This window comes from Corvus hawaiiensis, chromosome 14 (assembly GCF_020740725.1).
Source record: "Corvus hawaiiensis isolate bCorHaw1 chromosome 14, bCorHaw1.pri.cur, whole genome shotgun sequence".
Classification (NCBI taxonomy): domain Eukaryota; kingdom Metazoa; phylum Chordata; class Aves; order Passeriformes; family Corvidae; genus Corvus; species Corvus hawaiiensis.
The window spans coordinates 3,293,972-3,438,150 of record NC_063226.1 but is presented as its reverse complement, the minus strand read 5'-3'; the positions used below and the strand labels follow the sequence as shown (position 1 = coordinate 3,438,150).

The following is a 144,179-nucleotide window of genomic DNA, read 5'->3' as shown; positions in this document are numbered from 1 at the left end:
TTCCTGCTGATGCTTGAGCTATCCAAAAGTGTCTCTGAGGCACAAGTTACAGCTGCTGGAAATCCAGACTTTACTGGGGCCCTGACTTTCTTAGTCTGCTTAGGAAAGCACACAAAGCAAACTTGGTGGGAAGTGAATGGACAACACAGAGAACATCCTGAATTGGGAGGGACCCACTGGGATCCTCAAAGTCCAGCTCCTGGCCCTGCACAGGACAACCCAAGAATCCCACCACGTGTCTGAGAGCATTGTGCAAACACTTCTGGAGCTCTGGCAGGAGAGAGACATAGAGGAGATACTCAGAAGAAAACTTTGTCAGAAAGGTCATTATAACCTTCCTCTGGATTAGAAAGGAGAAAGAATAATTCTGAAGTTGAGTATTTATTAACCTCTAATAACAAGGCAGCTAATCTTTTCAGATTAGCAGAACCTGTTTATAAACCTCCTCAAAACTAGGGAGCTTTGAGCTCCAGGCTTTGTTTGGGATATTACTCTGTGTACGATGAATTAATAATTCAACTTCCTAAACAAAGCATCCACAGCATTCATCTCTGCTCAACAAACAAAGCACTGGCTCACCAAGCCAGGGCATCCTGCAGTGCAAATCACCAGGGAAAAATAAGCAAGCACGAGATGTCCCTCTGCTCCCGGGAGGGAGGTGGCTGGAGCTGTGCTGTCAAAGAGAGGAGACACAACTGGGTTTTTGATTTTGTTTTTATGTTAAAGCACCACAGCAAGGCTGGAAGGACTTGTCAAGATAATCCAGCTCAGTGAGGCAGCACCATCGCCACCCAAAGCCTCTGCCAAGTTCCTGACTTGCTCACAAAGACTGTGGCTGACAAAACCAGAAAACACACCAGTGAACAAAGCAGAGCTCTTCTGTCACTGTGCTCTCAGCTCTGCAGCCTCTGGACAGAGCTTTGGGACATCCCCCCACTGCTTTAAAACCTCACCACCCACCTGGGTGCTGTTTTACCCATCCAGGTTATGGCAGTTTTCAGCACAGTTTGGTTTCTCCAGTTCAGTTCTTGCATCAACCGGACACTCCAAAGGCCACCAGTGCTGAGCCCTCAGCTGTTGCTCCCACCATAACCTGCAGCCCAATGTCCCCATTGCTTTTATTTCCTATGAGCTCTGCTAAGTCACTGCAGTTTGAGACACTCTCCTGGTGTATTCCTAGCGGGCACAAACAGATACTCTGTAGGAATCCCAGCACTTTATTCCACGGGCTCACTTACACCAGATTTGTGTACAATTGCTCTCAGAGGATAACAAACCCACATTCCTTGACACCTTGTCTTTACGCACTGCCTGAGAACACCTATGGGTAACATATGGTTAACCAAATCTGCTTCTGCTTTATTTTTGGGGGATATTGATCAAGAGAAGCTGTCCTTTGCTCTCCATGGGTGGTGGCTGGACACAAAATGAAATGTCAGGAGTTTGTAGCTAGTAGCACACAGCACCTGAATATAATGAGATTGGAAAAGGAGATTGACACAGGAAGACAAATGTGTTGTGGTGGTCTAATTAATAAAGTACTTTTTCTGTATGTGTGTGAGAAAGAAGGGGAAGGAGCAAGCAGGAAGGAGTAGGCAGTGCTTCTACAAATAATGTGTGTTCAAGTATCGTTAAATTTTACAAAAGGTGTTTTCCCAGAAAAATAATGAGTAGGCTGATGGGAATCAGTTTTCTAGCCTCAAATATTAATGAAACAGCTTAGCCTCTACTTTATTAAGTGTTTTATCAAAATATAAACGTTTACAGAAATCACATCACTATATTTTTATATATTTGTAAATAAAATTTAACCAAATCTACGCCTCTATACTTCATAAACATAGGCAAAAAAAAATATATATATATATAAATCTTCTTAGAGAACTAATTTACAATTTTTTATCTTTAATTACATTTACGGAGCACTTGGGATATTTTAAAATACTCAGATTTTATTTTTTTTAAAGACATCCCTGGCTAGTGGCTGGGATTATTAAATGAACAACTGTGAGCATTACAATTCACGCAGAACAAAGTACAGCTCTCTACGGCTTCATTTATGCTCTTAACACACAAAGTAATGGAAGCTTTATAATCTAAATAGATCTTTGGGTTTTTATGGGTTCAGTTTTTAATGCGTTACTATTTAAGGGAAAATAACATTTTTTCCCTGAAATAAAACTGTATTTTGACTTCTGAGGCAATGTGGTGATCAGTAAGGAGTTAAGGAACAGCTCTTACCAAAATTAGGTTTTACCTATTGAAAGAAAGTTGTTTAAATTCTGGTAGATAACACTACCCATGTGAGAATCGCTGGTTTTGTGCCATTTGGGCACCAAATTCCAGCTATAATCTAACAATCTACAGTGCCAGAAACTGGATTTGAAAGTTGGCTTCCATCACCCTGCTGAAAATGTTTCATAATCTCCCATTCCTCTCCTCATTAGATCACACTGACAAAAAGGACACAAGAATGAAAGCCTTTAAGACAGAAAAATACATAGGAAAATTATCATTTTAATTATCCTCTTTTTCCTCAACTCTTTCCATTTTTCTGACTCTATTAACGAGTTTTTACCACTGTCAGCATAACATTAATGCACAAATATTAATCCCTTCCACAAGTTCACTTCCTAGTCATTCACAGAAATATATAACAGCATTCCTATATTGGATGCACACTGTGTGCAAACTGGGACTAAGCCTATTTAAGTTGAAAGCACAGACATAAAAAACCCAAACCCAACAATGGGGGTGCTCCAAATAACTTTTTTTTTCTCCCCCTCCTCAAAATGCATCAAAATTCAACTTTAACTTCTCTTATAACAAGCTCTGCCACATCCCCTGCGCCCCTGACACTCCTGGCCATGAAGGAATCTTCTCATTTTTGCAGCCAGGTGACAGAGGCTCTGCAGCATTATCTAACCCAGATAAACAAACACCTGCCACGAGTTAGCTCCTATCTGATAACAAACTCACAGTGATAAGGCTACAATCAATTCTCATCAAATCTTGGTCTGAGGTGGTTTTCAGAACCTGACACACCATCACAGAGCGCAGTCACGCTGACTTTGCAAAGCTGCTTTAAACTCCTGTCCATTCAATTCTGATGTTATTAAATACTCTTTTTTTTTTTGTTATCTTCTATTCAGATTTAATTTTTTTTTTTTTTCCCCTCAGGCAGGTACAGGTTTCTGTATACCCCAGAAATATTCTCTGCAATAACTTTTATAGAGAAAAAGAATAAACCCATGATTTTTTTCAGATCATAGAATACCCTGAGTTGGGTACTAGTGTGCATCCAATATAGCAATGCTACCATTTACTGTGTAGGACACGAAACACTAGACAGGCATCTCCAAGGAGAAATGCAAGTTTGAAAGATGATTTAACTGCAGTCAGATAATTTGGAATTATTTAGGGGAGTTAGAGGAGAGGAGACAGCTGTTCACAGTGGAACCTAGGATGAAATACTTGTTTCATTACAACACTCCCAATACTTAGGAAAAACACCCCAGCCATCAACAAAGGTCCAGCAATAGAAATAAGATTTGCATGTAATTTATACCTAAATTGAAAAGTGCAATATGTTTTGAAATTCCCAGATGTACATAATTTCTTATTCATTAAAGGATAACAAAACTTATACTATGCAATTTAGAACTAATTTATGCTTCAGCAGCCGAGGTTTGATTAAGACATACCACTGAAACTAAAGCAGTGGAACAGGACCAGCTTCTGGTTCAGATATAATGCAACTGCAATTTGCAGCACAATTTCATCTCAGAGAGGGAGAGGCCTTTCTTAGAAGAAGATGCTGCAATTATTAATTGGGGGGGCAACTCTGTATTCCTTGGAGGTAGGGCAATAAACTCGGGACTTAAAGAGAAACATTTCTGCCCTGGTTGCCTATTCAGAGTCTGCTATGAGGAGGTGAGTTCTGAAGAACAAGTGGTTTCATTTGGCAACACAAAATGTTTTCTGACAAGAGACCACCTCGGTACATCAGCATGAAAGCTGAACTATTTTACTCAGATGACAAACTGTTGAAAGCTTTAAAAACAAACAGAGCTTTTACAAAGAGAACACTAGTGGCACTTAATTTTAAATCTATGGTAGCATAGTGAGAAAGAACTCACTTTCTGAGTTTAAAACTGAGTCTAAATCCACAGTTATTAAGAAAGAATCATATGTGCAATCATACCTGTAACACTTTCAGAATATCATGCAGGTTCCTTTTATCACCCAGCAGTTCTTAGTGGTGTAAAACAGACACAAACATCCAGCTCAGGCTTCCTCTTCCTCTACCACCCTGAAACACGCAGACAGAAACTGCTTAAACAATTCTCACCTGCAACACCTAAACTGGCAAAAGAGCTTTTATTCTTAAAAGGAAACACATGTTCCATCACCTGACCTGAGGGAAATTGCCAACAGAATGGGAGCATACACGACTGATGATTTAAGGTTATGTTACAAAGGCTGATAAAAACACAGTGTGGAAGAGGAATTGTGCATATTATTTAGGACAAAAGTAAGAAAAAATTAGGACCCCTAGAGTAGGCAGGAATTAATCCTATTAATCCCATTAATCACAGGCACCCTGCTCCTATGGAGGTCAATGTTAGTGCTGTATCAACTTCTGTAGCAATACTTGGGACTGAATTATGTTTAAAATTTCACAGTTCAGGACCTTCCTGAAAAAAATTTCCCTACATTATTTGAATTAAATAATGGTTCTAAGTCATTCACTTGGTTATTCCTTATGTATTATACTGATGAATAAACAGGAATCTAATAGTTTACTTATTCAGAAGACAATGGTACCTAATAAAACCTAGATAGCTTTCACATTCTCACTCCAGCCCTAGTAGATAGAACCTCAAGAAATGCTAAAGAAGCACATATTGTTTTACAATTTTAGTGTAATACAATAATTTCTGAAATTAAACTGAATAACAAACTGGGATATCTCAGAATGAAAGAAATGGGATAATTAAAAGTTCCCATTTGTGTAATTGCTCCCTCCAGTTTGGGAGCAATTTTCTGTGTGTTCTCAGATACAGGGACCAGATTTGCAATAAATCTCAAATCAAGACAGAATTATAAATTTCATGATCCAGAATCTCTTCAGTCATGGAAAAATATTAATCCTGAGAAAGTAGAATGTTGTGTTTTGGTTGACTAGAGTAAATAAAAGATCTGGACCAGAATACTCACCTTGTTCCTTGACAGCAGGGAAAAATAATCTACCAAGAGTAATGAAGTCTATTCTCTATGGAAAACGTGTCCTTTTCCCATTTGAATTAATGGAACATATATGGTCACATAAAAGTAAAAACTGTAGTCCCAGGCAGTATATTGGAAAGAAAATATAATTTTAACTGTGGCTTCAAGAATAATCTGCATCCAAAATGAACAACAATACCTTAGGCCCTTATTAGGTTCTAAGAAATGAAAATCTCTGCATATGTGAATGTGAATTAAAATTAGAATTGCTTTGTGGAGAGGAATCTTGGCTTTCTGACTTTGCTGCTTTGCAGGTCTCCTCGTCTGAATGTTTCAGCAGTCTTTAGGAGAGGACAGAGTCAGCAGGTCTCCAGCCTCATCCAAAATACATTCTGGCAGGCTAAAATCAATAAGATTTGTCTGCCAGCTTCTTTACCCTCATTCCCATTTGCTGCTGACTCTCCCCGAAGCCTACTGCACCTGGTACTGTCTGAAAAATTTGTTCTCCTCCAGTTTACAAATCACTTAAACCACTCCAGTGAAAGGAAGGGAAGAAGTTCTCCTTCCTGGCCATCCTAGAACCAAGACCTTGTGTTCAAGGAGCACCTTGGCAGAGACACTTGGAGTGGTTTTGCAGCTACATCTGCTCCATCTGTTCTTGCTCTGCTGACAGGACCCTCAGCCAAGGCTGCAGCTCTCTGGCCAACTTGCCAGTGGAGCTCTGATGAGTCTGATCAGCTTTGGAAGAAGTAAACCCTGGAAGTTTTACATTGCAATGTTGCTATAATCATGTCTCAAATCTCCTCAAGAAAATGTACACTTATATACATATGTACAGCTAGACACAGGTGTGCCTTGGTACATTTTTAACCCCATAGATGATTTATGAGCCTAAAAGTGGCCTGACACTAAGTTTATTGATGCAAGACATCATTAGAGATCATAATACCTTATTTCCCCCAAAAGAACCCCAAAGAAATAATTCCAGGCAGCACAAATTTGCTTAGGACTTTGTACTAATTTGAATCATTTGCTACTAACAATATCTGAGTGGTGTTTTACAGGCACCAGCCAAATGAAGTTAGAGGATTGTTTCCCGACTCTTTTCCATGCATACATTAAATTCTTCATTGCTTTTAAGGGATTTATCTATTTATTCTCCACTGCTCCTTTAGGCTAAAGGGAAGAACTGAATGAGCAACCCTTGTTCTCCAAGGTTTTTGGGGTCTGTAATTATATCTAACCGTTAGAGTAAGTTTGCCATTATTTGAAACTGCTTACTGCGTCCCAAAACTAAGACTGGACTTAAATCTGATCTTAAATCACCCTTTTTAACATCATTTTCTCATTTTATACCAGTCAAATGGCTTTAGACTGAAAGAGGGTAGGTTTTAACCAAATATTAGGAAGAAATTCTTCCCTGAGAGGGTGGTAGGCCCAGGGTGCCCAGAGAAGCTGTGGCTGCCCCTGGATCCCTGGAAATGTCCACGGCCAGGTTGGATGGGGCTTGGAGCAGCCCAGGATAGTGGAAGGTGTCCCTGCCCATGGCAGGGGATGAAATGATCTTTAAGGTCCCTTCCAACTCAACCACTCTGTAATTCCATCCCTGTGATTTTATAATTCTGTGATTATTTCTCAAGGTGCTCCCCATAGTTTCCACCTTTTACAACCTTGTACTGGCCTCCATCTGAGTAAATTCTACTCATTTCCACTGGCAATGTTGATCTAGTCCGAAGCAATCGCAGTTATCTCATTGCATAAGACCCCCAGCTCCACAGAAATCAGGCATATGGAAATAAGGATTCTCTAAGACATTAAAAGTTGCAACTACGTTTTCCTCTGGAGAGGCTTGAAAACAGAAATGTTGCAAACTGTTGGCATTTCAGGACATTCATGGCTGTGCTCAATTTTAACAAGATTTAGCAAATTCTCCCTCCTCAGTTAGGAAACTTATCTGAAAACCCTGTATCAATCTCTCAGATAGCTGAATAATTCCCTAATTCCTCTGTGCAATTCAGGTAACAAACAAAAAGGTTGCAGCAGCATGAAAACTTTAAAGCTTGTAATCATGGCATATACAAATAGCAGTATTATATTAGAATTGTTTCTGTCACTAGGTTTTCTAGGGATAAATTGACAATAAATTATACTTTTATTATTATTTTGGGATGCTGTTGCAGTTTGTCTTTCCCAAAACCTAATTAGGCTTATGTATCATACACCACTCAAAATTGTTCTATCTAGCCTGGAGTTAGTCTGACTTGTTCCATTCCAGGGTGAATATTTTCCTTCTAATTCTTCTCCTGGGAATCTTTAAGCAAGAAAGACATAATTTCCATTAGGGTTGCTTCACTACACTACTCACACCAAATGTTGGGTGTTAGTATATTCTTGTATATCATTGCTATATGTTCTGAAAAAATGGAAAATAATAACAATAAAGTCTCATTACCACTGGAGAACATGGAAGGTTTTCTTTTCAACTAATGCATCAGTTCTGACACTTTTGTTATTTATGAACAAGTTCAAATCATTTATAGTAAAACTGAGATGAATCGAGGTCTGAAGGAACCCAGAGTATGCTCAGTTACTAAAAACAAAACCCCAAACTTAAAGTATTTGTGTCAGGTATGCCTTAATGAATTATAACTCTTTCAAAGTCTGTTTGGAACATTTTAGAGAACACATCTGACAACCAAGAGTATTTTGCTTTGGATTAACAATTCATTGGCTCGGGTTTGTTTCTCTGTGTTTTGTTTTTTAAGCAGAAACCCTCCATCTCTGTGTTGCTTACTTGGGTAAGAGGATGTGTTTGTGCACTTTACATTTTATTCCATGCGTTTGTTAAGGCTGCAGCTTTACTGCTGTGACAGAGAAAGTAGACACCAAAAATCCAAAGAGGTTATTTGCTTGAAGGGAAAGGTGGGAGCAAAATAAAGTCATTTTAGAGTTTTCACTGTGTTTTAGAACAGTTTCTTTTTCATGAAGAAGCTTCTCTAGGAGGCACCATGGAGAGCAAAGTCCTGAGCTCTCCTTCCCGTCTGAACTCCACAAACTCCATCCCCTGGAATGAATAAAAATACAAATGATGCCAGACACTGGAGCAGACAGATCACCTGGGGTTGTTCCCCTGGGCAGGGTGCTTTGGCAGGCAGCTGGGCACTGCTTTCCCCCAGAGCCTGCTGCATCTGCAGGTCTTGTACCCTCTGTCCCTGCCGCCTGCCAGGCCAGCACTGCTCCCTCTCCGAGGGCAGCTCCCCGTGCCAAGCGTGCTCAGGCTGTCACAGAGCTGGCACATCATCCCTGCCCTCATGCTGCAAGTCCATGCCCCATTTCCTCTCCTCTCTGCTCTTTGTCCTCCTTTCTCTCTGCCTGTTTGCAGCCCCCAGTGTTTCAGTCACACACAAGTCAGGGACTCATTTCCCTTCCTTCATGTCCCAGCTCTGCGGGGGATGCACCCACGGATACAAGGAGGGGTACCAAGGAATCAAAGTGTGCATCTTCCAGTCCAGGATGCAGCAAATTTGACTTTACAGATTCCAAGGAACCCATTCAGCACTCTCAACTTTACCGTCTGTATTAACTCTGCCACCCACTGCTGGATTAAGTTGTATCCTAAGAGTCCCACATTGTCTTGGTTTTGAAAGACAGGTGTCTGCTAAGGAAGGCAGAAGTCTCCCTTGAAGTGGCAGATATAACCCCTTTTCCCCTTTTCCTCCGAGTTATTATAATTTTGAAATCAAGGGCCTTTAGGCAAAGATGTGGGAAATAGGAATAACAGTTCTTTACTATATATATATATGTATATAACCAGTCAAACAAAACAACAACAACTCTGGCAGTAACAGCAAACACAAACCCAGTCCCAGCCTTCTCGGCTGTCAGACCCTTTCCCCTCGGGTGCAGTTCCGCTCGCAGCCGGCAGGGGCGCTGGCGGCTCCCGGTGAGCAGGGCAGGTGCGATGGTTCCCCCGCGGCTGCAGGGGGCGCTCCGGACCGAGCTCGGGGAGCACGCGGCACCGGTGCCCTGGGATCCCGGGAAGGGATGGAACAAAGGCTTCACAAACCCCTGGGCAGCTGATCCCGGTGTCCGGCCGGACCCTCGGGAACAGCAGGCTGGAACGGCAGGCTGGAGCGGCAAGCTGAAGCGGCAGGGATGAGCACAGATCCCGGGTGGCAGAAGTGATGTATCCAAGCGGGGAACCCCCCGGAGGTCCAGGCAGGGCGAGCAGGGCTACAACGCAGCGAAGGCTCCAATCAGCAGCGGGGCAGGGCGGCCACAGCCCGGCCTCCAGCGGGGCAGGGAAGGTGGGCCGGGGGTCCTGGGATCTTTCTCCGCAGAAAGAAAAAACGGCCGAAAAGAACCAGGCTCCTCTCCCCGAGAACGCCGAGAGCAAACTGCCCCCACACCCAGGTGAAAACAAAAAAGTAGCCAGGTCTTTTGTCTACTTGTAAGTACGGCCATTTGTCCCCTAGCAACACGCATATGGGAAAAAATTCCTTTAACAGGAAAAAAACTAGGACTAAACTAAAACCCCAACACACATCATCAGCAAAGACCCTGCACAGCCTACCAATCCTTCAGCTGGATGGAGATGGGGATTTATGATGAGTGGAATGGGGTTTCTAAGCAGAAACTTGCAGTCAAGAATGCAGACACGGTGATTAAAACAGTTGGCTAAAATGTTCCTGTAAGGAAAACAGACAAAATGACTCCAAAAAGGTTAAAATATTTCATCTTTTCACAAAGAAGTGCTTTGATTTTTAAAATTCTTTAAAATTTTTAAAATTATAATTTTTATTATTTCCAAACACAATATTGTTTTACTCACTCACCTTTCTAATTCTGTAGAATGCAAATGAGATTTCACCTGGTTTGGTATTTATGTGAACTACTATTTTATACAGGAACTGACAGCAATTGCTGGTTTTGTTTGGTTTTTTTAATGCTCTGAATTGATTTCAATAGCTGTCCAAGCCCCTCAATTTTTCATAGAACAATGAAAACACCCTGCCAGAGACAGGCAGGCCAAACTCTTTCTAGAGCACTTTAAACTCTGATCTCAGATCTCTGCTGGACCCCAGTTAAAGCAGAGCAAAGAGGCCGAGAGATTTGAGTTTCATGGATTCACGTTTGCTTTCCTTGGATACAATGGCAGCTGATGCCTCAAAAGGTGTGTGACTGCAGCATTTTATATTTTGCTGTCTCATGTTATTGGGAGCACATTGGATCATTGAAATAAAATGTATGCATGGGGTGACCATGGGCCAAATAATTCCACAGACCAGGAATGATTTTTGGTAACCCTCACTGTGACCAGATATTATTATTAATCCTTCTGCTGCCCACTGCAATGATGCAATGATGAAGAATTGATGTGTTGTTAATGGGAGGTAATGCTCTATAGACTTCACAGAAATTCCCCTATAATTGACCAATCAATGTACCACTGTTTAAATTGTTAATTTGTTTTTAAGAGTAAATGTAACATAAGTTAACAGATGTTGTTTTAAGTAAGGCTGAGGCCAGCTATTTTCCAATGACCTTCTTGGCTCTTTTGGAAAGCTTTGCCAACTCATTCAATTACAAAGTGAGAAGACAGAGTGGTTTCAAAACAATTATAAAAAATGCCAATAAATTTCACGCAACTCTTCTTACTTAAACAGAAGGTCAGCAATGAGAAAAAAAGTCATTTTGAAGTCCACTTTTCATTTAAGAGGTTCTAAACCATAAAAACAAGTTTGAATGAATGTGGACAACTTGAGATCTCCCCAAAAGGTTTGGTTTTTGAAGGAATTGTACTTTCTACTGAAATGCAGATCTTCTAAAGGAGTCTAAAATTGGACACCCAAATTCAGTGGTATTTCAATATCATTATTATCATTATTATTCTTATCATTATTAATATTATTATTAATATTATTATTATTACTACTGTGGAATTGCCTGTTCATTTTAACTGATCACTTCTGCTTTTCTATGCCCTTTATCTTATCTGTGGCCAGGACATGTAGTTACAGCTCCTCTGCTGAACCCACTTCCTCTCCTCGTGCCTTGGGGACAGATTGATTCAGAGCACTCAGCTGACCTCAGATGTTAAACAGCAATCCTACCATTTCAGTGGACTTTGGTTGGTTTGGGCAAAATCTTCAAGAATTTACAGTTCAGTGAATCCAGAAATGCCATCGTACAGGTTGAGACAATTCTGCTTCCATGAAAACAGAAGATTCTGTGTCAATTCCAAGCAGAAAACAAAAATACTTCTCAAAAGTGGGTGAACAGAGAAAAAATCTGAGGAAAATATTTTCCTCCGTTTCATTCTTCTTTTGAATTACACATGTAGCATAACAAAAATGTTACTCTGATCTTAGGTTTAATTCTCCAGGGCTCCGCCACGGGAAATACCACTGAGCCAAGCTGGTCTGTCCCCATAACAGCTTCACTGGGTGTTGTATTGTCATTGATAAAATAACCTTGGATAACATTTATACAGACATTTCGAGCTTTAAAACACCAAGGCGCCAATTAAACTTTTTCTAAATTTTTGGAAGCTGGGCTTTGGTCACCTTTCAAGGGAAAAAAGAAAAATGAGTCAGTGGTTATTTTAATTTCTCAAACTTTTAATGTCTGAATGCAGATATTTTAGCTTAGTTTTATCTCCACTTAAGTAATGAATTTGAAAAGGAGTAGGTTTAAAGTGCTTGAGCACTTTAGAGGGAGTTCTTTCTACTAACTTTAACTAGTTATAAGATCTGGTTTTTGTAAAGTGTCTCTCAAAAGAAAATGACAGTCTTTTAAGTTTGATCTTCTAACAAATCTTACAAGCATTCTACATGATAATATTCTGCTTAAGAAACCCACGTTTGTCTCTCTCATAAAGCAGATGTAGGATTTTACTACGACACTAAAATTCTTCCTTATAACTCTACACTAAAACTGCCCAAAAAAACCCTTTGGAATTTGGTGCTCAAAACACACAGGCAGATCTTTCACTGGATGTAATGAGGGCTGTAAATTTAAGTTCTGAACCTTATAAAAAATTTGATGCGCACATTCCTGTTAACCAATTTGGTGTGTAAAGTTAGCCCAGACAGAAAAAAACCCAAACCCATAGACTTTTTACACTCACATCTTCAGTGTAAAATGAGCCAATTCCTGTTTCCTATATGCCAGAGAAATATTTGCATATTATATAGGTAGAAAAATATCTCTCATGAAACCACTAAACATGGCAAAATTTCCTCTAGTCATGATTTATTGTTCTGATAGTTCTCTTCAGGAGGGGAAAAGCAATGCATGTAAACCATGAAATACTCAGTGCCTTTAAAATGACTTCACTTAAAAGATGTGCAAGTGAAAAATAATTTTGTTTGAGCACATGCAAGCATTGATTTCAGTCTCCAGGCAATGCAGTTCTCTGTGTATTTGTCACAATTCAATTTACATCCACAAGCAGCAGAGGATCAGCTCAGCATCTCCAGTCAGCTGGCAGGACCCAGCAAACAACCACCAGGGGAACCCTCACCCTGCCTTACACCACCCCCACAGGGCATCGTTTGCAGGGGGATTCGGTCCCCAGCCAGTGGCTAAAGGATGATGCTTATAGAAAAGGGGCATTAAAATTGTCCCTCACCCCTCTGCCAATCAGAGCTGTAGAAAGGTTTGTTCTGGCTTTCCCCATGAAATTAGGATTCTAATCTTCGTGGGATAAATATATTCATTTTTTGGTTGCATTAATGTCTTGCCTACACCAAAACCTCCAAGAAATAAAAGTCAAACATGCAGAGAAGGATCTCACACTGTTCTCATCAAATCCCACTGTGCAGGGTATCATATCTCATGTCATGCACATCCTCAACCTACAGCATCCACTGCACACCCCTCTAAGCACATTTTGTCCAAAGATGCTGTTTCCACAATCCAAAGTATCTTCACTTTCATGAACCAAAAAATAATGTTATTTTAAAGGCTCTGCAGGTTTTAATTTCCTTGTGCTTAATGGTCACACAACCTCCTAAGGGCTCAGTGCCAATCCCATCTCCCGAGGTGCAGGAGCAGCCCCAGTGCCATTACAGAGCTGTGGGACACCAACAATCACTGAGATATTTTGGTTTTCCCACTAAGCAAGAATCCATTGAAACCAATGACACAGACATCCCATAAATTCTGAATGGGCTTGGCTTCACAAAAATAACACATAATGCCCTCTCTGCCCAGCAGTCCACAGAGCAGGGCTCTGATCACATAAAGCAGGGAAGCAGCCAGCTCTTCTGCAGAGGGTTTGGACACAATTCCACCTCATCCTATTCTCTTCAGCCACTTGGTCCCAGCCAGTTCTAGTCTGCTGCAGGGCTTCTGATGGAAGATGGGAACACAGAAATGGATTTTCTGGTCCTTTCCTTGCACAAGTGCTGGGATCAGGGAGAGCTGAGGAGGAAAGAGATGAAGAACCCATCCACCCTGCCCATGTTCCGTGTCCCAGCCCCCAGAAGCTTCCTCATTGTTTCAAGGACATTTATACAAGTGAAAGCAAGAGCAAAGGAACCACAAACACTGAAAACAAAATATGCAGTTAATTTGCAAAATGTGGCCAAATGAGTATTGAGAGTGATGGTTTTCAACCTATTTCTGGAAGCATAATTGAGCACTTCTGGACTAGAACCACAGTTAAATTTTCTCAAAATATGAAGGTAGCCAGACTCCCTAAAAAAACTTCTCCCATCAGAATTGCAACAGGAATAATAGAAAATGATCAGCATTCTCAACATCAGATAATTTAAAATCCCAGGGACTTAGTATAATTTCCTACTCCTGTTAGGTAAAGCTGTATTAAATCCCTGTTCAACAGCCTGTGCCCACCTAGAAAACAATTCCAGCATTTGACAGGAAACAGGGCCTAAACCTGCTACTTTGTTCTGGTACCTGTGGTCATTTTTTATACTTATTTTGCATTCAGGCTGCTACAAGAAGAAATACAGAATGGAAATCAGGCCCGTTGCATACATTTTAAACACTAAATCTGACTTTTAGAAAATCAAGGTTATGCTTTTCTTCCCATGTAAAAATCCAGCCACGTTAAAAAGTTTCCAAGGTTTCAGCAACAACAAAATTACGACTAATTTATGAAAACTGTGTTAGTGCCTGCAAACCTTCGTTGTAAATTATGCATGCGAGCATGGAAATGCTAATGAAAAGAGGATTTCATTTACAAATGATTAGTACAAATTCAGCAGTCACTATAGTTATGCCACTCTCATTTATTTTCTTGTAGAACATGCTGTTTGCCAGGTTTGGGCCATTTATTTCTACACTGTCGAGCATCAACTTTTCAGACTTTAATGTCACATTATCTTTTTTATCCAAAGAAATGTTCATTTTCTTTCCAGGGCTCAGTAAAATGAAGTCCTTGGGTTCGAAGGTAACTCTTTTGATTAAAACATTTGTAGGAGGGCTGCAACAAAAGTGATGCCCTTTTACAGACAAGGAATTGCTGAAATTACTGTGGTTTCTACTAATGTGTTGAAGAAAATGCATATGAATATAATCACTTCCACCAGAGCTTAGAAAAGATTTTTCCACTCAGCACACAATTTTTAATTTTTTTTAAGAAATTCCCTTCACAGTAGGGTTTTGGTAGGGATTAGACCTCCCTAGAAATAAATAAAAAAGCAAAAAACCTCAGTGAGTCAGCATTCCAAAAACATTCTACAGGCCTTTAAATGAGAAGAATCCATAGTGAAAGGCTAAATCATTATTTTTTTTTCCCAAAGATCCATGTTGGCTGGAAAATCAATAGTGCCTTATATGAAACATATCCAAATGGAAATGAAAACACGGGTTCTAGGGAGTCATAAAAACTTATTGTAGAAATCCCTTCAAGGTTTATTATTAAATAAATAGAGAATGTGGATCTTTGCAGTGGTGGTGAAGTTCTGTGGATTGTGTTAGAAGAGTTTGAGGCAGAAACAATATTTTTTTCCACAAGGGAATTTGCTACTTTCTTCTAAATCCATTAAAATATGTCAGGCTGGGAAGTTTCAGAAGTTTCAGCACTGAGGTCCTGTGTTTAGATGCAAAAGGAGACTTTTGTGCTTGTTTCTGGGGGTTTTTAGAAGGCTCAGAGCTGAAGTTTGGTCAAGTCAATAAAAGTATTTGCAAGTCTGGAAAGGCTGAAGAATTATACAACTGGTCCTGTAATTCTTGCCTGGAAAACAAGCCACACAACCCCACAAAATCAGCCTGTGAGCAGACTATTAAAAAATACTAAAATTGTGGGAAAACAGACTTTAGGCCTACATCAGACAATGATTCTGATTGCATGATCTACCCAAAGCAAATATATCCATAACGTGCAGTGCACATTTGCCTTTGACAGCTTTATTTGTTCATTAAACATTTATGTTTGATGGCTTTTAGCATCCCAGTCCATGATATTCATCTAAACTTGGCTAGAAAATTAACAGCTTAAGTAGTCCCATATTTTATCATATTAACCTCTCTTTGTGTTTCTACTGAGCAATTGGGATAAAAACTGGCCTAAATCACACATTTCAGGATGGAATTTTAAGAATGCTTTTGCTAATTTTAATTGTTTGGGATTTTTCTTCATGTTATGTGGTGCAGCTCCTCTCTCTGATAACTGGGTAACAGCAAATTGATTGCAATCACTCAGCCTAAAATGGGATTTCTTTTATAAGCAAATCAAGAACATGACTACAGGGAAAGGTTTAGCTATCAAATTAACATTGTAACCTGCTTGGAAACTATTTCCTACCAAACAGTATGTGGAAAGATTTCCAGGAAACTCATGCTATATATAGGACTTTAAATAGCATTTAAAAACAATTATTCATACACTTTTAATTTCGTGTTCTATTAGCTAAATGCATCTCCTGCAAATCTAGCTAAGTGAAGGAGCTGGGATGAGGGCAGAGAGTGAAATACTTCCTATAATTTAATGATCAGAATAATCAGAAGTTATCCTACAATAGGCCATGAGCTTAAGAAAATATAACAATTAAAACTTTTAGGATTTAAAATTATTTATTGTATGAAATAGTATCAAGGAATTATTCAAGGAGAGAGTTTGAGGGTTTACAGGCAACGTGTGGCTGAAAACAAGAAAAACCCAAAATGGACCTGCACACTGTACAGAAAAGATAAGGAACTGTGGAATCTCTGTGATCTTCTACCAGGTTTATTCCAAGGGCATCCTTCTTTTCTTCAATGACATTGTGAAGACTTGGCAAACATTTCAAATTAAATGGGATTTTCTGGTCATTTTAAATGTCTTTAAGCTTAATTTAGTGATATATTTGCATTCAAACAATGCACGTCTGAAAAAAAATTGGTGCCAGACATGGCAGTTTCAAAGACACAATGTGCACGAGATGTTTTCTGAGGCAGCAAAAATGATTTTTAAAGTGTGCTCTTATTAATTTCTTTATTTTTCAGTACTGTTTACCAACATATCTGCTTGTGAATTTGCTGTCTGTAAGGCAGCAATCACCAGTATCTCACTGTATCACAAGGCAGAAAATCCCTGTTTTTCTGGGAAATGCTTCTTTTCCCAAGCAGCCATCAAGGGAAGATGAGAGTGAGTGGATGCACAGGAAACCGTACCCAGCAAAGCCTGAACACCCTCCTGGCTGGTCAGACACAAAACTTCATCTTGCTCACAATCTCCAAACTGATGGCTCAGAAACCTCTCGGAGAAATAGTAAGCAACAAAACCAGGTATGCAACAAATTATGAGAAGGTTAATAGAGAAAATCTGAACACTTGAAAGCAGGAATAATTACTCCTCTAGGAGAGCACAGCATCAGTCAGCTGTCACTCTTTCTTACGAGTTCTTTCTCTGTAAATCTGCATTTTAATTTCAATCTTATATGCCCATTCAATCTTTTGCTGTTGCTTGCTAAGAAAACAGAAGTAATCAGGTCTCACCCACATGAAACAATGATTTGTCTTCCAGGACAATCCATCTGCTTTGGTTCCCTGCAAATCGAATCCACTGAAGTTGTGAGGCTTCCATAATGGCACACACGAGTTGAAAATTTGGTTGTGATGTCAATAATTTCACACAAAGTTGACAGTAACTTGATAAGGTGCTGCCTTTATTAGATCTGTCCCATTGTTAACAGAAACCACCTTTGAGACAAGTCCACATTTCACAATATCCCCATTTCTGTGCTCTCACCTGTTCAGCAGCTCGTCAGTCACACACTTCATTTTATCCTTTTGGCAACTAGCTTAAACATTTTGATGCACAATTTTCTTATCAGGACAATAACAATATTATCTAAAGGCAAAATCCACTCTGATGTGCACGTGCTGTAAAGCAGCTGCGATGATGACAGCTGTCAGGACGAGCTGGGAAAGAGGAGCAGTGCAGGAATCACTGATGTGATGTGTAAGGAACTGGGTGTGCTGATGGTCAGCCCCATCATCATCCCAGTCCTGAGTTCTCAGTTTAAATACCCCTTTTGGAAAGCAGAAATGAAGACATGAGGGAATAACAGCATCAGAAATGATCGATGTACGACCCACATCTCCTGTGTTTGTGCACTTTCAGGTTTTCCACAGTTACTTTGTCATCTGCCAAATCTTATGCTGTAATGAAACCTTAATCTAAGTCAGCAGACACAAAGGTTTCACCCCTTGTTATAACCGATTTGTCACCAAATTTTGGATGAACCCAGTGTCTCTAGACTATTCACATGCATCTAACACAGAACAGAATCACCTTATACTGATGAAGGACTTGGTAAATGCTCTTTTGAAGGGAAGGATCCAGAAGAGTTATTCCAGAAAATGAGGCATGAAAAGCCTTCAGGAATTCCAGCCTAGATTAGTGAGCATGACTAGATTGAGCTGTGCAAGACTGAACAAGCTGTCATAGTGACAGCGACAAGATTGACAGGAAAGACATTTTCCTCCTTTTCTTCTCCCCCAGCCACCACACACCTTCCATGGGAAGTGGCCTCCGTGACAGAATGAAGATGGATGATTGGCAGTGCACAGTGCAAATACCAGGTTGGCATTTCAAAAAACTGAGGGGATTCTGAGGAAGCTTGTAAATCCTCACAAAGATACTGATAGGTTTGTTCTTCACCTTATTGATATAAAAAAGGAATTCAGAATGACAGAACAGGGTGATGAATGAAAAGTAAACACTCTAGTCAGGTATTTTGGCCCAACATTTCCTGAATTTCTCATATTCAGCTCTGGCATGTTTGATATTGAACTTCTCCAGTGGAGCTTAACATCTTCAGCACCAAGGCAGACAGAACAGCATTTCTGATGGTATCTGATTTGTTCTCATAAAACTTGTTATTCCACATACACAGCTAATTTCAGTTTCTGCTGCTGATGTGTGACTGCCAGAGAAAGCACCTTCCCCAGTTCTGCAGGAGTTCCTGAGGGGCTGCTGCCTTCACTCCTGTCAGAGAAAACTTCTCTGAAGTACAAGTTCAGTGATTTAACTGGGGCAACAGTGCAGCTGCTCCTCCTCAGTTCTTCATCTGTGTACGCATTTCACCCACAGCTGCAAATTGCACAGGGAATTTCAGGGAAAAAAAGAACCTTTTAGTAAAAGCCAGTCTCGTTTCTGTAATTTTTCTAAGTAGGGTTGTGATCAAATCTCCACTGCCTATTGCAAGAACCAGAGGAAGCCTCTTTAGCTTCTATAACGTAATGTGACTGGATCAGTGTTACATTGGGCATATAGAAAAAGACTTGGACGAGAGTGCAGTGCAATGTCTGATACAAATTTCAATTTCTTCAATACCCACCTGTCAGTAAACACCCAGGAAAAAATACACAGCCCTGTTTTGTTAATCTGATTATCACAAAGCCCTCTGTAATTTTCCCATCTGGTTTTTCTAGTGCTAGGTGCTCCTCTAGGAAGGCTTTTGAAATTAAGACCTCTTGGAAGGAAAGAAAACCAAACCAGGGTAGAGGTAGTGTCAGTTTTCTTTGCTGATCACTTAGGGCAGGGGTGATGAGGGCTGGCAGTGGGGCTGCAGTGTGTCAAAGGATACTCAGAAAGTGCAAACATCTTTTATTGAGAGCTCTACAAAGGGGTTCAGCAAGATGCTAATCTTGCTGTTATTACCCCATAGATAACCCCAGCAGAATATATATTTGTCTCAAAACTGTGTTTTATGACATTTTAGGGAGGGGGGAAAAAATTACTTTAAGATTTTTTCTCCTTAAAAGGTTTGGGTTTTTTTTAACACCTGAGTCTAATGGAACAGACATAAGAAATTGACTACTAAAAGAAGTCTCACAGCCTCTCTGCTCCATAAGAAAACCTAATGAACTTGAATTTTAATCTTACTTTTTCATTAAAAAAAATGTTTTTAATGTTTAATTTTTGCTTTTTCATGCTAAATGACTGAAAGAGCCTAAAAAATTAGCCTAGCCAAAATTGGGAGCAATCACCATGTTTTATTAACTGTGAGGATCATCTTCTGGAAAGCAATCACAAAACTATTGAATATTTTACTTTTCTCATCTGTGATCTTTTCTTCTGTCTCATTAGAAAACAACCCAGTGAATAAATCTTTCTGTGCCCAATTCTGTATATTCAGCTCCCATTAAACACATTGTAAGAGATCTCAGCATCTCAAAAGAACTCACTTCTCATCTGCCTCATCTCTCCTGCAGTCTTCAGCACCAAGTTCCTCCAAACCTACCTAGTAAATGTCCAGATTGTTCAGTTTGATGTGTCTCTGTGTTCTTTTCCCGTGCTCTTTATATCACCCAGCCATGTGTGACTGATACCCATAACTGAACTAAGGTAGCTGGTTAGCTGATACACAGGTTGACAGATATTTTCTGGAACTCCAAATTAAACGTGAGGAGTAAACAACCAGAAAGCAGATTTTCCCCAGGAAAAGAGAGGCTGTTGAGATTTTCCACTGAAAATGGATTCTTCCTTTAATGGGGATGCTGCAGTTGCTCTTAGCAGGAAAAATTCACAGTGAAAGCTGTTCTACTCTCTGTTTTATTAGGGGAGAATTTAGGTATTATTGTACTAATGCTTATCACTCAGACAGCAGCACAAATCTTTTTGTTATTTTATCTTTCCTCTCTCCTTGGTTTTCACAGGAGTTTGATAACTGATCAGCCCCTGGGCTCTTTTATAATTTGAGGTAGTGCAGGAAAGCATCGCTCCAGGAGCCGTGTAATCCCATTGTCTGTGCCACACGAGCTAGGATTACATGGAATCCTATTTTCTCTGATCACAGCAGGTGCCAGGAGAGGTACACAAGGTTTCAAACAGGAAATTTGGGCTACAGAAGATGTTCTCTGATAATACCTGACGGAGGCCTGTGTTTGATGTTCCCAGTGCCCCCTGGTTTGGAGTAGAGCCTTCTGAGAGCCACAGGTCACTTCAGAAACAAGTGGTTTTGATCAAGCTACAAACACTTTTAGTGAAGTTTTCTCATATCTTCAATAATTCACCATGGTTCTGTCACCCTTTGCTGCCAGTGACTCCTTCTGCCCTATACCAGGGCCCTCACAAAGGGCAAGGAATTGATCATTTCTGACCATAACCCCCAAATTTCCACCCAGAAAAAATTCCACCTGGCCTGAGAGAACACTGCTGGTTATCACATTTCTGTGCAACAGGAGCTGAGCTCAGAGACTCCCTCAGATCTGCAAGTGTTCCTCAGATTTAGGTACAAATATGGTTTTACAGGCCAGGCTGGAAATACTGGTTAGAAGAACAGGAAAACCAGCCTCTTAGGTGGAGTGATTTGTTGTCATTTGCAGGTCTGCTCCTTTCTCTTTTGAAGCAGCCTGTGGAGCAATTCTGGTGGTATTCTACAACAAAACACAAATATACCTTAATATTAAATAGAAAAAAAATACCAGTTTTCTATCTTAGTAGAAAAGTTGGAAAATGTATTTCAGGCTAAAAAAGAAAAAAAATGAAGAAACATTAAGTTCTGGAAAGCCTATTTCTTAGGATTATTTCATGACCTTGCCTAATTTTGTCTTTAATTTTCATCATGGGACCAGGACCAAGTCCTACGGGAACATGATAGGAATTGCTGTTCTGACATTTAATGATAATTGACTTTGTTTTTGGTATGAATGAGTTGCCTGTAGTTTATCTAAATAGAAAACCATGCAGAAAACACCGCAGGCATAATGAACGTTTGAAATACCTTACAGCCATTTTAGTAGCTTAGTTGTCTTTTAAGAGAGCTTTTCAAAAAGAAAGTAGATTCCATGTATTTTAGTTAAGTTTAAAGCAGATTTAGAGGTGCAATTTGCAGATTGCCAAAGTCCATTAGCCTGATGCCTGGTTAACATATGGCCCTGTACCTCTGAGGGAGGATGAGCCAAAGAAGAGGCTGGAAGAATTAAGCCAAAAGATCTGAAGCTGATTGATTGTGTACAAATAAACCACCCAAAAACCTATAACCTGGCTATTGAGAAAGTTACAGATTCTGGTAATAGTACAAAAATCTGAAAGAGGTGAAATATCTCTGTTCCTTTTGAAAATAAATCTTGGTCTAACGTGTTCAGTGTGGTAGTGCCGAGCTGAAATTCGCTCTTATTCTCCCATTTCCAGAACCATAATTACCAACATACCTCCTAGTAAAGCATGTTCCAGCCTTCTACTGCAGCACAACTTCCCTGAAATCACTTTCTCATTTCATTACTGCCCCTACCATTCATTTCTAATGGTTTGCGGCCTCTTTCTCCACATATATCCTTAGCCCTGCCTTTATTTTCTGCCTTAAAAATATCACTTTCGTTTCTACTGAAGGGCTGAGATTATATTTAGCTGTTGTAAACAATCAGTTTAGAAGAGAGTAAAGCTTGTTTGCTCAAATATTTTCCCATATTTCACTGTATCCCATGGATTTTAGGATGAACAGATTGTATAACAACCCACATCTGCTCAACAGGTCTGCCAACCTAAAGCTGAACAGCTCCTAACCCCTCAAACCATCCTGTCCCGGTCTCCCTTCCTATTTTTAGACTGAGCTAAGAAGGCTTTGTTTATCTCTTGTCACTTCGACTGGATCATCTGAAGGTGATTCTGCTTAGTCTAATTAGGCCTTTTCTCCTTCTCCCCATAAAGGGGGGAGTGAGAGCAAAGGGGGGTGACTCAAAAGGGCAGAACCCTTCAGCCATCACAGAGATATCCAGGTGACACAAGGCAGGGACTTCCACTGAGAGTCACGTGTGAAGAGGTTTGTCAGCTGAAGGCACTCGGGATCTGTCACCCCATCCGTGCCCTGTCCTTGGGAAAACACACTGTGGGGACAAGCTGGACTGAATTTCTTATTGATCATTAATAGGTAGCAAGAATTATTGCAGGTTAAAGAGAGTAGGGAGATATGAGATAAAATGGAAAGCGAAGCAAAACCAGAAAAACTTAACATCTGTTCAAAGGTGTGGGGATATTTATAGATCTTAATGTAAATATGCACTCTAAAGCCAGCTTTCATTGTCATAAATTGTTGTATTTTCCCCAGAGATGCTGCACTACTGAAGAAGGAAGCAGCAGATCTTTATGAAGCTGGATGACATAGCAACAGCTAGCTCCCAATTAAGAGTGGAAGGGAATCTCTCCATCAGGCACTCCAGCCATTAAGATGCAGTTCACACCATGCACGTCTCTGAGAAGTTTGCAGTCTGTGAAAGCGAAGGTGAAGGTCAAGGAGTAAACCACAGAAACCTTGGCTACCTGCAGAGTCTGCAATCAAGATGTGTGCAGTTGATACATTCTCATATTATTCCCTGAAATGATGTCTTTTCTTCCCATAAATGTGGTCACTGCATTGCTGATCACCAAGGCTTTGTAGTACAGCGTTGTGAGGTGATTTATAAAACTCATGTTTTCAAGGCAGCTCATCAGGGAATTGAAGCAGCTAAGATGTTGATAATCACTAGACCTGAAGCAGATCTGACAGCCAAAATTCCAGTCTTTCTCAAAAACCCTTTTGCTCAGAGGTATTTGCTGTAAACAACTTTGGTTCATCTGTAGTCAAAAGCAGTGCTGGTATTTCTTGTCTGGATATCACCTTCCCTTGCAAAGCCCGCTGCCCATCATGCCCTTCTGTCTTTCAGGCAGGGCTAGAAATAATTCTTTCCTGCCCAATAAATTACCAACAATATTTCCCATTAAAAAATGAGTCAGTCACAACATGATTTTCATGAACATTGAGCAGAAAATTCTTTTTTCTGCTAGAAGTTTTTTCCTTATACAACGCCTTGTTTTGGCACATAGACATCCTCACTCCCATTAAATATCAAACATTTCAAATAATCATCTGAGCACTATTCTTTATTTGAACGGAGCTTTGATCTTGAAGAACTAAATAACTCAGATGACTCGTATGAGACTGCTAATTCCAGCCACACAATAACAAGGAAACCTTTTCTGGTGAGGGCAGCTCACACAAAGTTTTGAGAGAGCAGCTTCCCCCACTGGAGGTCACAGACACACAGAGTGGATCATTGACAGAAGAGGGGCAAACAAAACTGCCTCCCAGGAAAGACCAAGCAATAGCCAAAACTAAAGGAATGCATGCAGGAATAAATAAAACAAACTGTCTTCATGCCTGGGGTCAGACTGGGACTGGCAGGAGAAGTGCAGCAGCTCCAGGTGTGCTCAGGAGGTGAGCACAGGCTTGAAGTCCACAACCAACCACATTCAATCAAACCCTAAGCATTTCTTTTCTCTCAAACCATCTTATTTTTCAGAAGGACTCAGCTTTTCATTCACTGGAGCTGCTGGGTGGTATTCCCTTCCAGGACCTGGACATCTGGTTTCTACTCAGAAGCTTTTTGCTAAATAATTCCACTGATTTCAGCAAGCCCGAGGCAAAGCAGGAGTAAACAAACCAGAAAATCACCATGTAGAGAGTCTGGTTCTACAGCACTTCAGTCACAGCAAAAACATTCCTGTCCTGGACCTCTGCACAGAGGGAAATCAACTCCCATTATCACTGCCTTTGTTTGTCAGCTTATGCCACTGGTTTGCAATTCTGCAAGTCAGACTGGTTTTGATACTGGTCCAGCTCCTTTCACAATCTTCATTTTCAACCTGTCTCTTCACAGAAGGGCTGGGAGGGAGGGCAGGAGGTTCTTTTTATTCTACGTGCTGCCTTGCTTCTGCCTGTCTTGTTACCACTAATGATCTTAAACACTTTTCCCAGCATTTCATCAGTATAGCATTTAATTGGGTAGTCACCTGCTGCAGTAAAAATAATGTTTCTAGGCAGTCCATCTGCCTTTGCAACACAGGGAAAAACAGGTTTGAGCAGGTAGGTGCAAATGCAGGCCTTGTATTTTGATGATCAACTGGTTTGAATGGGACTTGAGGGAAGAGATTCGCTTCAAAATAAACCTTCCCTCTCTGCTACCTGTTCTGTTATAGATCAGAGAGGAATTTGGGGGCTACATCCTGAGTAACAGATTAAAAACCTTTCTTTATGTTTCCATTCTTTTGTTCCAGCAAGCACCAATGTCCAATGCAGACTGGGAACATTTGGTGACTCTGTACAGCCCTTTCTCATCTTCAGCTGAACATGGCAACTTGGAATCACTTGGTATCACAGCAAAGGCAGCCTAAACAAAACAAGCAAAAAATCATTCTGGATTTTTGCAGCCAGACAGAGGGCCTTTAAAACCTAAAAGAATTTTTCAAAAACCTTAAATAAGGTTTGTGCACATGACAACATCTGAATTCCCAAAATAACTACTTTATACTAGACTATAAATACAGGTTTAGCACAAGGTAAAAGAGAAGTTTCCCTTGTGTGCCACTAAACTGGTAAAAAGAAAGGACAAACCAATTAGGGGGATTAAAAATTGACGGAGAAACTCTGTAACATTCCACAGGAGCCCCTGGTATTTGATAAATTCATAAGCTCCTTGAAAAGAATGAAGAATAAGGTGACAAAATTTGCTTAAAGCAGAAAACAGCAGAGACTTCTTCAGCATGGGTAAGAACAGAGTTGAGGGGACATAGGATGACTGACTATAGACTGATAATTCACCATGCCTTGCAGCATAAGATCCATAGGGATGAGAGCATGTGGCAGCAGCTTGAACATAAAGAGCAAAGATGTAAATCAAACTTGTCCTTCAAAATTCAGAATTAAAATGATGGAATACCTTCCAAAAGGACAGGTTGGATGTTAATATGCAGAGAGATTAAAAACCTCTTAGACAAATGGAAGAGAACTCCCTCAAGTGCTATTAAGCAAAATGGTGTGAATATAATATTCTGGTGAAGAACACCACAGACAGAAATATGAAGAGCCATACTTAGAGAAATATCTCTATGTTTGCTCTGCTCTAACACTTTTTTCTGCAAGCATTTGCTACTGCCTGTTGTGTCTGTTGATTTCTCCAGGGTCATCTGGACTCTTGGACTGAGCTGTTGCAGACAGCCCTTTGGTCTCAGAGCCCTCTGCCCTGTGCATGCAGTTAAAAGAGTTTCACCTTGGAGCACACAGACGTCGAACGGAGCAGTTTTCCATCTTCCCTTGCAGCCACTCTACTCAAAGAGGGACCCTAAAGCTACTGATCTTCTGTTGTGCATGGAATGAAAATCAGACAAGAGAGAAGAAAGGAGAAATCTAATGATAGTCAAGGGATACTGTGTAAGCCTTTCCAAAGGTAGAGAAAAAGCAACAAGCATCACATAAATAAAGAAAATAAAGACCTGAAGCCATAAAATGAACAAAAGAACAAACCCGCCATCCAACCAACCAAAAAACAAGCTAGCCTTTCCCCAAAACACTTATCTGTTGGGTATAAAGAAACCTATTTCTTAAAGAAGGATTTTAAAAGCAGCCTAAGTCTGGGCTGTATTTCCACCATTCCTTGATTAAGAGCAGCACTTAAGGATAACAAGCAGGCTTGTGTTGTACATGGCCTTGTAAATAAAGTATGAGGGAGATAAACGAACTTTTACAACTTTTCTGGGAAAACTGGGAAATTAATGGAAACCACCTTAGCCCTAAGATAGTTTCTCCCAAATAACAGAGAAAATCAATTTACATAAAAGCCCCGACTGCTATTGTTAGCCTACTTCCAGAGCTCCTGCTTCCTTGTTTAAAGTTAGCCTGCACCTCCAAACCACACTGCAATTTCTATAGATGGATTCTTTCCTCACTTTCCAGCACCATTAAGACCCTCCAGGATGTGTTTTACCATCCTGCTCATCCAAACCTCCCACAGCAGCCTCATACATCACCCCACACCTCGAGGCGTGTGTTAATTGACCAATAAAACACACCTGTAGCATATCAATGTTCTAATAAAACACTCCACATATTCTGTAAATTTTGTGCTATCAGTTCTCCATCAATTATTTATTAAGAGCCAGCATAATAATTATCTGCTGGGCAAGGTGCAATAACATGAGGACAAAACAGTGCAAAATACATTTTATCACCTCCTCACTACAGTTCCAGTCTTTGTGGCACACTGCATATTTATAAGTGCTTGAAGTGAGGTAAGATTGAACTCTTCAGCTCTAAATCTTCATACTTGATTCACCAAGAGATTGCTTTGTTGAAATTAACAAAATACTGGGCTTCTTATAGTATTTACTTGCATCAGGTTCTCTTAGTCCTAACATTAGTGATCCCCTTCTGCATAGAATCCATAGCTTCATCCTTTGTGAGTCCTCCTTAGCTGACTCTGTATTAGTGTTAGTGAACAGAAATATTTCCACGAAAAAGATGCTGTAAGGTCCTTTCAGGACTAAATTTTTTTTAAACTTTCAGTAGAGAATATTTAGAGTATCTCCAGATACAATTAGCACATATCTAAAATGAGGGTGCAGAATTAAGAGCCAGCGTGGACTTCAGTGACCTTGTCAGTTTTCAAGAGGTGCCCTATTTAGGTTGAAAATACTTTGGATTTTTTAATAAATATTACGGTTAAATCCAGATACGGCAACAGCCAAATAGAAAACAGATAAAGGCTTGAAATAATCACTAAAACATAACTCTTAAACAATTCCTGGTTCTTTTCTCCAAGGGGAAGTTAAAATTCATACTGCTACAGTTTGCAGACTTAGATGATTAAAACACAGCAGATCCCTTTCTTTCCTCCGTGTTCTTATTTATTGCTGCCTTTACAAGATAAATGTTTCATGAAGTTGAAAAGAATTAAAATCAAGACTTACAGAAGTGACTGAAATGAAAGGAGAATCAGCAAATGCATGAGTATAAGTTTAAAGATTATTCTGTTGCCTCTTGCTCAAGAGACAGTTCTTATATTGATGACAAATGAAGGATACAGGAAAAAAGAAAGAGCTTAAGGTAAGTAGAAGTTAAATGGGAGAAAATGATCATCACTGTTATTCTCAATTCTTTGTGGACATGCACCTGAAAGCTCTCACTAGCTCTAAGAACAGGTGAAAATCCTGGTATACATAGCTCTTCATGGAAAAGAGAACGCTCATCTCCATCACCTTCAATCTGCCACACATTGTTTGTGCCACTAAAGTGTGTCTTAAAACAAAATACAGGAATGGCAGCAGTGCAAATATAAGACAAATAAAAGCTTTTATTTTCTATTGACTATTCAGATGTACCTTTAGGGTCACGTTTCTGCCTGTAATTTACTCAATGCTTCGGTTCTGTGTAATGGTGTCCTGGGGTGGCTGTAGGATACTGTATCCCCATCGTCTGCCCTATTGCAGACATGAATCCTGTGCCTTTCTGTGTCGTTAGGCTGGGTCTGAGAGAAAGGGAGAAAAAAAAAGCTGAGTGGTTTGTGCTCAAGGGCACACACACTGCCCTGTGTTCCTGGCTGCGGCAGAGCAGAGGAAAGCACCTTCCTGCTTCTCCCAGCTCTCGATTCCTTTCCTCAGGAGAGAGACGGAGAGTTCAACTCCTTTGCTTTTCAGCTAGTCCATGAGCTGAGGTAAGAAAGTTTTTTTTCCTGTGACTTTGGCTTGTTTTTCTTTTCTTCTGGACTGTTCAGCACCACCAGAACATCACTGGGAGGCCCTACACCTTTCCCTGGAGGGGCCCACACCAAACCCCAGCTCTGGAGAGGAGAGAGCCACGTCCACAAGGGCTTTGAATTTTACCAGGTTCCCTCCACAGCGAGAAGTTTTATTATTTAACATTATTCTTTTTTTTCCCCGTGCCTGCATGCACTCTGCTTGTTAAATAAATAACTTTTCTTTTTCACTTTCTTCCAAGGAAAAATTCTTTCCGAACCTGGTGGGGGAGGGGGGGCTGAAATCTGCCTTCTATCAGAGGAAGTTCATTTCGGACGTTCCTCTGAATTTGTCTCAAACTGGGACAGATGGAAATTACCTTTGTTGAAATTTTGCATCTGCAAACATTTACCCTGCTCACGTGGATCACTCAGAGCCGAGAAACTTCAAGTGAAGAGAGAAAGTTACACTCAGCACCGCACACAAGGTTCAGCCTTGGCCTCTTCAGATATATCTGTAAGAGACTGAGAGAATTTATCCCACAGCAGAAATTGTATTATGTCATGAAGTACTAAACAAACTGTTTCTTCTTGTACAAGAGAGGTTATAAACCATACTCTCTGCCTAAATATTAATCAGTTTGGGGTTGCACATGTAAATTATCCCCCCAGATGTCTCCAGGAAGCAGAGATGCTCGAGAAGGCAAAGCTTCCTCACGTACAAATAAGAAGGAGCAGGACGATCTGCAAAACCTCATAGATATTTTAATTTGGTGTTGGTGCAGAATGCTCAAATAGGCAGGAAAAACCTTCCAGGATGACAATATTCAGAGTGTTTTCTGAAATGTCAGAAACAAACATTGAATATATCAACAATATTTCAATGTAACTATGCAAAACTGGCAGAGCATTCAAAGAATGCCTCGAGAGGAAGGAAACCAAATGTTCTACTTTCATCAAAACAAGACAATAACTCATTTCAAAAGTGTAATTTCGAGGAGATGCAACAAATGCTCAGAAAACAGTATTATGGGTTTAGTAAAATATGTGAGATATTTTCTGCAAAATCTAAAAATTATAATTTCCTCAGTAAGGGATCAAATTACCATTCTCATTCAGAGTAATAACAAAGAGCTTCAATATTACATGTCAAAACAAACTTACTTTGCACATTCAACCTAATTTTATTTCCCTGTTTGTTTGGATTTTTCCCTTGAATATTGAAAATGCACCTTGGAAACTTGTCACTTTTTATACTGAGTACAAAATAAAGAATTCAAAACAAACCCAGTCCCACTGTGAGTTTTGGCATTACACACTGGGTCTAAAATTATTAAAGAGGTAACAATAGTGTAATTATTAGTTATATTTTGGAATAATATTTTAATAATATCATTCAGCAGGTTATAGGTTAGAGCTTTATTGTGAGAAATAATCCTGAAGAGCAGATTGTGGCTGCTAATTTGAGTGTCACCTGAAATGGAAAAAAAATATTTCCTCATATCTTCCTGATTTGCTATTTTTCTATGTCTTTAGGTCAAACTGGAAAAAGCCCTAACTTTTCATTAATTTTGTAGCTTGTAAGTAATGAAGGTTTATATGGAAATGGAAACTGAGCAGACCAGAACTGCCTCTTTTGTGGCATTTCAATCTGGCCTGAAAATAAAGATTTTAGGTGTGAAGCTCTTCAGAGAACTTGCCCATTACAGCATTTATTTTCATATTAATATTTTTAACTTCATACTTTCAATGTGCCAAGAATAGCCATTTTAACTGAAAATAAATATTGACCTAAATCATAAGATATGGGTTTCCAGATCCACAGTCCTATTTACCCTATCAAACAGAGAGCAATCACTCTGCAAATTAATTTATAGGTAAAATAATTATGCTGCCCTATATCTTTCATAAAGGTCCTAATTCAAAGAATTTTGCGTTTTCCTTCTATTTAAGAAGTTATTTGTGAACAACAGTTAATTATTAACAAGGAACCGTTATATTTACTTAAAAAGCCTCTCAGCAAGCATCTAAACCAGGATCAAAGTGAGGTGAGGAAATAGAACTCTTAAATCAACAACTGCAAAATAATTTGTTCATTTTCATGTGAAAGAAGAAGCGTGGAAGTGCAAGATTTGAGTCAGTTTTCTGGTGTCCAAAGTTCAGCAAGTATGGCCTATTTACAGACATTTTTGTCTCTCTCAAATGTAGGTTTTTCTCTTTTTTCCTCTTTTTTTTAATATTATATCTGTGCAAGGTCCTCATATTGTTTGAATCAAATACTTGTTTCCCCCCTCACACCTTAGTTTTGTTTGTTTGTTTTTTTTTTCTTTTGCCTTATAATGAAGTGTTTTGATCCATCAGAAACAAAAATCCCAGGACAGATTATAATGGAACAAGATATTTATTTGCTCTGACTTGGCATAAAGTGAAGCATGTGAAATTAAATCCTGCATTAACATGAGAGCAATACACGCCTCAGCATGGATTTAAACACAGTGGATCTTGTATTTCTTTTGTTGCCAAATCCTTTTAAAATGGTATTTTAGGACAGCAAATATTTAATAGGATAAAATGCTACAAAAGAAACAACATTTAAAATAAGAACAATGAAACTCTAGGGAAAAATCTCTGCACCACACAAAGCTATTTGACTTCTGGCTAATATTTATCTATTATTTCCATGGGCTGTAGAAAGAACTAAGTTATGAATTAGTAACAAGATGATTATTTCCACATAAAACACGTCTAGGAAGCTGGAAAAGCACAAAACCTTTTCTGCGTTCTGCCTGAGTCAATATTCCTTTTTTTCACACATTTCAAGAGCATTTCAATGGTAATGGACACAAGTACAACACTGGACTGAGCACCAAAACCAACAACGAGCAAACTCCTAGGAAAAAATGCACAGCAATATCCATTCAAATTCATCAGCACTTCTGTTCCTATCGAAAACTTCTGAAATATTGATTAATTCTTTCTGTTTGCTCTTTCATATCCCAAAAACAGAGCTCTTTCCCCTTGACAACTGACCATGCTTTAGTGCTGAGTTGCCACGCTCTGGAGGGGAAGAGCTTTGCCTCTGGCAAGAACCCTTCAAAGAGTGTTTGACCCCCACCTGAGTAACCCCTGTGGGCAGGATGACAAGGAGCTCCCATTTCACACAGCTCTCTTGACATACATACATACATACATGTATAAGCACAAAATGCGTCTATAAATCTGAATGCTGACATCTGACTGGAGCTATCTGGATGTTAAGAATCTGCTCTGAGTTAGTCGTGATCAGAGGAGAGAAAAAAGCACCTGGAAATAATGTCTGAGGTAAAATGAACCCCCCCAGGAGGCAGGTGGAGCTCATGTGGTGCCATGGGGAAGTCCAGATGATTAACTCAGACAGACACCTCACCTTGAGATGGGCTAAGAACCCAGCTGAAATGAAAGCCAAAGCTGCTACCCCCAATATCATTCTAAAATTAACATGTATCTTCTGATTAAACTCAAGATTAACTTGTATTTTTCATTTAAAATTCAATTTAAAACTCAACAGCTTTATTATTCTAGAATGATAAATCAGTTATTTTAGTTATTCAGTTTGATGCCAATTCTACTTCCTATCCAGCAAGAAATTGTGGAATATATGTTATTAGTACTTGTATTGCTCTGCTGCAATCCTGCTGGCTGTAACCTTAAAAGGATAGTTCTGTGCAGGACATGGCCTCAGTAGGAGCTGGGAATGACAAATTAAATATCATGCTTTAGGAAGCCAGAGGTAGGATTCACATTTGTAGAAAGACTAAAATAGATTAAAACATAGTGCAGTTAAAAGTGAGAAGTGCACTAATAATCAGCTACTCATTTTTCAGAGGAAAAACAAATAGGAAAGAAACACCTCAGCTGTTAAACAACAAATAAGACTGTGTGGAGAAAAAGCAAAAATTGAGTGCAGGGGCAGTGGTTATGGTACAGTCACAGTTCTGACTCCATCACCCGGTCCCTGGGTTCAGCCAGGCAGAGCTGTACGAGGTCCAGCCCCCAGTGCTGGAAGGAGCAGAGAGGGGACAGGCAGCACTTGGCCTTACCAAGGCAGCACAGCCTCAGAACGCAGCAAACTCTTCATGCATGTCAGTGGAACAGACAAAATGATGAGTTTTGTCTCTGAATCAATTCATATGTGCAACAAACCACACACAATCTCAGAGAAAATAATCTGGTTTCAGATGCCTCCACAAAAGCTGAATCTGCCAGAAGAGTGCTGTGCTGGAGGTCTGTTGGTGGCTTCACTAAGCTGTGTTTATATTGACAGGTCACAGTCTATTGCTTGATATTTTTTCCTGATTAAAAATGTTTTGTCATGAAAACATCTCTATGAATTATATTCTCTCAGTCACAAAGTTAAAAACCCCCTCTTAAATAGCATTCCCATTGGCTTTCCTGGACGGGATGCAATGCCACCCTATCAAACATAGGCACAGGTGTAAGGAGGGACTTTAGTCCATGGCTCTTCTGTCTGGTCTTGCCAGGAAGCTTTGGAATCAAATTCCAACTTTCCTCTATTAAAGCTCAAAGGAGAAAATACAACTAAAAACACTAAACCAGTATGATGGAGTGAATAAGGCACATTTTCCTGAGCTGGCACAGTGGCACACTCCTTCAGAGCAGGCTGTGGAATTCTGGAATCCCCTCACTGCCTCCCGAGAAAGAACCCAGAGTTGTAAGAATCAGCTGTGCCTTAATCTTTCCTTTTCTTATATTTCCTTCCTGTGAGCAAACGGAGAGTGGGATTTTCTTTCTGCATTCATGTACTGGTAAAACCTATATTTAAAACGGATTTTGAGGATTTCTGCTCAGTGCAATTGGCTATAATTCAGCACACCCTTAAATCTGAGACAACTTCTCCAGAGTTCAGTCAATAAAACAGCTCCTGGCGAGCAGCAGAAACCTGCATTCCCAGCTCAGTGAGCTGTCAGTAAGAAATGGAGGTTATTAGATGCCTGTGTTATTAGAGATTACACAAGTGGCAGAGAAAATGACATCCAATTCATGTTGCTCCTCAACTCTGATATTCCCCTCTCTGCAGTCCTTGTGAACACGTACAGATAAAAATTCAGTTGGCTTGGAAGACAAAATAAGGATTGTATGTGACCAATATTAATGAAACCTAAGAAAATGATGAGACCAGAAACCTATTTCCCAAGACTTCAATATGATTCTTTAATATCACATTTCATTTTTAATATAGCACTTACATTATTCTGAATGAGATTACTGCATCATATCTGCTTTTAAGGCTTCCAAAAGCAAAAAGACAGAAAAGCCATTTTTCCCGTGTGCTCTGCTTTTGGGATGTAGAAACACTTACTGAGAAAAAAAAAAAAAAAAAAAGAGATTTCTTTGTCTTCCCGTGTGGTGAGACCTCCATAGTCACCTAGATTCCTTTTTGAAGACAGTAGGTAGATTGACTATTCACAAAATTTAATGAAAACACATGGTTAAAAAGGAAAATCAGGAATTCCTGAGCCGCCTTCTGGCCAGTGCCCTTCTCCCATCTTATTTTTCTGAAGTATCATTCCTTGGAAACCTCATCAAAACTTTATATACTATATATACCTCTTGCAGAAAGAGGCAAAAACCAATCCAAACCCCACCTAAAACACACACAACCTTTTTGTGTGTGCATTTCATTCATTAATTTGTGGGATCCACTGCTGCAGTGTTCTAGGCCACATGGTAAGTGGATTTTTAAAAGCAAACATTTACACTGAGGGCAGGCGTGATGCTGAAAGTTAGAAAGAACAATTCCAGGAATGTTTTCTTTGGGAACTTCTAAATTCAAAACCTGAAGCTCTAACTGAGCTTCCTGATGCAAGAACTTGCACCCAGGTGTAAACCTGAATGTTGTTTTCCAAGTTATGAGCTAAATTCAAGTGTGGGGAGGAGAGGAAAGGGAATTTTCTCTTCAAATGTAGTACCTGCTACATAACTCCAGCATTTCCTTCATCTGAAACAGATGAGTTTGATAATGATAAAGTAAACTGAACTGAATGTGCTATGGAATTAATAACACCTGATCTCTAAAAAAAGGGGGTTTATGGGATTATGATTCCTAGATGTAAATATCTGTTAAAAAAAACCAAACATAAAAAAAACCCCCTAAAACAAACAAACAAACAAAAACCCAGCAGATGCTGCTATCAAAAAAGAATAATTTGGCTGTTTCACGTGACATCAATCAAAGCACTTTTTAAAACATGCCCAAAGTAACCAGTGCTCATACATTTCAAGCTGATACCAGGGGAGTGCACGGTGAATGTGTAAAAGATGACAAACTGTGAAGGAAAGGTTCAGTTCTGGCCTTTCCTGCATGCCTTTGGAAAGGAACAAAACACCAGAAATAATTGATATACTCCCTTCTATGAGTGTAGTGGGGGCTGGGGCACTACTCTTGTTTTTGCCTCGCTCCCCCAGCCTGTGGCTTTGACAAAACTGTGAACACTTTGATATTAGAAAACTAGGTAGACATAAAACATCATAGAGGAAAAATAAAAATCTGATGAAAAGGAAATAAAATAAGTAACTCAATCTGCCTAGGGAAAATTATTGAATTAACATACATATATAAAGAATTCAAATCATGAGTAACTGTGTTTTTGCTTATTTTTGGACCCTTTCATCCTATTATAAATATGGCTATGCTTAATTAAGTTTGAAAGCACACTTATAAGGAGAAGATGAAAAAACTGCAGTTATCACTCATAATAAATTATTTTAGATGCCTAAAAAGCCTGTAGGACCAATACAAAATTATGGTATCAGAAATTTTTGAGCAATGACTTACAAACAGAAAGTGAAGAGTTATACAGTAATAATCAAAAAACATTGTAAAGGGCATAATGCATACAATAAAAAATAAATGAGAAACATATATTTGTGGGAGAAAAATACTCTGGAAAGAGAATAAACTGAAGGAAAGTTTTATCTTTTCCAAGCTAAATATAATTTTTGTTCTCTGAAAGAATAGCATAACAATAGTTAGAGACCACCACGTTCCTGAGGCCAGATTGTACCTGATATTAACATAAGTGTACCCTCTACAATCCAAATCCAGCAAAGACCTAAATCTGTTCCTCAGCCTCAGTGACAAGTGAGTTTCTACTTCATTCGAGCTTATATATCAGCATTAGGAGTAGACACAAAATTAACTTATATGTTTGGTCACTTAGAAAACAGGTCAAACCTTCTTTATGTAACCTGCACAGATGAAAAAAAAAAAAAGAGACTAAACCAGTAAACCCCAATAAAAGTGGTTTCAAATCAACTGGGTACTTATTAATTAAATTATTGAAATTATTATTAATTACTTGTTATTATTAACAGACGCAGTGAACTGGCAACAGATGGTGTGATAGAGTGAAAAAGAGATTAATTTCATACATTCACTTTTGGCAGTCCTGCTGCCCAACCAGACCATCTGTGGCACATTAGGAATGTTCAAAGCTGCACCATACATATTGCAAAGATGATACAAATTACTGGACTCTTTGCTTCTCCAGTCCAAAACCCATTCATCCCTCGTGATGGCAGAATTTTAAACAAAGAAGTTTTTATCATATACATTCTGCCCTCTGCTCTGCCATTGTTTCCACGGCACTGCAGAGATTCTCCAGGATCTCTGTGGGATTTCAGCTGAGCTGCACTTTGCAGTGTGTGAGTGACCTCAAGTTCTTGCTCACAGCACATTCTCCACTGCCAACAGGAGTTTAAATTTCCAAGTTGGGAATCATCTTTACTTTCCTTTTTCCAAGTGAGAATTCCTAATCTGTTTGCAGAAAACTGATAAGGGGATGAATGTCATTGTCCCTGATGGTTCTTACAATTTTGGTTCATGACAGCATTTAACAACTGGACATTTGGTTCTTTTTCCTTCTGCTTTGGGTTTTTTCTATCATATTTTTAAATGATTTCATAAAAACTGACATTTAATCCAGCCAATCCATCTCCATAACCCTCTTCACCTTTGCTACAAATATATGTATATCACACAGAGATGAAATCCTTTACTTAACACATTTTCAATGTTAAAAATTTAATTTTAATGGACATATACACACCAGTAAAACAGGGTTTGGAACACAGAAATATGCTCAGAAATCTAGATTTCCATAGAATGGGTTCATCGATGTAATGTGATCATTTTAGGGGAAATTTTAATTGACTGGGTAAAAGACTAATGACATCTGTTTCCAGTGAAATAGTCAAGGTTTTTTAGTGCAAGTCTGTTTTCTAAACTGTCCTAGATAGTTTGTCCTAGATAACAGACACAAATCCATCTGCCATGGCCATCAGAGGACCTAAAATTGTGACTTGTAAAAACAAGGAATGAGGAGCTGGATTTCAGTGACCCAAAATGTGCGAGTCACAAACACATATTCTGCTGCTCCTCCTCAGCGTTCCATCCAGGAAGGGAGGAAGGAATGGGCTAACAGAACATGTGATCGTTTTGTGAGTCTGGAATTTATTGCTGCATTTCTCACGTGATTTTTAGAAATGCTTTCACAGAAGTAAAGAGATGTCCAAGCGGCAGTGCAGACTACTCAGTCTTTCTAAACAACAGATGAAAAATGCCTTGTGTCACTTTTTTCACTGTCTCCCTCCAGTCTCTTCCCTTTACACCACATTTTTCTTCCATCATTTTTTACTCCTCCCTCTTCTCAGTTCAGTTCTAGAGGATCTAGAGGCAAAGCAGCTCTCACAAGACCTCTGTGAACTCCTTACTAGAACGGCCTTATAGACAATTACCTGAGACGAGGTTGTTGTGTGAGCCTGAAAGGACCATGTGTTCCATCTTTCCCACCTCAGCAGCGGGTGTAGGAAGTGGATTTAACACAGAAACTACTCTCATCTGCTTTGTTCTTTTCCCTCTGCTTCATGCGCATTTAGCTTGGCAGCAAAAGGCTTCAAATCAAAGAAACCCCAGTCTTTCTCTTATTTCTCCATTGGAAGAGTCAATTCTACAACCATCCCTACTGTCAAAGTGGGACAAAGGAAGAGAATTAAGGAAAGCTTTGTACTTAGTCCATATAAAAGCTTGCATTAGTTGAAGGAAGAGAGATGCTATTAAAGTGTAAATTCTGTTACAAAAGTCCTAAGATTTTAGCAGCTTTGGTTTTATTTATCTTTAATAAAATAATATATTTTACACAAACATATTTGCCATGAAAATATAGTGGTTAAATGGTTTATCAGAATCTCTAATTTTGCCTATTATGTTAGAATTAACAGATTTTTAAGAAAGTGTTTTTATTTGTTCTCAGTTTATAAGGCAGCACATAGAATTCCAGTGGTACATCTCTCTGTTCTCTTTTACTACTGTTAAGGAAAACCTGAAAATATAAGAGCCAAGAAAACAATTGAAAGAAAAAAAGGTTTTCATTTTCTCCACGCTATTTCTTGGTATTAAATAGGAATCAAACTGAAAAATACAAGAATTTAGCAAGGTATTAATTTCAAATATACTGGACAGTGAATTTTATTTAAAACAGTGAAATGTCTAAGCTGAATATAGGAGATTGATTGAGCTCTTTCCAGGAGACATTTGAGTTCTCAGGTAAATTCTCTCTGTTTCTTTAGGAAAGGAGCCCCCCAAAAGCTCTGGTTATGAGAAGGTGACTGCTCTTGCAGTCTGATCCCCCCTTTATTTTCTGAGTATTTCCAAGAAAAGGGCATTTTTCCTGAATTTCCTACTGTGACAGGTACATATGGTACATATAAGCAAATACATGTTGAAGTTTATTGAGAGCTGTGCCCTAGAAAAACAATTCTGCCATGAAAGCAAAATATTTTTCATCCACGTTGTTTAGGAGAATCAAAACAAAATCTCATGCAATGGAATTTTAGGGCCAAACCTAATTTCTCTTTGGATCTAAACCAAAAATATGGTCTAAGCTTTTGCTCTTTTCATTAAACTTTAGAACAAGACTGTTTTGCAGGTTAAAGTTAATTGCAAAATTCTTTGAAATGAAACAGCAATACCCAACTAAAAGCTCAATTCTTTCACTGTGTGCTTTCAATTTCCTTCCTCCTTCATTTCTGACTGAACCCATGTCTTGAATTTAGTTTGAACTCACAGATTCTTTTGATTCTCTTGAAACTTCGTTTTGTTTGCAAATGAGTTGCTCAAGCAAATTGTATGCCCCAAGTATAAAATGTATTCACTTACAGACTGCACTTCCTACCAAGCAATTAACTCTTTGTTCAGGGGAGCATGATGGCTTTCAGCTCTCTCGGTAGCACCTTCTTTTTAGCTGCTCATCTCAGGAGCCCAGCAACCTCTGAAAGGCACAGTGACACCATCTATCAGCCATTCCCACCTCCTCCTCCTTCCAATCTTCCTCCACGTGTTCTTTTCATGCTTTGGAGCATCTCTGATTCACACAGTAATGTCTGCTTGACCTTGACTCTGTACATTAGATTTTCATCCCTTGTCTTGTTTCCTCAACATCCTTTCTCACGTCATTTCAGCTGTGCTTTCTGTTCTGTGCAGTGCCAGGACATGCAAATGCTTGATTGGTTTGGCACCATAATTGTGTAAGGTGGTTGCTCTTCAGTGACTGACAAAGAGGGAACAAATATCTCAGGGATAGGGTGGAAGCATTCAGAACTCCAGAGTTCCTGGAAACAGCCACAGTAAGGCCAAACAGTAAAATTTAATTCCCACACATGTAGCTATTTCACAGATAACCACAAGGACAATTTGCCTTCCCAAAGTCAGGAAGTCACATGACTTACAGCCTTTTTGACTGCTAGTTCCAGCCCTAATACCACAGTATTAGTAAACCAGGAGTATTTCATTGGTATAAAAGTAGTTCACAAACAGCTAGAGATTAGCTCATTTTCTCAACAATCTTTTTTAAATTCCTGCTTCTAACTGGCTGGGAGACTGCCACACAAGCAACAAGCACCTGCATTAATTCTTAGAATCAAAGAAGTGAAGCAATAAATATGCAGCAACAAAAACTGCTTGGTCAAAATCTGAGATCACAAACTTTGGGAGACCTTTTTGTACTTTCCCTGCATAGTTGGCTCCCTCCACAGCACAAAAAGGTGACACCATATCACTGTCCCTTTCCTACCCAGTCACTGGCCTTTAATGTGGCACTTCACAGTGCTTTCCCCCGATAACATCACTGTTTCTTAGTTTATAACCCCAAATATCTGTAATTTGTCAGTAATTCTACACTACCTGTTTGCAAGATTTGTTTTCTATTTTCCATATATGTTTAGTGACCAAAAAGATACCAGGTTGGCCACCAAGATACTCAGAGCCCACTGTGCCAGCCAGTCACAAAATAATGTTTTGGTGGTTTATTAGTTTATTCTCTAAATCAAAACTTATTTTCATTATCATACAAAGTTTCTGTTCCATATTGGTTCTGCAGCCATCAAGGAAACCAAATCTAAGCTAAATGAGTAATTGGATTTGACACAGCTGTCCTAATCCATTATATTGACATCAGTATTTTAGGGAAGAGATGCTTGTTAGGACAGTGAGTGACCTGAGCAGAATGTCTCCCTTAGATAATTAAATTTTGCCCATATAGATGATGTGAACCTGGGCAGGGTGTTTTCATGTTCCATCCTAAGGCAGCTGAGTACCTTGGTTGTATATTGTAACTATTCTTGCACAGATGAATAAGGAATTCATAATTTGATTTATAATGGAGGAAATCAGTCTGGTGTTAGAGACACTCACTGGTACTGCAGGATGTTATTGCTAAGGCAAGCCTGATAATTTTGCAGCACTACCAGTTGGGAAAGTATTTTCAATAAATATTTTAAAGTATTAAGTGTTATTCTAATGGACATAGAAGGGCCAAAGAGATCTCACCATCTCCTGTAAACCTTTCCAAATCTGCCCTCCCTTTTCCTCCCTCTAAGGTTGGTTTTACTGCTTAGGGGGACACAAGGTGATGCGTGAGCTGGACTAAGAGCAGGGTCTAGGAGATCAGACAAAGTTTGGGACAGGGAGTTTGCAGGGCCTTTAGTCAGTGCCCAGACTATCTGGCTGATTAAGTTTTGGTTTTTTTGAGAGAGATTGGATGGGTTTTTCACAGAGGAAATTTATTCAGTAAACTCTAACAGCCCCCTTGGAGAACCTGTCAAGTTCTCCTCTTATTCTTAGCAGAAAGTTCACTGCCATACATTCCACTTATAATTCTTCCCACATGCTCATATACATTCTTTATCTCCCTTAAAATTGCTCACTTTCTTTCAGTTATTTCTTTATCATTCTAATTTCTACCTTAAATTTTAGAGCACAGACCTGGTTAGGCACATGGATATTCACTTAGCCTAAAACTAAGGAAATAAAAGTTCCAAAGACACAAATGGATTTTATACCTATGGTTCTTCCAACTTTGAAATAGCTTCTAAAAAAAACCCTTAGAGCCATGATTAGAGAAGCGACTATGGAAAAAGTTTGTTAATTCAAGGGAAATCAAAATAATTTCAAAAGAAAGGTGTACACCAATTGATTTCTCCTATTTTGAGCATAGAGCTCATTATTGGCCCTGCTGTACAACCCTGTTCTACAGTGATTTGTGGGATATAAAATCAGGAATTCTGTTTCTGTCTCTAGCATCCGCTGCCTGCATGGTCCCATACAAACAGCACAATCCCTTTGGAACATGAAAGCAAAACTGTACATTATGTGCACCTGAAAAGAAACAGCGGCTTAGTGGGATCTTTGCTGTTTATATAAGCATCTAAAAGAGAGAGGCAACACTCAGATTTTATTCCTTTTCTCATATATGCTGTTCTCCCTCATCAAACACTTCAAAAAACTGAAACTTTCTGTCTTCTAATATAAATGGCTCCTACTGGGAAGCTACTTTTTCTAAATGTGTTCAAAACAGATCATTAGCAAGTTTGCAAAGGAAAACCTATGTAAAGCTTCAAGATTTTATTTCCCAAGAAAATATATTTTACTCTCTCATTCTCAATTGGTATTTAAAAAAGAGCCTTTTTTTTTTTTTTCATTCCACTTCCCTCCCCACAAAATAAATGTAATAAAAAAAAGAGAGAACAGTCAAGATCACAGAACAAACATATTCGTATCCTCAACTCAGACTAGAGACATCCTCCCTTGACTTCTAGTGTGGGACAGAGTTTTCCTGGAGTTAAATCCTAGACAGGCTACACCACAACCCTCCTGAGCTGGACCCTGACAACTGCAGGGCTTGAACATTCTAAATTTGTTACTTCAGAACACCAGCAAAATGGCAAAAGATGAATATTGACAACTGTAAACTGCAGGGCATGTGCCATTAACATTGCTTGGCTGTTTGATAGAAATGGCCAGGGGCACATTTTGTAGAAAAATAAACCTTTGCATCCTTTGGCACTTTTCCTGTTCTTTCCTATTTAGTACAAATTGACTTATTCCCTTGGTACACAAAAGGAATATTTTTTTGCATAATAAAAAAAACCCACTTGCATATTTCCTGTTGCTGGTTTGTGTGGGGTTTTTGTGTGTTTGTTTTTTAATGGTTTGGGGTTTTGTTTCATTCTCCCCCCCCCACTAACAAAAAAGAATAACCTTAAATCAATCATAAATAAACCAATGAAATGCAGGAAAATGTCCTATTCCCTTTCACTCCTGATTTTGGTAACATGAAGTTTAAGGCTAGGGCTGTTTTGGTGAAGTTAGAGTGAAAGTTATCCTGGTCTTCTTTAAAGCACAAAATAAATGAAGTTGCTATCAGTTTTAGAGTTGTACACAGACATTTATTTGATTCACACATCTAAGGTAGTCTTTTCTTGTGACAGATGGATTCAAACTCTAAACTTTCTATTATTCTGAGATGGCCCTTGCTATTGTGCAGCAGGCTGCACTTACAGCATCTATTACCACAAGATGCCTTTAACAAAATACATCCATCAAGAAAAAAGTGGCAGATCTGCACCAAAGGATTTCCAGGATGAGAATACAAGAGGCACCAGTATTCCAACAAGATTTGTTAGGTTCCTTGAAATATTTTTCTCTTCTTAAATATCTGGTTTTTATAAACCGGCTTTGCATTTTCATAGGTACTTCCACATCCCTTTGTAAAAACATGTCCTCTGATCTTACAATTATCTACCAAGTAGCTGATAATTTAAATGATAACTTTACAGATATTCTAATTCTTTAACCCCTTCTGACAGTCACAGAATCACAGAATGGTTCGTGAAGGGATCTGAAAGCCCATTCAGTGCCACCCCCCTGCCATGGGCAGGGACACCTTCCACTGTCCCAGGCTGCTCCAAGCCCTGTCCAGCCTGGCCCTGGGCACTTGTAGGGATCCAGGGGCAGCCACAGCTGCTCTGGGCACCCTGTGCCAGGGCCCCCCCACCCTCACAGGGAAGATTTTTTTTTCCAAATCAAATCTAAACCTCCTCTTTCTCAGTTTGACATCCAACGAGACAGCAGTGCAGAGACTGAAGGCTATGGATTAAGTTTTCTGTTGTACCTTTGCCACTCATGGTCTGCAAAGATACTGACTGGTGCAGTATTTACCTCCTCAGTTAATCCTGCTTCTCTTGGGAGTTTGTGTAGGAGTTACATGATCTGGCAGTTATATAATCTGGCAGCTACATTAACAAGTAAATAAGATGCTATACCCAGTTTAGTGCAAGAAAAAGTTTTTCACTTCCAAGTATCAAGATGGTCAGAACTGATTTAGAGGAGGAATCAGGGTGGTTTGAAAGCCACAAAGTAAAACAAGGGAAGATAAAAAGTAGCCCATCCTCACTGGATTCCCTTATTTCACAGTGAGTCACCTGTGTCTCTCTGTTTCTGACCAATTTGATTCCTTCCTCATTTTTATACCTGTAACAACATTCTTTATCTTGCATCTTTGTCTGTCAAAGGCCAACCCCCAAACTAGATATTGTTTCCTTATCTCAGAAGCTCACCTCCCTGATATGCAACAGAGGAGGGGAAACAACATATTGTGTCACAGCCTGGCACTGAGCACTGCTCTCTTCAAAAGGAGCTGTCCAAGCTTGCTGTTTTTGCAAGTGACTGCTCCAACCAGATATAAAAATGCAGACTGAAGTATGATATGAATATTAAAGTGACATAACCTTTACCTGGTTAATGCCATTATTTATTAAACTTTGGCAGACAAATTGATGCCAGGTTCAGGGATTGCTCGGACCAATCTGAGTGATACTCAGAGGCCAACAGAATCCAGTGAGGCTCAAGCTGTGTTGAGAAAATGGATGTCCAAGCATTCAGACGCACTGTGTGTGTCCAGGAAGACATAATGAAGAACTTCAGATAAGGCTCATCGGCACGGTAGCTCCCAAGAATGTTTTTCCTTTGTTTCCATAAGTCACCCTCACAGACAGAGGAAATGGGATACATTAGACAAGTCAGAAAAAGAGGTAGTAACTGAAATTTTGGTTAAGATCTGAGTCTACCATAGAAAAGCAACGTGGAAGTCTATGCTACACCCAGGAAAGAAACAAAAACAAGTTTCTGGCTTTTCAGATCCCAGTTCTCAAAGTTACAGTCAAGCCTTTCCCATGTTTTGCCCATCTGTCTAATGGGCTCTAAGCCTAGCCAGCACTGGAATGGAGTCAGTGTCATTATCCCCTTGCTGTAATTGGCATGGCAGGATGGAGCAGCATGTACAGCCTTCTCCTGGTGGGAGAGAAAGAGGGAAGCGAAGCCGAAGCAAGTGAGCCAGATGTCACAGAGACCCTAAGAAGTGTGCTGGCATCCAGAGGAGGAGTGAGCAAGCTGTCTGCTTTTGCTACACAGAAGCTGTTTCTCCCTGTCCTCCACTGGCTTTGTTTTTCCCAATGCCCGTGACTTTGTTCTTCTTGTTGGTTTTGTACTTCTGACCAAAGCCAGTGTATTTTAGTAAGTGTGAGCATGAAACATTCCACTGGTGATGTCCCTTTCCCTTTTCATGTGCTAGACACTGATGTTAGCAGGAGATTGTGAGGGAACAAGATGGTTTAAATAGCAATACAGGAGCATGAAAGAAAGAACAGGGTTTAATAAAAAATGAACGACCACTTTTGTTTTGACAGCTTCTTCATCTCTGTCAGGCTTTCTTTGCTTTATGTCTCTAAGAAAGCCAGATCCCACTATAGCTGTAAGAGAAAACAATTCATACTTGGTCTTTAGACCAAAGAAACTGGTCCAAGAAGCACGAGGAAGAGATTATTTCAGTTTTGTGGGATGTAGTACAATAGGCCCTGATCTACAGTAGAACTTTGAAGGTTGAGTGTCCATGCTTGAATCAAACCATTTCCTAAGTTGGATGAATCTTGGGGCTGCAGTGTGCCTTGATCTGCGGCAACCACCTGGCTAAACCCACAGCTCTCCCAGACCTACTGCTGGCTTTTACCCTCCTCCCACTCCTTGATGCTGTCTAGGTAGGTCAGACTGCTTCCAGGAGCCCAGCCAGCATGGAGATGTAGGACACCACTAGAGCAGATCTGAGCTGACCTTAAAACAAACCCAACAAAACCCCCAAACAAAACAAAAGAAGAAATTTTATTGCAATTTCCTTGATAGTTCTGTATGAAACAGTGCTTTTGGTTTCTTCCTCTTTCAGATTTCAGTTCTAGTGTGTAACACCGAGAGTCTGTTTCAGATCTCAGCAGAAGTGTGACATCCACAAGCATTTAAACAATCCCAGAGTCCTCAGTCCAGAATTTACAGTGTTTCCATCAGCGTTTCTCCAGAATCAAAGGTGAAAGAGAATTAAATATGTTCCAGATGGAGTGGACTTTAGCTAAAGAGGAAAAGTCAGAAGCTTAAACCATATGATAGACCTAGAGGCAATTCCAAAGCTGCCAGGAGCTGCCTTTGGAGTCTGCCAAGGAGACAGATGCTCATGCCAACAGTGCAGAGATTGGCATCATTTATATCACATCGGCTCTCCTGCTATCACAGTGCCACAGAGCAAAGCACCAAGTCAGACAGTTAATATTTAGAAAAGAGCAGTCACACTGCATACATTTAGATCATATATCCAGGAACAGTTTTCATATTCTATTTACCCTTTTGGATCTTAAGAATGAAAGCATGATCTTATCTTGTGCTCCTATAAAGCTCTTAATGAAAGCTTCATGTGCACAGCAAAGCAGAAAGTAAAACTAAACCTTCAGATTTTATACATGTGCAAAACTTTGGGATGAGTAGTGATTATGTAAATGATATTAATGTGAAAATTAGATCTTCCACTTATAAATGAATTATTCACAGGAATGTGTTGGGGTTTTTTCCTCCTTGTTTTCACTTTACAAAATCTGAATAAAAAGTGCAAAACTGAAGAGTTATAAACACACAATACTTACCTAAAAGCTGCTGTTCTTTTAGTGGATTCACACATTGTTCCTAACTTCATGCTCTGCCACTTGGAACATCTTTCTGTCTGAGAATGAGTTCTGCTCTGTGTGGAGCATCCAGTCTAACCTTAGGCATCCAGCAGCATACAAGTGTACAGATGTATTACAGCAAATATTCACATTACACGCTGTGGCATGGCATTCGAACAAGTGCAAACTCTTGCATGGAATTTTGGGCACAAACTGGTTCAAGCTTGCCTTGTCAGAGATCACTGTGCTGAGACTTCAGGTTTGATCACGCCGTCTGTTGAGAGCTCCCAGTTTCATGGGTTTCTCTGAATATACCTAATCATCATCTAAATCCAGCTTTAGAGCAAAAGTTCTAAACAAAGTGGGGTGCAAATGCATGAAAATCATTGTCCTGGCACACAGTAAAACAGTGACTTCAAAAAAAGAGCACTGCAGCTCTGAGATACTTCCCTATCAGAAGGATTAACTTTGTTCTCTACAGAGACCACACCATAAAATGTGTTAAAATCTACCTCTCCCTGATTGAGAGCCCGAATAAACATTGACAATTATTTAACAGCTGTTTAGGCAGCATGTTTACATATCCTGGGGACTGTGCCATCCAAATATTGTGATTTCATTAAGGAGCTTTGCCCTCAAGAAGCTCAGGGATTGAGACTTCTGAGGGCCCCAGAGCAATGTGATAATATTCCTGCCGTGTTACCTGGGTTTCACAAGGGGTTGATCTCAGGCAACCTTGCAGATGGTTTACAACTGCACAAGTCCTCAGCAACATGGCGAAGGAGTATGGTCCTGAGGAAAAAACATAAAAACAAATGTATCAGCTCTCTGTCAGACACTGCACAAACAGCAACAGCACAGGGTTGTTTATATGAGGACTTTCTGATGCATTTCCTTGGCTTTTTTTTCCCTAACCACCAAATACTCATTAGAAATCCTGTGTTCTCCATGCATCAGAAAAATCAGCATCTTCACACCAATGTGTTCTTGCTGAATGCTGGCATTCCCTTCACATGCCATGGAAAAATACAGGTTTGCTGCCAAGTTCTCCATCTCTTCCTGAGGAACTAACTGAACCTAACCTGCTAACTTCCTAAAAAGCTCTAGCAAAGCATCTGCATCCCGCTTCCCTCATGGCCACACATTTTGCTCTTAAATCCCTGTACACTCTTGAGAGTCCTTTGATAGCATTTAAAATATGCATTTCAGTTCCTCAGGCAGATCAGCACAAGCTCTCAGAGTGAACTGTGACTGCAGAGCTGCGTGGCTGTGCCAGCTGGAGCCCAGATAAGGCCTTCCCAGGGTTTATCAACACTTGGGAGAGGCAAAGGAGTGGTTTCAAGAACTGCACTCAAGAATTGGGGAGGTCAGATAATCTTGAGCAAGGTATGTTTGGGATTAATATTTTTGGGATGAATAGCTCTCCTCATCTGCCAGCACAGATCTCACTTCAGACACAATATACGTCTCACTTTATATTAAAATATATATTCACTCAGTCTCAGCACTCAGATTTTTTCCCCTCGAGATATTCTTTACAGCATATGCACCATTCTGAATGCAAAAAGTATTTAAATCAAATATATATTTTGCAAACACTGTAAATGTATAAAATCTGGTTTTAATTACATATACATAACATACTTGAAAAGAATGTAACATTATATTTGCTTAATCCAATCAATTTATATTCAGCTCCTTTAATGCGGCAGAAGTTATAAATGAGTGGATTTAATCTCTCCAGAATGCGCATTATCATTCTTTACAAATGGTACTGTCCTTAAAAACCACAATATTTTCTCCAGTACTAAATATGAAACTAGTAGTTCTCTTTGCTAAAATTAACATCTGTTTTCTTCATGAAAGCAAACTAAAAAGCTTATTTGTGTTTCAGGAATTGTGTCTTTCTGCTCTCAATCACACCAGTGAAAGGAGACATTTGGCTGTCGCTTCAACTTTCTTATGTCTCACATCTAATTCTACATTTTTCACCATTTGAAAAGTACAAGTACTACCAAAAAAAAAACAAAAACCACCAAGCAAGTGAAAAGCAGAGAGGATGCTATCCGTAATACCTATGGTGTGGAACAGATCAGTGTCATGGAAATAAAGAAAAAAAAAAGATACTAAAAAGGCAATTCAGGTACTTCTGGGGTTTTTTCTGATTGCAAGGCTAAGAAAACATTAATAAGACTGATTTAAATATAAAACAATATTTTTTTTTTCATTTTTCCTGTGGAACTAATTGCCATGTGGGCTAGAAATAAAAGTACGTGTGTGTTGAAACTGGATAGAAAACAATCAGAATGGAATGAATTACAAAGGTGTAAATTGATAGAAACTTCTGCAAAAAGATGTGACCCATCAGTCACTGATCACAAAAGATTCCCATAAGTGCTATAGAGTATATTTATTCTGAAATACATAGAACTGGTAACTGCCAGACAAAGCACTGAAAGAGAAGCACTGCTGGTGGATGATTATGTTAATTTAAACTGATTTTGGGGTGGTAAGTGGAAGAAGAGTCAGTGAAAGTCACAACACCCTTTTTTCCATAAAGTCACAAATAATTTTCCTTTTGTCAATAGGTGACCCAGAGTATTTACAGTCCTTAAACAGCCCCACATTTCAGTCTGATCTGTAATTGACAATATCAAAAGAGGGAGTTTAAGGGAGGGGTTTGCCCTGTTTCATTATTGAACCCTTTATCAGAGCAGCTTTATTCCCAAGTCTGCACTCCATGCACAAATTTTAGCTTTGCAATCACGACCTGGGTCATTGCTGGGGCAGGAAAAACATCTCCAGTGCTGTGACACGGCCTCTCCTCTCCTCTCAGTCAGCACCACAGGAGCACCCGGGCAAGGCTGCTTGGCTCCAGGGACTGGGACCTCCTTGCTCCTCTGCTCATCTCTCTGAGCAGGTATTGAGCACTCTGGGCAGACAGGCACTTGTGGAGAGTTCTTAATGAATGTCCACAGATAAGGCCCCGAGGTCACTCCAATCCAAGAGGTAAACAAGTCCAGAAAGTGAATTAAACATTATGGCCATTCCTACCTTCCTTCTTCTTCCCATTATCACACAGATAAACAAAAGCAAAAACCTCTGACTGAGGCAGAGCCAAAGTTCCCTGAGATCATTCTCCTTTCTCCATGAGCAGCCACAAAGGGATGTCCTGTGATGAGGGGGAGCCAGGCCAAGCACACACAGCCCTTCCCTTCCAGGCACTCTTGGCCCCCAACCATTTCCAGCTCAGGAACCGGCTTGGCTCCACATTGTCTCTGATAACTGTCCCAGGACTTCCCGGGCATGACCTTGCCTGGCTGCTTCTGAGGCACTACAAACGTAGCCAGGAACTAGAAATGACAGCTTTTGTAGCTTCTGAGATTACAGCTATAAAGCATTTGAGTGTGAGTAAATCCTTGCCAAACTCTGACCCCTACCTAAGCAACAAGTGTAAATAAGGTAGGTCCTGCTAGTCGGAAAAGTCTAAGTCTGGTGTTTCCTTATTTCATGTTCTCATTGCTCCTTGCACTGCACCTGAAGAACTGTGTCCTCAGGCAGACCAAGAGCCCTCATTCTGTTATATATAAATCAGAACAAACCAGATTTCCCAGATCTGCTTTTGTGCAATTATGATGCAGGACCTCCAAATTACAGGCAATTTTCTCAAGTCTTAGGTTGGTGCTGCTCAATAAGAGGTTTAAACAGCATAACAGTGCACATGTAATATAAATAAGTTACCATATTTAGAAGACGAAAGCCTTTGAGGAGATATTAGTTTAAAATACATATTTGAGGAAGATATTTACTACAACAACAAAGAACTTGTAGCTTGTTATTACTGGTGTGGGAGGTAATTAGAATTGAAGGGTATTTCTGCTGTTTTACTGAGGATAGTAAATTCTACACAAAGCTACAAAGTTTCAGTTGCCAAACTATTTGTACAACAAGATAATTTTTTAGGAATTCCTAGGAGGCAAAAAAAGAAAAAAACAAAAAAAAAAAAGAAAGGAGCTCAGACTGTCTAATCAAAATATGAGACTCCCAGCAGGAGAAGAAAACTTCAACCTTCCAGATATAAAACATATTACAAAGCATTCACACTTGAGCAATTGATAGGATGGTTTAGAGAGACAGCCATGCAGTCAGCACAATGGATAACCCTGGGGAAAAGAAGTATATGAAATTTCTGTCCCTTGAGGTATTCATTTGCTGAGGCTGGAGGAGCAAAGATCCAGAGCTTCTGACCATTAAGACTTTCAAAAAAAAAATATTAGTTCATACTAAGAAAAGGTTTTAGTCAGTATTTCCTTATGAATTTTCAAAAGGAAAAATCTCATTTTTAATAATAGAACATACCAAGTTATTTTAATCGAGGTGTTACTGCACTCTGTTAGGAATCGTGACTGATCTTTTCATTTGTAAAGTACAACATGGTTTTTCAGCAGATATTGGCAATTCTTTCGGGCCCAATGCAAAGACAAAAGCTTTTCTGTTGCCTCCACAGGTTTTGTATTAGGCCTTTAGTAAACTGAAATGAAACAAAATCCCAGAACACTCACACACGTTGCCATTTATCAAACAGCCAACAAAAACTGCAGCAGCAATCTGAGTCCCAGGCTTTCTGTCATTTCCAGACAAATAACTTCCAAGTGGAATGCAGGATCAAATTCAAACACTCATTGTACAATAGAGGGAAGAAATATGACATAGCACTGGGCATGCTATGAGCAATAGGAATATTAACTGTGGTCAGACAGGGAAAGTGTGTAGCTCTCTTTCTATATAAAACCCTCAAGTGAACCAAAATACTTTCTGATGTCAGATGCTGGCAGCTGTATGACTGAAGTAGCTTTTTTTTTTTTTAATCTCAAGGTCAGCCAATACATTTTAAAATTTAAATAAAAATTCCCTTTTGCCAAAAAAGTTAAACCTCCTTATTCTAATTATTGGAGATATTCTCCTTCCATGCTGATGCACACATCATTCCCACTTCACTCCTGTAGGATTCTTGTCACCCACCTTTGATGGAAGAAAGGGAAGGAATGTAAGAATTTAAGAACAGATGCAAACCACAAGCAGGTCCCTGTGGGAAAGTCTGAACACTTGAAGAAAGAAATATTCAGAGACATGCAAATTTTCTCCGTTTGAAGAAGAATTTAGGATTTAGGAATGAAGACCAGATGCTACTCAGTCAGGATTCCTAAACTTGCATTAGGAGTTAAAACGTTGAAAAGAACCCTGTTTCAACTTTTAATTAGGGATGGTTCCACTGATCCACTGTATTTGAAACTCATTAGATAAATTATTTAATAGTGCCCAAAGACAGAAAATGAAAGACTATTGTTATTACAGCAACTGGCACAGAAAAAGGGATACACATACCCACATCAGCCAGTCTGGATCGGGGTCAAATCACTGAAGTTGTACTCAATATTATTTACTACTCTATTAATATAATAGAGTAGTAAATACCTGCCCTAAAACAAAGATTTTCCTTATTTAGGTTTTCAACCCTTTTAAAATTATATTGCTTAAAAGCATGAGGCTATTTGGATTCTCACAAGAGCAAAAATCTCTTCATCTAGGATAGTTTAAAGAAGATGATAAAAAGTTCTTAATAGTTTTTGTCTGCTCATATCTTCATTTTTACTCTAATAAAATATTTAACCAAAGAAATTCAATAACTCCACATAGTACACGCCCTAGAGAAATCACTGGAAACAAATATCACTGCATTTCTGTTGTACAGTATTTGTAAGATTAATTAAGATTAAAATTTAGGATGAAATGCTTCCAGCTAATTTATTTTTCTCCCCACATACTATGATTTCTACATTATGATTAAAGTCCTTTTGCCATCCTTTAAAGCTGAAGCCTGGGAGAAGCTATTCTCTGACTCTGAGTTTATGAATCCAAAATAATGAAATCATGTCTTTTCTTGTTTTAAAGCCTGCTTGATCTCTGAGGATGGGAAAGGAAAATCAGTGGGCCTTTACTGTACAGCTTTCAAAAGAAGACACAGAAAGTGAGAGATCAGATGCTTGATAACTGGAGGATTGCCAGGGAAGCATCCATATGGCTCTCCAGATAATGTGTGAGTGCCATGGAAGTTTTTCTTTGATTGGAAAGCCGACAGTTTCAGATGCTGCCCTCGCTCCCTGGAACTTGCATTAATAAGACTGAAATCAGAACGAGTTTCCTGTGCAAAACACATCCTCATTTGGCCGCGAGATCACAACGTTCATCAGAGTTTTCCAGGCTCTTCACAAGTCAAGAAATTCATCTTGCTGTAGGAATAAGCTGTCCCTGGAAAGGCCACAGCACGGAAGCAAGGAAGGTTTGACTCTGCTAAATGTGATGGAAATATGTTCAGGTTTAAGCACTGGTTCTACAGCGAGGTGTTTGTTTCCTGCAGCTGTTTGCAGCACGGGCCAATATCAATTTATTTTAGGAGTCCCTTGGGTCTTAAATGACAGATCAAATGCATTGTTCAATTTTGCAAGTGAAAACGGGCCCAGTCTGACCCTATTTTGACACTTCAGTGTCACAAGAGCATGAGGGATGTCAGTGGGATTTGGGAGTGTTTATATCCCTGGAAATCCCCGTGCAGGAACTTCAGGTGAAAGGAGGAATATGTTTGAGGAAGGTGAGGGGATCTTGGCATTACTGTTCATCCTGATGGTGGGATCAAATCTGTTTGTGGATATCTTTTAAGAGCTCTAATGTCCAAGCTGCCAGCTTGCTTCGACATTGGGCTTCGGTGAGATTGTTTTACAGCTGCTCAGGAGGGCAAAGAGCTGATTTCCCACATCTTAAAAACTCCTAATTTCCGGAATGAACATACTATTTACTAGATAACACTTTCATGCCTGCATTTTTAAGCTGAATACCATTTTTTACTACCCAGACCTCTATCCATACATACAGATGTCCCAGAAGTAGAGACAGTAGCAAAGATTATTTGCATTTCAGGCATTTTTTTGAGATTATAGGAGTAAGAATGCAATACCTTATTCCAAACAAAGAGTTTAAATGTGATTAAGTGGAAAATTAATGAATATAGCAGCATCCAGGTGACATATTGACTTAAAATTCAGCCCTTTTAGAGATCATGTTTAAAAAATTAAACCTCTGCTACCTCTAGCTGACTAAGTTTATGATTTTTCTTTGGTCTATGCTTTAGATTCAGATGGTGTATCAAATACAATTCATCTTTTTTAAAAATCCAATCATTTTTGTTAGAAACAAATCCAATTTTTTTATTAATCTCTCAAATATGTCAAATGGATTTTTAATTGAGAAGTAATTGCATTTTGCCTTATACAGTCATTGCTGATTTCATAAGCTTATCATCAATCCTGTGGTGATTTCTCACCTGATAAAGAAATAACGTTATCTAATTAATCACATTTTGTAATAACAAATCTCCTATTTAGAGGTACAACGATTAGATTTGGGAAATGCCAGGAAAACAAGAAAATTATTCCCCAAGGTAGAGGGATTGTAGGTTCTACTTGAAAGGAAGACACACAGTTTGCAAAGTTGATTAATTAGTTTTAAGAGGATCTCAAAAAGCTCAGTACTTTGAAGTCTGCAATCAGTTTGGAAAGAAAAATATATCTGTGCTACAAAGATACCTTGTACCAACTTTCAAAATATTATCTGTGGCAAAACACAGCATTTGCTTTGCTATATGAAAAACCTGTTTTCACTTTTGGAGACACAGTATGATAAATTTTGGCAAGCTGAGTGATTTCCTGTCTCTGATGCATTTGGCAAGGCAGAAATGCTAAATAAGAAGCTTGCCTTGAATTTACATCCTCCCTCCACACAGTTTCAGCTGCAGCAGCTGAGAGTAAAGGAGATGCTGGTTCAAGTGAGAAGTCTTTTTGGACAAGAGTCTGCAATGAATCACACTTAAAATACGTGGTCACTCTCCACCATGTGCATATTTTTATCATTCCTATTAGACAGCCAAAAAAATTTTAAAAATCTCTATAGAGCTCATTTTGAGACCTGTGGCAGAGATGAATAGAGAGTTGAAATGAATGATTTGAAGCTGACAACCTCAGCAAACTGTGCTTCAGAGCAACTGTGAGCAACACAGCTGTGGCATCATGCTGAAAATATCCCCCCATCTGAACATATGTACAAACCTCGAGGAGGAACGATGTCCTGGGGGGAAAAGACAGGAAAAGAACACTGAATTCTGACAGGGTATCTGAAAAGTCTTTTCAGTATAGAAGATCAAGAATCCTCCTCTAAAGAAGCAAAAATAGAGTCACAGACAGAGTAGAGGCTGATTTCACGAAGCTGTTTTGAACTTCTATTTCCCCTTTCTAAGGGCACAATTTGAATAAAAACAACTTTTCTGCCTAAATCAATCAAATAAAATACTAAATGTACACGAAGAAGATTTCAAATGAGTATCTGGAAGAGCAATAAAACTTTATGGATCAATAGTTTTCTATCATTTGCCTGTTGGAAAAGGTCTTTGATAAAAGGACTCCTTATTTTGCCCAGCAGCTGCCCTGTGAGTTGAGTTGTTCAGCAGTAACCACATGAAAAGAAAATGAGATTGCAACTTATTTTTACTTGTTTAGTACCTTTTCAAAGATCTACCCTTCTCCCTAATATGACATCTAGTTAATTGAAGAATAATAAGCAGCAGCCTGAATTCCTTAGACTATTATTAATTATTTTTTCTCTGCTGCTATTTGGAAATCTGCCTTTTCTCACTTCCAGAATTCTCCAAATTTTTTTTACTTCTTCAACTCTTTCAATGCAAGGCACATCAGCCCATCTTGACAAGCTGACCTTCCCTCAGAATGCAGGACCCTGCTCTTAGGGGATACAGCAAGGCTGTACCATTTATGTGCTGTACCTCTGGAATTTCATAGCCTACAAAACTTTCCTTGCCTGCTCTCAGGATTAAACCCTCCTTAGCAGGAATTGCACAGATCTTCCTCATACACCACCATCAAAACGTCCACTACTGAAAACAATTTTCATCATCAGCCAAATGTCAATCAATAGGAAATGGACATAATAGATAATTCCAGTTATACAAGTTCTAGAGTCAGCACGGCCCTCGATTCCAAAACTGCCTTTGGGTACTTTGTTTCTACACTAATGAAGCTCTCAAACCAATAATTTCATCCAAGAACTCATCATGTTTTTCCAAAATCCATTTCTGACTGTTTAATCCTAAACATATTTTTCTTTCAACCTCTTCCATTTCGAGGGCAAACTCCTTAGCGAGATCATAGAATTGTTTATAGTTCTAATGTTAATTAATTCAATAGATTGTCAAATACACATGCAAAGTAAAATTCTTCCCTTAAATGAAGTCTGGGACTTTGTAGCTCACCACTGAGTGGAGGCCAAGACTGTCAGTCACAAAACTCCTTCCGGCCTCTCTTCCATGCCTAGAAGAATTCTCCCAAGGCAGAATAAATGTTGCCATTAACACTCCCAGGCAGGTGCCCATGGATTTGAGAGGCTCCATAACTATCTTATATTACAAAGCCTCACAAGGTTTCTTCTTTGTCCTCTGAAATTTACTCTTTCTTTAAACTAAAGATAGACTTGTCATTATAAAACATCTTCCTCTTACCCCTCCAAGTCATTCCTTAGTCTACAAGACACTATTAAAAATCTGTGCAATTCAAAATATGACAGCAGCTTTCATATTTTGGAGGAAAAACGGAAGTGTCACAGATGTAATTTTTTCTGCTGTCTGCACTCCTATCTGATTATTTCAGCTGATTGTGAAAACAAGAAAAATAATTTTTATAGAAATTCTTCAAAATACTAAATTTGCTTTTTATACATTATAACTTGACTGGATTTAAAGTCCTAATACATCAATTCTCTAAACAAAGCTGGCCTTAAATAAAACTTTTCCTCTGCTTTGCAACACAGTTTTAAAGAAAATCATCTTTTCACTACTTGTCACAGGGAGGGTTTATCTGTGAAATATTTATTCCTTTTCTTCCTGATTATTTCACTATCCCTAAAAAGAAGTATTCATGCAACATTATTTCAGTTAATGTAATCTGCAAATTCCTGCTATATTTCATTCCACCAAGTAAACATTCCTTGACTTTCCCTCTCGTGTCACACACTCCAGCAGCTGTGTCCTTGATGAATCTGGATATAAATTACTTATGATATGTTAGCATTCATCATATCTGCTAATTTTAAACTTTCTCTTCTCAATTCAAACAACTCTGCATTCAGCTATTCCTGATACCCATTTATTGGCAAATACAGTAGTCCCTGGCAGCTGGCAGTAGGAATTATACCTATTTATCCTGGGAATGGAAGAGTGGTTGAAAAGCAGACAGAGATGACAGAGGTGACTGTGAGAACTGTAATAAGGGCTCGAATTTCTGGACAATTAATCAATTTATGTTGCTGTTAGGCAGCAGAGTCTTAATAAATGTATTTTTCTAAACTTAGAAAAATAAAAGGCAGCTCTCAGGTTCTCCATACACACAGCTAATCCTGGTGCTCCTGCTGTTTAACAGCCAGGCCTGTGCTTTAAATGCTCTTCTCAATAACCTCCCACCCTCTCTGCTACTACAGTCACAGGCACTGCACTCACCCCTCAGCTGAAACGATTGAACATCAGGTGTGAGGTCCTGGCTGAAAACAGAAGGGAATCATCTCCATCCAGGATTGCCAGTCTGCTCCAAGTTCTCCTGGGTGCCAACACCTGTTTTAATAATAAATAGAGAACGTTTCTTGTTTACTAAATGTTTAATATGGACTGACTGCTCAAAGGTGCTACCTCGTAAAACCATCTGCTTTCACAAATTTCAGGGTTTAAAAAAATACTTATTTTAATATTTGGGTAAGGATATAATGAAAGCTCCTGAGCTTGGCCACAGATGCACCTGCAAAAGTTCATGAAAGTATTGAAGGTTCCAAATTCATTTCTTTTACTGGCATGGCAGAGAGTTATGATGGCACAGGGTAGGAAGGCTTGCTTATGTGGATTTGGAGCTTTCCCCATATTCAGTGAAGGGGCAGAGAAGTTCTGGAGATGCAAGTTATTATTTTCTAGATCTGCAGCAATTAAACTAAGATCAACTGGACCAAAATGGAGGTTTTATGGCTCCATTTTGCTTCAGAAATGAAAGTTTTCTGCAAGGAATTGGCCAGAATGATTGTTGGGAGTTTTTTAAAATAAAAAACCAAAATGTTTCTAAAGACTATCAGCCCTCTTCAATACACTTCTCTACACCTTATTCTACTATTCTTACTACTTATGAGTTTGTACATGCAAAACATTTCACTGTTCAAAATGGAAATTAACTATATCTATGAGGGAAAAAAAATATTACTGATTAGTGTGCTGGAAATACTGAAATTTTAGAATCAACAATCTACTACTCAAGCTGAGGTATAGTGCAGAAACATAAAAAGGGTTTTTATTTTTTTTCTTTTTATTCTATCCTACCAGAAGCAGTGAAAATGAGCTGCATCATATACTAGGGCCTGCAATCGCCCTGCAGCTGCCACAGATATATAAATATAAAAATATATTTATATACAGATATATAGATATATAAATATATAGATATATAAATATATAAATATAAATATATGTATATATATAGGTCCAAAGAAAAAGTTCCAGCTGTAAAAATAGTTTGTTATTACACCTCATCCACAAAAAACCCAACAAAAACCCACTTAATTTCTGAATGCTGGCTCCTTCTTGATGAGTGCTAAATCTGAATATAACAAACAGGCCTCGTAACTGCCACAATTTTGTTCCAATAAATCCAGCTCAGGGCAAAGGCTCCTGGCATATGTTAATGCAGAGTATTGCAGGCAGATGTAAGCATGCTCTGAGCCTGAAAAGAAGCCTCTGTGACTGCAGTGGCATGATGTGGTGCCTACATTAATAAACCCTGCTGAGAGGCAGCTTTATTTGTGCAGACTTGCTGCTGTGCTAACACACTTGCAGTTTTCTCTCAGCTCAGAGCTCACACAGAATAATCCCAGCTGTATGGCATAAACACACCACTGGTTTAAATTCACAAAGAAAAAAAACCCAAAAAGCTCCACGTTTTTATATCCATGATGTACTAGAACCTGTAATCAGCTTGGAGAAGTTGTATAATTCCACCGAGCAAGTGCTAGAAATGGCATCATTTTGGTACTTTAGAAAACGTATCGACCTGAGATACCCAACCATAGCAAAGCAGATCTGTCTCCAGCCTTTATCTTGCTGCATTTTATCTGAGTATTATTATCTTCCTAATTATTAAAAAACAACCCAGTTTTCATTTTAGCATAATATTGAGAATAAGGCATAGTTAAATATTCTGATAGACCACATCAAATGTATTTCATAATTAGCGCTGATCACTTTTTCAAAATTGCAGTAGATGTTGTTCTTAGGAAGTTGGCTCATTGCAGTCAGAAATTGTTATGCATATCCACAGAGAAGCACATCCTCATTTAGATAATGATTTAAGAAAGATCTACTTTATTTTGACCAGAAAACAACCCCACTAAGCAAATCCCAAACCTCACCAGATTGCACTTCCTTCTCTCCATAGCCCAGCTTCAAATTTTCACCCATTATGTGATTTACATTCTAGAAGAGGGATAAGCCAGCTCACTCTTGCCTCCAAACTGCCCAATAGGATGGTTTGGGGCTGGTTTCCTTTGTACAATAACTTTGTTTCATGCAGTCAGGACTCTCTTAACACTCTCTTGCAAGCAGAGGCCTTGCAATATGGCAAAATTATGGATTGCATGGAAGTAAAACAAACCCGAACCCACACAATGTCCAAAACCCACAGAAGGGAGGCTCTTAGCTCTCTCTGTAATATTTTCACTCTGCATTAATAGCCTCCCTAGAGAAAGAAATGCTAATCCAGCCATAAGATAGAATTTAACGTGTGGAAAACATGTTATGGATTGATTTACTCAATCATTCATTGTGTGCTAATTAAAACCAGGTTTTCCTGTTTAATTATTGGTCTCCAATGACAATAGATGAAGACAAGGCTGTTTCTCCAGGAGCTGACGTTCTTTTGGCAGCACTGAAAGCTGCCATAGACCCCGTGCTTTCGATTTTCCTTCAAAATTATGCTGGAAGAAGCACTTCTGCAATGCCTTGGGAAAAAATAAAATAAAAGTAGTGAACATCTGCTGATATTGATTGTGAGAATCTGAAACTTTATGAAACCATAGATGGGATGCATTTGACAAGCATTTTTCTGGAACATTTTCAGACTTAAGCAAACAACATCTGTTAATATTGATTTTTGGGTTACACTGAAACTTTCAGAAGAATTACAATCAGTGGGTGATTGAAAATTGTTGTGATATATGTTAGAAGATCAAACAGGAAACAAAGGTTTAAAGGGTCTGCTTCTCTTTGGCTTCATTAATAATCTATGATCCCTCCCCTTTAGAAGAAAATAAAAAGAATAAAGGCGAGGAAAAAACATTTGCTTTATTTCACACACTGAAAGATCAGAGAAGAAAATTAACATTTATGAAAGTTGGTGAGAATGTCTGAGGCAAAGTGTTTCAGTTCTACAGTTGGCACAAACCTTTCCAAAGCTACATTGTAATAAAAATAACTGAATAAGTCCATGGAAGAGAAATCACCGTGACAGATTAAGAAGTCTGTTTAAAAAAAAGAAAACAACTTTAAAAAAAATAAACAAATATTTCCCTGGTAGTCTACAGTTAAGCTTTTGAAACACTAATAAACCAAAGTTTTACATGCACAAATTGTAACAAGAAGGTTTTGAATTCCCTTTGCTGGTGAACATTCCAGGTGTGGTTTATTGACGCCAAAGGTGTTTTTGTGCTTGAACTTTATCATTTTCCTGTTCAAAGGACATTTTCCTTAAAAAGTGGACTTTTAGAAACATAATCAATTTATTCACCATTCTTTGATTTAGTAAATGATCCATTGCAATTAAAGTGCTCACTGAAATATCAATTTTTTTTTTTCTTATCTTACTTTTATCGTTCTTAACAAACTCCAGTTCTGCAGCAACTGGGCAGTCAAGTATGTTGCATTTTATGTGATATTACACTGTGATATTACATTTATTACATTTATGTGGTATTACACTGTGGCACAGAAAATATTATGGGAAATAGATCAATTGAGTACAAATTAATAAAAAAGAACATGGGTTTGAAGAAACTCTTTTCTGATGCATCTGGGCTTGCCAGTAATTAAATAGAATTAAATCTCCTTCCAATGACTAAGGAAAGAATCACGTGGAACAATGGATTCTGCTGCCTTCCTCCTACATCTGTCCCAGTCCCAGATTAGACCTGGATATGAGCAGATAAAGATATTAATGAATCAGCTTCAGCCAGAGGTCATACAACTCACGTCTGCTTTCAGGCTCTGGCAAAAGGCATCTCAACACCTGCCTGAAAAAATAAGTCATTTATTCACAGAAAACATTTCAGGGGACAGAGTATTCTATTTTTTAAATGTGCTCTTTCAGATTTATGCTGCTTCTCTGTCCTACAGAAATTCTGTTTGTACTTGAGGGATTTCTTGAAGTCAAATCCCAAGCATATGGAGGGAGCAGTCGGTTCTATTTATCTTTCACACCGTATGAAGCACCACCAGCCAGTCCAGTGTCTTGCTGGTGAATCTAAGCAAGACATGGGGAATGTTGGTAGTCAGGAAGAATCACTTGACAGCCCCATGTGCTTCCTTCAGTGGAGAACATCTGTTTGTAAACCACCAAACTACCAGGAAAAAATTCAGGATTTCTTGTTGTTGATATTTTCCATGATTCTTGGACTATTCTGTGTGTGCATACATATATATATATATAGATACACACATATATGAACAGACACTCTCTGTGTGTGTATTCAAATATGTCCATCTTGTCCCAATCAGACTTTTCCAAGTCCTGAACATTTTATTACATGTAATTTATAACGCCTTCATTGTTTAGAACTTAATTTTCCCCAGACAGGACATAATGTAAAACAAGGTTCATCAACCCTTCGTGTGTTACCAAAGAGGCTCATACCAGGAGTGACAGAGAATTACAGGAGGACGGAAAATTGAAATTTGTATTTTATGGGGAAACCTTCATTGCCTCCCCTAAAGACATTTGACAGGGCTAATTTGTGTAAAAAAATTCAGAACTAAGGTCTGGCATTGAATGCTGGAAGATTCTGAGGAAACGGAGGCGAGGAACATCTAAGAGACATAAAAAAGAAGTGGAAGTTCCTAAATATTTGTGGAAATGCTTCCGTGGTTCACAGTTCAGAGCAGCTCTGGCCATAGCCCAGGGTGTTTCTGAGGATCTGAACCAGAGTCAACACAGTGCCCACCATCCTTCTGCTCTTCCAACAAGACATCAATCTGGAACCAAAGAGAATTCCTATTTTATAAGCCTAACTTAACAATGCAGCTCTTACACAAGTTAAGTGCTTTCATGTGGAGTGTGTTGTAATAAAACACTAGACACACAAAAAGAAAAAGCACATTCCCTCACGACTGCATTTTGCCCCCTGCTCACTGTTCAGTGAGAACACAACAAGGCCAGGAATATTCCAAAGACAGAAAAAACAGGCAGAAGATTCCCACCCACTGGCTAAAGCACAATGCACAGCAATGCCCTCTAAATATTTTATATATTTTACATATGTAGATATATATATGTATATGCTCACATTTCTATACACCCCATATGAACCTACATATATATATATAGCCCTATAAATATATGCATACACATTTTCAGACAGGAAGAACATACCATGCTGTGGAACGAAAATAAAATGAGAGAATCAAGTAAACACTCTGTGAGGTGACACTTTGTGCCTCCCTCTCATCCTTGGTTCCAAGCACAGTGACCTATTGGTCCAGACACCATAAAAATTGAAGGATACAGCCATGGAAAACAAAAGCATTCCCTGTTTGATCTTCTGCTTCTAATGCATGGGATTCATGCATTTTAAAAAGCAGAATTAATACTAATCACTGTGGCAGAACTGGGGCTGCCTTTTTGAGCTAAAGTTCACACGATTCAAAGCTGACCTTCAGAATTTCACATTCTGCCTTTCCACTGTGGATCTGATCTCAAGGAAAGGACATTTTTCCTTAGTAGAAAACTTAATCAAACCGAAGCCAAGAAGAATGCTTGTTTACTTAAACTGCTGCAAGATTTTTAATTACATTTGTTTAGCCTTTTATGGAAATGAATGGAACAATGTAGTCTAAAAAAATAGGACTTCAAACTGTTTTGTGCACTTTGTATTAAAGGGCTTCCTCTTTGGCTCAAGAACTGTTGGAAGCCTTACTTCATAAGGCTTCTCAGAGAGTAATTAAAATACTTCTTGTCACTACTTTTATCTTTCCTAACTGCTCAAAGTGATTAAATAAAGACACTGAGTAGTTGGTACAAACATTTTTAACGTCAGCACAAGGAATGTTCAGCCATGTGCCTTTTCCAAAAGCCATGCACAAACGCCTTTTTTCCTCAGACAGGCTAAAAAGCTGTTCAGAGCAAAGTGTTTTGCATTTTTTCCTCCTTAAATTATTATTTTAAAACACTAAGTTACATAACCATTCTGAGCTGTCCACACAGAGATGTATTTTAAGAGCTTTACCAATCATTAGTTATAACTAATGTCTTATACCAAAATTCATACATTGCTTGACCTGCTCTCAAATTTGTACAATTTCAGGCCAGCCCCTGAAAAGTTATGGTTTTTTGACACCAACCAGTGTTTAGCTGGGTAGGGAGGAGTGTGTAATTGGATTTGTCCCATAATAACTTAATGTTTTGCCTTATATTCTTTTAATGAAGAAACAAGTAACATCAGATTGCCATTTATTTACTGAGTGCCCAAGCACCCAGAGTAAAATCAATGGGGTAAGAAGGAAAGATTGATCTTCTTTAAGGAGGGAAGTTAGTTGTAATTCCTATTGCCCATTAAGGATTAATTCTGGGATTCCCATTTTCCTTAAAAAGCCCCAAAAACTTACAGAGCTCTGAACCTTATGGCCTTGACAAAATGTGAATCTTCATTCCAAACACTTTTCTAGAAGAGCTTAATAACTGCTGAGGTTTGTTGGTAACCCCATTTAATGATGGGGTTATCAATATTGGTTAGGGGATAAACTAAAGGGAAAATTACCGGTGGTAGAAAAGGTCAAGAAACTCCTTCAGGTGTTGTGGAATGAAGAACTTTATTTTATTATAAGCTTGTTTTAGTTGAATTTATTAGATTATATAGTACAATCAAAGAGAAGGTAAAAGCATTATCTAAATTACTACTGCTGCCATCTTTTAATCAAAGATTTTCGCTTACTCACCTGAAACTTCAGGCTTTCAGTCAGAGAATATTTGAATTAGTGAGTTTGTCCTACCTGGCATGAAGACAAATGCTGGTAACTCAGTCCTTCCCCTGGTCCTTCGCATGGCTCTACCCAAAAGTTAAGCAGGAGAAATGCAAGTGGCATTTAGATTCCTGCTGAGGGCACTGTGTTATCTGTCACCGAGATTAATGCAGCCTGCACGAGGCATTGTGGTGGCTGGCACCTGAGATTTATAGAATGTGTTTAATGAAGATATACACTGGGTTTAAATGTTCCTGGACACTGCTTCCCCTGCTCCTCTCTCTGTTTTCCCAGAAAGTACAGTTTGACAATTATTTGGAACAGATACATCTATCAGAAAAAAAAAAATTAAAAATTAAAAAATGAGCCACATGCCTTTCTGCCTATTCCAAATATTTTCCATGAATGCTGACATCTGCATGCAAGTATAGGTACCCACAGTATTGTTTTGAATTCCACAGAATCTCCCTCCATATTCTCTTCAAGGAATATTGCAAAAATCCTCACTGATTAAGCTCAGCAAGACCCTGCTTTCAATTGGGAGATGTCTGGCAGTTTGCAGCAAGGGGACTCTGTAACCTCACAGTTATTTGATCATTTCCCTGCAGCTTCTTGGTGTCACCGGGCAGAGTTCTACTGAGCTGTGTCAAAAATAGCCTGGAGATGTCCCATCAAACAGTCTGAAGTAACAAATTCCCACTGGCAAGTATCTGGGTGTTTCATGGACTCAAAAAAACCATGGAATAGCTTGTACCTTGAGTTCAGCATACGTGGAAAAGGTAAAGGTATAAAGAGTCTGTGTGTGAGATGTGCTCTGCCTAAGAAAGCCTCAAGATCTCAAGGTGCTAAATAATAAAACACTGCTCATTAATATCCCTTGATAAATGTGCGAAATAATTCCCATCAAATGGAAAAAAATTCCCCTCAGAAGCGCTGCAAGCCATTGCTTCAAGTTCGCTGCAGTTTCAGGCATGTGCCACCTGACACATTCATTTCTTCTTCCACTTTGCATAAGAACAAGAAATAAAATCTTCTTAAAAACCTCTAAAAATCAACAGAGAAGTGGGTTAATCCACTGATGTGTCTCTATTGCAGCTCTGGAAGGCAGTGTCTTTATATTCAAACTTTGGCAAAGTACAGCAAGAATGAACTCCATATACTAGAAATTAAATAAAAGAATAATACTTTGCTATTCTTTAACTGCTACTGAATAAAATTCTCAGAAGGCCTTATGAATACTATTTGTGTCTTACAATATCCTTGATTTCTCTCATTTTTCTGCTGAATGTGAAATAAAGAGGCCAAACGTTATTGTCCAGAGTTTTACGTTTAGGTACTTCCTAAGTGACTTGGGTTTTAAAAATGTTGAACTGCAAAGGGATGCTGAGCACAGGTCTGGGCAGTTTAACTTAATTTTACGTTATTCAAACAGTTTTCAAGTCATTAAATCATATTTTTTAGCAAGCTCATTGTGGTTTCCCAGTTCTTCTCAATACATCCATTCTTCTCTCTAAATACAGGTTTCCTTTCTCCACTCAAGATGTCTTTGTTCAACATTTCACCAAAGTGTGATTTTGCCAAAACCAAAGAAACTGATTTCATCAAATATTTTTCTAGTCAGGTCTGGTTTGTGCTACTACATGTTTCTTTCATAACTGTTCGTCCAGTGTTATAGTCATGTCCAACAATGCTCAGGTAAGGCTATTTCTCCTAAAGCATTTTCTCACTAAAACACCCCTATCTAAGAAGACTTGGTGTTGGAAACTCCTTTTGAGTATATTTGTCATTTAATTGTTTAATGTGGTAATTTTACCATCCCCGTTCCAAACCCTCTCAGTGCCCATCACCAAGTGATTTTTATTTTCAAAACTGAGGCATCAGATCAACTTTCAATGGATTCTTTTATCCTTTTTCTCTTCCTGATTATCCTTGACTGCTGAACTTGGATATTTTTGTTGGTAACTAAGCATTTGCAAAGGACAAATCACTTCGGAAATGTAAAGAGATGATAAACAAGGGGCAGTGTCAATTTTAACAGAAAAAAAGAAGCAAATGCAATTGACCAAATACAGAGCAGTTCCAACAAAAGCTTTTTGTTATACCTGGGTGACACGTGAAGAACATTTGATCAGCTGTCAGAAATGAGCTTTAAGATTTAAATCCTGTATCTTTTTTGACCGCTATAAAATCTTCCAGGCTGCTTTTTCTTTTCTTTTCTAAGTGATGAGCACAGAATAAATATCTTTCAAAGACCTTTGAAAAAAACCACCCTTGCAGAAAACAGCAAATTGTGTCCTCTCCAACCTAGAATCTTCTTAAAGCCTTTCCTGTTGCTTTTGTGCTTGAAGGGAGTTATGGTCATTTCTATAAAGGAGAATGAAAATGAATGTTCTTATTAAACTATATTGAACTTGCCTAATAAACAATTTATTTTATTCACCGCTATGAAAATGACATTTTTTTCAGTGTAGCATAACTGAAAAACTGTTCCACCAGGTTTTTTAATTTTTGTTTTTTGGATAATTAACATGGAATCCTATTTACCTTTAACTTGTCAATGCTCCTCTCTTTAGTGAAGCTACTACTTTCAAATATCAGGAACATTTTTATCAAAACATATAGACATTGTGAAAAAAATAAAGCCTGGTGTATTTTGAGGATGATATCAATCAGCAAAAATTCCTTATTCCTTCTCTGAAATTTAGAATTAAATTTACCTGCCTATCACCTGGTTAATTTTTGTTTTATTTACTAACAGCAATGTTATTTTCTAGAATCTGACGTATTTTATTTTTAATGTAGGTGGTAAAATGGGTGTGTTACTTTGCATTAGGTATGCATGATGCATTTGGCTCACTTGTCTAAGCTGTGCTTTGGTTCAGTTTATTTTTTTAATGTAAAATGGCATTTTGAAGACTAATAAATGTGATCAAATTTGAGGTGCTTAATCACATTTAAAAATCCCTCAGTGCCATATTAACATCTTAGTAATTCATAAAATACTTTTTAGGTTTTAGGAAAGCAATTGCATTTTAATCAAGGGTTGAATAAAGCTAAAAGAGATGGAGGGGAAGAGATTCCCTTCTTCACAGATCTCTCAAGATGCACTTTTTCTCTTCCAGTTTGAACTTCCCACCTCTTAGGTTTTTTCTACTCAAGACTTGTTTCTCACGCCATAGTACCAGGATTAGTTAAACCTGGAAGATTCTCACTCATTAAAACTGTCTGAATGTGTGTGTGTGTCAGATGAGGGCAGATGAGAAGGAAACTAAGATCAGAGAAAAATTTTATGGGATTTGTGGTTTGAAGTCTTTGTTATAATACTTTATATTACATCATTATTTTATATTTTCCTTTATATTGCTTTAACTCCTGCCATTGCCAAAAGTCCACAATTGGTGGGGAAAGCCTACTGGCCAAATCATTCATTATCTACCAAACCTAGCAATTAACAGGAATAATTAATTCCCTGCTGAATGCTTTAAGTAGGAGGGGAACATATGGAGCTGGTATTTCCTATTTCAAATATTGATCCACTCACTGAGCTTATAACTATAAGCAAATAGTTATGCAGAAACCATAAGCATTATCTATATTTCAGCTGTAATTCCCCCAGAAAATGCAGTGCATGTTCCCTTGCAGAAAGGCAAGAACATAATCAGACATAGAAGTCAAGCTCGTGTGTCATTGATGCAAAGCAATGAGACTTTAGAGAAAACAAACCTGAGGAATTATCAAGACTGCTCTTTATGTTTTCCTGCAGGGTATTTCATGTCAGCCATGAGTTCTTATTAAAAATCACTTTTAAAATTATGATATTTGAGTACTCACTTATAATTTATCATCTTGTTCACGGAGATGCATGATTAATGAAAGGAAATTGAAAGGTAATTGAAAAGTACTAATAAAATTTTATATATTGGATCTGTTATTTTTAATTTTCCAAAGGATCATCAGAAAGCCCCTTATCACTTAAACGGAGTCTCTTTAAATGACCACAAGATGAATGTTATGGGCTCCAACCTCTATTAGAGGTTTCAAAAGGAGAAGGGCCTTACATACGTACAAGTCCTATCAAGTATCTTTCTGCTGCTGTCTTTTGCCCAAGAGAGCCTTTTTTTTATCTCAGTCTTTCCCTTAATGCAAGATTAAAACCCAAAGAGCCTTTTTATGTGAACTGCAATACCTGGCTCATTTAGCATGAAAAACCAAAAGGATTTGGAAGTAGCTCTGTTTATCTAAACTGGAAAGAAATTAACTTTTTAGTTAGTGTGCATTTGTACCAGTTAATTTTATTCAGACAAATCAATCCTGTCTCACATTCCTGTGGAATTCTTTGTGCAGACCATGCAGAGGTGGAGGTGATGCATGAAAACAGAAGAGGTGCTAAGCTATGTTTGCTCCCCTGTATCAAACACTGCCCAGCAAGAGGAACTGCTTTATTTCCAACCAGAGCATCCTGAAGGGCTGGAACAAGCCTTTGAAGATGCTACAAAAATAACAGTCCTGTGTTTTTAATTTCTCAACAGTTGCTCCCTTTAGAAATACCTGAACTTCCATAAATGACAAATAATGGCTGAGGAGAACAAGCAGAGATGAGCAGCTGGTTTGTTGATGTTCAAAGCTGGCTCCAAAGCAGCTCTGTAACAAAGGGAAAGGAATCCAGAACAAAGTGTGACACATGGGTTCAACTGGCAAAACACACATCAAAGCATGCCCTGGCTCCAAAAATGAGCTGTTTCATTGGCAGCTTCAAGGGCAGCAACCATTTGCACACTGAGCCATCAGCTGAGTTATCCATGGTTGATCAAAGGCGTTGGAATGGTCAGGATTATGTGTTATGTATCAGTTAATTACATGTTAATGCTCGAGTCTGAGTCAGAAACGCTCCTTGTTTGCTCACAGGAACAACTTTCCTTGATCTGTGTTTTCAGAGATCTTTGCCTGTAATTGCCACGCCAATGACTTTGGGGGACAGACACAGTTCTGATGCAAGAGCAAATCTGTTCTAATTAGGGCTACAGGAGGGAGCAGCAGTATGTAGTCGCTGTCTTTTTCTCCCCTTTCTTTATATACACGTTCTATAATTATACAGATGCTGGGCAAGAATAGTTCAACGAGCATTGATAAATCCTTCCGTTTATTCCAGCTGAATTATTTCCATTTTAATTTTAGTATCACCATGTGTGAAGTCTCAATAGCTGAAAAAACTTTTCTGAAACCTTATTTGTCCCGTGGTTCTTCTAAAATCTGAGGTCGATATTTAGAATTAGCTTCATATTTACAGGGTTTGAAATGTGCTTTTGTGACTTGTGCAATCAAGATGCAATTTCACACAAGCTACTGCAAACTAATAATGAGGTTCTCAGTGATGTGAAGATTCAACTGTCAGTTCAAAGCTTTCATTTCTGAGCTGTTCCATTCATTAGAAAAAAGAACATTTGGAACAATGTTTGTAAGCAGAATGATGAAGTATCCTGAGGGAGCTGAGCAGAAGCAGTTAACAAGGAAGCCATCTACAGAAGGACCTGCGCCGTTCGCGATGAAGGCACAGCAACGCCGATCTCTAATACATTTTTACTTCCTCAATTAACATCATGCAGCTCCACACAGCTTATTATCATTAGGTTTCAAAGCACTTTACAATGTCTACTATCATCAGCCATCAAAAACACAAACCTAATTGTTCATTAGTGGTGGCTGTTATGTTTATGCAGTGCCTTGGCAGTGGAATTTTTTCCACATCGTACTTGTGGCTACATTCATCCCACTTAATGACACCATTTCCAGGCAATAAAATATGGTCCTGTGTATTGTTATAATAATCCAGGGAATGCTTCTGGCATAGACCAATTTGCATTGTCCCAAATAATTCTTGAACCCAGGAGCTGGAGTTTTCCAGTGACGACTCCTCAAAGGCCATTCAGGTGAAGCCACCCTGTTTGGGCAGGTAGGGGACTTGATCACAGACTCACAAGATAAATTAGATTGGAAAAGGTCTCTGTGATCATCAAATCCAACCTGTGCGCAGGATTGATCTGTGACAACTGGCCTCAGCATCTGGGAATGAAAACTTCACACTGTCTTTTTCACTAGCCTGATAACACCTATTTAAAAATTGAAAAAAAAAAATTTAGTCCTTTTTTATAGATATTGTTCTTTCTATAAAAGTTCTGGTTAAAGGATAATTTGCTCACTACTATTAATCAGGTCTCCTTTATTTTCCTCTTCCAAATGAAATGTTAGATGAAAATGAGGTTTCAAGAAAATGAGGTTTCAAGAGCATGTCCTGAAGAAATTTGTGTAGAACATTGTTTTGCTGTGCTGTAGTTTTTCCAAGCACACCCCGTTTGTCAGAATTTTTCATGATTTAGGAAGTTACAAAGAGCTGAGTGAGTATTTACAGAGTTTAACAAACACTGAGTTCTTCTAGGTGGGCAGAGGGAGCTCAGTCCATCACCCTTTTCACATCCCAGGTTCCAGGTTGCATAACCCAAGACATTCTTACAGAAATTGGGTTACAGAACCTTCCCACATGAATCTCAACCCCCCCTCAGTTCTCATTGCCTCATTCTTTATTTTATACAAAGCAAAACACCAGCTGTCTCTCACTGAATTAATCTTACTGATTTAAAAAAATCTGTGGAAAGAGGGAGAACAAGTGGCTGATTTTATTATATTTAAGGTACCAAGATAAATTCTCTTGTTTGCTGAGTACCCTAACTACTGAACAGTTTGATGAGAAGAATATCACTTTCTGCCCCTTTTACATCCTTTGATTTTCTTACAAATGCTCAGAAGTAAAACAATCCACTACATGGCTAATGAAACATTTGCTAATTAAAAAAAAAAAAAAAAAAAGGCATTAAAAGAAAATTTAGGAAGCAAAATCAAACTGAAAATGTAATGTCAGTTGACGTAATTTTTCTCCCAAAGGCCCTTTTCTTCTTCTTACTCTTCAACACTCTGAAGTGACAGAATTAGGCTCCCTTTCGAAATAGTATTAAAGACAGAAGTTTTAAGACAAACGGATCTCTAACAATAATTTAAACTTCTAGAACAACACAATGAGAAATCCTGAATAAGAATAAAATCATAAAAAGCACCTGTGGATTTATTTTCTTTTTTCGGTTTCAAGCACCATTTTTACTTTGCAGCATTGATTCTCAAAATAACTCCTGCTAACATGTGGTTCTGAGTTGAATGAACTCAGATCATCTGCTTTGATTTAAATATTGATTCTTTGTAATGTATGAGAACAGCTGCCTTTTTGAATTCCTTTCCATCCTCCTTATTACTAAAAACATCATCATTTTATCTCTGGGATTTTGGTGCTTAAATAGCATTTCAACTATACCATCTAATGAACTCAGCCAGAAAAGCTTCATCCGCTGACATCTGAGGAAAATACAATCCACATTTCCAAACACTGACTTAACAAAACATGTCATCAGGAAGTTACTTCATATTATTTTAGAGGAAATTGCCTATCTCTTAACCTGGAGCCAGAGAGTACAGTTACATTGATAAAGGACTTGAATAGGTGATAAAAAGTTCACCTAAATAGAAAAATGCTTTAAAATAAACTGGAAAGCACAATTATTTCCCATTACACTCCAAGAAAGAGCTGATACCTTCAATGGATTAAGAGACAGAATCAGCCTCCCTAGCTGCACTTTGGCTCCCCAGAAAACAGTGAATTATGTGGATAATACTGGAACATCCACTTTTCAGTTCAGATTTAAATCTTTTGTAAAGGAATCATTTAAGCTCCCCTGGTGTCCAAGAGTTCCAGAGCTCAGAGAATCACAAACATCTTCCTTCATATGAAAACTGGAGCTCCAGTTCTTTCTCCTCTCTTACAGAGAAAGGCTTGATGGCTCTTCAACAGGTCTGCTGAGATATGTCCCATGTATGATGATATATAAAATAAAATAATATTTAAAAAATAATAATTTTTAAAAATCCTATATATTCTATTTTCTCTGAGAAAAAGAGCAGTGGGTCAGAGATGTCTTTGTCTTCTCTTCATCTACCTCAAAATAAAACTCTAAATATTGTGTAATGTGTATGACTTCCATATAAATCAGCAAGATGACAGAAAGACAAGGGTCCTTGACACTGCTGTCTTCCCAAGAGTGCCACCTCAAGCCACTGAATTCACTTGGCTCGTTCTGATACAAACCTGAGAGGTTTTCTTTCAAAGTAAAGAAAAGGTCTGAGTGACTTTCCCTTGTCCTCTCTCCAGCCACACCTTTGGCTGTACCTGTGGAACTTTACCTCAGTAAAATACTCCAGAGGCAGGATACAAGTGGAAAATGCTGTTGTTACATCAATATAGAACTCGGGGGAAGTGTTGCTCTCTGATGTGTATTCCTTCTTCTAACATGCACCACTCTAGAAGAAACTGAGTTACATTGAAAATTCTAGTTATTTCAGAGTAAAAATATTCAAATAGGCAATTTCCACTGAAGTTACTATAGAAACGGTGAGAGTGGGGAAATTAATTCTAGCTCTCTAACAAGAGTCAAGAATAACCACTTTCCATTACATATGCATAACCATAAAGCTATGTTAGCTCATATAAAATAATAATTATGAAAATTATTTTTTCATGAACTGGATTTTTATTTTTAAAAGAACCATGAGCAAGCAAGATGAACCAAACTTTGAAAAATACTCCGAGCAGTGAGCCAGTTATCTCACTGAAAAACTTTGAAAAATGTAGAGGTCTGGAAAAATCTCAGCCTGACAGCACTTTTTTGGCAGTACCTCTGATTTTTTCGTTTCTCTTGTGCCTACAGATCCCAGCAAACTTCAAGGGTAGATAATCTATACATTCCTACATGTGCCACACACATCTCAATGCACACACGAATGCCATTTCCAGAGACCTGAGTAAGCAAGGAATGCATCATCAAACTCTCAGCTGGCAAATATTTTGTCAGGTGAGACCAAGGAGCACTGGAGTGCCCCGAGCAGATTTATGAAGCTTCAGCTGGGTACAGCCCCAGTGGCTACACCACAGCCAGGGGGCTTCGTAGGATGTGGGATGTTTAGAGCAAACCTTGTGGTTTTATTTTCCTTTCATTTTTACTTTGCTGCCTGAGTGCTTTCTCTCTGAAACAAGGAAAAGGCATCCACAGGAACTGTCTGCAAATCCTTGCAGCTTAATTGCTTTCATCTGGGGACTTGTTATTGTTAAATTTAATAGACATTGGGGTGTTCTCTACTGAGACCTTTAATGTGTTCAGGGCTTTAAAGATCTCTGAAAAAAAATTGAACTTATAGAGAGAAAGTCAACGGTCCACTGACTAAGGAAAATCATGCACCTGCTAAAGAACATCTTTCTTTCAATATTACACCATGGTATTTGGGTCCTAAAGGACCAGGCATGACAGGGCTAATTTAAACCTTTTAGTCTTGCTGTGGTTATAAGATGATGTCCAGCATGAATGTACCTATTATTCCTTGGGAAGTGACAGAGAGGAACACTTTCTTTTCAGAGTTATGTATTTCTAAAGAACAGACACAGAGTTCATTATTAAAAGTGTGGGGGTTTCATAAAAAGGAAATACTTCATGCAGGCAGGCACACAGCTGAGATTCCTGTTTGCCTTTATGGTATCAATGATTTTTTTATGCATCTGAAGTTATGTCAGGATGTGTTGTCAGATTTCATCCTTTATAATCTGGAGTTCAACACACTTCTTTGTTTTCTGGTATCTTAATCTGCCCCAAATCAACCAATAAATATTAAAAAACTAAACCCTGGTGTTTCAAGATTAACAGATTGATTTCCAACCTAATGAAATGAGGTCAACAAGTTCAGTTATGGAGTTTTAAAAGTTTTGCCATAGCAAAGGTTTTGAGTTTTAGACAATACTGTAATATTCTGCAATAAACTTCTCTGCCTGACAGGAATTACTAAATGGATCATGCTGGGCTCTGTAGTAAACAAAAAAAACAAAACACAAAAATATTCCTTTTTTTTGTCCTTTTAGCCAAATAATTGCCTTGTTTACATAGTTGAATGCATCTAGGATTTAAAAGGTTAAACCAAAAAGCAACCACTAGCACAAGGAGAAAACCTGGGTGTGGAATGAAGAGATGGTTTTCAGATGAGAGGAAGAAGCAGATGGAAAGCTGATGAGGGAAGGAAATGGCAACCTGGGACTTTATTAAGCCATCCAGGTGGCAAAGCAAAATGGGCTTAATTCAGCAAGATACTGAGAAATTCTTGAGATTGAGCTCCCTGACAGTCCCTCCAGATGAAATATTACAGCAGACAATTAATTTGTACACCGATTTTTGACAATAGCTTGCCAGGGGAAATATCATACAAGAACTTTTTGAGAAGCTGGATTTCTTTAGAGTGCACTGGTGACAGCTTTTGAAAACTCCATGAGAAGGAGGCTTGGGTTTGACACTTCAGAGAGTTAATTTGAATTATATTTTAATAGCCCTGGTGTGTAAATATCATAATATCTCCTTCCAGAAGGGAAAATAATTTATAAGACTAAAGTTCTGATAAAGCTCCCAGACTGTCTTAGATGATACAGAGAAAATAAAGATGTTGAGGACCTTTTCACCCAGAAAGAAAAGGCATTAGTGTGAAATACTCTGGATTCCAAGGACTGTCATCTTTAGAGAAAACAAGATTTTATCAGACTGGTGCTGTCTCAAAAATCTCTGAACTCCCACATACAACAGCTGTCAATGCTCAACCATTTTCCGTGACCTATCCCAACTTTCCTCATCTGCTTTTGCCCTCCCGCACCTTTAAAAGCGAGATTGTGACCTTTCTGTACTTACAGACCACGGGAAGAGTGGTTTGGACTTTTTTTAACTTTTATCCTCATGGCTACTGGTAAGGTCACACAAGTTCAGAGAGTCCTAAGTGTGCCATAAAACTGACTATGCAGAGAGTGTCAATCTCTGCATGCAGGATGATCTTATCTGTACAGCAACAGGGGACACATGAGTGAAAGGCCTCATTTGGAAGGCTATAAAGAAATGTGAATGCTGTGGAAAAACCAAGCACAAGGAAATGCTTTGGAATGTTAATGAGAATGAAAATAGTTTAGATATGATTAAAATAATAATAATAATAATAATAAAAAGTATGATATAGGAAATAAAGAAGAAGATTTGGACAAATGACTTGTATTTTTGTGATCAGGTTCCTAACTTGCCACCTATGGGAAAACCATGTAAAACCCAAAAGAACACTAATTTTTAGATATTTTGTGAAAATTTCAAGTTCTACTGAAGCCAATGAGTGCTGAAGGTACCGAGAGACACTTTCTAAAACTGAGAGGGTTAAAGGAAAGTGGAGGAAGACTGGAGTCCATTCTGTCAGCTCTTTGGCCCCTGGTAACAGCCTTCCCACTGAGACACCACGATTTTTGCTTAGTTGTATTTCTAAAGTAACAGGAACCTGAACTTTTTTTTTTTGTTTTTGTGGCAGCATGAATTTTTCTTTTCTAATTTTCCCTTTCTTCTTAACACATAGTGAACAAGGAATCTGGCTCTGGGATAAACATCTCTTGGGGAATACGTATTCATTAGTAGCTTAACTGCAATGCTAGCACAGTAGAAACAGCTGCATTTCAGCTCTCCCTCAAGAATTGTGTTGTCTTTTGTCCTAGGAGGCAAGAAAATACAGAGAAAAACAAGTGAGAAGTGTTAGAGAAAGGTTCTACCAAAATTGCTTGCAAATGGAGAAGATTTTTATCAAAAATGACCACTGTGAAATACATATTTAAAATATGACTCAGTCCTTAAAAAGAATAAACATCAATTTGCCAGTTGTCATGTGTTTTAGAACCATTTGTGCCATTTATTCTGAAGCAGCATCACATTTATTTTCCTGACCTGCTGTGAGAAAGGGTTTGAGATGTTACTGCCACAGTTGAAATATGTTGCTGTATTCAGGGAAGATATTCAGCACTGTGCTGCACATAATAAGCTTCACCACTCATCTGACAATTAGTCATGTTGACACATTTTTATAAATTAGACCGAGCAATCATTTTCAGATGAGACATTTTCCCTGCAGAAGGAATCCTTCAGCTTTGCAGGGCGCACTCAAAGTCAGGCATTTACCACAATGGAAAGCAATCTCTGTTATGGAAAAGAGAAAGGTGCCTTTCGAACATGCCAAGAGGAAAATGAAATGTGAACTAAATTTATGGTGGCAACAAAAAACCATTTTCTTCAAGCGAAGAGACGTTTCACATAGCCTAACACTTCTTCTGGGCTAATTGTTCAAGTTCTATATATCAGAGTATAACCAGAGGTAAAACAAAACAAAACAAATTCCACTAATGAGTATGGTCCAGATTCTCAGAGGGCACAAACCAGCTTAGTTACACCAAATGCCAGAGCCGAGCAGCTATTTCAGAGATGCAGCTGGTACTGCAGAGCCTGAGAAAGAGCTAGAAAGTGACAGAATAATATTTCTCCTTCTGCACGTCTGTTTTGACTGATGGATTTCTGATGGATTCCCATTAAATATGAAATACTGTGCTAGGTACATATTTTTAACTGCCTGGTAGTTAATTTTACAGGTTTGAGCTGAAGATCCGGAGCTCTTCAGTGAAGGATATAAGTACTGCTAAGTAATCTGTCTGGTTAATTATTCCTTTCCTAAACACTGATAAATACAAGTTTGAGAAAGCACCACAGGCATCTTTTTAAGCAAATACTTTCCATATTTATGTATTTATATACCCAATGTGACAGAAACTACAAATTATTGAAGAACACCATGTTAGGTACAGCACTATATTTTCTGTGTGGACAGAATACAATCCCTACACCCTGAAAACATTTAAAAATGACGCATTCTCACATCTGGAGACTTTGTATTTGTGAAGGTCAAGGCACAGATGTTTCACTCATATGTTCCGCAGCACAAAGCTGTCACACCTGTCAGCAGTGCAGAGAGCTGTGTTCCTATTCCAGAGTGGATCCCAGCAGGTCCCTTTTGCCGAGGGCTGTCTGTCTTCAAGTCTCCCCCACCACACAGAAATGTTCCAAAAAAGCTCTGGCTGTACTCTAGCAAGTGGTGATGGTGATGGATTCAGTCTCACCAGCCCGCTTCATTCTGCCCTGACCTTGCGGTTTGCTGGGAGAGCGCCACAGAAATCACTGCAGAAACCTTTTCATCAGCACCCAGGCTTCCCTGTGCATTATGCCAGGCAGAGTGGAGCACTGACAGCAGGAAGCTCCGCCTCACTTCAGGTTACACACTTAATTTGCATCGCGATTTGTTTAATGACATTAACGACAGCTGAGCGCTCAGGCTTGACTGCAGTGTCACCTGAGTTTAAATTTTCTTGTAAAACTTGCAAATACTTGTTATTAACTTCTAATCTTTTGTTCTAACTCTTACAGCCCATCCCAGAATAATGAATTCTGCTCCCCAGGCAGCCCTCCTAGCCAGTTTTATAAGTCTATCAACATGCCCAAGTATATTCAAACAGCCTGGAGTGTGACAAACTATGCAAAATGATCAAAGAACTTCAAAGTGTCATAGCACCTCACAAGGCAGATCTGTGCAAAGGTATCAATTCTTACTTTGCAAATATTTGCAAGTAAAAAAAGAGATTTCCATGAATTTGTCAAAAGGCAAAAAATGTCACTTCTCCCAGTAAATACAATTTTTCATTATGACAGCAGTAAAAATATAGAGTAGTGTATATGTACTCTGGGCTCTGCATACCTTGTAAAAATGAATGAGATCATTAAAGCAAAATCACAGGAAAATAATTACGGAAATAACACTATTTTACTGAGGTTTTTGGTTTTTTTTACTTTTATCACACACTTTTTGATATCCTTGGATATCAACTGATAGACGTTGATCACTACTGCTACAATTTAGGAAAGAGTTCTCTATAATGTTCCATACATTTTAGCAACATGGCTTCTAAGCTGGGGAGGTTATACTATTTGTAATATTCTGTGGTAATTCTCTTAGTCTTTATTGTTGTTGTTCTTGAACTGAAGGCTCTTTTTTTTTTTTTTTTTAATTTAAGCTTATTTTTATCTCTCTAGTTCACTATCTGTGAAGAAATTAAAGGAAATAATTTTGAAAGCTTCATAAGATGCACTTTGTAAAAAAAAAGCATTTAGTGCTTAAGCAGAAATACAACTTTTATCAAAATTTTAGTGCAGAAAAACTAGAACTGTTACACAGAATTACTCCCTTAAAATTTTCTTACATGCTCATACTTCTCTAAGTATCAGAGCCACTGTAACACAGAAAACCAAACACTTGCTCAGGTCCTCAGCCTTCTGAAAAAATCAGTATGCACAGTATTTGATGTTCAAAGGTTTGCTCACGTTTGTTGCCAATAATTCTTTGAATACTACTCTGTCTTTATATGTTTGTGTACATCCTGGACCCTGAATTAAATATTTTCAGACTATTTTCCATGCAGACACACTGTTCCTCTGAGAGACCAGGAGCAGAATGACTGGGGGCTTATTCACTGAGGGAATCTTACCTGCATGAAAGAGCAGCATTTTTTTCCCTTCTATTTTCCATTTAAAACAAAGCTCAACATGCATAATGAAGATGTCAAGTTTCTGACAGATTGGAAAGAACACAGGGAGCAGTCCTGTGAGCCCCAGAGGTAAGCAGAACAATTTCATAGGAGATTTCAATTTGGATGTGCATTGTGAGTCATTTCAACACTGAGAAAGATTTAATGTCAATATCAGTGGATTCAGTACTGACATCATCTCAGAATTTCACCTGTTCTCCCTTGGGAAGAGCAACTCAGCCTCTAAGTTTACTCCAGACTGATTTTTATTACATGAAGGCAGTCATTGAATAATTGTCAATATAATTAGAAAAAGCCCCCACGTTATTCTACACGGTGGATTTCAGGCCAATTCACTGAAGAGAAGAAAGGCGACGTTAGCTAAAAATTCCTCTGGCTACACATCTCTGCCAGGAATTCTCACTCTAATAAAGAAATCAGTTCTAAAGATTTTTTTTGTTCTCTCATCTTTCCAGCCTTTGCCTTTTCTCTTGTGACTCCCTTAGATTTACTGGTCATCATTCTCACCACTCCTCCTTTATATCAATCTGTCTTCAGCTTCTGATTTTCTACCCCGTATTCCTCCAGTTTTAAACAAAATCACCTCCCCCAAATTACCTTGCATTCAAGAAGCTGCTCCATTCCAGGAGAAGTGATGATGTGCTATTGATGCCTTTTCCTGGTCTTAAAATCAAGAGTCAAACACGGTTAGAAGGGAAAAGGGATTTTACCTTGGTATTTATTTTGAGGATCCTTAGGTGCACATGCCCAGGTCAAATGCACCTCAATGCACACCGCAATGCACACCCTCAAAAGATCTGGTATATCATTAGAGGTGTTACTAATTAGCAGATCTATCAAAGATTCCCCAATGAGAGCCTCAAGTGAGCCCCTCTCCCCAAGGAGCCTTCCCCTGGATGGTTCTATCTTGGTTTACAGAATGTGTTCTGGAGAGGACCTTGGGGTCTGGGGCACACTGATCCCTGGCTACGAAGCTTCTAAAATATTGAGTCTCTCAGCTTGACAACCAAGTCCAAGAATGTAGGCAAAAAGCACTAAGAATACAGAAATTGTAAAAAGCTATAAAAGGGGTATAAAGAAAAGGCAAAAAATCATCATGGCATCACTATGAGTGTAAAAGTGCTACTTTTTCCTCTGGGCCCAGCAGTCCTGGGGCAGTTGCCAGAATTATAGTGGCTTTCAAGTGGAGTTTACAAAATCGGGCTGGTTCCAAGGCGGTGTTTACTGCTCCATAATTTCATCTAATCCCCACAGCTACTGACATAAACTAATTGCATGTACACATATGATCCCATTACGAATGGTGCAACCCAGATGGTGCCAATCTGGGGCTGCAAACAGAGTTCCAGTGCTGTCAAATGCATGCCAGGCCTCCCTGCTGCATTTACATCTCTATTCCTCCTTTGTCAAAGACATTTCCTGCTCAACTGCTTGGGCAGCACAGTAAAGCTGCAGAGTCAGAAGTCCCCATGGAGAATATTGTCCAAAAGATGTCCCCAGAGCCTTTGAAAACACACCAATGTCTGAAAAGCTTTAGATTTTCCTTTAAATCATTCTATCCTTATTATCATCACCACTACCATCACCACTATTTATGATTAATTCAGCAAGCCTTCAGAATTGCTTTGATTAGCAATGATCTGCTTGCCATGGAACCTGAAATCTCAGCTACAAAAAGACAATTCATACCTGAAAAAACATCTGGTGTGTCCTTATTTAAGTCCAAATAGGATATGCAAACTAACTATCCACATAGCTTGTGGATTTTTCCTATATCACCTCACCAGCTAAATAACTAGGGACCTAAAATATACCAAGAATGTTGGGGTCCCTCCCCCGCCGTGTAGCCCTGGGAGAGGGGCCCTGAGGGCACAGACACGGGGTTTCCCTGCCCCTGCTCAGCCTCGTTCCCATTGGTTGGTTTGTGTTCCCTGCGCGGGCAGAAGGACCCTTGGTCCCGTGACTGGAACAGTTCCTGAGCAGAGCTCCGGCCATGCGGCTGGAGAAATAAACATCTCTGAAACAGCTAGCAAGAATCTGTCTGTCCATATATATTTCCTTTCCACGGGACTCCTGGTTTGATATATGTGTGTTGCAGGATCCCCACTGCAACAAATGGTGGAGATTTGAGAGCAGAACGATCCCCGATCCCTAAGCGACTGATTTGTGTGAGTAAACCCTGGAACCTTTGGATTCCTCTTCTTGGTTTTGCTTTGCTATTCCATATCTAAACTATGGAGGAACCGTGGGAAGACTCTTGGCTCTCAGAGCCGCATATGGACATTTATCTTAAACTTAAAATGATTCTTGAACAACGATTTGTAAATTTTAGCTTGATTCAAGCTCAAAAAGAACTGAAACACTTCCTGGCATGGTTGTTTAAGAACTTTTTCTATGTTTCTTGGGATTTAATTATTACCAAGGGCTTTTGGAAAACCGTTTGGACACAGTTAATACTGGAGTCAAAATATATGCCAATGGAAGAATATTTTCGTGAATATTATTTAGTTACCGAGACTGTTGAGCAATGTCAGCTGTCTCCTGGCGAAGGGAAGCCTGGCGCAGGGACCGTGCGGCCCAGGCCACGTGCACCGAGCGCTCTGCGAGCAGCAGCGAGGCAGTTCCCGCGCGCGGGCGGAGCCACGCGAGCCGCAGTGTCGGTGGCGGAGCGGGGAGCGGCGGGACCCGGCGGTGCTCCCACGGCCCAGCACAGCGCGTGGTGGAGCGAGCCCCGTGAACGCCCGGCCGAGAGGGGCGGTGCGCGGGCGGCGGCTGGCGGCGATGGTGGTAGAACGGAGCCGCGCCCAGCCGAGACGCACGCTGGAGCGGGGCGCGGGGGGGTCGTCGCTCGGGGGCCCGGCCGAGACGTGGGTGCAGCGCCCGGCAGCGGCAGCGAAGCTGCGACCAGAGGAGGCGACGCACGGAGAACTGAGCGGCACGGCCCGGCCCGGCCCGCGCAGCCCCGAACGCGACCCCGGGAAGAGCCCGCAGGCACCAGCAGCCCCGACAATTCCAACACGGGAGCGACCGAAAGAGAGAGCAAAGACGCAGCGAGACAGAAAACAGCAGCCACTCGGATAAAGGAAAAGATCATAGTAACTAAGATATTAGGGATAGTAAAATGGTATAATGTTAAGCAAAATTATGGTTTTATAACAAGACGTGACAACCAGCAAGACATATTCGTGCATAGAACTGCTATTAAAAAGAATAACCCTGAAAAATGCATCCCAAGCTTGGGAGATGGAGAGGTGGTGGAATTTAATATTGTACTAGGGAGAAAAGGGTTACAAGCATCGCAGGTCACTGGGCCTGATGGTGTTCCTGTAAAAGGCAGTATATATGCAAAAAATCGTAGTCATGTTAGACAATATCTCCATTGTAAGCCCCCCCTACAGTCTCCCTTTCCTAATCCCACCTTTCCCTTTTACCCTATGTCCTATTACCCCCAGTGTATTCCCAATCCGTTTTTTCATCCATGGTTTCCCTCACAAAACCATGCTTTTGCCAATTGTTTCCCCAAAAATCCCTTTCCAATGCCGAGTGGGGGATGAAAAGGGGGAGGGAAGAAGTTAAACCCTCTCTTGCCTCAGTTTCCCCACAAAGCATGCTCAGAGAGTTCTGTCTCCCTTCTGTCAGCCCTAAGATGTTCCACAGAATCTGTTTGGACATTTAAAGACTCAGGAGGGTGGCTTGTTTTGTTTTGAAACTGTTCTTGTTATGTTTATCCAGTTGTTTTCATTCTCCTTTTATTAAAATAAAACGGGTGAGGTGTTGGGGTCCCTCCCCCGCCGTGTAGCCCTGGGAGAGGGGCCCTGAGGGCACAGACACGGGGCTTCCCTGCCCCTGCTCAGCCTCGTTCCCATTGGTTGGTTTGTGTTCCCTGCGCGGGCAGAAAGACCCTTGGTCCCGTGACTGGAACAGTTCCTGGGCAGAGCTCCGGCCATGCGGCTGGAGAAATAAACATCTCTCTGAAACAGCTAGCAAGAATCTGTCTGTCCATATATATTTCCTTTCCACGGGACTCCTGGTTTGGTATATGCATGTTGCAGTATCCCCACTGCAACACAAGAACACCCAAAAAACCCAACCAAATAAAACAAAACAAAAAAAGTTATGATCTGCTCTTTGTTTAGAGGCAAATAGATATGGAAATTGCCAAGTAATATTTGTCTTTCAAAAAAAGGAGTTGGTTCTAAACTTATTTTTCCATAACTTAATAGAATACTGGTGGTTGCTAATAGGAGGATCTTCTGTATTTGCACGCTCATACTGCATGGATGTGCTTAGACCCTGGACACACAGTGAAGATTGCTTTATTAAGCCTGGGAAATTTGGTTTCAAGAGTGCCAGTGAGTACATCATCTCCGAGAATATGCTATACATTTGTGATATGTTTAAATCCATTTGGTTTGATTCCCTTCTCACTTCTTAATTCCCTTCTCACTTCTTAATTCCAATGGTTCTTGAGCTGCTACCCTGATGTACATTAGCTCCACTTTAAGTGAAGCCAAGTCTAGTTCTAGCAAGTACTCATGGCACTTTAGCTTTCACTTTCTGTCTGCATTCATGCAGGTAAAATTTACTTTTCAGAGCAAATTTGAAGTCAACTGAAAGGCCACTAGCTTGGCTCATGTGAATTCAATTTAGAATTCAACTGAATATTCACCAGCTCTATGTTTTTGTTGTTGGTATTTATTCAGCCCTGGAAAACAGTAAACACAAAATGAACAGCTGATATGAATAGCCTGAATCTGTGGAGATCTGAAGAGTCCAGTCATTTGGGGGTGTAAATCAGCCTGGTGGCTCTGCTGGAGCCAGTGGTCACACACCAGGGGCTGAAGGCACCGAGCAATTCCTACATCAGGTCTGATTCCTTGCATGTTAATGTATAAGTGCAGATGATTTTATGATTGTTATTATTGCTCTTCATATTATTAACCAAACAGTTCAAAATTACTGTATTCAGTTTGAATTGCTTCTCACAAAATCACTAACAGAAATCCTTTCTGAGCATGCAAGAGGCACTTCAGTATTTCATGAAGTGTTAAATTGGCAAAACAACAACACGAGTTCATTACTGCAGATTCTTTCCAGATGGAACGATAAATGTTCTGTACTTCACTGAGCACCCGTGGTACAAAGCAAGAGTTGAGTATTCTGACCACTTTTTGAGGAATAATATTTCTCCAAGTGATCATTTATCTTTGCAAGAAAGACACTAATTGAAAACAGAGCAGGAAAAGGAAGATTCCAGAACACCTCTGATTTATTTGCACCTGGTTTTCAGCTCCCAAGCTGAAGCTTTTCTCCACTTCTCCACCTCTGAACACAACACAGGGAGGCTGGGCCCAAGCCCTTCTCAACACCCCTGAGCACAGGTGCTGACAGCCCATGAAGGGAATGGCAGCACCCAAAAACTTTAGAACCAATTGTCCTTTATAAATGCAATGGAATTTCCAAATGATAAAACCAAGGGAATACTATTCTTGGAAATTGTAACCAATGGTTGCATATGCAATGACAAAATGAAGTGATTCTAAGTTTTACAGCTGTGTTCAAGAGAAACTACTAAATGCTCTTAATTATTTTTCCCCCAACTATGGCAGTTCTCATTTTTTTATTTAATCTTTTTATTTACATATTTTTAGAATATAAAAATATGTTTATTTGGTTATTGCAAGACATGAGTTTAGTTCAGTCTCACCCCAATGTAAATCAAGAATAATTCCAGTGGTGTAAACCAAACAGGAACAGCACACACATATAAATATTTAAGATTTAATCAGTTGTATAATGTTTAAAATATAATCTGTTCTACCCGTCCATTTTTTGCCTAAAGGAAAAGTCGCACCAAAAGTTTCAAATGCATTTAAAGATGATATTGATATATTTTTGTCTTCACTTTGAATAGGCTTTGCTCCAAAGCAGAATCATTTCTTTAATCTGTATCATTTCATCTGTGGATTTGCTTTGTTTCCACTGTTGTACTGGGAATTCCAATCAAAATCTTCATCCAGTCCACCTGAGCTGTTCTTTAAACAAATAAATTAGATTTACTTTTCCCTTTGAACACATCAGAAGGTTGATAACACTTTTTTCTAGTTAGAAATTATTATTTTTAATAATATTTTCAAATGTCTAAAAGAGGTTGCTCCTTTTTCTTGGAAGTTTAGGTCTAAAAATAAATAAGGAAATAATGATAGAGCAAACTAACAACAACACATTCTTCTGCTTCAGAAAGGCTGTGATATCTTCAAAGGAGCATCCAATAGGAAATTATGTTCACTGGTCACCAGAGTTTTTTTGAACAATCAAACTCCCTTGGAAAATGTTAATCCCACATTCTTCCTCATATCCATAATCCCACAGTTCACTTCCATGTCAGGAAGCTCATCTCACTCCTTCATGCAATGAACTACCCATATTTCACAAACACATCAATTTCTCTTTTGTTGAGTCTCTGCTTGTGCATTTCACAGCTCAAAATGGAAATTTCCTTAAATTCCAATCAAGAAACTCATGGCAGTTAAATGATATTTGCCCCAATTAAAAAATAAGCACTACTTACAATGAATGAGATTAACTTTGTGGGAAAAGTGCCTTTTATACATTTACTTTAACTTTAGCTTTTGTATTGAAATTAAAAAATAAGAGAAGCTCTTAAAATTCTTTATTGAGTAACTTTTAGCAATTAAAATGAGGTCTGTAGTAGAATCTTGTGCTGGTACAGGAGGTACAGCTTTCCTCTCCCACTAGCTCTACTCATACAGTTTTGAAATGGCTGTAATGGCACTATAAAACTTGGCTATGTTGATAAGGCACTTTAGTAATAGTCTTTCATCCCAAAGAAATGCTGAAAACTTTATTGCTCTTGACAGAGCTGATAGGGAGTAAAATCCCATTTTTGTGATATCTTCAGGATGAATTCTGAAACCATAGTGTTGTCGAGGATCCTACATAACCCAATACTCTGGCATTAAATAGGGCAAGAGCAGAAACAAACTCCAGAGTGGTAATAAACTCCCATAAATATCCACACCTCTACTCCTTGGGCATCCCACCACAATTCTTCTCAAACTCAGAACCAATGAATCCGTCATCAGGTTAGCATAAAGAGTTGATTTATATGAACACATAAATTTCCATAAGTCACAGTCTAGAGGTTACAGTTAAACTCTCCAAAAGCAGAAATGCTCCGAGTCCTCAGACTCCTTTGAAAATACCACCTGTAGTAGCTGAGACCTATCTGTGTATCTGAAAGCACAGATACTGATCTGAATGAACATCCCTCATATAAACATACTAGCATGTTAGGAAGGAAATTAAATATATCCCTTTAAAGGCATACTCTTCAGAAAATTCATATATTTAACACCGTTCCTTCAGAATATGAGGACCAAAAAAAGAACATACTATAGGTTTGTTCAATTTTATTTGTATGGATGTTTGTACTTATCTCTGTGTTCATTAAGTATCACACAGATAAAGCAATATACCTACATATTAAGGTAGAATGGCCCAGCAGCCTGAACATGTGCTTTAAAACTGTTACCTCCAGTAGATCAACTGCTTTATTTATGGATTTTGTGTCAGGATTTACACCAGCCTCGCTGGAGAAGTTCCTTAACCCATTTGCCTACATCTCTCTAACAGCAATAATGTCAAACTACCTCTTTCTTCTGGAGTCTGATAAAGAGGAATGAGTTACTGTTTTGAAAAGGCTCCAAGGAGAAAACTATTCCACAGTCATTAAACTGTGCTCTCAGAGATAATCAAACTCCAGAGGGAATGATGGCAAAACTATCTTTTTTCTGCCCTGTATCTGTGTGTTAAGTCAGGTTTCTGGCTTTTTTATACCAACTAAGAACTATCTTTTTTAGCAGAGCCTGACACAACTGGGCAGATTACCCAATAAACACACACCAGAACACCAACAGAGAGGAACAATTCCTCCATGATGCTGCATTTTTGCAAGTGGTAGGAAAGAACAGGGTATTTTTCAGATCTATACACCAGGGCAATTCCCACCATGGGGTAAGTTCATGCCTATAAAACCTGGGAGCACAAAGTCCACTGATGCTGTTTGGAAATTAGTATTCCCCTGCAGTATTAATGACTGTATATTAGATTCTCTTATGAAATCACCTCCACTCTGTCACCTTACAGCATAAATGCAGCACAGGGTTCCCTTCGAGGATCTTTGTCACTGAAGAACACAAAAACCTCACCCAGAGAACAATCTCAGACAAAGCTTGGTTTGCAGCTGAAACAATGAGCCAAAACAAAGACAAAAGGGGGTAATCACAGAAGAGGCTCTATGCTGTGACCCCTCAAGGGTGTGGTCCCCACAGGACCCAGCGATGGCCCCGCACTGCCCACCCTCCCACACAGGGCAGGGCTGTCCCTCAGGGGCACACAGGGATCAGCTCCTCCAGCCAAAGGGCCACTCCAAAAGGAAAAGTCATTCACCAGGCAGCCTCCATGGAACCCTCCCAGTCCCCAGGAGCACCTCCGACCAGCGACCCTCGACTCTGCAGGAAGCCACACCTGGGGTTTGGGTGGGGCCTCGTTTAAGCCAGGTTGGGTCACAGCCCATGGCCACACCTGGGGGTGGTCCAGAAACTTCTCTGGGAGGAGGTCTCTCCTTGGTGGGGAGCCTTGTCCAGGGGCCAAGGGGTTTAGCCCTTCTCACTCCTGGGGATCAGTGGGATGGGGAAGGGCTGTGTGTTCCCCATAGTCCTCACCCTTTTATTTTGTGGACCAAGGACAAAATCATCCTCCTGCATTGTGTCTGTTCATATGCAAGGGAAGAGAATAAAGGTAAGGAAAAGCTTGGAGATCCACCATATGTGATGACAGGTTAGGGAAGAAAGTTCCAGAAGGCAGAAGTGCTTCTGTTTGGGAACACTTGGAAAGACTCTCTGCATGTGATGTACAGTGGATTTGAAGAGAAATGAAACACCAATATATTCCTCACTACTGTTACAGCTCGCAAGAGAGGCAGAAGGGGTGCAATGATTTCTGTGGTGTTTCTTCCTTTCCTTCCACTGGTGGAACACCAGCAGGCCTAGGACTGAAGGCAGCATCTTAAAAATGACAACCTGCATTCTCTCACACCTATCAAATAAGCAATACACCTAAAAATGGGCTTTATAGGTGAAAGCTTTTATTTTCAAATGCTAATTTATTGCTTTATAGTTACCATCATTCAAATTGAATATTTTGAATAATTTCAATAAACTACTTTCAATAAGCGTTTCTAATAAATAGTCACATTTCATACATTTTCTTCAGTCTTTTAAAATGTTTTCTTTAAAGTAGGCTATAAAGATATCTGGTCTTTAAAATCAAATAAATGATTTCCCAGGATTTGGCCTACTTGAAACCCATTCCCCAGTCTCACAAACACAGCAGGAACTGTCTTTATACACCTGCACTGCCTGCAGACACCCAGAGTGCATTCAGAATCTTTGTGAGACACCTTGAAATGGTTATAGAGATGCAGGTTATTGCCTGACCTTATTTTGCATACCAGTAAATATGAATTTATCTCAGGTTTCCTAGTAGACATATCTTACCATTGTATAGTTCTTGAAATGTTTGAAATCCCTTTATGCTCTTTCAGATTGCTCTCAACAAGTTGACAAGCCTGAATGCTTTCTAAGCCACTGTAAAGAGACTGACAACCAACACAATCTGAAGGCAGATAAAAGGGGATTTTTGATGGGCCTGAAACTTATGAGCAAGGCAGAGAATAAATCAGTTTCTTGTAAGTTACTTTCTTAAAGGAAAAAAATATCTGGAGTGTATTTCATCTAGGAGCTGTCAAAATAATAGCTCGGTGATGTGAATTCAGAACATGAAAGTGCTCGATTAGCAATCAACAAGAGACAAGAGATACACCAATCTTTTCTAGTAGAGCTTTCTTATCAGACACATTTGTTTTACTTCATGAGATTGTTCCAAATGCATAAAATTTACATACATATGGCTGCATTGTTAATTCCTACTATGATACTGTTTTGAAGCGTTTTCATTTTCTGCTTAGGAAAGGAGCTTCCCAGCTGAGAAATGTAAGTGAGGGATGTTAGGTGGTTCTCTGATCACATCAGTACAGTTATACAAAATATGGCTTCCTTTCTGTCCTCATAATAATGAGAAATTATAGGAATTGCAGACATTACATACTGTAACTACAGATTAGGAAGAGTAAATAACAGATACTGATAGCACAAGTAAACTTTTACAGTAGTCACCTAATTATTTTCTTAAATTCCATCGTCAGATATCTGATTGTGGACTTTCTTTGTGAAACACAAAGTTTTTTTTCCTCTTTTCTCCTTTCTTACAATTTAGCATACAAAATAATGCTAGAAAAAGCAACTGTGAAATACCTACTCAGATGTGAGTTTCCTAAGCAAATATTTCTTGTCATAGCTTCCAGATATCTGTCTTGAAGGAACAAAATTACAGCTAATAGTTATGTTTATCTAAAGTAAGGGTTCTGGGCAAGAATAAAAGTATTTTCACTCAACAAGACTAGGGAGAAAACATTCTTCATTCCTTATCGAGGTGAAATTACACTGCCCCAAATTAAATTCAGGATCAGAAGAATCCTAGAATTATCAAAACCATGAGCTGTCTTTTATTTTCACAGTGAAATTAATCAGAACTTATTTTCACAGTGACACCAATCAGAGCAATTATTTTCCCGCACTGGAGCAGAATTTGGCTTCTTAGAAAATGCCAAAGTGATGCCTCCTTCTCTTATGATCAAAAGCTGTAATTATTATCAGGTAAATCTGAGATTCAGACCTGCTCAAATACTGAAATTCTCTCTGGAAGTCTGCTGAGAAAATGAAGAGACATCATTTAAGGTCCCTGCATATGAAAAAACTGTGAGTAGATACTTATGGGCAGCACCAGCTTTTCTGGGTAACCTGTGCCAGGGCCTCACCACCCTCACAGAAAATTTCTTCCTTATATCCAACCTAAATTTACCTTCTTTCACTTTAAAACTGTTGCTCCTTGAGCTGTCACTACAGGCCTTGGCAAAAAGTCTTTGTCCATCTTTTTTTTATAAGCTCCATTTTAAATTGAATGATAAGATTAAGACAAATCAGTGGAACATTCATTTTCCAAGACATAAAAATGAATGAATGGGGCAACAGGAAAAGGTAGGCATGAAGGGAAACTTCTAAGATATTCTAATGGTTCTAATTTTAAAAGCTGCCATCAGATCTTGATGGATTGTGAAAGCGTGTCTCATTAGATAAATTATAGGCATGACACTTTGGAGATCAAGAACGTACCTTACTTTATTAAATAGTGACTGAGTGCAAGTGCTATGGGCTCAACATTGAAGTGTGCTAATAATAAGTTCAGCTAACTGCCTTCAGAGGGGGTGAGGGTGTGCTGAGCACTGGGAGCTCTACTTTGCAGGTTATCCACAAAGATTTAGTATTTCTTTTAAGGACATTATCTGTATGCCTAATGTTATGTGCCCGTGGTAGCAAAACATACAGCAGAGACACAAAGAGATCAGCAACAGGAGGTTCAGGATGGATATTTATTTAGATATATAAAGATGCTGAATGATTCTGTAAGGAAATTTGTATTGCATACAGCACTTAATGTTCAGCCCTCACGCTGACAATATTAAATGTTACTTATTTTGTCAGAATCATGAAAAAAATAGATCTGTTGTATCCTTAATCTATTCATTGCTTGATGCTGGAGTTTAAAAAGAATTGTTTTGCTCTTCTGTGCAAAAATAAATTATGATTTTCATTACTTTTAGAAATATTACTCAGGTTTTATATCTTACTATAAACCTCAAAATGACAATATGTGTCACAAGGCAAAGAAATCTGCCAATCTGTGAATCTTTTCACCACAACCAGAACTGACCAAGGTGCTGGATTCTGTTTTCCCCTCTGCTGAGAATGGGATTACTTAACTTGCACTGTCCACCTTGCACAAAGCTGATACAGAAACTCTGACAAAACTTTCCAAGTTCTCCCCAAAGTGGATTCTTGTCCTGTGTCCTTTATTGACGTATTTACTGTTCTTGCCACTCTTGCAGCAAGAGCTGTTTCCAAATACTCTCCACAAAACTCATTTCCCAGCAAATCTAAAATTGCTGCCCTACCACTGCCAGAAATATCCACTCTATACTCAGCCTGCTCTTGTCATTACCAGCAGTTCCAGAGAATGTGTAAGGAAAAGGAGGGGAAGCACAAGCAATAATTCCTCCATGCAACTCTGTGTAGTGGTTACAGGTTTCATTTACTGTTACATGAAATTTACCTGCGTTACCTGGCAGGGATCTCCTTCCCCACACCTGCTCTGCTATTCAAGGAAACAGAAAGATGTAATTATGAATGTGGATTCAGAGCAAATTATGGCAGGAACTCAACAGTATAACCTAGAGAAAGAAATGGAATCTACAGACAGAAAACCAGGATTGAGATTTTCAGTAAAAATTTTTAAGGTTACATATGTGAGTTTAATTTCACAACAAGCAAGGAAAATACACTAAGCCAGGCACTGCCCTAAACACCAACTTGAATCAATTGGTTCCTCTCTAGCTGGAGGGCTGACTTTACTTGTGATTGCCCTTAATTTTTATAAAATAACACATTTTAGTTTTGTCTGGTTGAAGTTCAGAATCAGTATTGTAGTAAAACTGAAAAAAGGATGTTCAGTTCTATTTGCAGGGCACCACTGGGTAAGACAGGGGGTTAAGTCCCTTTCAAAAATAAATGCACAGCAAAGCCTCTTCTATTTTTCTTTCCTACAGCATTCAGAAAGGCCATATTCTGAGCTGGATTGTATAAGGCAGGCAGTACTTTACCCTTTTGTGTGTGAGATAGAAAAATTTCTATCCACTCTTTCCCTGAAAATGGGTGAAGATAGAGCAGAGAACGGCTGATAGATTTGATATGCCTCAGTCACTTAGGCTGGACCAACTCCCAAAGGTGACAACTGCATCTCTCAACAAAGGTCTAGCAGAGAGAAAAGATGAGACAGAAACTCTGACAGCTCACACTTCAATGAGAGCTCCCAACAAACTTTAACCCAGACAAAAGGAAGTATCCACAAGAATGTGAGTTTAGACACGGCAGCTGCAGGTTTTACAAGTTAGAGCCTCTCTGCAATTATCCAACACGTGAAAGAGTGAGACACCAGTTCTGGTTCATTTCTGGTTTGTCTGAGGTATCCCAGACTGCCCTGATATGAGTGACAGCCAGAAATAACTGGACATATTTTCCTCTTTTTGAAGGAGTCACTGTGAATTCAGGATGTAAATGTGGAATGCCTTGGCTCTCCTGCAGCTGATCTGAGGGAAATACAGCCAAAAGGCTTTCCTAACTTTTCAGTAAAGAATGAAAATAGACATTCTCTTTGGAGATGTTCCTCAGTAAGCATCAATTCTGGATTTGGGTGATAATTTTATCAATCCCATAAGATTTGGAAATGTCTCTGAGGTTCTGAATGTAGCCAGTTCAGCCACTGGACAATTACCTGCAGCTAGAAACATTCCCCAAACTCATCTACAGCACGTGTCTTATGAAAATCAAATTCATTTTCATCACAAGTCCGTAAAAGCAGATGAAGACTTTCACTATCAGTGGTTTTCAGATGATTATTTCACTTTCTTACATACTTTTTTTCTAATTGATCAATTATCAGTGGCAATTTGGTGAGCTTTTATATTTTTTTAAGTATTTGAATTACATTTCTTCCTAATAATACCTCCTTCCAAACAGCCCTTCTACAAAGACAGGAAAGTAAATTACCTAAATACTGCCCATCTATCAACTGGAAATATTAAATAAAAGTGTTGTTTAAATTAATGTGTATCTCATGCACTGTCTCTAAAAATTCTCCATTAAAATATTTTGTGGGAGGGGAGTCAATAAAGGAAGATTTAGATAAATGGTACCAAAGTCACATCTTTTAATTTAAAAATATAAAAAAAAAAAGCATTTTATTTTTAAGAACCGTTGCAGGATATGTGAATTGGCATTCACACAGAAAGGTTTTAGGCTGTTATAAGATGAGCATTCTCTTGACTGACCAAAATTTTATGCATTTCATATATCCTAACACACATCAGAATGCTAATTACTGGGGATTTTCTAACCTCAAATAAGCAAGAGAGCCAAATCATGTGATCTTTGTTTGTACCGAAGGAGCAGATTTGGGTCAACATCTATGACTTTCTAAAAATCCAGATTAAGTGCATAGGAGAGATAGATCTAAAAAAATCCCGCAGAGAGGAGGGAGAAAGAAACCTCTGCTTCCATGAGACAGTTAAGTTCCTCTGACAAAAAGAGGCAACAGAAGTAACACAACTGCAGCACTAATGGGGGATCACAGAGGGAATTCCATACACAAATACATAAACTCTATATATTCCATATACATAAACTCTCTGCAAAGCTTGAATCACTAACAAAATGTATGTAGATTGTCACTGGAAATGTAGAGATTTCCTCACTGAACAATGTGTGGGTGACATAAAACTCAATTCCTGCATTACCATTAGCCAACAAAATATTTTTCAGGGCTGGAAGAGAAACTGGAAAGCTGTCACATTTCAGGTTTGCTGGGAACAATGTTGATTCAATATTTCTCCAGCACAGTCCTTTGTCTCTCACAAGGGACAGCAGAGCACTGTGTAACACTTTTATTCCTGACAGTTTTTCTTGCAGGTGCATATAGTCAATCTACTGCCATTTCCTCTATTGCTCTCCCCAAAGAATCCACCTTTATTGGCTCTAAAAGCAAGTGACAGATTTCCCCCTAACTGAACAGTCTCAGGCACTTTCTTTATAAACAAGTTATTTTGGGAATGTTTCTGTATGTGAAAAACTGGAAAAGGCCATCTAATCTGTGGCAAGGCAGGAACTGCAGTCTCCAGGAGTTTTCCTTGAGGAAGCATTTGGGCCCTGTATATTTTCCTGTCAAGTGGAAAGCTGTGTGTGTGTTGGTACAAGCAGGAGCAAGATGCATGAAGGCTGATAAAAGTTACAGCAGGGGTGAGACATTTCCAGAAATAATCCAAAAGGCTAAACACCAAAGAAAACAAAAATGCCTTCCTGCCCACTGTTGAAAACATTGATTTTCTAACCAATTCCATATACGATCTAATTTTATGTAACTTAATACAAGAAGATACTGTATTCCTTGAGTCCAGTTTCTGGAATATACTGAATACAGCAGACACCGATTCTAAATCTCAAAATAATGCAAATTTTCTACAAATCAAGACATATTTCAAAGCTGGGTAGAACCTGACACAGGGAGAGCTGTTCAGGTGCATCCTGAGCTTTGTGAGTGTAGAGCCAGAACTGCAGCACCGAAACCTCAGCTGGGATAAATGAAGCACTGGAACTGCACAGTCATAACATGGTAAAATACAGTCAGCAAACAAAATAAAGACATCCCCAGCTGGAAGCTAAAGTAGTATTGTAGCTGTTATAACTACTGCAACTAGGTTAAAAAATACAGATTATCAGTCCATACTGGTAAAAAATCAAGTCAACATTCCTCACTAGTGCTCCTCCCCAGAATAAGCTCCGAGGCTCCTTGTAAATGTATTAGCAAAACAAGATTTCCTATAAATGTTTTACTACTAATTCTTCATTCAACAGAAAATCAGACTCTGAAACAAAGCTATCCACCTCAAAATATTTCTAGAGAATAAATATTGGGCTAAAAAATAACAATTAAACTTCTCACTTCATTTGCCAAACATCTGTATATGCAAAATATACTTTAAAATACTGTTACTGTTGGTAAGATGAAATCAAACAAGCAAAAAGATAACCTAGAATTCTTTGATCTGAAACATGAAGAACCATAAAATGTTTGGACATGATAAAAATTTGACATTGTGGATAAGCTTCACATCTTTTATTCTTTTTCATAAAGAAGTGTCAGACAACCATATAAAAATAATAGATCAAATAAACATAGACACTGTTGTACACAGAGCATAAAACCTTAAAAAACACTGAATAATTCAAGGGAACTCCAGCAACACTTGTAATTTACAACCCTTGCAATTTTTCATAAAGCAATACTTTTTCTAATTCTCATCTCTTTTCTCGCCGGTGCCTCGGGAAAGAGAAAGGCAAAAATGGAAACCATAACTACAAATATTAAAGTGTTTGCTTTTAGTATCAGTGTAGTAAATATGCCATTACTCTTAGATGGTAATGCAATATGCAAACACTATTTGTCCCAGATCGCTACAGTAAACAAAATTTTCAGAGACTATAATATTTTTCTCTCCTGCTATTTGCAAGATTACTTTGCAAAAAAAAAAAAAAAAAAATTGTAATTTTTGAGTACCTTCCCAGTACAAGGTACTGAAAAAACAGCATCACACACAGAATAAGAATATTTTTCTTCTTCTTGGGAAAGTGCTCAGGTTTTCAGCAATGTCTTCAGCCTGGGTGCAGCTGCCCCTATTAATTCTGGATTAACTTGAGGATCTCTCCATGACATGACACTTGTCCTAAGGAAGCCAAAGATCTGGTGCCAGTGTTACCTCTGCTCTGATCCTGGCATCTGCTGTGGCACTTTAAAACACACAATTTTTCTCTGTCTTGCCCTCTGATTAACAACCCTCTGCCCAAGAGTTTGTGCACAGGGGAAAGAACAACTCACCAGGAAAATCAGAGACACTTAGAGAGTGACTAAAGTGGGAGTTGTATATTATAACTTGATTTGGAGAAGTAACCACCACACCCTCATCTCCCTTTTGCCTCCTGCACACATATTTTGTGTGATCATACTTGCACTACTCTTTGCTTGTTTTTAAGATTATTTTGTTTTCCAATTTCTCAGTTTGAGTAATGGCATCCTAAAATGCTTTCCTACCAGTCACCCTTGGAAACAATTTCCTTCTCTCTATCCCCTCTGGACACACTGCCACCATAAGCAGACATCCCAACTAACCACAGGGAATTTTCTTGGGTTTACTCATGTACAATAGAGCTACACCTGGTGACTGGGTACACTCAATTTCCTATTATTATACTGTTATTTTCTGACCTAAGAATACAGGTTCAACTTAAAGCACTTATTGCCTGCCCTGGTTTTGTCAGCCTCACAATTAGAATATCATTAATTCCTTTAGTAATGAACCTGTAACAAACTGAAAAGAGTAAATTAAGTGAATATATATTTATATATATATATATTTTTTTTTTTTTTTTAATGCATTACTGGTATATGAGTCACCTTGATCTCCTTTGGGATGGAACTCTAATTAACATTGGAACATATTTTGTCTCTAAAATTTCTGTTGATTGCCCAAGAGGCGACAGAACTCATTTTGCCAGATGATGTTAACTTTGATGGTTAAGGTGGTGAGTTACCAGGAGCTGCAGCTTTGTGTTTTGTGCTCAAGGTACTTTCTAACAACCTCAATATTTTAGGAACCATGACATTTACATCTGATGTAAGAGGAATAAACAAAAGGGAAGAGAAATCTTAAATCATTATGTATTAAAATATTAAAAATGAGAAAAGAACTGTGTTAATACTCTGACAATCACTTGTATTATATATAATAACTTCAGGTAATTAGAAATGCTGCAAAGAAATGAAGTTATTGACATGAGCTGACTGTAAAGTGTCAAAGTGATGCCATGGATGTCTTGGACAATAACTTAGTAGCATTTTTATATCTGTTTTCAGAAGTTTTAATACGTAACAACCATAAAAAGATTTCTTCAAGCTGAAATTTAGCTTGAAACAGGAGTCTACACATAGTAATAAATGTGTATTTATGTAACAAATCTCATAATTTAAGATGTTTTAGACCAATGTAGAAAAAAAAATTTAAAAAATAAATTTTAAAAAAAAACCAATAAAAAACAAAACAAAGGAAACTTGATTTTGGACTCAATACCAAAAAATACCCTGCTTTTCAAAATGATAAAAAATATGCCATGAGTTAACAAAGCAATTCTACCATTCCAAACCTGCTTAGCCACTCAACCTGAAGTACAGAATACACACAATATTCATATTTTTGGTTAACTACCCGAACAGCAGACAAGTAGTGGAGCTGCAGATCTTCAAAAACCCCACACCATTAGGTCAAAAACCACCGAAAACAGTGGAAGATTCAACTGACGTTGCTCTTTCTCTTTCTTTCCAATTTACCTCCTCTTTCAAAGGAAACACCAAATTATTTGACAGAATTTTAAGACCTTTGAAGCATTTCCAGCTGTTTTCACTCCTTTCTACTATTTGTGTGGGCAAAATTAAATGCCACGGAAAGATAGATTAATCTTTGCATGTCCAATAAATCATTTCCCTCAATAAATTCATTTCTCTCAATAAAGAAAAGTGTAATTAATGATTCCAGTTTCTCCAATGCAGTTTTTCTGAAAGGCATGTGTTTTATTTAACATGAAACCTTAATGATGATGAGAAATTCTTTAGAGAAATTAAAGCTGGGGGAATATTTCAAAAGCTTCCAGTTGTAGTTGTTCCTAGAACTGAGCAGGGCAGTCCAGTAAAGCCTATTCCCCTGTCCCCTGTGCCACACCTGTATCAGTTTCTTTTTATGGACTTATCTCCATAAAATCCTAAATTTGGTATCAGTTGATACACACTGAGCTACACAAAGTCTGCAGAACAGCAAAGACATCTCAAAGCTCTGGACCACTTATTAAAAAGCCTAATAAAAAACGCTCCATGCCCTCTCAGCCAAACCAGTTCTCCCATTAATAAACCAGTTCCCACATTCACTTCCCTGCCTGCAGCCTGGAACATCCCTCCCAGCACGCAGTTACTGCCTTTGTTGGGTTTGCAGGGATTTTTCCAAAGGCTGCCGGAGGACTGTCGGTGTTCCCCATGTCAGCGACACCTGGCATCCACTGAGACTCTGCAGCCAGGGAATTGTTATTGTCTCCTGCTTCAGTGGGCCATGAACTGAGGAGTTCCTGAGCAAGCCTTGGCACAGTGCAGCAAAGCAGCTGTTGGGCCCTATTGTTGTGGAGAATATGCATTTTGACAACCACTAATCATGTATTTACTCTGAACAGTGAATAATCTTATACATTTATTATTCTCAGAATATATTTACCCAACAAGTAATGGCAGCTCTAAATGAGTTTCTTACGTCCTGGAAAGAAAACACAAACAGCAATTAATTAGTTTATTGTTATTTAGCAGCAATTTATTTATTTATTTAGTCAAGCCATTCATCAGATGCATCAAATACAGAATGGTAGGTAGCTTTTTGTGGCATTATTGTTATCAAGTTTCTGGCAAAATTCCTTCTGAACTGTTCTAGGGGACCTTAATTGTGTTTGAGAAGAGATATCTAATTTTGTCCTTAATTGGGAACACTTAAAAAAGAACAAAAAAAATGGATGGAGCAAGTAAAACAGACTGGTTCATGTTGGAGGTTAACTATTCTGTGTTAGAAACAAAACAAAACAAAAAGAAAACAGGCAGATGACAGTGAGTTGTGATCTATACAAAGACAGAAAATGTGGAGCCATCTAACATTTTCAGATTCCTTGGGCTATAAGGACAATGGTGCAGCACAGTGTGGCTGAGCAGGATAGATCATCAGACAGACATTAATCCTCAACAGGTCACCCAGTGCCTGATGAACAATTCTCCTTTTTGCTACAGAAGCCTTCTTTTATAGAAAGTACAACATTCAGTGATGGGTTCTGTGGGTGACCACACAGAACCACGAAAAAATACAACTGCACTGATGATGGTAATACAGCGTGCATGATCATTAATTATGAAATTAATTCATTAGAAGCACATGGGATACAGACCTGCTGTTCATTTAAATCCCAAATGGAGCATGAGGACAGGCAGGTCGTATTCTCACCTGCACAAAGCCCACTGGCAGGTTCTTAGCAGGAAAGGGTTCGAGCACTTAGCTGGGGCTGCTGGTCCTGCAGCAGGGCTGCTGGCAGGGCACTGGGAAGTTCTTTTAATGAGCTGTTAATGGCAATCACTCCTTGTTGTACCATAGCTAAATGAGAGAAGCAATGAGGTACAAACCTTAACTGCCTTGAGATAAGCTTGGGGAGATGTGACTTAAAGGGAAGAGGGAATCTTTGAGAGCAAAACTCAGTTAAAATCAAAAGGAGCATACTAAATGCTACAGTCCCAGACCGGCCTTGGAACAAAATGTTGAATTAAAACACAGGATACAAAAGCACTGATGATTATGAATGACTTCAAAGTCTACTATTTTTAAATGTTGTGATATAACATCAAAATAATTCATTTTGTTTATTTTTAGCCCCAAATCCTTTCAGATACTCTGACCTCCCCTTCTGTCTTTAGCTGGAAAGCTGCCCTCCCCCATAATCTAAACAGAGATGCACTTAATCTTCTTTTGGGAATAACAGAAACATTCAGGGTCTGGTTTTCTTGAAAAGACTATAATGATTTGTGTTGAAATATTTGATTTAACTCATCATCGAAATGTTTGGATTTGCAACTCAACCTAAATTTTATTTTCCATTTTATTGCCCATAGTCTCAGCAGCAGACTAATATTGTGAAGGAAAACTGTATGATTCAGAATAGTTCTTTTTTTCTCTTAAAACTCTCTATGATGCTTACTGTTACTTTTGTTCCTTTGCCTGCTTCTCCAGCCTCCAATTAAAGGCTGGAACAATTTATTGAACAGTAAGTTCACTAATTGAATAGATATATAGACAGTTGAAAGCGCCAGGATTCTCTGCAGCGCTTGTTTATCAGTGTCTAAATCTTGGTTAACAGCTTGCTTCCCTTCTAAATATACAACTATTTATTTAAGTATTTATGTACAATGTTTGTTTACCATGGCAACTGCTATATCAACTTGACATACACAGGAGTAATTTTATTCAGATACATTTACCTCTTTGTTAGAATTCATCCATATTTTATGGTACTTAAAGAGAAATAACAACACATTCTCAATATATGTTTCAACTCATGTGTAAGAGGCCCTTGGCTGTTTTCTTGCATAGTGAATATTACTAAAGGTGTCTGCCAGCCACAGAAGTGGTCAAACAGCCAATTAAATCAGCTGGGGGGGAAATCATGGGAAAATGAATATTACTTGGCCTGTGGGGTTTCCATTAACAGTTATTTATTTTACTTTTTGAATTTATACCCTGATATAGTTTTAAAAAAAGAAATGTAAAGAAGAAAAACATATATATCCCTGAAAAAATACAAGGCCAGGATGGACAGGGCCTGGGATAGTGGAAGTTGTCCCTGCCCATGGCAGGGGGTTGGAACTAGATGGACTTTGAGATCCCTTCTAACCCAAACCATCCTGTGATTTTATGTTTCTGTATTCTAACTTCCCTGAGAAATTACCCCTGCTGTGTTCCAGACCTCTGGAAGAACCTAGTCCACAGCTGAACACAACCTGAGCCCAGAGTGGCAGAGAGCTGGAAACTCAGAACTCCCTTCCTGATCTCTGCACTCAGATCCGATGCCATGGAAGAAGGAGGTGACACACCTGCTTGGATAAGCCATTGTCCAGTCACAGAATGGAAATGCTGGGCCATGTCCTTGGCTACTGAAGAGAAAGAACCCACATCCTTCCCCATTTGCATCCATGAAATGGCCAGAATTCCAATTCCCATGCTGTGTTTGCATGTACAGGTCATGGGCAGGGTCAAAAGCGGAACTACACACGAGTAGTACAGAAGTGTAAACCCCCTGCTCAGAAACACAAAGGGTAATCGGTGATCTCCTCCTGCTTGACCTGTTTCACTGAATGGCACTGACATCTGATTTACCAGTGAAATCAGAATATTCAGCCCTGGAAGTGCCAAAATGAAAGCAGACCCCAAAGGGAGTTTACAGGGTTAAAGAGAATAATAACTACAGCACGAGTGGAAAGGAAACAGGATATAATAGGGTCTGTAATTACAGAAAGCAAGAAATAATTCAAGACTGCAACATCATGAGAGTACAGTACCAGGAGAGATTAGAGGCAGCAAGAAATAGCCTGGTCATGAAGTATTGTATACACTGTTGAGTTTTCAACAGGGAATAATTCACTTATGTGATTCAACTCTTTCTCCCTCATCACAGCCAGAAACCGCCCTGAGTTAAACAGAGGACAAAATTAAGAGATTCTGTGAATTCTTCAATATATTCTGTACCAGCAGCTGTACTCCAGTCCCTCCTGCAGTAAATGAATAATAATAATGATAATAGTCATAATTAATATTAAACTCTTAGAGAAGGTTTATTATCTTCAAGTTCCATTAAGTAATTAATGGATTCATTAAGATTGCCAGTGTAAAAGCAAGCAAGTTACATAGAGACACACCCTGCAGGTCCAACATTTAATAATCTATTTTAACAGTACCAAAAAATTAACATTTATTTCTTAATATGGTAGTGATCTAGTCCCACAGTTATGCAAAACACAACTGAAGAACTCTTATTTTTGGAGTTCTTGTCTTTCCAGAACTTGCTGTTGGATTATAATCTCAGCTGGGAAAGCCTGCACAAGAATATGCCTGCGCTTGTTGGAGATAAAATCCACAAGGGTAAACGCACAAATTTTGTAAGACAAAGCAGAGATGGACATGAGTCTATCTGTTATACACAGTCCCAGTCATCCCAATCAATTTTCTAGATTCAGCAGAGCAAATCCTGCAATTACACAGATATAAAACCAGAGCAGTCACAGACTAAGAGGTCACGAGCAACAAGGAAAGTCACAAAACCAACAGCACCGTGTCCACATGTCCCAGCTGCAACTGAAACCGTCCCCAATGCCTGACATTTCATATCAATATTCTCTTTCGTGTTATTGAATTCCCTTTCCTTTTGAAAAGGATCCAGATGGGTCACCTTTACCCAGTACAACAGCTGGATATACTATTGATATGATTTGCATTCAAGCAGCAGGCCAGTGGAAAATAAAACCGAGTAGAATATTATCTCTTCTGGGAAGGCTGAAGTGTGTGTGTGAAGTTCAGAGTTCATGGAGACTTTTTTGTTGCATAGTACTAAACTGATTATTCTAATGAGCCATGCTATTTTCTGCTTGAACATTTCTCAGTTTTTGATTGGCAAGAATGAATACTTTAGATCAGATCTGAGAACTTTCACTTCCATTTTGTTACACTTGGGTTTCAAATGCAACTTTTGCTTTCATTTTACATCTTGATTTATGAGGATAGTAAAAAAATAAGAGCAATAATTTCTCTTATTTTACATTTAATGTTTCTGCAAGATCACAGCTTTCTCTTCTGCATGCTCATGAAATAAAAAACTTCCTTAACTGAGTAAAACTAGGAAAAAAGAGGAAGTATACACATCTACAGCAAAAAAAATTGGTATTTTCTAAAAGTTGTGCCTTATTTGCTCTTTTCACTTACTCCATTTCCAAAAGAAGATACAAAGAAAGTTTTGCCATCCTTGCATGTTGGTTCTTTGCCTGAGAACCTCACCTCTGGAGAGACATAGAGCTTGTAGCAGGCAGTGTTTTAAGGACGTGTTTCTAATTAAGTGAACAGGTGGCTCCAGCCAGCAGGAACTACTGAGCAAACAAACCCAGGGAGAGCTGGGGCTTGTTGGAGCAGATGGTGTGGTCTTTGTACCTCTTTAATGAAGACTGTGCCTGAGCTCTCTGTTGGCTTTAACAGAACACTTTCCTCGTCGGTTGTGCAACTGCATTTACACCAAAATAAAACAAAATGATTTCTGGATTAGAAAGGCAATTCATTCTCTGCACCCTTCAAACGTGCTCAAGCAAAGCCCACCCGACGTGCTAAGTGTACGTTCTGCATGACAAAATTCAGATAGGAGGTCAGTGCACACCCAATACTATTACCTGCACCCATTCCCCCACTATAAACTGGGCTAGCACTTGTATCACACCAGCAATCATCCTGTAAAACTTTGCACAGATATTAAGTCTTTAAAGAGCAGGTAGACATTTGTAGATTTTTAACATTCCCTTGTCAACACCTGTTTCTAAATTAATCTATCAATGATTTAGAATACATTTATTAAATTATAACCTTTTTTTTATAGGTTTATGTGAGCATACTCCATATTAAAAATGGGAAAGTTTGTTCAAATGTTTTCAGTGAGGATCATGATTCTATTTTGCATCCTCCCATTTATTTAGGAGAGAGTGATCAGAAAGAAAAGCAATTTTATAAAAATAATTCTAATGGGGAAATGATCAGTCCAGCCTGGGTAAGGATTAAAAAGAAAAATAAGGAACAGAACGGGAGAAATTTCTGGTACAGATTCAGCAATCAAATCAGAAATTCCAACAAATTATACTTTTGTACAGACCAGTATTATCATAGGGACCTCATTAATTTATAAAGAATTCATACACACAGTCTTACATTCAAAATGTCCTAAAATGCATCCCTATGTAAGACAGTTCAAATACCTTCCAAGGGTGAACTGCAAACTGGTTTTCCTCAATCAGGAACAGCTGAGGGTCATTTGAGGGTTTAAACTCTCCCTTTCCCCGTGGCTGTTTCTGGGAAGCAGAGTCAGCCTTCCAGAGTACAGCTTTGGAGATATTTTTGGGAAGTTACACAGAAGCCGGGGTGCAGGAAAGGTAATCCAGGGAGTGGAGAGAAAAGGAAAACAACCCAAAAAATGTGCAGACCATCGGGCTAAAGAAACACCACAAACATTGTGGATGGAACCGGATCGTTTCCTAACTTGCATTTCGTGGTTCTCTTTTTTTTTCTCTCTCAGAAACATTATGAGAACACATTTGAATCTGATCCATAAATCTCCACATTGTCAGAAAAGACAGAAAATCATGCAGTGATTTCAAAGTTATGTAGCTGCCTGGTCATTTTTTTTTCACAAATTTCATTCTATCATTAGGGCAATTAATATCCATGGTGGCCAGCATATAAGGCAGCTGAAGGCCCGGACAGGTGCCATTTATCTCTGAATGCACAGGAAAATGATTTTGGTTTTATTAAATGGGACAGCTATTGGGAAGGATCAGAGATTAAGACAGCAGCTGAGGGTGCCATGTATTTTTATTACATCTTTGTTCCTATTATTTTAATTTTTACATTTGTCAACATGGTATGGTGTTGTTTGGCCAGATGTCCTAGCTTTAAATAAAGACATGAACACTCATGGAAACAGAAAAGATGGATGAACAAGAAAATAAAAGTGGAAAAGTACTATTTTAACTCCAGCACTTTTACCACAACTGCTGCATGGTTGCTATGATATCACTTGGTAATTAATTGAAAACCATATTCTACCCTGTCTTTGTGCACAAATTCAATTGATAAGGAAAAATAAAGATACAGCATGACCCCTTCTGTGGAGAAATACCCCAATATGTAATAATTTGGCTGGAATAGTGCAAGAATTGTAGTATACACAGCTCATTATTCTTACTATTCATATCACTGAACTTGTCGTGCTAGCTCTATTTATTTTTCACTGGAGTAATTCTATTGGGAACTTCAAAGCAATTAGTTCAGGAGCACATGTTAAAGGGTGAAGGGTTTCAATGTTGCAGCAATGTAAGATAACTATAGATCACAAAATCTGTCATGGAATAATGCAGTGAAGAACAAAGCAAATTGAAGCTTTGTTTTCAAAAGATAAGAATGCAATGGAATGCATCAGTAGCTCCCCTTGCTTCTTGTGCTGTCTACCTAAATGAGGCTCCCTGCTTGCATATTTCAAAGTCATTGGTTAATTATCCTGTAGCAAAACTGCATTTTGGGTGCTCTGATTTGAACATAATGATGTGACTATAATTTGAACAAATTGGAAATATGCAAAGTCGAATACTTGATTTCAGATATAATCCAGTAATTAAAAACATAACAAATCATTTAGCAGGAATGCTGCTGTTGTTGCTGAGGAAATCTGCTAATTGCAGTCCCCCATATTTGCAGTGCTTAACTCCAACCACAAATCAAGATCCAATGGCAAAAATAATGAATTAAAAGGTATATTTTCCAGGCTTTTACACCACGCAGACAATACAGAGTGAGAGAGGAAAAAGATGGACTAAACAAGAATCACTTGCAGCGTCAATTTAATTTTTACCCTGTGCAACAGACAATAAAATGCCAATGTGTAAAGCTACACAGATAATATGCAAGTATAGTAAATATAAGGAGATCATCAAACACAAAATGAATGTTGAGGAATATTTCTTTTAAAAATATGCTGTTGGTATTATCCTGATAATTTATCGTAGAGTTTTTTGCTGTCCATTCACCCAATTAGGACATATTTCTGGTACTTTGGGTAGTGCGAATGAATGATGTTTTCCCTTAATAGAGGGTGGTGATTCTGGATGCCATTCAGGCAGCAGCATTTACAAACACTTGTAGGAGCTCTCCCTGTGGCAGCTGCTCCCAGGCACTCAAGGTTAATATCACTGAGTGTTCTTCCTCTGGCAGACCAAGCATCCCTGTGAAAAAGACCTGCTCCAAGCATGCTGAAAGTGGATTGAAAACAAATACATATTCAGCAGTTCTGTTCAGCCATGAACACTGCTCAACAGCGACCAAAAAGGGAGGATGAAGGACAGGAACATTTTACAGGTCAAATCTGTGATGTGAGAACTCAGATGAAAACCACCTTTCCTAATTCCTTGTCCCCTCAGCAGTGTGTTTGATCACAGAGGGAAACCTGTGCTTTCACAGAGGGCAGTTTGCCTCCAGAAGTTGTTCCAGTGTTGTCTATTTTCTGACCCGTCCTGCTACAGGGAAAGTGTAAAATCCATATTTCTTTGAAATGCAACATGGTGCTTATATAGGAAAAATATTATTTCCTATTGACAGGGATGTTCACATCTGTGAGTGATTTTGCCTCCTAGCAGTTCCAAATCTGCAGCTCTGGTGAGACCAGACTTAACATTCTAATAACAAACCCTGACATCTGCTGAGGTTTTAAGCACAGACTGAAGTCACTTTAGAGGGATGAGTTTTTTGTACATATAATGATCCACAGACTTTGAGTGAATCCACTGATGCTGACTGACCCATTCCCACTTATCCTTCTTAAAAATCTGGGTTTATTTCCTTGATGTGCAGACAAAACCTCTCCTTAATGCCCCCAGAAACTTCCTGTAACTGGTGACTGACATAAAAGCACTAAATAATGTTGCATTCTGCTTGCCATATTTGATGAGATAAATTAATCAGCTTCTGCCTTACTTTATTTTTGTCATTGTGACACAATTTTGCAAATTGGTGAAATGCCCATGATACTACCTTTTCTCAGGATAGTTAAACATGCCAATTGGTAATTAGCTATTAACATCTGTGTTTTGTTCAAACACTTGTCTCCTGTAAATATTCTTAAAAAGCTGAACCTTTGTTAGAGAAGAGATCAGGAGAAGGGATTGCAGATGTTACGTTTGGCTGGGAATTGGACTCTGCATTGCCCATCAGTTCTCCTTTCTTTTCTTCAAATAAAAAAGGCACTGTTGTAACACAATAGTTCAAGGCTGCAGCATTTTGGAAACAACACTATTTGAAAGTGACATAAATAATGCAGACTATCTAGGAAAAAAAAATCAGAAGAAATGCAGGTATGTTATCAACAGAAGACTTGGAGAAGGAAGTATAAACAGAGGGCTGACACAGCTGATTGCCAGGACAACATTGGATTTACCTCTGCTATTCCAGATAATTCACATTAGGTGGATCCTCAAAATGATAGACTGAAGTGCTTGAAGAAAGTCTAAATGCATCAGGAAATGAAGAAAAAAAGTAATTCTAGGACATGAATCTCTCTCAATTATTTAGCACTCTCAGGCATTAATCATTTAATTAATTCCCGATTAAATACCACTCATTTGACTCCACTATTGTCCATAGCAGGAAGTGAATTTCAGTATATTGGTGAATTCCTAAAAGGTAAATATCTTGTTAAGATAAAAGAGAACAAATAGGGAGCACAAAGAACTGGAAAAACTACCCAAGTAAGAGATCTGAAAATAATTATAACAATTAAAGTCAGTCACAAGAACACCAATCAAAAAGCAAACCTGACATTAAATTATTGTATGCAGTGCACATAAAAGAAAGATATTTGTGGCCAGGAACTGACCCAGAAATAATAAGGCTGACTGTTCAAAAAAAAAAAAAAAAATTGGAATATCTCAGCCTCTCTTATTTTCTTTCTCCACCTAAAGATTACTATTTGCTATTTATTTTTCTTATTTAGGTAGTTGTACTGAACTTCTAAACTCATGTAGACTGGACTCTTAAAAGTTTGGAGTCCTGCTATTCTTGACACACCATGACATGTGGTAATTCATTTTTCTTTTCCTTTCTTTGAATTGCACTTCAACATGATGCCACTCTGGAGGTTATTGAAGTTATTGTTCATGCCCTGCATATCTGGTGAAACAGAGATGTGTGATTCAAATTATTAACTAAAGTGAAAGGGAAAAAGATGACAACATAAAGGGTCTTATTTTTAATTCTCTTTGCAAATCTCTGCAGTTAAAAGCCAGATGAATAGAATTCAGTTAAGGTTCATTACTGCTACAATCCATCCAGAGAAAGAGAAAGAGAGAAGCTCTGGTACATTAACTTTTACGCCTGTGACCCACTAAATAATGTTCTGGTTAGAGCTATGACTTCTTTCAACCTGGAGTTCATATAATTTCTATAATAATTCATTATTTTTTTACACTGCTAAGTGCTGCTAAAGGCATATCTGAAAGATATCAAAGTGAGAGCAAAAATGAGAACATTCCTTTAAAAATCACAGCCATATATTCCAAATGTTTAGCCGCGATGAGGCTCTTTAAATAAACGAGGAAACAATGCCGTCTGTCAAACCTACAGCGCTCCAAATGAAACCCAAAATTTATAACGGGTCTGACACAGCTGACACGCTTCCATTTCCTCTCCACACATGGCAGAGAGTGGATTTCCAGCTCGCTGGGATCATTTAACCAATGGCTCTGTGGTTCGGATACGAGCGCTGAGCCTGTCACCTGAACAGACAGCAGGGGCTGGCATGAGGGAGGGACCTTGACACTGCATTTGTCCCCACAAAAGGATTTCTGTCGTGTCCTAATTCTGCTTCACTTGCAAGAAAGAATGCAGAAACTAATTCATATGCAGTAAATGATACCACGAAAATAGAGCCACTTTATTATATTTATGGAATTGTATTCTAGTGATTAAAAATTCCTTCCCTGTGGTAGTTGCGTTAAAAAGGATTCTCTGTAGATGAATGTGCAGGTTGGTTTGGGAGAAGCCTAAACTGGTGAATACAGAGAAATTGTCAAAAATCCAGGGGACCTTTTACTCTTGTTTTACTCTTGTTTAACCAGTAGTATCTAAGTTGCACAGTGGGCAAGCCAGTAACTGGAATGATGATTGAAAAGGCAATTCAATGTTAAAAAACTACTGCCCATCTCATCTGCCAAAGGTAGGTCTCTGACGTGGGAAAAACTTAATTTCCATTGATAACAATGTCTTGTAAACTTCTCAGTTGCAGGACTTAAAATATTTTCAGTAGAAAAGAGTCAAAACCAGAATGGTGGAATTTTGTCCAGTTCAAGATAGAGAAGTTCAAATTCTCTTATGCAAAAATAAAACAACCCAGATGGTGCAATAAGTATTAATGATGTCTCCTAGTTTCTTCTTCTTCCTGTCATTTTATTATTTTCACAATACAAGTTACAGCACTCCCCTCCTCACCTCCAAAGGAATTTGTCTCCAAGTGCCCTGTGAATCTCTCCAGCCTGATCTTGTAGCTCCTGGTCCTTGTTTTACTCTCTTCCTCTTTGTAAAGAAGTTGGTCTCACTGACTTTGCAACTTTAGTTTTGAACAGCCTGATCCCCTCTGAGTCTCATCCTTGTCGGACCACGCAAGCCCCATGCCCTCAGCCTCTGCAGTGCCCTGGGCTCCATATTTAAGGTCTCCCCGCTTTTCAATACCCTTCATTATCTCAAGGTCCCAAACTCAACTGTAATATTCCAGATATCACCACATTGCCCAGTGGGGAATAATTCCCAGGCCCATCTGGTTTAATGCAGGGTATCAGATAATTGACAGCTTTATCTGAGTGTAAAGTCCTTGCCTACACACCTTATTCAGACACAAAGCAAGCAACCTGCACATAGATTTAGTGTTTTCATAGCAAAACCATGAGCTTTTCTGAGTTCCTGAGGGGCTTTCTGTGCCTCTCTCTGAATCACTGAGACCAAAGCCTGAGAAACCTCTTCCCCATTGCAAAGGTCCAAAACAGAAACATCTCAGAACAAAGACAGACTGCACCTAATCCTATTAATGCTGTGCAAAATCAATCTCCTAAAGCTTTCCAGGGCTTGTGAACATGCAGTCAAGATGCCTCTGGTGACGGGCAGAAATTGCAGGGTTTCCTCCTAATTTTGTTGCCATTTCTTATTTTCATTCTCTTTGCTTTTGCTGAAAAGTGATTGACTGTAAAAGATCTGCCTCAATGTCAGTCTCCTGTTAACAGCTGGGAAGTCACTTTGTCTTACTTGCAGCCACAAGGAAACACGAGATAATCACCCTGTGACAGCCAGACCCAGCAGACAGGAAGAGAAGCAAATCTCCTCTTGTTATTCTGCTCTGCCCATTTCAGCCCTTACCGAATTTCCAAACAGTGAAAGGAAGAACATTCCCTTTCCATTCCATTAATGGCTGGATAGCCAGTAGGAAATCTCATTTTCAGCTCATAAAGCATATTTTCAGGATAAAGGTGGAGTTTTTCCCTTCTCTGCTACTGAAAATATAATCTACAGTTTTCACTGATCTCTCCCATTTTAGGGGAAATAGTCTCCTCACTCTCTTAGCAGAGTATCTCAAAGTACTGGTGAGCTAGACAGGAATACTCCAGACTGAGGAATTCAACAGGAAAAACTGTACGAAGAGGCAATGCTATGACACAAAAATCTGGAAGTGAACAGCGTTAATGTAATGTAATTTAGTCGCTAGTTTCTATAAACACTTGAATGTAAATCAGAATTTCTACTGGAAACGGATTTAGTAACTAGAAGCACAGGGAAGGAAGCATAAAGAAGACAATCTCTTTCCCTTCATTGCCTCTGAACTGTTCCTTGTTTCCATAGGTGCTGCTTCTCATTTAACAGAGACATTAGCATAGAAATAATCTGCATCAAGTCTGTCTCAAAGCTCTGCTCAGTCCCAGGAGTTTTGGCAGCCTAACTATATTAGGATCACATGCAATTTGAGTCATTATATTTTAGATTCAGATTAGCTATAGAAAATATGACTTCATCTCTATTAACAGATAAACATTACAAAAATATTATCACCCTCATATTCACATAATATTAGAGAGCTTTCCACTGCAGTTCATTCCAAGAGGTAGAAAAAAGGTATGAAAAAAGTCACTAGCACCAGCAGGTTTTTAGTAAAACTATCATGTCCAAGTTGGATCTACTAGCTACAATTTCACATTCCACATGGCATGTTACCAGTAAAGAAACAGCTAAATATATTTTTTGTCAAGTATGCCAATAACTCACAGGTAATTACTCAGAAATCTATTAGCAAGACCAATCCAAACAAAACCAAAATATTCTGCACGGGAAGCACTGTTTTGCACTAGCCAACTCCCACATCTCATATTCTATTATGAGGTCATAGCTTTATCTACTAAAAAAAGCAAGTTTGGCCAAGATCATCCTAAAATTGGCAATAAATCTGAGATTTTACTTAATGAAAGGGCAGGTTAAGGATACTTTGTCATCTGTTGCAGTTATTTGTTGAAGCCTTCAACATTTATGAATTTCTGCAAAGCTAAAAGTAATAAGTCAGTCAGCCAGACACGGTGTTCCAGAGCCATGAGCCCGTCAGTAGGAAAAAAAATAACCAGTAATGAGTACGATGTATTGGTTAGAGCAGATACTCCTAGATCCTATATTTAGCTCTGCCAGCAATTAGTATGTGACCTTAAACAAGTCAGTCAGCTAAAAATCAGTTTAAGGCACCATTATCAGACTGGGCATAGGTACAAACGTAGTTTAAATCTCACAGATTTTCAAATGCAAATACATAACTCAGGTTCTCTTGCATTTCTATGCTATTTTTAAAAGAATATTTTGCAAGAAAACAAGAAATACAGCTTCCACATATAGCTTCCACACCTACTTCCATGGAATTTTGTTTCCAGCTCCTTTGAAAAGATGTCAAACACAACCTTTTAATGCTACAATATTTATGCTGTGTATATCCTGATGGTGCTCTTACAGCGCTGTAGAGCAGAGCATTTGCTCTGCAGTGCTATTGCAGAGCTGTGTAACAGTGAGGGGCAGGATACAGATGGGCAACCTGAGTAACCCAAACTTCTCTTCAGCTGCTCGATGTCCTCTGTCTGTACAACTAAAGACCAGAAATGAAGGCCAGATCCATCCCCCTAGTTTCAGGCATGTCAGGAAGCAGGGAGGAGTCGCAGCTCCAGAACCAGAGCTGAGCCTGGGGCTGAATGCAGCAATAAGGGGGCGATTTTACCATAGCAAGGATGCAGAGCTGCAAGTCCAGGTCAGGATCAGGGCCAAGGACAGTGGTCAGAACTGCTCACAGCCCAGGGATAGCCCAAAAAGGCACAGCACAGCACAGGGTGAGGGCAAGCCAGGAAGCCCTGAGGATGAGCCTGGGCATGGATGTATCTTTTGTGCCTCTTTAACACAGCTCCTGCCAGCAAAGGGGCTGCCTTTGGACCCAAGCCATTAAACTCTGATTTAGCTAACTGATCTCTAAGCAGGAGGATGCCTCCAGGTGCTGCTCAGTGCCCTGAGGGGCAGCAACAAGAGAGGTCAATGCTCCTCCACTAAAGGAGAGAGGGTCACACCAGGGCCTTTCAGTGCCACTCATATCTGACACCTCCTGGAGCAGCTTCTCGAGTTAATCACACTCTGTGCTGCCTCACTGAGTGCTCAAGCAGAATGAACATGGGTCAAGCATCCCTTCCTAAAGCTGCATCCTGGAAGGTCAGGAGACTGAACCCAAAATCCCATGGCTATCAGCAAAGCCACTGGAACCTGCTCCTCATCCGTTCCTGGTCAGATCTGAGCTCCTCAGCTGTGGATTTCAATTGTATTTTATTCAGATTTGGAAGGTTTATAAATCCCAGTCATGCTGGGTGGGTTCCTTAACAAGCGTTCTCCAGGACATTCCAAACATCTGAACACAAAGGAGCATGTGCAGAACAGTATTTTTAAGAAATGTTTTTATATTTACTTGTCATCAGCGCTTCAGAAATTCTGCTTGCGGCATCCAAAGAGAAGTCAGCAAGGTCACCGTGTGCAGATAAAATTAGTTAGCATCTCTATAATTAGTCCAGAGACAGCCCTCTCAGAGGGGTAAAACAATCTCTCTTCCAGCTCCTACTCCTGATTTTCCCTTAAGCCCTTTCTGACAACAGGCAAACCTATTAAGCTTTCTATGGCTACGTTTCCTCATCTACTAAAGAGAGAAAAAAAAGAAACCAGGCAGAATCACATTGGCTTTGTCAGAGTGTTATTGTGTCCATGCTTGCATAACACAATATGCTTCTTTTTTTGGCATAGCATAATTTGCTTTTTTTTCAGCAAAGCTCTAGGAGGAGGTATTAAGCTGACATTGATTAAAAGTTACAGAATTCAGTTATATTTAGAACTTAATTTAAAATCTTAAAAACACCCCAAGGACAGCTGTAGGAAGACAAAACATCATTTTCTAATTAATTTTATTGGAAACACTTTCAAATTTTATGTTACTGAAGAGAAACGGAATTTGGAATTTTTTTACAGACTTTTAAAATGAAAAATCGCTTTTGCCAATACAGTTCCTCTGAACAAGTTTTCTACAACATCATCATTTTTTGTACTATCCTCTCTTGTAATTCCCTGTCAATGCTTAAGCAAACCATAGATCCCCAAGATTTTAGTTAAAAAAGGTTTCAAATCCTAAGGGAAAAAAGATGCAAAATCAAACATAAATAAATATCAGATTTTTTGCTTTAAAACAGTTACAGGAATTCCCAAATGCCTGTTATAGAAACAGAGAAAATAGAATTTTCTCAACTCAAGCAATCTGCCCAAAAATAAGGGACAAAAATCCTAAAAAGAAACAAAATAACTTACTAGACGATGGTCACTGAAGAGATAACCCATTTAAGATAAAATGATACCAGTCTGGTTCAGATATTACTTTCTTTTCAAACCCTTTAAATCTATTTGTTCTGATATTGTTATCAGTCCAGCTGTGTACAAAGCAAACCACATTTGCTTTTTTTCTTTTTTTAGCTTGGATATCTAAATATTTAGATACAATTAGAGATGAGAGAAATGTGCATAAGGATTATTAGTCCGTCTGTCTCTCACAGACTGGAGGCCCTGGTGTACTTTTATGTTTTGTTTCCTGCTATCTGGGGTCAATACCTGCTATTACTTATCAAAGATGGGAGAAAGAAGAAAGAGGGCACCACATTCATGTTCCTCCAGCCTTGCCAGTGCTGAAACAACCACAGACACTGCCTCAAGTCTTAATAACACCAGAAAAATCTCAATTACACCTTGAAATTCATGGGCAAATGAGCAGTGCCAACCCCTGAGTTACTGGGAGTGCAGCTTACAATGACCAAAATCTTCCAAAGTATATCAGCTGCAGGAAAAGGGGAAGGAAAATTGAAATAGGGTTTGGACTCTCTAACTGAGGGCTCTGTAAGAGAACTTTTCCATTTAGGGCAACAATATTTGCCTTAATTTCAGTAAGTCTGCTTGTTCATGAAATCCACAAAGTGATAAGGGGTCAACTTGAAACAAAATGGAAAAATTAAGTAGACTATTGAAGAATCATAATGAGTTTTTCTACAAGGAATTGTTTTGCCCTTTAAAGTTTGTTTTTATCATGAGTGTTCATGCAATTGTATGAAGGATTTGTACATTAAAAAACTGCTCTGTCTCCATGTACAACAATTTTTCAGCTTTGCCCACACTCATCCATCCGTGGATAGACACAATACTGTGTGGCTTATTTGATCAAGCATGCAAAATTGAAAGTATTAAATAAAATCAGTTTTGATATATTCACTCATGCCTCTCCTGTGACAGCCATTTTGAAACAAGATAAATGGAGAGAAAAATTAGATTTTTTTACCTGTAATTTATGTTGCAAACTTCACTTGGGCCCCCTCAAAGCCCTTCAGATACCCTGACACTGTGGCACCATTGCCTCTGCTAAAGAAGCACTCGGGATTTCAGGGCCAAAATAAAGTATTCAAGTTTGATAATACAATATGTGTGTAAAATGAGTGCCATAAGTAAAACTAAGAGTGTGATCAGATCCTGGGTTTTTTTAACAGAAGCATTATAGAAATACTGATTTCAAATAATTTACCCAAACCAGTAGAGGACTGCAGGTTGAACTTCCAAGCACTTAGGAAGTTTTTAAAGGCTCGTGTTATAGCTCTAGTGATGCTGAAGCACATCCCTATAATTAGTTGTGTTGCTTCCATGGTAATCATATCCATGTGTATAACCATTAAGAAAGCTTTGAGATGAGAGCTTCGAAGAACCCACATCTCTCAGCCAAGCTCTTGACTTTGATTCACTCACTGTGTCAACAGCCCACAACCCATTTTCCCTACTAAAATGTTATTTTTCGGGATTTCTGTACCACATACTTCATTACAGCTAATTAAAATATTTAAGCTACCTAAGCACCCCTCCCCCCCCAGATAACTGTTTTCTCATCCTCATGTACAGTGGATGTTTTTGACAGCCCAGCTTTGAGAAGAAGGTGTTTACAGCAATGTGACTTAAGCCCCACTTTAAAAAATAAGGTTGACATAGAGTAACACTGGTTCTTCCTTATTTTCCAGTTACATTTTCCCATAGTGAAGTTAATAAAACTTTATGCAACCTATTTCAGTAGGACCTTTTCAAGGTTCCAGTTTGACATTGCCTTTCAGATCAAAAAGGAACAATTCAATCAAGTTCAAATACCTTTCAGAATTGGGATGTCAGCAATGTAGGGTCGGAGCATGGCTGCAATGAGCTGAAGGATGACCACAGCTGACTCCCATTCACTGGTTCACACTGGAAACGTTTATCATGAAACTTTCTCTTAAATGAAACTTTGCAATCCAACAGCAATATCTGTCAGCTAAAAGCAGGAATGACAGAATTGTTCTATATAAGTCTTGTTCATTAGAACTTGGATTTTTCTTTTTTCCTTTCTAAAGAAAGGATGTCTTATGATTAAAATATGATTATAAATGAGATGGTAGCCTGTCATGTGGAAAATTGAGATTCTCTGTTTCTGGTGAGCTGCCTCCCAGCCTGAGGGGTTTTAGCTTACTTAAGTGACAGGCCCTCCTGTCTCACTAGTTTACACATTTAATTTTGCATAACTGTTTTCATGTAGACTTTTTATTGTTTAATGTGCTCCAAGACACAAAATGTGCTTGTTGTCTGCTGGCTTTTATTACCATGCAGTCATATGTATCTGTGACCTTATACAGAATTGTAGATCCAGTAAAATTCTTTGAATGAAGACATTAAAATCCATAGATATTATCCCCACTGCCAAAAGAGTTTATTTTTCTTGAATGACTAAAATGTAAAGGAGCTGAACAAGCATTCGATTTTTTACTTTTGGAGGCTGTCTTGTTCTTGAATGTAAAGTTCCACCAGCCACACTGAACAGTTTCATTAATGCACCATTTTTTTCAGTTCTTTCATGATTTTAACATAGATTAGATTGACAGTAACCACATTTTTCCTTCAGGGAAAAAATATATGTTTTCCTATTAGATTCTGAAGGGATGACATCAATGGTTGACCCCAATTTTGGCAGACTATTCTACTAACTGCACTCCTATTATATTTGCCAATCAGTTAAAGCACTTCTGTCAGACCCAAGTACTTTACCTCTATCAGCTGTGATCAAAGGGGGTCAGGTCCTCTAATTTTAGAGGATTTTTTTATTTCTTCCTCTCCCAGGAAGTTATCAAAAGACCACGTTTTAGTGACTGATAGTCACGGGACAAATTCATACTCCAGTGTGCAACCCAAAGGAGTATCTTAGTGCAAAAAGGGAGAGGGAGCAACAGCACCAGTCACTTCTGGGATATTCACTCAGCATAAAAGATAAAGACGTTTCCTGAGTGTTTGTACCTTTTTCTAATTTCCCACATCGTCATTGTCTAATGCCACAGTGAGTCATGGAGCCCAAGCTCCAAGGCAGCAGGCAGATGCAAATCTCCCTGAAGCCAGAGAATGTTACCCATTAATGTCAGGGCAAATCAGGTCCTTGAAGTCTTTTCCTTACCCAGGCTTTACTATGATTGCTAATTAAGTGCATGTATGAGGGTACCTAACTTTGTTTCAGAGAAATAGAGCTGTATGAAGATGGTATTTCTCCACTTAGAGAGCAGAGAAAACTGGGAAATAGAAGAAGAGAGCGGGAATCAGACCCCTTATGGTTTCAAATATAGCAAATATTGAATTCTTTCTTAATTCGAGGACATTGCTCTTAGTTACTGGAAAGCTTCATTTCAGCCAGGTAGTGAGGCAAATGTAAAATCTGCCTGTATTTATCAAAATGTTTAACTAATAAATAATTAGATATTATTACTATTATAAATTAAAGGCAATGAGATAAACAGTGCTATCACAGAATTCATCTGAAGAAATGGAAATAGCCATCACAACTCAGAAGACTGAGGAATCCTCATTTCCCAGAGATTCTTCCAAATGATCCATAATTTAAAACGGGGAAGAAAAAATGTTGCACCTTGTTTGTATATTACTTAAGAGGATAAATTAATGGGATAAATTATTCATTCTGAAATATTCACAGTGCTTTACTAATTATGACAGCAAACATAATGCAGGAATTTCGTGCATTTCAGTGTCACACAGAGATGCAAGGACATGCTTGGAGACACTCTGCAGGCTGAAGTGAATGGTAAGAGAGATAATTAAAGATGCTTTAATAGCTTTTCAAAATTGCTAAGATACCGTCAGGTAGCATAGCACATCTTGGACAGCCACAATATCCCAGACTATGTTCTAAATATTCAATTCCTCTAGCTTTGCTCTCATTTTGCCTTCCCTTTCTTTCACCTTTCCTTTCCTTTTTCTTTTTTTTAACTTCCCTGGTAATTGCAAACCTCTTCAGATAAAACACCACCATCTGACAGAAAGAAATATTTATGTTTGGGATTCACTACGTTCAGTTGGCAATGAAGGAGTTTTTACAGCTTTTCTGACTAATAAAAAGCAACACAAATATAAAGACGAAATGATCTGCAAAAACATGACTGGTAGCAAAGCAGGCAGCTGAGATGATGTATATTTAATTTACCACTTCCCATACAGTAGGGAAAGTACCAGGAGATGGAGCCTTCTGTGACTATCGTGCCTGGATTTTTATAGCAGCAGAACCCCTCAGTTCTGCAAATGTGTAATTGAAAAAGAACATTGGGGGCGTTTGCATTAGACACAAATGAGAAGATGGAATAATGAGAAATAAAACAGCTTTGCAGATGTGACATAAAAATAATAATCTCAAATAAAGAGTTCTGATCTCTCTACCTGCCTGAAGCTTATACAACAGAGCAGTTCAAGTGGGAATCAGCTAATAAAATAATATAACATGATAATATATATAATAATAGTGGATATTGAATGCTTTAGGTGTTACTTTAATCCTCACAACAGCAGTATTCAGACACCCAAACACAAAGGCCTCTCCACTTTTAACTAATAACACATCAGTGAGTAAAGATCTCACAGCAGATGTTCCTCAAATCAAAATTAAAAGCTGAAATACTTTTAAATATTGAAAAATCACTTCAGCTCTATTGCCTTGACACAAAACTGGATGGAAAAATTCTCTTCAGCCTTGCTTTGGATGTCCATTTTTTGCCATACAGGAGAGAACACAGATGCATTCCAATCCCACACTTAGCAACGGGTGGGTGTTTGGAAAGAGAATGACAAATGCCTGCTGAACTTTTCTCTTAAAATTTAACACCCAAGATCAAAGACTAATTCAATTAATTCTAATCTCTAAAGTTATTAGATCTGGGGGCTTTATTATTAACGTTTTTTAGGCTTTTAATCCTTTATACAATGACTTATGCAGGCACGTAACATCCCAAATGATAATCAACATGTTGCGAATTCTAATACATTTTTATCTGGCACAAATCATATATAAAGCTGTCAGTTTAGCTCCTTCTCTGCAGAAAAGAAACAGAAAATCCTGCACATGGTGGAAAAAAGGGGTGATAAAGACTGCAGATATCAGTGCACTATTTGCAACTAATCATTTATTCAGAGATCAGAAATTGTTTCCAAGCAGACACGGGGGCAGTTCTTGGCACTGAACATGATCCTCTTTCAAGCAACTCAGTGTAAAAAAGGGATATAAAACACCCCAAGGACTGTGAAATGCAAAAATAGCTCTCAGCTGCCTTTTCTCTCTACGTTGTCTGGAGTCATGAGAGGCAAGCCCTGACCCCACAGAAGTCAACAGAATTCCTGTCGTTGCTGGTAGCAGGACCAAGCTTCATCACTGTTTTTATTAATAATTCATTCTTTAGAATGACTTTATGTGTATTTTGACAGTGGCTTTGATTTTTCCATTGAAGTGAAAAGATGATAAAGATTTGGAGAATGAACCAGCTCTGATATTAGGATAAAAATGATTGAGAAAAAAATCAGACCATGCTCATGTTGAATTCCTACTCCGGCTAGCTACCAGTTCAGTTCCACTTGAACTTTTAATTAAAATAGTGTTAGAAAAAGAGAAAGACATCATGAAAACTTTTGTTTTATGTAGAAGAAGGAAGCATTTGCAAAAGCGTCAGAGACTGACCCAGAAGGATCATGACTAAGGTTTATAATTACAGCTTGTGATATCATAACCCTTCTTACCTGAGATACTCTTAGACAGCACTCTGAGATTAGCCAATTAAATGAAATGGAATCTCACAACATTTGCATGAAACACACTTGCATATTATATAAAAACATGATACTAATGTGATACTGATCATCTACTCATTGCTCACGTTCTGTGCAGCCGTTTTTCACCTTTTTAGCAAAAAATTCTCCCATATCCTCTGAACTGTTTCTCAGCTGAGAGTGTTTGTGCCCCTCCTCAGCCAAGTCAAGATAGATCATAACAATGCTGGGCACATCTGAGCCAATTTTATTGCAGCCCGCACAGATTAATTTCTTCAGCCACAATTTTGTAGAATGAAAAGTGCTGAGGCCCTGGCACAGAGAGGCTGTGGCTGCCCCTGGATCCCTGCGAGTGTCCAAGGCTGGGTTGGATGGGGCTTGGAGCAGCCTGGGATGGTGGAAGGTGTCCTTGCCCACGGCAGGGGGTGGCACTAGACGGGCTTTCAGATCCCTCCCAACCCCAGCCATTCTGTGATTTCCATGATTTGGTGAAATACAGCCCAGCAGAGCTGACCTCACATGGCTGCTCCACGCTGAGATCTCTGCACTCACACAATCAGCGCTCCCAGTGCTGGTAGTTATCACACCACTGCAGAGAACATAACATGGGACAGATCACACTTTTGTGCCTCTTTGCCTGTCAGGGCTCAAACCTGAGCTCCCAACAGAGTGTCTCCCTCTGTGACACTGTTCTGTTAGTTGCAAAACACAACATTATTCCATTATTGAATGAAATGAGGTGGCCTGGATAAGAAGAAAACCCTTTTCGTTGACAGTGTCTCAATGCAATGAAAAATCTGCCAGGGTCATATCTAGTGAAACTGAAAACCAATCAGCTTCTAATCTTCAGAGTACCAGATCAATTCATTCAACAAGTCCACTCATTTCCTGGATTTGTCAAGAAAAGAGCCCAAGTCTGGAAGTTGTATCTTGAGTTGAGAGTAGGATGCTGATGATCCTGGTGGGTCCCTTCCAACTCAGAATATTCTGTGATTCTGATTCTGACTTGAACAATTTCACAAGAATCTTCATTATTTCTTTGCATCAGAATTCCTATTTATAAAGCAACACGAAGCACTTTCAAATTTTAAAATGCAAAATTACTATGAGAAAAAGTGACGATTAGTAGAAGAATTACTAGAATATCAGACTACTCAGTGATTATATTTTAGACAAATTGAAATATACTGAATATCTGTAAAACAATATCTGACCCCAGTGTATTACTTTTGACATTTTGTCAGTCATGTATCAGTCCACCAGACAGATGTTGTTAAATTGTATTTCGAATATTGTAAAATTCCAAATATTATAGTGTTAATGGATCGATGAATGGAGGTTTAGGAATTGTGTGCTTTCATTTAGACTTCGCAGTTCATGCTTTAGATAGATGCTGGAAAGGGTTTCTCAGAAATGAAAAGGAACTGATGACAAGTTCTAGACACTGTCACAAACTCTAGACTTGATGTGATGACAAACCAATATTCTCATTTTCCTGGAGGGAATTTACAGTTCAGAATTTTAAAAGTCACTTGTTTCAACAACCTGATGCTGTTGAAAACAACCAATCAAACCAACCCCGACAGAAACAGTTCATGACCTTAGAAACTGGGGGGAAGGAGGTAGGGAGCAGTTTGCTGCAGTCTCATCCTTACTAAATGACATCTGACGTTAGTTAAGTGTTAGTAAAGTTTAACAAACCTTCTCCTGTTTTAAAGGATTTTCTTATGGAGAATGTAAATAGCTTATTTAAGATGAAAAGTGTAAATTATTTTGGAGGCACCAGAGATTACACCAAACTCCTCTGAGTCTGCACAAGCCCTCAGTCACCTACACACCCTGTCAGACTGAACTGTATCTCTCCAGTTCCTCAGAGGCCTTTGCACAAACTATGGAGCAGAGCAATGAATTCCTTCCTCACATTCACCTCCAAACAGGGGTGTGATATTGAGATTTTATTGCTACTTCCAAGCTCTTTGAAAGCTGAGTCTTAATGTCCACAGCTTGAGTTGCTTAAACATCCCAGTCTATAAAGTAATTTTTGACAGATTGATAATTCTTCTTTAATTATGGAAGTAATATAGCACAGACAAAATTAGACACGTTTTATTTGGAATGTTAAATATCGATAATGCTGGTGAATAGAGCAAAGAATTATTGATTAACTGTCAAGGGTAGCTGGTAAATGGTCTGTGTGTTAATCAATGAGTTAGTACCCTGAAGAGAGTGATCCTTAAAGTACTTAGTCAAGCCTAGAGATTGATAGCCTTCTGTTTTATTTTCAACTTGTTAAGTATGTGCTGCGTGTAGTGCAGAGTATCTTTGTCATTGGCCTGAAAATAAAACTTGTTTTCCTTGATACATTATGTACTTATAGCTGGCAACAACCATTTCACACTTGCAAATTAAACCAATCCCTGTCAAGTGACTGGGAGTCATGTTGATTTCAGAGAAACAAGAGAGATCTGGTAAACTGTCAAGATGAGTTTGGTTAAATGTTAACAGAGTTCAAAAGGAGAAAACATCAGTTCTAGTAAACTCCAGAAAATAATTTGTGTCAGGTTTACTTGAAGAAAAGTAGAAGAGAGAAACAATATTAAAACCCTAGAGAACCCTGCCCAAACCTTCAGCACAGTTTTTTGGCCTTTGTTTACTCTGGCACTGAAATTGATGCCTTTTCCTGGTCTTAACATCAAGAGTCATACACGGTTAGAAGGGGAAAAGGGATTTTACCTTGGTGTTTATTTTAAGGATCCTTAGGTGCACACGTCCAGGTCATATGCACTGAGATGCACCCTGCCGAGTCTATATCTCCCCAACATTGGGTATAACTTTATAGGTGTTGCTAATTAGCAGATCTATCAAAGATTCCCCAATGAGAGCCTCGAATGAGCCCTGCTCCCCTCCTCAAGGAACCTTCCCCTGGATAGTTCTATCTTAGTTTACAGAATGTGTTCTGGAGAGGACCTTGGGCTCTGGGGCACACTGATCCCTAACTATGAAGCTGCTAAAATGTTGAGTCTCTCAGCTTGACAAACAAGTCCAAGAATGGAGGCAAAAAGCACTGGGAATACAGAAGTTGCAAAAAGGTACAACAGGGGTATAAAAGAAAAGGCAAAAAATCTTCATGGCATCAAAATAGGTGTATGGAAAGCTCCCCTAGAGACCAATCACTGCCTAATGGTTTATAATAGTTAATAAAATAAGAAAATCCTTCTACTCTATTGGACTAAGTATGGATTGACAAACGAGAACCACAAAGCACTGACCTCACTCTCTTTTCCCATGCGATAATGTTTAACCAGAATCTCTTCATTAAGCCCAGCAGTGTCCAGCATGACTTTGCCAATTTTTAAAGCATCTTACATAAATCCCAAGTTTTCTTCAGTTTTCAACACCAACTTCATGTTTGCCCCACACCACTGTGAGCTGCACCTTGCACACACCAGGAAATTTCTGACCACTGCAAGCATTTTCACATCTATTTGATATGTACAGTGCTAAGCAGAAACAATCATCAAAAGCCCAGGAAAAGGTTTCCATGCCTATTATACTCTCAGTTTCTACATTAGCTCATGCAAATAGTTTTGAGGGCTTTTTTAGCCAATTTACATAATGTGTACCCTGCCTTCCTTTTCCTTTCTACGTGCATTATTTTTATATTCTGTGTGCACAGAGCCTCGGTGATACACAGATAACAGGGAGCCTGCAATGCCTCCAGCATGCATTTGTGTAGCTTACAAGTACAGAAAATTCCTTGTTCCCCTGGTTACTCTCACTAGATCTGCATTATAACATAAGAGAAAGAATGACACCTTCCTGGCTGTCACCACTGAACCCAGCTATTAAGGAAAGATTTTGCAAGTAGATATTGTTTAACATTTTAATTTTTCCTTTGAAAACAAGTAGGTAAGGGGATAACAGCTGTCAGTAAACAGGCAGTCTAAAAGAATTAGAGTCTCTGGTACAGACATTAAGAATCTGGGATGTTACATGGCTGACAAGAGCAACTGGGGAGAGATAATGTTTGTAAAATCATTTGCTTAAGTACACTTTGAGAAATGAGTGGAACACAGCAAACTGGGATGTTAAACTTAGGCCCTGACTGTTTTCAAGACAGAGCCAAGCACAGTGTGAGACAGCTGCTGATGGGTATCGATCTGATATTCCCTGGCAGTCAGAGTTTGGGATGTGAAATTCCAGTTTTCATCGAGCAAGAAACATTTACATATAAATGTGAAGTGTGATAGAGCTTGTTCTGAATTTCAAGAAAGGGCTGAGCTATCTGTGGCAGACAGCAGAACTCCAGAGTTTGGTGTTATCCTTGCAACAAACACATTCACCTCACCTGGCAAAGCAGCTGCCCTGCAATACAAATGCAAAGATGACAGGTCTGGTCCAAATACAGCCCCTTGCTGCACTGATTCCTGCACAGCACTTCCCCCATGATATTTTTGTCATACCTGCCCTTCTACTCACAGGTTACTCACCCCTCCAGATCAGTAATCAGTGGACATAAAGCTGAGGAACATTCAGGAACACAAACCATGTTTCTGGCATGCTGCGTGAAGCATCATTCTACATCACTTGCTACACCTCAGATCATATTACATCATGTCAAACGTCCTGAACTTGAAATAATAGTACATGACACAAGACATTTGTTACATAATGTGATGTGACTGTTAAAATTTCACCAAAAATATTTTCCTGGTCCATAGACTACTATCAAATCAGACTGGAGTTAATAAATCCAAATTGAATTTGGCACAGAGAGCAGGAAAGTAAAACGAGAACAATTTTGTGCATGCATTATATACATAATCCTGTACTTACTATAATCATGTTGAGTTGGAGATGAGGATTTTCTTGTTTGAAACTGGCAGGCTTGTGCAGCTAAAAAAATGTGGTTGCTTTATTTATTTGCATATAGATGCAGTAATAGAAATCTACAGAGGACAAAAAATGTTTTCGTGCACAGTACTGAAAATAAACTTTGTCATCTTTTTAATCATAAGGAGTCCTTAAAGGAAAACATTTGTAGATCAGGGAAGCTGTTTAGAAAGACCACTCTAGAAATAATTTTTAGAGAATTTATATAGTGCAACCTGTCATTTGTGATGCTTCCCAACTCTTTCCTAGTGGACTTCTTTAAACTGTCCTGCTACATCCCAATCTATTGCATCCAAACACAAAGTCCAGTACATATCCTCATGAGTGATCCAAATTTCTAAACAACAAGGCCAGACAACTGATATGCCTGGAATGGCTCAGAGCTCAGTTCAGATAAATATTAAGGAGAGAGCTTTTTTTGTGAAAATGCCCAAATTTCCACAAAAACCCCCACAAATAGCAGAGAGCATTATGTCAAATAATTGTATCAGTTTATGCCATCAGTAAAACCCAGAAATCACAGGTAAGCCCAAACACTAATAGACAGTGAACATTTTGAAGTGGTGAATTTAGGGTTCTGTCCTCAAAAAATACCCTCAGTTCTATTAACTCTGCTGCCTGAAAACATTTTACTTTCAGCCCCAAGTGTTTTCTGGGTTGAAACACCAAATATGTGGTGACTGAGTAATCAGGGTAAAAATCAAGATGAGTTCCGACAAATTGATCCAGACAGCAACACCTTTGAGACAGTGACAGTGTCACAAGAGTGAAAGACAGCAAGCACTGTGAATTCATCGAGTGAAAGACCCAGTGAGTCACCCAAGCACACAAACGGAAAAAAAAATGTTCTAAAGTAAAAAATTACCCAATCTGTTTTGATTTCTCCTTAAGAGTAACTCATTCTAAATTAACAAAAATTACCTGCAACTTCTATCTTAAAATATTGTCAGAATGAACTACGTGCTCTAATAAAATTGTCGAAAGAGTACCATAAGTAAGAGATAATGGAAAGAAGTAGTGACAATTTGGAGGCAATTTGGTTTGCTCTTTTTAAAGGGGCATTCTTTTTGGATAGTACTGGCATATGTTAAAGAATAAAAAATTGCTAACTTGACCTGGCATCAGAATTAAAAAAAAAACAAGCATCCACCTCGTGACATTGAGCTTTGTAAATTAAGTTACTCTGGTAGTGATCATAAAGTTTCACTTTTAATGAATCAGCCATTTATTCTGGTGAACTCAACATATTAAGAGTGAGAGGTTGTTCTCCTTAGTTTAGCAGGACCTTTAGTTGTAGTTCAACATCTTCACCAAATGTATTTCACTTGTGATTAAAACAAAGGGAAAAGCATACAAATAAAGGGCTGTAATTTTTAGCCCCAGCCAAGAATGAGGTAGAAAAAGAAAAATCTGTTTCTGGAAGGAAAAGCATTTCCACGATGGAGAACAACTGCTGGAAATACAACAAGATTAACCTGTCTCTTCTGTCTTCATCCTTGTAGTGGACAGGAGAGATACCACTTGAGTGTTGTCCTAAAGCAACTGATTCAAAAGCAAAATCACATCTGTTTCATGACTGGAATCAGCTTTCACCACACAACACAAAGGTGGACCTGGAGAACTGAATTAATTTATCTTCAGAAGCCAATGCAGGACCTACTCTGCTTAAATTATCCCTGAAAACATTTTTTTTAGTCTGCTCCTAAGTAGCGCAGTGACAGAGACTCCACTATTTCCCCCAGCAATATATTCTATGGTGCAACTGCTTTTACAACTGGAATTTTTTCCTGATGTCTTGTCTAAATCTGCCTTGCTGCTGTTTTAATTCCATTATTCTTTATCATGTCCCCAGGAGCAATGGAAAACAAATCATTCCCTTTCTCTCTGAAGCAATTTGGAGACACTTGGAGCTCCATCACGCTCCTCTCCTCGTCATTTAGATCGAACAATTAAAGCTCTGCCAGGCAGGATGGCTGAGCCTCCCTCCATCCCTGCCTCTCCAGCAGGGCAAAGTGTGCTCCACAACTGGCATTGGTGGAATTTAGGATTACAGGTGAAAAATTAGTTGCTTGTTTAAATGTTTATGCATTTTTCCCCCCTAATATCCAGATTGCTGCCCTAAAGCTGATATTAACTGCCAATAAATTAAATTCACTAAAATTTCCCCAAGTCAAAGGCTGTTTTATCCTTGGCACTACCCACACAGAGTCCTTTTAACTCTCCCCTCTGAGCTATGCTTCATTCTTTTCTAAACACCTTCTGTAAATTGTGAAGCTCATTTTGCACTTTTATCTTATCAGGGGGCTAATGGCACAATACCAGGCTTGGGTAAAAAGCCCAAAATGATCCAAATGAGTTGAAAGAAATAATTGCAATGGAAAACAAGAGAAAAAGGGACAACCTTCTAAATTTAAACTGGTACTTTGTGATGTCCAGAATACTACACAGGCTTGCACACACAAGAGTGGGGTACATGTAGGTAAGGATCACATGGATACTGTAAGTGCCCTGTAAGATAAGTGTTTTTCTGAAATATTCTAAGTGAGTTGCTGTTGAGGGTTGTTTTTCCACTTGATTTATCTCAGCATAGTTTCCACACTCAGAAACAAGTGGCACAGTCATAGTGGCACAAAAATCTTTATAATTAGTCGTTTTCCTGGTTTTCAATGTTTCTTATAAACAGCACTGAGCATCACCTGTTTGGTTTCTTTTTTTCCACCTGTAAAAGAACTGGGAAGAATAATCAAGAGAGAAAGAGAATTGTTTGTCACCATTCCCCAGCCCTCTGCAGCTCCATGCTGAAAATGTACTTCAGTGATTCAGGAGCTGCGAAAATACAGTCTGTGATCATCCAGGCTGGGAGGGGAATGGGGGATGATTTGAGGAGGGAGGTGTTGCTTTTGCTACATATTTTATTTTAACATAATACACAGTTGCCAATATTACAAAAAAATCTTTGTGTGCTTCTCATTCTGCATCAGAATATGCCGTGAAATATCAGCAAGCCTCATTACATAAAGTAATAAGTGATGCACCACCCACAGCTTTTTGTTGTTGTTGTTGTTGTTAACTTTTGTTTATGATTTAAACCAATAATCACACTAAACACTTGGAAATAAATTAAGCCTTTTCAGTCTGATTAAATTGGCTGAATGCTTTAAACATGTGACTTCGGCAGATCTAATCATCCCAGGATAGTCGGGGAGTTAATCATGCAAATGTCTTTAGATGTGTCAATTTGCAAGGCTGTTTTGGAGCCTGTACTCTTCCAAAAGCATCTGCATTCTGCAGTGTGAATTGCAACTGTTCGGTGTCCGAGCCGCCCAAAAACCTCACAAGGAGCAAAGCAGCAAACCTAATCAAGGAGCACAATTACAAACTTTCAATGAGAACATAAATGCAGCACTGTAGGAGGAAAGCACTGGCTCCAGTTAGGAGGGAATAAGGAGCACGGAATAGTTCCAACACCTCAGTGTCACTGCTCCTGAAAATCTTCAGGTTTATTATATGTACTTGGTGGAATTATTGGGTTTTTGTGCCCGCTGCACATGAGGAGATTGATGGTGTTCATAAATGATCCTTGCTCACTCCCTCTGTTTTGGAGACTGCTCTTCCACTAATGGTGAGACTCATTTACTACTCACAGTAATCTTTTTTTTTTCCTACCTTCCTTTCTGTGTGAAGGAAAATTTTAGAATGAGTGAGGGGAGTCATGGATTCCATCATTCAGTGAAAACCCTATTTTATTTTGACCAGAATCTGAACCTTTCCTACAGCATCTTCTTTCCTATCTCTGGGATGATTGAAAAAGATTGCATCTAGATTACATATTTTGATATTACAGCCGATCTTCTTTAAAGCTCTCATTTAATAGAGCAGTTGGAAAAGGATGGAATATGGTCAAAGAAACACCACAGTTCCATAAAATTAATTAACCAATTAGATTTTTTATAATTTATCTGTTCTCTACAGAAGCAGATATTTTCATTTCCATTAAAATATGTTACTCCCATTAATAAGATTTAATATGTATGTCTAACTTAATGTACCACCTACTGGCTGGGTTTATTCCTTGATTAACCCACCCAGACACTGCTAAAACAATTAAGGGCAATGAAAGCACAGTAACTCAGTGCAGAAAATAAACTTTTGCAATAGTCTCAAAAAACCTTCAGAAAATATTGTCTGAATTTTAAATTCTGCCCTGCAATCAATTGGCAAACCCAGTTTTAGTTCAGCTGTACAGAATGCAGCCAACCAATCAGACCTAAAACTGGTAAATTAGTGGAGAATAAAAACCCTCTTATGGGTAAGACAAGGAAGGATCAAAAATAGAAGTTTGTCAACTCGTGTGTGTCACCAAAAGATGTCAGAGATATCTTGTCATTTTATAAATGGATAACCCTGACTTTGCTTGCCTAAGGAGAGTGGGAGTTATGATTCTGCAACACAACAAAGCATAACTGGCTTATAAGGCTTTTAAGGGCTGGAAACAAATTCCCCAAACAATAAGCAATAGAATTGATTGGATTTATAACTGACACTACACAGTATTTATTTGTAAAATTTAAATGAGTTAGCTTGCCGTGCCTGGGAAGAAATACAGGACAAATCCAGGTCTTATAAATGAGTCCCAGAACCAGTTGGTTTCTTCCTCTGCTTTCTTCCTACACTCAGGAAGAGCCTTCCTCAATGACATTAAGGTTATGATGGAAAAATGATTCCCATAGAAGTCTACAGAGATTTTGTTAATATGCCTTTATGATGTGATATTATGACGGCAATTCAATTTCATTGCAGGCCTAATGAGACCGTGTTACAATGTCAAAATGAAAGGAAACTATATTAATCAAGTTATAGTACCCTGAGAGAAAGAAAAACCTAAAGAAATTAACCCCATTAAAAACTATTTTAAAACAACATTAAGATTTAGTGAATTTAGAATTGCTTTGCTTTTGTTGGTTTAGTGCTTCAGGTAGAAGCTAAATTTGGCACTGATTTACAACTCATTAAATATATTGACATCAGGGGAATCAGTGAAAATTTTAAGGAAATACAAACAGAACAAAATTCACACCAACTGCTGTGGTTATGCACAGCATTGAGCACAGCCTGCTTAGTCCTACAGCTGAAATACTTCTCCCTTCAGTGGAACCAGAATTTCTACTTTTCTCACATAAAAAAGGTGGCAATTTGGCCACTGTCTAAGCAAGTTTTTGTATCTCAGCTTTTTGATACCATGTTGGAATTTGTACTAAACTATGTAGAATTAAATTCCCCAAATTACAAAAGAGAACAAATTGGAGTGGAAATTTCTTACTGATCTTATTAGAAACAATTATGCAATTGGCAACAATGAAGTAAGGGCTAATACATACCCTGAAGACAAGAGGAGTCTTGGGTAGGTCCCAAGTTGTCAAAAATTGAGGCTAAAGAGAGAAGCCACAACTGATAAACAGCTTTTATATCAACACCTCTGAAATCACCTGTAAAGGAGGTTGTCAGAATTGTGAAAACAGTCTTAAGTCTGTTTTATGATATGAAAATGTCTCTATTTAAAAAGATAAAACAAACAAACAAACCCCGAATATTTTGATTTTTTAAAAAAATTAATTTTTTTTTTCGACACAGGCTTTTTCATGTGCATTCTTTGAATTTTAAGTCAAGGATCTTTGTCCTTCCCAAGCTACTGTTTCTTATTAAGTGCAGAAGTCAGAGCTGCAACACTAATGAGCATTTGATAAAGGCCAGCACACGTATTCCATCTAAAATGCGCTGCTGTCATTTTCCAAGCCATTTGTTAGCGGCAATGTAAAATTCTGCTCTCTTTAAAGTCTGGCACCCACTTGAACAGGTCACAAAATTCTCAGTGCAGCAGGCAGGGTGACACTACTTTTATAGATCAGGTACATTCTAATTTTCAGCAAGATACTCATAAGAATAAACTCAGCAAGACCTTAGAATCAAACATTTTGGACGTGCACCAAAACACTGTAACAAGTGAAATCCTGTTCCTCGTGTTCCAGCAAACACTGATATTTGCATGGCACCATGAGGAAAGATTTGCAAACACACAATATTTCCATTGATTTTTGCTCCTATTACTGTCAGACATGCAGAGATGGCACTTTGTCATCAGAGTACTTGGGAAAATTGAGGAAAGGAAAGTATAAAGACTTCCTGAACTCAAAATCCAGGTTCTGCTTTTGCTTCTCCTTTAAGGACACACACCAACACACTTATCACACATACACAGAAAACTTTTTTGAAAGCAGTTGGCACATAAAAGATCTTTTTATTTTCATCTGTCACCAGTAAAACTTGAATAAAAATCTGTTTTGAGCGTCATTATTTAGTACATACAATTCAGTATTGCCTAGAAGCTCTATCCCCATGGCAGGAGCCATCGTACAACAAAGAACAGAAATATTCCCTCACTTCCCTCTCCTAAACCACGCTGATAATCTCAATATGAACAATCAGGTTTACTTTTCATAACTGTGCATGCAATTAAAGCCAGAAAATTTATGTGTAATTCCAAAATTCCTTTTAAAAGACTGGGACGCATTTGCTACTTTCTGTGCTACTCAGGATGAAGAAGGTCTAAAAGAAAAGATTTCAGACTACAGACTTTTCACAGATGAAATGTTTCAAGAGCTCAGGTTAATGCCATCTGGTCCTGCCAATTAACTTTTTCTATCAATACCTGAATTTTACATATGACCCATAACTTTTCCCCTGCAAAGAATTGCTCCAGCACTGAACCAGCCCTGAGCCCTTCATTAGTAAACACATATGCAAAAACATAAGTTTTGGCAAGACCTTACATTCATTTTGTACCTTGACCACCTTTATGACCAACCATCTACAGGGGCTCTGCAGCTCTCTGATAATTCTTCCCTTATTGATACTTTGGAGAACTATTGATTATAATTGCATAACTCTTGGAAGTTACCTCTTTTTGCTCTGCTGCTCTGTAAAGTTCTATCTTTTTGCATTTGACTTACAAAAAAAAGTTGTTGTTGTTGCATGGAGATTAAATGTGACTGCCACAATCAATGTACAAAATAGCTTGCATAATTTCTTGCACAATGATCAGATAGGCCAAGGTTTGTATCTCCTCTGAGTCACCAAACTATGACATTTGAAGCAGTTATTTATGAAATTTGAAAATTTAATTTGTGCACTAGATCTCCCATCAAACTGCTTGTATTACATTATTATTATCATTATTATTATTATTATTTTAAAATTATTGAGATTCCTTCTCTCACTGGCTGAGAGAACTATTGCTGTACTGTTCCTTAGCTGTGTTGCAGACAAATACTCTTTTTTCCTGATATGTCAAAAAGTTCATGGTACGTCTCTGATTTTTCTTAGTTTCCATCAGCAGTCTATCAGTGTTTCCCTTATGTTTTGTGTCTTAGTACTGCAATGTTTCATTATCTTCCTTTCAGAATGTACATTTCTAGCATGGTGGTTTCTAACAGGTACATTGTGTTCAGAAACTCATTTAAATAGAAGTTTTCCAATAGCTTTTCTGTCTAAGAAAAACAATTTTTTTGCTCACACACATATCTATATATTGACTTCATTCAAGGGGTCTAGTGACCATTTAACTCTTACCACAGCTTTTCCGTGCTTTCTGTCTGCATTTAGTTTTAATGCCAGCAGTTTAATTTAATTTTGATTATTCCTCCTGTTCCTACTCCTTTATTTCAAGAAGTTTTCCATTTCCTAATGAAGCTGATTCGTTTTCCACAAATCATATTCTTTTCCTCAGCTCCATCTTCAAAGACTGCATCTCCATCTTCCTGCCTGGCCCTGGGAGCATTCCAAAGCAATAACTCCATAAATGGGTGTTTACATTTCAAGTCCAGAACCTCTTCCACCTTTTCTTGAGTCATTGGCACAACAAACATAAATTCAGGTTATTCACTGGATTGTCTGATCCAACAGAATCCAAGCCTGGAAACATCTGCACAAGTTCCAGCAAGACATTTCTTTGATAACCAACCTGTGAAATAACTTCACTGCTAACCAGTGTGAATGCTGAGGTGTTTTTTATTATTAGAGTCATTTTAATGATTGGCATGCACTGTGTGTTTATATTTTTGTCAAATATTGGGAAACCAATTAGAACAATATAATGCCACTGGGAAAAAAACATCATTTGCAAAATAATTATAAGCAATTGGCACCAGATGTTCTATTTCTTCAAAATTTGCATTTTCAGTTTTATAATATTTATATTCTTCTCTTGGCATAGTGCTTAAGTAATCATACCTCAAAAGGCTGGATTTTTCCTTTTTCTAGGTTTGGGTTTATAATAAAGGATTTCAAAAGCAAAGCTCAGGTTATATCCCCAAAGTCAGACCTGGTGTTTCATGCCCTACCACGGAAATTTAGTATCTTTTATATTAATCATACTTATCTCCTGATCTGGAAGCAGAGATAAACAGAACATTTCAACAATACTGTTCTGCTAAACCTGCAGCCAAATGGAATCAAGGAACTAATAAGAAGCTTCTCCTAGGTACAGGAAACCTGAATATTCCTGTCATGGCTGTTTCTCGTTCATCTACTTTCACCTAAAGAAATAAAGTTGTTTCATCTAAAGAACTAACAATTTTAATCTAAAATGGAAAGTTTTTGATAACTCTAGACCAAAAGCCATCTAGGCAAAGATTTGTTTTGACTTGTTTTCAGACATGCATGAGAGTGCTTGTTCTAAGTTTCAACAATTTTCGTTAGAAAAGTAGAGCAAATGCTTCCTGAGATCACAAAACGTTCAGGAGTCACTGGAATCCTGCAGTATGAGCTCTCACATAAGAGAGTTTAATGTTTTTTAAATCTTTGTGTGAGAAAGAAATAATTTGCAGAAATAAGAATAGCATTTTGTTTGGATCCAAGTGTTTAGATTCATGTTGATCCAGAAAACCTCAGTACACCCCACATTCCAATTTTTTTTTATTCTGAGGGTACATTCACTCTATTTTATTACATATTTCATGCTTTGACTGAGAAATAAACAGCTGTAGGCAAAGAAACACAACACAGCAGGAGTTGGCAAGGCCTTGACAAACACCATCTCAACAGTTCTGCTACCACAGTTAATAAGAGCCGGTCAATAAAAATCCTGTGCCATGAACTCTCAGAACTAAGACATAACCTCTGCTTATCTCCAGCCTTTCAACTCCTAGAAAATAAAATTTTCTTCAGCATTTTACTTATTCTTTAGCAAGATTCCCTAAATGTTCTTGTTTTACTGTCTCAGGCAATATTATATTATTTAGACTGAGGCTCTACAATCTTTTCTGAGGTTTGAGCTCATGCCTTGTACAAATTTTATTGATGCCATCAAGTCGCTGGGCTGCTGGCACCCTTAGACATCAGTTGTTAACAACTATGAATTCCTTGACAACAAGTGAATAGGAAAATAAAGCTACATTTGGATAATCAGAAGAGATTGTAGAATGCTTGGAACATACAGTGTTTATTACTGTGTCTACTGGCTTTGTAATGTTGGGCCATAAAACAGCAAAAACATTTAAAATAGATTTAAAGCTTTTATTCGCTTCTAAATCTACTCCTCTGTTTAAACAGCAAAAAGGGTTTCATAAAAAAAAGATTATTACTTCCTCAGGATTATCACTGATGCAATGAATGTTGAATTTTGATAGTGGAAGAAGGAAAAGGCAGCATTGTTTATTACATTCAAAATATTAATTAAATTTTTGCTCGATGTAAAGCAATACAGAAAGGGTGGTACTGCTTTCACTTTTTCCTAACAAGTAGACAAGTCCACAAAAAGGGGTTTATAAACTTCCCTAGCAAAGTTTTATTGTACATGTAATTGTCATATCAGAACGGGTGTGAGAACAATGAGCCTTGTCAATTAAAGCATATGATAGAGAAAATACAAAAATAAAATGGATTAACTGCTTAGGTACCTTTCTAAAATGAGTCTCCTCCTTTGGGATTAGATGGATTTTCAATGGCTGTCTGTTTGAAATATGTATTTTTACAGTTGGAAGAACTGGAAGTCTTGCTCTCATCACTTCTGGGGTTTTCCTTTCCATCTCCTCCATCCTGTGATCCCGGCTTTGCTAAAATCTCTCTTCTTGCTCTGTTTTCTCACAGACACTATTCCTGTTCTCCCTTTTTCTCCCACCAGTATTCCTTACTGAAAGTAACACTTCTCTGCCACATCTGGGTTCCTCTGATCCACAATATTGCACCCAGAATTCCTGCAAACAGGGAAACTTGCTCTTCGCTGAAGAGATATATTGGGTTTTTTTTTTTAAGTCCAGGTGTGCCTTAACAAATAGGCACCTATCAACCACTAATAAGCAACAACATGACATTCAAAAGCCTCTTTTCCTCAAAATATTATTTAAACTCTTTCCTACCAAGGCAAAAAAGTCTCCAAGTGGGAATCTTGGAAGAAGTCAGAAATCAGAGTGTTCTCTTGATGGTAGGACTCAGCAGAGACTCCATTAGAGAGCCTCTTGTGATGGTTTATTTCATTTCACAAGAAGGAAAAGAAATCCATAAAGCTGTTCTACAGTGAAGAGAAATAAACTCTCATATGTGTATCACATTTGAAATTCTTTTTCCCTTTTACTAGTGGCAGCACGCCAAGAACCAGTTAAATACTTTCCCAGTTCACTCTTTTGTCACCTACCACCATATAAATCAATTTATTACCTAGTCTACATGAGGTTAAGCAAGTACAGGCAACTTGGGCTCAGGTGTGAGTGCAGATGGGTTTTAATCCATTTCACAAATCCAGCCACAGCTATATTGGTTTCATAGCTTAAAATATGACTCAGGAGAGGAACTGATGAAAGACTACATTTACTGATTATCTTCAGTTTCTTTAGTTCAGTCCATATCATCTCCCTCATATCTTCAGCTTCCATCAAACTAATCAAGATGCAATAGAAAGGAAAATAAGAATTTTAGACCTGCTTCTGAAACCTGCAGGCCCAGTGGAGACACAGAAATGTCGACACTCACTAAGCAAACTATTATTCATAACATCTGCCTTTCCAGTGCAATGCGAGCTCCTGTCACTCAGCATTGACATGTCTAGGACTGATATCCGAACAGAACGTTACAATCTTTCAGGAGAATATGCTAATTCCTTTCGTATCGCTGATATACAGCATCCTCTGACATTCACAACATGTTTTGGTGTGATATATTAATTCAAAATTTTTAAAAAAAAGGATTGTGCAAAGGCAGTGGTAAAGGCAACATATATCTGGTAAAAATCGATGAAAAGAATGAAACCATTCTCCCAGTAAAATTATTTTCCCCACGTAACAACAGAATTTTTCCCATTGGTCTCAGTGGTGCCAAGAATCCACCTGATATCCAGGTTTTGGGTTTTTAATTAATAGCAAGGCACATTATTAGCTGTCTTACACTGTGTCAAGTAAAATTTTTAAAGGGTTTCACTTTCCTATTGATTTCTACAGAACACACTGACTAATTAGCAAAATAACTTCTCTCCAATTCATTTGTTATGATTAAGTGTGTATTATCAGATCACACTACACAGACATTTCTGCCAGCATTTCTAAGCAGAGTGGCCATAACCACATGCACTTGACATACTTAATTACAACACATTATTTTACAGCTAAGAATGAGCAGGTGGGACTCTCACAGTGTCTTCTTATTATATTACCTACAATAGATTGCTTCCTTTTCATATTTGGTTTCTCTGCCCTTCACCTATGTCCTCAATGATTTCTTCCACCAAGTGCTTCGCTACTTCAACTCCCCTAATTAATTCTCAACTTTCAATTCTCCACTGACCCCCATGTAACCCTCTGTAGATACAAAAGCTTTGAAACCAAAATCCTCAGTGAGCAAAAGTTGGCCAGAGAGCTTTTCTTCAAGCTTCTGCAGCTTTCAATCTGATCACACAAAATGCAGCCCCAAATCCTGCGCTGAGCAGCACTGTTGTACTTCAATGGCATTTTCCCATTATTGGGCTCCAGAAAAATCACAAAATTGGGCTCTGAGTGTGGAAATGAACCCTCAGGTTCACTCTCAGCAATGAGACTTTGCAAAGAGAGAGTCTCCTGCAAATCCAGTTCTTTTTTCCTTCACTTGCCAAAAGAATCCTCCTCCTCTAGCATATGTGTAAGCAGATAATATAGAATGAAAAGTATTGGGTTCCAAAACTTCAGTGAACAGATTTCTAGTTTTACTTAGCTATCTTTAAGAAAAGAATTAAAAAAAAAAAATCCCTCAGGTTAAGGGGAAGTTGAGAACAGCTGAGATAGAGCCAGTACGGTAAAAATTATAGCGTGATCAAGAAAAAGGCATCATCCTCTCACATTAAGACTTAGCTGAAAAAGTATCTTTACCTTCAATTTTATAAAGCATTCTTTACTCTGCATTTAATGGGGTTTTTTAACCATTGTATTCAGAGCAAACAGATGAACTGTAAAGAGCTTGGCCAGGTAGAATCAATGCATTTATTTGCATTAATCTCTCATCAGAGACAACTCCAAACCTGCTGGACTTCCAGCAGCTCTGGTCTTCCGTGGGCCGAATTTCCAGCACCAAATGCACATTTGAGCACCAAATGCAGGGGTGTAAGTGAACAACAGTAAACTGGCAGATCTTGAGTGATATCAGCAATTCTAGAATTTGGTTGCAGTTAAATCGAAATCCCAGTAAAACTCAAGGATAGCAGTTTTTGGCTTCAGTTCTGTGGACCTTCAATGGCCAATACAATAACAGCAATCAATAAATGATTGAAGATATTTGTACTATTAAAGAATTCAATCTAGATGACTTTCACCATGTTTTTGATTTCACTCAGTGTACAGCACTTGACATCTTTCTTACAATTGCAATATTATTCCAGTGGTATCTTTTTATTATGACTTAACCATCCTTTATAAATTTTAACACAAACAAATACCTGGTTTAAAAAGAAAAGTTAATTTATCACATGCCCACAAGAAGCCACTTTTCAGAACATCTTTCCTATCCTTTTCACCACATTATAAACTACACACATTTACTCTAATCCTGCTTGATTTACAATCTGTGTCATCCCTGAATTTAACCTGTTGTACAAAACAGGCAGCTGAAATTGGAGACGGCTTTTGAATGGTATTTTAAGGACCTTGGAATCAATCAAAAAAGCAAACCAAACCCAACCCAAACAAAATCAACCAGCTATTAAGTCTACATAACCTATATTCAAAGTTAGAGTTCAACTGATGCCTCAGGGAAAGACAGAAATATTTTGCTCCCAATTTGGTCTCTGGGCACTGTCACATCTCGTACAATATCTGACTCTTTCAGAAATGACATTTTCATGTCATCAAATATAATTGATAGGCACTTTCAGGTGCTATTTTTAGAGACAACATCCAAGCCTAACAAATGCAATACACTAAGAAGTTTATATGAAGTTAAATCAAGCTGTCTTGTCTCTGTTCAAGTCATGCTTTTCTTGACAATAATACACAATACCAGAAACGTTCCTCAAACGGAGTTTTGTAACTCTCATCTTTGCCTGAACTGTGCTTTCACTTGAAACAATATTTACTGTTGACTCAAAAGCCAAGAGTTCTCCTGTGCCAGATAATGTGTGTTTTGGTTGGTTATCCTGGACCCCCGATCTCTGGATTATGCATCATTGAGCAGTTGATACAAGATCAGATCAGTCACAGTTTCTGTGACTTCAGAGTCAATCTTTTCATTTTTTTGGAGGAGAACACCAGGCTGAATAAAGAAAAATGCTATTCTGGGCTCATTGCAGTCTTTCACCTCCCATAGGTTTATCCTCGTATTTTCTGTCAGATTTCACCTTTTCTCACATTCCACCAGGAGACTTCGATACACAATTTTTACTTTTTATCCTCAAATTACTTCAAAAAACCTGGCTACAAGTAGTCTTTGACTACAAGCTGCTTCTCTGCAATACAAACCAAAAAGTGGAGTAGCTCTGCCTGATTTACCCCCAAGTGGCTCAGGTAGGTTTGTGGGATTCTTTCCTCATGAAATCTAAGGTCAAGGTTCTCTCATGGTTTTTTTTTATGATTTATCTTTCTGGTTGCATTGTTGGTGGGTTTGTACACCTTCCTGTAACTCTTCCTTACACAGACTGCAAAACATTTAGCAAAATACGCTAAGCTTTAGATGTGTCAGATTTTAAGGAAAAGTATTTTTGATATGTTGAAAAATTAAATGAATAACAAACAATACATTTGTCATGAAGAGTCTTCTACTCTAGCATGGCTTCAAAAGCCATCCCTCTGAAATTGCCTTGAACTTGAATAAAAGAAATACAAGTACAAGCAGATAAACTTTTCAACGAACTTAATTTGACCAAATTTAAGCACATTGACTTTTGTTTAGTAAGGAGTCAGCCACTATAATTATACCATGGAGTCAGGAAATAATGAATAAACTGATCCTTGTGGAATTTTTCTTGCCCTAAATATTTTTAAGACATTTCAAGTGCATTAATATTCATAAGAGCATTGAAAGTGAACCTTACATTCTGAAAGTACTGATCATCTCAGGAAGGTAAACATAATGCAAGCTTTTTTCGTTGTTGTTTTGTTCCAGTATTTGGAATCCCCCCCTCCACTTTGATCACACAAAATAAACATCCTGACAACTTTTATTAACCGATTCAGCAGGAAAAACTCCAGATATTAATTTGCTCAATTGACATGACACTTTTCAGGGTGCCATCACCTTTTTGGAGGTGGATCCACGCAAGATCCCCAACTTCCCAGAGGGCTCTGTCCCACAGACCCACAAAGCAAAGAGAATCAACAATGAGGCACCAAGAATATTCTTCCTGTTCCTTCATTCTCGAGTGTCTTCAAGTATATTGTATCTGCACCATCTCTTCTCCATCCCAGCTACCCAAAATAAATTGTCAAAACAAATACCAGCCTTTCACCTCACTTGAAAATGCACACAGAACTAGAAGGGGCATCCCAATGGCTCAACTGGAGTTCTGGAAAGCAGTTTCCATATGGAAATGCAAAATACTGAAGTCAGGGAAGCTCAAAATCCATGTGTTCCTCAGCTACTTAATAATTTCTCCCAGACTTCAGTGGAAATAGGATTCAGATAAAAGGACTATTGAAATGTGAGACACAAAACTGTTCTTAGAAGTACTAATCACACATCCATAGCAGGTACATGACAAATGATTCAGCAGGATGTCAGGAAAAAGAGCATCACAGTTAACTCCCTATTGACCTACAATACAGTATTTTCCAACAGAAACAACTACGAGCACTAATTTTAAGTCAAGCTGACAGATCTAAATCCAAATCATCACAAACTTCAAACCCAAGTATTTAAAGGTTATATTAAACAGCCTCAAGAGAACTCCTAAACACCTTCATCCTTTTCCACTCAGCAAACACACTAAGGGGAAATGCTCAAAAAAAAAAAAAAAAAAAAAAAAAAAAAAAAAAAAAAATTAAAAAGGCTTAAATCTCCACATTATACTGGTAAAAAAATAAAATAAAAAAAATGTTATAAGGATAAAAGTGTCAAAAGTAGCCTGAGGTCTGACAACAGTAACCTGTAGGGAAGTCAGTTGGGAAGCTCTCCAGAACCATTCTGGCACAGAGCCCTCCCTTTAAAATGGCAATTCACCCTAACTTTAGCCTTCCAGCCAGTGCCTGGAAATATTTATCACACATCAAGAAATAAACAAAATTTTACTTAAATCAATATTAATCACTGAGAACAGTGAAGCTTCTGTTTGTGCACGTGACCTTGCAAGCAGATATGTAATTTTTCTGATGAAATGGGGTTTATCTTCCAAATGCCTTGTCAGGTGCTCTGCAGTTCTGACATATCTGATATTCCACCCTTGGGACTGGCTGTGAAAACAAGTAATAGACTGTAATAAAGTCAATCTTCGTTGTTCTCCATCTTTTCCTTTGGAAAGGTCAGTGCCCTTGCAGCATGTTTGTTATGTTTTTAATTTGTTAGCATTGTTATTCAAAAATAAGCCAATTTCTATCAGACAGCTGCATCAAGCACCAGAAATAAAACAATAAACAGATGGCAGTGCACAGTCTAAAGGGTTTGGTACATGTAGCTGTCTCCGTTCTACATATCTGGCTTCAGATGTATGGGTAAAGTTAAAAGGGGCTGGTTCTAATTTAAAAATATTCTGTCTGCAAACATAAAACTCAAGATCTACTCAAGATCCGCTCAAGATCCAAACTCTTCAGAGCCTTGCTGTGCTGCACTTTCTTGTTATTATTTTTAGTGCTGTTTCTGAAAGAAGTGGGGATGTAAGTTGTGGTGAGAGGAATCATAAGAACACATAAGTTTCAGATTTCAAATCTTGCCCTTGATGATGTTTGAGAAAACTCCTTTTCAGTTGTATTCCTTTATGCTAACACAAAGCCCCCAAGACAAACAATTAAATATATGCAATTCAAGAAAGAATATGATGCTATTATCCTAATTTGAAAATGAAGCTGTCAATAAACGAGAAAAACCAATTGGGATGAAATCAGAATAAGAAACAACAAATGAACTCTGCATTTTTATTTTCATCTGCTCTCCCCTATGGTAAAAAGGGTGAAAATTTCTTTTACTGCAGCTAGAATATGTTGATAAAGTATTTCCACTTTCTCTCATTCTTCTTCTAAAAGGAAAATATCCATTCCGCTCTTGTAAATAGCTGAGGTTTCTCAGGTGTCCTCCTACTACAAAGTCTTCTACCCTTTAAGTTCCTACAGCTACAGATATAAATGGACACAAAGAACTTGGATATCACTGACCAGATCTTCACTGTGTTCTGTCAACCTACTACTGGCAGCCTTTGGTTGTGCATCACTTCACATAAAGTGAATCTACCAAAAGGAGAACAAAGAGACACATTCCCAAAATGCAGCACTGGAGAATGTGAATTACAGATCTTTATTCTCCTAAGAGCCACCTCATTGGCCCCTATTTTGTATTCAACAGCTTGCCCATTAACCCCCTGAAAATACTGTGTAATAAGGAATTAGCTTTGTGTTTGCCACCAATTACTGCAAGCTGGGAGCAGAAGCCTGTCAGCAAAATCTGTGGGTTTTTTGGAAGGACAAAGCAAAATTGCAATGGTCTTCTGCCTTCCTGAGATTAGCTGAATCAGTTCAGCTATTTAAGGCCTTTTACCAAGGTTACCTCAAGAAAAAATAAATTAAACAACCAAAAACCCCCAACAAGATCAGCTCATACTGGATGTGCAGGAGTTGTCTGTGCAACTAAAGTCAAGTTTAGCCCAGATTTTTAAGGAGGTATTTAGAATTCCTACTGATAACCTGCACCATGTGCATGCATGTACTGGGCAAGCTTGCCACAAGCAGACAATTAAAAACACATCAAACTTGCAGGATCAGCCTTCTGTCATCTCCACATTTGAGAGAGATCCGGGTTTGTGCCTGGCCAGCACTTTGCTAATTAACTGTATTCTGGCTATTCTGCAGAAATGATATTTTAGCTGTAACATATCAGATGAATATTATGGTCAAATGAACTTACACTGCAGAAATGTAAAGTCACTGTCAGTCTGCTGCATCTGAGAAAGCTCAGAAGGAGCCCAAGTGTTGATTATATCAATATTATGCACTTTCTCAACATGAGGCATTTGTACATGTACCAGAGTTTAGTATTTCAGTATCTGAACACACAGCGAAATCTCAGACCAAGAATATTAAAATTCAGGTGTCTAATGAGATAAATGTAGTGGACATCTCAGGATTAAGATGTGTTTAATCCAGGTTGCTCTAAAAAAACCTTTTAGTCTGTTTACTTAAAAAGGAAGATGCCTTGTGCTTGTAATTCCATGTAATTCACAGTCAGACAAGTAATATTCATTGGACCGGTACTTGAAGCAGGCCCTTCAGGACAATTCTTACCAAAACTTAATGGGTTTTTCTTCCTCTTCTATTTTATTGGTTCAGAAGAGAGGTCAGTACATGAGGTATAGCTATTTTTCTCCTTTATCTGATACAGTCTCTTAACATACTGTACTCTGATTGTAAAATAATTTTTCACCCACTTCTACTAAGTTTGTCTGTTAGGACTCTGTGCTGAAATTTTAGAATATAAAAGGTGAAAAGAAAATTTCCCCTGTTTTAAAGACAGCCCAAACAATCTTTGTGGCAAGCTTGTGCATTCACTGAAAGCAGAAACAAAACCCTGACACAACACAGGCGCTGGAAGCTGAAAGACAAAATATGCTTGCTGTGTTTTTCTGAATTGAATCCTGCCTGCATGATCAGAAGCATTCAGACTCCCAGCAGGGAAGTCTCCAAAAGAGAGGGAAAACTAGGCAGGAGGCTTTAAAGAAAGCACACAGAAATGTACTGAAGGAAACTTCTGGTTGAGAAGTGAAATTGGTTAAATTGCCTACAGCAAGTCTGTGGAGAGAAGGGTCTACACTGATTTCCCTGCTTTGAGGGGTGGAGAGGAAAGCTTTGCAGAGAGCAGAAAGCAAAAGCCTGTATGGAAAACTTGTTCGTTATGGACAATTTCTTTACAGCTAATCTGTTTTGGAATGAGACAGAATGAGGGGGACACCAAAAAAAAAACACTGAGACAGACAGAAGGGATGTATTTGGAGGAATCAGCCAGCAAAAGATTCACCAAAAGCTGTGAATACAAGAACCAGCTCATAGGAACAGAAGATACACCCTCATCTGGGACAGAAAGCAAGGATTGGCAATGGCAGAGCTGAAAGATGTTCCCATCAGAAAATTTACCAAAAAGACAAGGAGTTATTTCTGCTTCATCATTATTAACCAGCAGGAGCTTGAAAATATTCAAGATTGGATTAATTATGAATTTAGTTCATAATTCATAATAATTCATAATTATGAAGTTAGATCATGATTGGGAGGTGGGAGGAGTAAGCTAAGCTCAAAAGTAGCTACAGAAGGAAAATGAACAGCAGCCCTTTGCAGCTACTCAGAAGGAAAAATAGGAACTGCATTGTGAAGCAGCTGCTTGTCTGTGAATTAAACTCAGCATTTGCCCAGAGACTTATCTCAAATTGCTGGTCCAGGCTTTAATGCAAACCCCCATCTGAGAGCATTTGTTTCTGTCAGAATAGATGGAACCAAGGAGCCCAAATCTCTTAAGCAGCTGAGAGGACCTCAGTGTAACTCCTTTTGTACAGGTGATCCATTCCTTCCTCAGAAGCACACCATGGCCTTCCTTTATCACAGAGCCATGGATTGCTCCCCCAAGATATCAAGACAATTTTTCAAATAGCAGAATTTTAAAACTCTGTCTTCTGGGCACCATAAAAATGTCAATCTTGGTGTAAGGCATAAACTGACCAATTTGTCTCTAGGGAATTCAGCTGTACAGAAGGGGCATAACAAATGCCTGGGACACAGCACACGAGACAAAATATAGTTAAGAACAGAACACTGAACTTCTCAGATTTGCTTTGTCTTCTGCCCAATTTCACTACAGATCATGTGCTAAGGATCATGCTCAAACATGTTGGAAATCATCCATTAATTTAATGTATGACACTCACCAAGGGTCGCTCTCTTCAGAAAGGAGACACGACCATGGAGGTAACCAAAGCTTTAGGTTGGACCTGTAATTCAGGTGTAACCAGGAGTGCTCAGTTGAATTTGTAAGAGACCAGAACCCTCCCTTGTGTACTGCACAGACAGAACTTCCTTTGTAGCCTGATTTCTAAGCTTACTCTGAACACTGAAGAACTAACTTAAATTCCACCGTGTTTGTGAACAACTCTTAAAATGAAGGAAAAACTATTTTTCCAGGATTGGACATCACCTGATTAATGCCATCAAACAATAAATTTGGCCTTTAAAGAACGACTTTTCCTCAGTATTACCTCAATATTGAGTTACTTCTAACTTGCTTTTATGCCTCTCTGTTTTGATGAAGAAAAGCAAGAAGAAAACCTGGAGTGAATCACAGCTGGGTTTGAATGTAAAGATGTCACCTTCTACAGAAAACATGCTTACTTTTAAAATCAGTTCCTTTGAGACACGATAATAGGTTTCTAATGACCTAATTAATTTTAGACGAAGTGTGTTTTGCAAATGTACAAAGTTAGACAGCAAATTGCTGTTTGTGCTTTGGTAAGAAATGGCAGTCTCCAAACAAATCTCTAAACCCAATGTGCGGTAATTCATGCCAACAGTTTATTCTAATTACAGCTGAATATAATGGTTCAGCTGAGATGCCAGATTTCACTGCAAATAACACTTTGTTAGACAGTAAGTAAAAGAAAACAAAAACAAATTATTAACCCAAGTTATTTTAGCTGAAACCTTGGGTTTTTTTCTAAACACGTAAAGCTACTGAAAGGGATAATGTAACTGATAGGATTATCTAATTCTGAAAACTAGAAGAATGTTTTTCAGTAAAGCTACCAGACATATGTTTATTCACATTAACACAGACCTCATAACATCAACACTCTTTTTCCTCATAACTGTACCAGGATTCCCTGAAACTGTGATGGGGAAAATTATCATCAGCTGAGAAACATTGAGGTATTTGTTCTTCCTTCTCTCTGAACACGCAGATTCTGGTCTGTCAAGATGGATTTCAGGAGCTGGTTAACTCCTGGTTCAGAACCAGGGTAAATTGTCTTTACTCATTGCTGTATATCAAAATTCCTCTTACCTGTCTTTTAGGAACATGCCAGGACACCCCACAAGGCACAGACATCAAAGTAGGACAACTGAGAAATGCAGTCCCTCAGACAAGGGGGTTTTTCACAAGCAAATTATATGAAAATTATAGCTTTAGGGCAAGCAGCAGAGCTGAATGCTAAACAACTGCTTATAATTGTTTATAATTTTTTTTTTTAAATGTCTTAACAGACTTCTGCCCAACTAGAAAAAAGTTTTGGAAAACACATAAAAATAAGTATAAATTATGCATATATAATAAAGGTGTGATGCACACTAAGAAAGGAGATTTTACACGTTAATAGCTTTTAAGGAAATAAACAAATATTCTACAGGAATATGTTCATATAAAAGGAGAAGCAAAGAACTGAGTTGTTTTTTCTTTGTTACTTTTAGGGAGACTGAACATTCAACATCTATATTTGAGATTTAAAATTTCACAGGATTCAAAATATAGAGACTTTGAAACCAACATTTAAATTAATAAAGCCATGAAATTAAAGGGAAAATAAAAGCCAATAAAATAAAAATAAAGGTAAAAATGTAATCAAATAGAACCAAAACTATGCAGAAAATGCAGGTGTAAGAACTGGCATCCAAACCAACATGGGTTGGAAGTATAGGAACAGCACCACCACATGTATCTCAAGCCTTTTTTAAAAAGACCCCACATTCATTCAACAAAGGCCAAAAGCACAAATTCTCTGAACTATAAGAGTCCCTCCTTTTTCATACTGACACCCTGCAAAAAGAATATTCATTACAAAAAGGCAGACAAATTCTGTAGGATAATATGAATGAGGCATGTGGTTAATCCACTAAGATTCCATTAAGAAGTGAGGTGGTGTTCAGCCAACTAATTACCCATTCATTAAAACAGAACCATAAATGACATTTCCAACATATTACAAAACCCCTCTGTAGTAATATTTTCCCATCTACATCTATTCTGACATTTATATTCTACGTCTCTTTCATAATTATTTCAAATAATTCCTCTGACATATTGAGGGGAAAATAGCTTAAAAAGAGATTACTTACCACCTAGCAATGGCTCACAAAGAAAGGAGCAGGACAAAGTAATTATGCTGGGGTATTAATATAGAATTGATGAGTTGTAGTCCCTAATAATTA

At 38.5% G+C, this 144,179-nt stretch overlaps 3 long non-coding RNA genes across 3 annotated transcripts in view; all 3 read right to left on the bottom strand.

Moving 5' to 3' along the window:
• Positions 1–270, bottom strand: part of LOC125333478 — an 8,368-nt gene extending 8,098 nt beyond the window's left edge. Inside the window, exon 1 of the long non-coding RNA XR_007206874.1 lies at positions 148–270. This is a non-coding gene — a long non-coding RNA (uncharacterized LOC125333478). The remainder of the gene's footprint in view (positions 1–147) is intronic.
• A 28,286-nt stretch (positions 271–28,556) lies between these two features.
• LOC125333379 lies at positions 28,557–76,081 on the bottom strand. Its single transcript, XR_007206835.1, has 4 exons — positions 75,850–76,081; positions 56,159–56,269; positions 46,250–46,338; positions 28,557–28,695 (listed from the first exon to the last, which is right to left on the bottom strand). It is a non-coding gene; the product is annotated as an uncharacterized LOC125333379 (long non-coding RNA).
• A 27,716-nt stretch (positions 76,082–103,797) lies between these two features.
• LOC125333170 lies at positions 103,798–120,261 on the bottom strand. Its single transcript, XR_007206786.1, has 3 exons — positions 120,190–120,261; positions 106,132–106,141; positions 103,798–103,808 (listed from the first exon to the last, which is right to left on the bottom strand). It is a non-coding gene; the product is annotated as an uncharacterized LOC125333170 (long non-coding RNA).
• Between the last annotated feature and the right edge of the window lie 23,918 nt (positions 120,262–144,179).